We start from the raw sequence: 144,179 nt of genomic DNA on the forward strand, positions 1-144,179 counted from the left end.
AAATGTAGTACTCTGTGTAGAAGCAGACGCTCATTGACAATTGGGCTTAGCAGGGCCTAAGGCCTTGTACCTTATTCTGCGTTCTGTAGCAGGGATTAGGGATCTGTGTCATATCACCATCCAAAAGACAACACTCATTTGAACAGAGGAGCCTGGCACAAAATGAGGAACAGTGAATAAGAGGAAAAGGGGGACTAGCTGAGGTCTTCATAGAGACTGTTTCATCAGAAGAGTAGCAGTGGGTGGACTGTACCACTGAAGGGACAGGAGCAACAATCAGCACCACTAGGATTCTGTGTTGGGAGAGGTTGGCTATGTGGAGAGCAGCACCGAGTAAAACCCGTGAAGGAGAGAGGGATCAGGTGGAGACTACAGTGCGTTGGGTGAAAAGAACTGGCCCTGAGTGAGGATCATGCAGTCCTGGAGAGAGGAAGGCAGGACAAGGGGCTGGATTCTTTTGGGAATCCAGCTGAGATAAGACACAGGTTTCATGGTGATAAGAGAGGTCCATGCATGGAGAACCCTGCCCCACTGTGCCTTACAGTGGCACACAGCTAGCACTCTTGTGCTTCATGAAGTGGATAGTTCACATGTAATGTCTTGATTTCTGTGTCAGCACTGTTTCTGGACTTGCTGCTGTACACCCAAGTTCTTCAGAAATGGAGAACTTTGTTGTAGCAATTCCACTGATGAGTTTGTCATGTTTGATGGGGGCTGCTCAACACACTGAAAAGAGTCAGTGTCGTTGGGTCTTGCAGTCTTGGGAGTTACTGAATGTGACTCAATTCCTTCTGCTCCTTCATTCTCCTCCTTCCCAGTGCTGCAGATCACTGTCTCAGGGAGCCCTCCTCTCCTTTCTCACCAACTGCTGAAAACTGACAGCAGAATAGAGAATATTTTCAAAACTTGTGGGCTGGCTGAGCTAATCTTAAGAGCACCTGAATCCTTCAGTTGCCACTCATGGCCTAGAGCTTGGTCTTCATATGAGCCCAAACCCTGGTATCTCTGCTGGAGGTTTTTTTTTTTTTTAATAAATCTTTGACTCCATGTAAAGCTGTGAAACTTTTTTTTCTGTTTTGTCTGATTTAACCATTGTCTATGACAGTTATCTCTTGAAATAAGCACTTGGAAGAAATGTAAAACTTAATTACATGGTTTATTAATTTTTGTCATGTAGCTAAGAGAGCAAATCTCTGTCATGTCCGTCCAGTTGCAAGCTCTGCAGTGCCCTCTTGAGAAACTAATCTAGAGAAAAACTGAAAAAATGCTGAGCAATCACTTTTATATCTAAAGTAAGATAATAGAGGCTGTTTACTGGCATTTGAGAAGGCTGGCATAAATGTTCTAGCATAATATAGAAAGAAATAATGTCCCATCACCACTGTAGACTTTCTATCCCCTATGAACACAACTGCACACCAAGGAGGAAGAATTGTTTTAGAAACAGCATATTTCTTTCCAGTACAACCCTGAAACTTTGTTCTCTATTCTACCCCTCCAAGTATAACCTAATTTGCATCTGTCAACAGCATAATACAGAACAAACTACTCAAGTGTAGGCAGTTACCATTCCGTCTCTCAACTAGTTTTTTTTCTGTTGTATTAGATAAAGTTCCTGTGTGTCAAATTGGCAGCCTGCCAGTGGCATACCAAGGGTGGGGCGGTGGGGGCGGTCCGCCCTGACTGCACACTGCAGGAGGGGTGCAGGAAGCAGCCCTGCGGCTGAAGGCTCCGCTGGTTTCTGTGCTCCCTTTGCTGTTACTTCCTGTTCCGCGCAACCACTCCCAGCACCCCAGCCGGTAAGAAGAATGCACCCAGGGGTGGGGGCTTGCAGGTGATGTGCCGGGGGGGGGGGGGGTGTCATTACACCTGGGGGTGGTGTTGTGCTGTACCTGGGGGAGGGGGTGCGCAGCTGTGATCTGTCCCGGGTGGCAGCTGACCAAGGAACACCACTGCAGCCTGCATTCCTGAAAGGAGAGGTATACCTGAAACACTTGAGTGATATTTGATATCTCACAGGATCCATGTCCAAAAGAGATGCGATGTAAGGGACTAATATAAACTTCCATGAGGGGGAAGGGTTTAGACCAGTGTTGGGCAACCACAGTCCTCGAGGGCCACAACTCAGTCAGGTTTTCAAGATTTGGAAGCAGTTCATGCAAATCAATCTCATGCATATTCATTGTGGAAATCTGGAAACCAAACTGGGTTGCGGCCCTTGAGGACTGTGGTTGCACATCCCTCATTCAGAGGGTAATTTTATAACACAGGCACTAACATTTATGCATCAATTACATAGTAATATAAGGGCCCTTTTTTAAAGCCGTGGTAGGGCCAATGAGCGGGTAGTGCGCGCCAACTTCGACCCTACCACAGGGGTAGTGTGGGCGCCCTGCGGTAGTTTTGAAGTTGGTGCACGCTGTTTCCAGTGGTAGAAAATAATTTTCTGTTTTCTACCATGTGGGGTGTTCCTGGCGGTAAACGGCAACGTGGCCACATTGCCGCACGCTGCCTGATTACCACGGTAGTAGCGCATGAGCCTTTACTGCCAAGTAAATAGGTGGTGTCAAGAGCTCAGGCAGTAAATAGTCACATGCTACTTTTCATTTTAGCACATGGCCATTTACTGCCCCGTTTAAAAAAAGGCCTTTTCCCAGTTGAGGTAACAAATGGCCCAGTGAGCGCCAATTTCATGTGCTGACACTAGTGCAGGTCACGTTTTTCCTTTCTTAGCAGCCGCTTTCTCCATATCCTATCAGCTTTCCCCTCCATCTCTCATGTTTGATCCATCCTTCCCTCTCTTCTTCCATCCTAGTGACCCGTTGATGGCAATGCCCCTTTCTCCATTTTCTACACTGCTGTATTTCTCCCACTCAGAAAAATTTGGCTAAGTGGAAGAGATAATAAAGGTGTCACTCAACAGCTCCTGAATATGCTATTTTATTATGAGAAAAATATTGCATACTACTGGGAAAAACATGCTCTCACAGTCACAGCAATTCACAATGGAAACCACATATCTGTTGGTTGTCTGTTACAAAAGTTGCAAGTAGTAGCAAAAACAAAAAGCTTCCTCCACTACTTTGAAAAAATATCCTTGATGGTCGTTGGGCCCTGAGCTGTCCTGGCCTCTAAATGAGAATTACAAGTCCCTGGATTGAAGTCTACCATTAACATTTTTGTCCCAACCACTCACATTTCTCTTAGTTTACTCATAGGCAGGAGTGAGTCCCATTCTTTTCTGGACCTACTTATATCATCTTGAAAATGGTGCTGGCTGACTCTAGGAGTTTGAACACCTCTCCCCCCCCCCCCCCCCCCCTTTGAGCAGTTTCCCTTAAAGTGCCACCACCCTGGTTCTCCTGGTTTTCAATATTAAAGATTCAGGTTCTCCTTCCTTCCTGGCATGTCATCTGAACCCATTTATCCCCACTGGTGCTCTTCGCTCATCCCAGCAACACTTACTGATCATACCCTCTTTTTGGCACATCAGATATGATACTGCACGTCACTACATTTTTTCAGTAGCAGATTCCACTTTATGGAATGCCCTGCCGCTCCACCTCAGGTCACAGACCTCCCTAACAAAGTTTAAGGAGGGGCTCAAGACAGTCCTTTTAGAGTGTGCTTTTCTACTCTTCTAAAGCTTCCGCCGAGTTGGGGTCTAAAGGACAGTTTGGACCTACTTCCCTCCTCCTTCCATTAACTATTATCCCATCTTTCCTATTCATTGATATAGTTTTGTTTCTCCCCCTTCCTATACTACTCTTCCCCTCTCTCCTACTACTTAACATTTCTAAAGCGCTACTAGGGTTACACAGCGCTGTACAATTTAACATAAAAGGACAGTCCCTGCTCAAAAAGCTTACAATCTAAAGGACAAGTGAATAGTCAGTTCGATAGGGGCAGTCAAATTGGGGCAGTCTGGATATCCTGAAGGTAAGAGTTAGGTGCCGAAGGCAGCATTGAAGAGGTGGGCTTTAAGCAAAGACTTATAAGCCACATAGATACCTTGTTCGATGTGTGGGATAGCAAGTCTTTAATAAACTTGGAAGTGTCATCTCTCCTCACCTTCCATATCTTCTCATCACTGCCATTCTTATTACTCTCTTCTCATCATTGCCATTCTTATTACTCTCCTCTGGCTTCTTTTGCATCTCCTGCAGCATCTGCTTTTCTGCCTCCTTTCCCCTTCCCCAGTATTTCCAACCACACTGCGATGGAGCCATCTGATGAGTGGCTATCCAGCTTATTTTCGAAAGAGAAAGACGCCCATATTTCGAACCAAATCAGGAGATAGGCGTCTTTCTCCTGTGGGTGTCCAAATCGGTATAATCGAAAGCCGATTTTGGACGTCTTCAACTGCAATCTGTCGTGGAAACGACCAAAGTTGACGGGGGCGTGTTGGAGGCGTGGTGAAGGCGGGACTGGGGCGTGATTATCGGCCGAGGAGAGATGGGCGTCCTCGGCCGATAATCGAAAAAAGAAAGGTGTTTTTACGCGAATTTGGGTCACTTTTTTTGGACCCTGTTTTTTCATGAAAAAGTCCCCCAAAAGTGGCCCAACTGCCCAGATGACCATTGGAGGGAATCGGGGATGACCTCCCCGGTCTCCCCCAGTGGTCACTAACCCCCTCCCACCAAAAAGAATCCACTTGAAAAACCTTTTTTGCCAGCCTCTATGCCAGCCTCAAATGTCATACCCAGCTCCCTGATAGCAGTATGCAAGTCCCTGGAGCAGTTTTTAGTGGGTACAGTGCACTTCAGGCAGGTGGACCCAGGCCCATCCTCCTCCCACCGGCAACACTTGTGCTGGTAAATGGGAGCCCTCAAAAACCCACTGTACTCACATGTAGGTGCCCCCTTCACCCCTAAGAGCTATGGTAGTGTTGTACATTTGTGGGTAGTGGGTTTTGGGGGAGGGGGTTGGGGGCTCTGCACCCGTGGTAAGGGAGCTATGCATGTGGGAGCAGTTTCTGAAGTCCACCGCACTGACCTCTAAGGTGCCCAGTTGGTGTCCTGGCATGTCAGGGGGGCCAGTGTACTACGAATCCTGGCCCTTCCCATGACCAAATGGCTTGGATTAGGACATTTGTGAGCTGGGCATTTTTAGTTTCCATTATCGCTAAAAAAAACAAATGCCCAGCTCACAAATGACTAAATCCATGGCACATTTGATCCATACAAACTGTATTTTCGAAGCGAAAGATGGATGCCCATTTTTTTTAGAAAATACAGTCTGGTCCGTCCCTTCACGTACCCATTTTCGGAAATAGTCACCCATGGAGATGGGCGTTCTCGTTCGATTATGCCCCTCCACATCACCCACCGCCAGTGGTTGGAATAATTTGGGAATAAAAAGTTTAGAGTTCTGGCTCTTGAAAACGCCAGGTGGCGAAACATGATGTCATGTCGAGCTTGGATACTTGGGGCTCTGTTTACTAAGGTGGGCTAGAGTTTTTAGCGCATGCATAAAATTAGGGCGTGCTGTGTAGGTGCCCATAGGAATATTGTGGGTGCCTACATAGCGCACACTAATGGTTAGCACATGCTAAAAGCACTAAGGCGCCTCTAGTGCGGCTTAGTAAACAGGGCCCTTATTTATTAACCTGCTAATGTAATATTTTACTTGAGCACTGTGGCTTGTTTACCCCAGAAGTGTTTACACTCAGATGGGTTTTGAACAATTTGCATGCATGCTTGGGTCCTCTTGCCAATGCATTTTTAATATGAATTTTTAGATTTAGATTTTTAGATTTAGATTGTAAGCTCTATTGAGCAGGGACTGTCTCTCTGTGTCAGGTGTTCAGCGCTGCGTGCGTCTGGTAGCGCTATACAAATGCTAATAATAATAATAATATGAATTTTTACATGCTTAGGGTAAAATTCATCAAAATCGGTTTCAACAGACACATAGTAGGAGAAAAGTCATCAGGTCCATTAATTTTAGCAAATATCATAAAAATGTGTCAGATTGAAACAACCATGAGTCTTGCAGAACCCCCCCCCCCCCCCCCCCCCCCCACCCCAAAACCAAGATTCTTTTGGACCAAAACTGTTCACATTTTGAAGTCAGTACTGCAGCTTAAAGCAGCCACCAGCAGATGGCAGCAGCTGTTCAATAAAATAATTTCCTCCATACCTGTTGGTTCCTGCTGTCTTGCTCAGCTTGCCGCATTTCTGTGTCATTACAGAAAGTCAGTCGCCCAATTAATGTATCAGACTAACCTCTTCCAAGTTATAGGATAGAGCATAGGTCACTAGCTGGAACGTTAGGCCTTCATTCACGATTGAATTATGCTCTCTCTTCCATTCTCACCTATACACTAGCTTAGCATCTCTCCAGGTGCCTGATCGATCTGGACCATTACCTTAATATAACGAACAACATTTGTATAAACAAAAATCTGTAAATTAAATATATGTTTTAAACTTGTATCTGTAATGTCCGTGGTGTGAATGATTTAATTTATGTTCAACTCTATCTGTATATTAGAACAATAAAAACTTCCAGGTGTGTTATACTATTTAATGTTCCACTGTTTCTCCAAGATTGGTGATTCTTTTTTATGGTGCCCTGCACTCAGGGAAGTAGTAATTGGTGTTGGTCTCTAAGTCCCACCTCCATTTTGTGCAATCTGAGGGGACAAACTGACTAGCAAGGAATTGATATTCCCTGTAATTGTTTTGTTCCAGATGAACTGAATAAAATCCCTTTGGAAATTCAGCATTAGTATCTAATTTTTTAAAAGAACTGAGGGAACTGGCTGAATGCTAGAAGGGAGAGACCCAGCTACAAGAATCTGTGTACAATCTGCTGGATATAGTGTGAAATGCATAACTTAGCCCTCTAGCAGTCAAATATCACCATTAAGGGGTAACTTTCTATAGCTCCCCTAAAATTGAGTGCCGGAATGTTACACACTGAACATGAATTCTATAGTGTCCATTGCATGTACAAATGCCATTAAAAAATGCTAGCAGTACTCCAAAGTTATGCAGCTAACTGTAGGAAGTTAGGCGTGTAACTGAAAGTATTCTATATATGAGCAAGTGCCAGAAACACTCCCAACCTGCCTATGCCCCTCCTAATTCCACCCCCCCCCCCCCCCCATTGTAGTTGCATGCTATAGAAATTGTGCATACATTTTGTAGAATACTGACTAAGGGCAGTTACACACATGGCTGCTAATTAGTGCCATTTTTGGTACAAGTAGATCTCTTACATCTTCTATCGTAAAGACTGAAGCAAAGAATTCATTCAATCTCTCCACTATGGCCTTGTCCTCCCTGAGTACCCCTTTTGCTCCTTCACGGTCACTAAAATGAGCATGCAGGTGACATGAGGGGAAGAGCAGGGCAGGCAATGGGGTGAAGAGCCAGAGACCAGCACTGGACAAAGGCTTCAGCTGGCGGGGGGGGGGGGACCCCCACCAGCCAAACCAGGGGCCCCAGAGCCAATTTTGGGGGCCCAGGACCCCATGGCCCCCCATAACTATCAGGGGAATTTTTGAAAGAGAAGGGAACCCATCTTCTGACACAAATCGGGAGATGGGTGTCCTTCTCTCAGGGTCACCCAAATCGGCATAATCGAAAGCCGATTTTGGGCGCCCTCAACTGCTTTCCGTCGCGGGGATGACCAAAGTTCCAGGGGGCATGTTTGCACTGTATCGGAGGCGGGACTGGGGTGTGATTAAGAGATGGACGTCCTCGGCCGATAATGGAAAAAAGAAGGGCGTCCATGACGAGCATTTGGTCAACTTTACTTGGTCCATTTTGTTTCACGGCCAAGCCTTCAAAAAGGTGCCCGAACTGACCAGATGACCACCGGAGGGAATTGGGGATGACCTCCCCTTACTCCCCCAATGGCCACCAACCCCCTCCCACCCCCCAAAAAATTTTAAAACATTTTTTGCCAGCCTCAAATGTCATACCCAGCTCCATCACAGCAGTATGCAGGTCCCTAGAGCAGTTTTTAGTGGGTGCAGTGCACTTCAGGCAGGCGGAACCAGCCCATCCCCCCATCTGTTACACTTGTGGTGGTAAATGTGAGCCCTTCAAAACCCACCTGAAACCCACTTTACCCACATGTAGGTGCCCCTTTCACCCCTTAGTGCTATGGTAGTGTTGTACAGTTGTGGGGAGTGGGTTTTGGAGGGGGTTGGGGGGGCTCAGCACCTAAGGTAAGGGAGCTATGTACCTGGGAACAATTTTTGAAGTCCACTGCAGTGCCCCCTAGAGTGCCCGGTTGGTGTCCTGGCATGTGAAGGGGACCAGTGCACTATGAATGCTGGCTCCTCCCATGACCAAAGGGCAAGTATTTGGTCATTTTTGAGATGGGCATCCTCAGTTTCCATTATGGCCGAAAACCGGGGACGACCATCTCTAAGGTCGACCATCTCAACATTTAGGTCGACGATCTCTAAGGTCGACCTAAATGTTGAGATTTGGGCGTTCCCAACCATATTATCAAAACGAAAGATGGGCGCCCATCTTGTTTCGATAATACGAGTTTCCCTGCCCCTTCGCTGGGACGTCCTTAGAGATGGGCATCCCCGTTCAAAAATGCCCCTCTTAGCCACTCCCTCACAGGCTTTCTGCTTCTGATGTACTTGAAAAAAGTGTTACGATGAGTTTTTGTCTCCATGGCAAGTTTTTCTTCATATTATCTTTTAGCTTTCTTTATCAATGCTTTGTATCTAGCTTGACACTGCTTATATTGCTTCTTATTTTCTTCATCTGGATCCTTTTTTCCATTTTTTGAAGGATGTTCTTTTGGCTCTAACAGCCTCTTTTACTTCACATTTTAACCACGCTGGCTGTCATTTGCTCTTCTTTCCACCTTTGTTTATACGTGGAATACAACTGGTCTGGGCTTCCACAATGGCATTTTTAAACAATGTCCGTGCCTTATTTAGAGTCCTAACCTTTGCAGTTGACTCTCCTCATTTTGTCATAGTCACCCTTTCAAAAATGCTGTTACAGTAAATTTCTTTAGTGACTTCACTCCAGAAATCAGCTAAAATTTGATCATATTATCATCACTGTTTCCCAGAAGATCCAACACCATTACCTCTCATACCATGTCCTGCATTCCACTAAGGACTAGATCTGAAATAGCTCTTCCTCTTGTCAGTTGCTCCAAGAAGCAGTCATTTATTACATCTAAGAATTTTTATCTCCCTTGCCTCCCTGATGTAGCATTTATCCAGTCAATATTGGGGTAACTGAAGTCACCCATTATTATATTGCTGCACAATTTGCCATCTTTCCTAATTTCTGTAAACATTTGTTCATCTGTCTGTTTTTTCTGTCCTGGCGGATGGTAGTACAGCCCTACCAGTATACTCTTTCCCTTCACACATGGAATTTCTATCCACATGGATTCCACACTGCTGTTTCATGTAGAATATTTATTTTGTTTGACTTAATTCCCCTCTTTAACAGTATATAATTACTGGCCACTTAGATTTGAGGCAATGATAAAGAAGGCTAAAAGAGAATTTGAAGAAAAGCTTGTCATAGCAAAACCTTATAGCAAAAAGCACAACCTTATAGCAAAACTTTTTTCAGTCAGTTGGACTATTAGATCATTAAGGAGTAAAAGGAGCACTCAGAGAGGACAAAGCCCTAGTAGAGAGACTAAATGAATTCTTTCCTGTGGACTTTACTGAGAAGAATGTAAGGGATCTATATGTGCCAGATGTGTTATTTAAGGGTGATGATACAGAGAAACTGAAAAAAATCTCACTGAACCTAGAAGATGTAAGAAACCAAATCAACATGTTAGAGCAGCAAATCACCTGGAGTAGATGGTATACACCATAGGGCACTAAAAGAACTCGAAAATGAAATTGCAGCTCTACTATTGGTAATCTATAGTCTGTCATTAAAATCAACTATGGTAACTGAAGGTTAGAAGATGTCCAGTGTAATGCCAATTTTTAAAAAGAGTTCCAGGGGTGATCCAGAACACTACAGATTAGTAAACCTGAAATCAGTGCCCAGCAAACTTGTTGAATCTACTATAAAGAACAAAATTGATGAACACGTGGAGGGGCATAATCGAACGCGAACGCCCATCTCCATGGGCGTCTATCTCTGAGAACGGGTACGTGAAGGGGCAGGACAGACCGTATTTTCGAAAAAAATGGGCGTCCATCTTTTTGCCGATAATATGGTTAGTGCCAGCCAAATGCATCAGATTTGTGTGGATTTGAGCTGGGCAGTATCGTTTTTCAGCGATAATGGAAACCAAAGGTGTCCAGCTCAAAAACAAACAAATCCAAGGCATTGGGTCATGGGAGGGGCCAGGATTCGTAGTGCACTGGTCCCCCTCACATGCTAGGACACCAAGCGGGCACCCTAGGGGGCACCTGTAACAATTAAAAAAAAGTTAACTACCTCTGAAGTCCATAGCTCCCTTCCCTTGGGTGCTGAGCCCCCCAAATCCCCCCAAAACCCACTCCCCACAACTCTACACCATTACCATAGCACTTATGGCTGAAGAGGGGGCACCTAGATGTGGGTACAGTGGGTTTTGGGGGCGGTTTGGAGCGCTCCCATTTACCACCACAAGTGTAACAGGTGGGGGAGGGATGGGCCTGGGTCCACCTGGCTGAAGTCCACTGCACCCACTAACAACTGCTCCAGGGACCTGCATACTGCTGTGATGGAGCTGGGTATGGCATTTGTGGCTGGCATACAGGCTGGAAAAAAAAGGTTTTAAAGTTGTTGTTTTTGGGTGGGAGGGGGTTAGTGACCACTGGGGGAGTCAGGGGTGGTCATCCCTGATTCCATCCGGTGGTCATCTGGTCATTTAGGGCACTTTTTTGGGACTTGTTCATGAAAAAAAAGGGTCCAAAAAAAGGGACCCAAATTCGCGCTAAAAACGCCTTTCTTTTTTCGATTATCGGCCGAGGATGCCCATCTCTCCTCGGCTGATAAACACGCCCCAGTCCCGCCTTCACCACACCTCTGACACGCCCCCGTCAACTTTGGCCGTTTCCGTGACAGACTGCAGTTGGGGATGCCCAAAATCGGCTTTCGATTATACCGATTTGGACACCCACGAGAGAAAGACGCCCATCTCCCGATTTGGGTCGAAATATGGGCGTCTTTCTCTTTCGAAAATAAGGCGGATAGAGAAACATAGATTCAGCCAAGGAAAGTCTTGCCTCACCAATTTGCTACATGTTTTTGAAGGAGTGAATAAAAATGTGGATAAAGGTGAGCTGATTAATGCACTGTATCTAGATTTTCAAAACGTTTTTGATAAAGTCTCTCATGTCAATCTCCTGCGAAAATTAAAAAGCAATGTTCTGTTGCAGATTGGGAACTGGTTAAAAGACAGAAAACAAAGAGTAGGGTTAAAAGGCTGGCTCTCTCAATGGAGGAAGGTGAATTGTGGGGTGCTGCAAGAATGGTGCTGTTTAATATATTCATAACTGATATGGAAATTGGAACATTGACTGAAGTAATCAAATTTGCAGTTGACACAAAACTATTCAAAGCTGTTAATCACACTTGGACTGTGGGAAATTGCAGGAGGATCCTGGGAGGCTGGAAGATTGGGCATTCAAGTGGCAGATGAATTGTACGGGGGATTTCTATAAATGGCGCTTATAAATGTGCTTGCAAATTTAGATGCGTGCCCAATTTATGAGCTCAATTCAATTAGGTAATAAGCCTAGTAGTGCCAATAATTGGGAACAAACAATTATTGATGCTAATTGGCAACAATTTGGATTTAAACATGCTTCTTGCTAAGCACTATTCTATAAAGATGTGTGTGTAAATAATTTTTCACACAACTGAAAAGGGGAGTGGCCATGGGAGGGGCATAGGCATGTCAGGGGCATTCACTTATGATGCATGCACTAATATACAATTTGGAGGATCTGCACATAATTTAGGTGTGGGGATTTATGCCAGGGTTCAAAATGAGGAAGTTATAATGCCTTTGTATTGGCCAATTGTGCGGCCGCACCTCAAATATTGTGTTCAATTCTCGCAGCTTCTCAAAAAAAGATATAGTGGAATTAGAACAGGTAGAGAGAAGGGCAACAAAAATGATAAAGGGGATGGGACAACTTCCCTATGAAGAAAGGCTGAAGCGGCTAGGGCTCTTCAGCTTGGAGAAAAGACAGCTGAGGGGAGATATGATAGAGGTGTATAAAATAATGAGTGGCGTGGAACGGGTAGATGTGAATCATTTGTTGACTCTTTCCAAAAATACTAGGACCAGAGGGCATGCGATAAAGCTACAAAGTAGTAAATTTAAAACTAATCGTAGAAAATGTTTCTTCACTCAACGTGTAATTAAACTCTGGAATTCGTTGCCAGAGAATGTGGTAAAGGCAGTTAGCTTAGCGGGGTTTAAAAAAAGGTTTGGATGGCTTCCTAAAGGAAAAGTCCATAGACCATTATTAAAATGACTTGGGGGAAAATCCCCTGCTTATTTCTGGGGTAAGCAGCATAAAATGTATTGAACTATTTGGGGTATTTGTGACCTGGATGCTGGGCTTGATGAACCTTTGGTCTGTCCTAGTGTGGCAATACTTATGTACTCATGTACTTATGTTCAGTTGGTGTAAATCCTCGCACCTAAAAGTTGGGCACCAATCCTGGCAGTACGCACTATTCTATAAATGGTGCCCAACATGGAGCACTGTTTATAGAACAGCACTCAGCGCACATTATTTTGGCACCCAAATTAGTGTACCATTTACTGAATTCAGTCCTTAATGTGGACAAGTGTAAAATAATGTACATTTGGAAAATAACCCAAATTATATACATGATGCTAGATTCCACAATAAGAGTCACCACTGAGGAAATCATGGACAGTGATCAGTGTGTGGTGGTAGCCAAAAGAGCAAACAGAACAATAGGAATTATTAGGACAGGAATTGAAAATAAAACCCAGACTATTACAATGCCTATGCTTTGCTCTATGGTGAATTCACACCTTGAGAATTATGTGCAGTTCTGATCACCAAATCTCAAAAAAGATATAACAGATCTGGAAAAGTTACAAAGAAGGGTGACCAAAATGATTAAGGGGATTGAAGAACTCTCATTTTAAGAAAGGCTAAAGAGGTTAGGGCTCTTCAGCTTGCAGAAGAGATGGCTGGGGGAGATATGATAAAGATCTATGGAATCCTTAATGGAGTGGAACGAGTAGACATGAATTGATTGTTTACTCTTTACAACAACTAGGAGAAAATATTTTTTTCACTCAGTGTATAGTTAAGCTCTGGACTGGAGCTCATTGCTGGAGCAAGTAGTAAAGACAGTTAATGTAGCTGGGTTTAAAAAAGATTTTAACTAATTCCTGGAAGAAAAGTCCATAAACTGTTATTAAGGCAGACTTGGGAAAAGCCACTGCTTATCCCTGGGGGTAGGTAGCATGGAATCTTGCTATGTTTTGGGACTCTACCAGGTAGTTGTGGCCTGGACTGGACACTGTTGGAAGCAAGATACTGGGCTAGATGGACCCTTGTTCTGATCTGATACAGCATCTCTTATGTTGCCTTCTGTACATGCTGAACTATTTAAACTAAAGTTGCAACAAGCCATGTTTTTGATCATAGTCATTATGAAATAGTCAGGTAGTCCATTATAGTCTTGTAGATGAGCAGGTGCCCTTACTTTTCTTATACCAGTGCTTCCCAAACTTGTATCTAATATAGCCGGTTTTAACACTAAGGGGCTCTTTCACTAAGCCGCGTAAGCATCTATGCGCTCCCAACACACGCCAAAATGGAGTTACCACCCGGCTACCGTGTGGCTCTTGCGGTAATTTCATTTTTGCCACGTGTCCAATAACATTTCAGACGCACGTATCGTACACGCGTCAAGTGGCAATTGACGCGTGTAAGTCATTATCGCACGGTTACCATGTGACACTTTACCACTAGGTCAATGGCTGGCGGTGAGATCTCAGTCCAAAATGGAGGTGCAGCAATTTGCTGCACACCCATTTTGGGCAAAAATTTTTAAAAGGCCTTTTTTACAGGTGTGATGAAAAATGATTCTGCGTGCACCCAAAACACGCGTCTGCACTACCGCAGACCATTTTTCAGCACGCCTTTGTAAAAGGGCCCCTTAAAGATTTATGTAACCCCAAATGATGATGATGAAAACAAAATAGCAGACTTCCATTCCCCTTCTCTCCCTCATCCACTTCCTTCCCCTCCACTTATTCAAAACATGAAGGCAGTAGCAGCAGTTAGCATAGAGTCATTTATCTGTGTGCGCTCAGAGACTTCAGTATTGTGTATTTATTTCTAGTATAATAAGAAGAGAGCACTGGGTAATGTGATGGGATTGGGGTGGAGGGAGGTACCACACAACCTGTGAACATGCTAAAAGCCATTACAGAGCATATGCCTCACTGGCAGTCCAGAGAGAGGAGAGCTGTCCTGTTTCTCTGACCCCATCTACTGATATTGTGACTCCATGTGCGGTCCTGACCCACAGTTTGGGAACCACTGACTTATACAATGTAAGTGTACTAAATACATAATTTAATACTCGTGGATCATTTTGTTATATAAGAATAACACAAGAACATAAGAATAGCCATACTGAGTCAGACCAATGGTCCATCCAGCCCAGTATCCTGCTTCCAACAGTGGTGAATCCAGGTCACAAGTACCTGGCAGAAACCCAGTTAATAGTAATATTCCATGCTACCAATCCCAGGGCAAGCAGTGGCTTCCCCCATGTCCATCTCAATAACAGACTATGGACTTTTCCCCCAGGAACCTGTCCAAACCTTTTTTAACCCAGATATGCTAATCACTGTTACCACATCCTCCAGCAGCAAGTTCCAGAGCATAACTATTTATTGAGTGAAAAATATATTTTCTATTTGTTTTAAAAGTATTTCTATGTAATTTCATTGAGTGTCCCCTGGTCTTTTTACTTTTTAAAGAGCGTGAAATTGATTCACTTTTACTTGTTCTATACCACTCAGGATTTTAGAGACCTCAATCATATCCCCCCTTCAGCTATCTCTTTTCCAAGCTGAAGTGCCCTAACCTCTTTAGCCTTTCCTCATACAGGAGGAGTTCCACCCCCTTTATCATTTTGGTTGCTGTTCTTTGAAACTTTTCTAATTCCGTTATATCTTTTTTGAGATACAGCGACCAGAACTGAACAAAGTACTCAAACTGAGGTCACACCATGGAGCATACAAAGGCAGTAAAATATTCTTGATCTTTTTTTTGCATCCCTTTCCTAATAATTTCTAGCATCCGCTTTGCTTTTTTGGTCACCGCCACATACTGGATAGAAGATTTCAGTGAATTGTCTACAATGACACCTAGATCTTTTAATTGGGTGCCGACTCCTAAGGTGGACCCTAGCATCAGGTAACCATGATTCAGATTATTCTTTCCAATTTGCAGCACTTTGCATTTGTCCACATTACATTTCATCTGCCGTTTGGATGCCCAGTCTTCCAGTTTCCTAAGGCCTTCCTGCAATTTTTCATAATCCGCAAGAGTTTTGACAACTGTGAATAGTTTTGTGTCATCTGCAAATGTAATCACCTTATTTATCATTCCATTTTCCAGACCATTTATAAATATGTTAAATAGCACCAGTCCCAGTACAGATGCCTGCGGCATTCCACTATTTACTGTCCTCCATTGAGGAAAATGGCCAGATGGTAGCATGGATTGAAATAATAATGCAATATATTATTTTTCCCAGTGAATATCTACTCAGGGTTGGAGATAATCCAGTCCCTATTCAAACTTGCTTGCATCCTATTACAACTTTCCTCATGGTTCTAGCTAAGCTTCAGTGCCCAGGTTACCTTCCATGTCTACCACAAAAGTTCACAAATAATGACTTCCTTATTAGTCTTCACATGTTAGAGACATGATTCTCATTATGGTTTTGAGCCAAACTCATCCTGAGGTACAGATGTTGGAATCACTGGTGCGCTGTACTGGAGAACAAGAAAGACAGATGGAAATCTTGTTGGTGGCATTTCAGTGATAAATGACTTGCCGTAGGGTCAAAAAGTAAAGGAACTGCAGTCTCTGAGTAGTCAAAAATGTCACAATATTGTTGCTTTTAGATGGCAGAATATTTTGTGAAGCTAGTTGAGAAAACCTGATGCTTCCTTTAATTTAACAGGGTTGTGTGAAATATTAATAATTTCTACTAAGCTGTATGAATCATATGCTGACAAAGGATTTAGGGCCTGATTTACTAAAGTGCACTAACCAGATTTCATGCAAGCTCCATTATTGTCAATGAGCCCATTTACTAACTAAAAGGGCAACTGTATTAACTGGGCACTTCATTTGCATGCCCATTGCATGGGTAAATGTTTAGAACACCAGCATATATGCACATTGGTGCACGCTCTGTTCACGCTTTCCAAAAATAGTAGGACTAGGGGGCATGCGATGAAACTACAGTGTAGTACATTTAAAACAAATAGGAGAAAATTTTTCTTCACCCAACGCGTAATTAAACTCTGGAATTCGTTGCCGGAGAACGTGGTGAAGGCGGTTAGCTTGGCAGAGTTTAAAAAGGGTTTGGACGGTTTCCTAAAGGAGAAGTCCATAGACCACTACTAAATGGACTTGGGAAAAATCCACAATTTCGGGAATAACATGTATAGAATGTTTGTACATTTGGGAAGCTGCCAGGTGCCCTTGACCTGGATTGGTCGCTGTCGGGGACAGGATGCTGGGCTTGATGGGCCTTTGGTCTTTTCCCAGTATGGCATTACTTATGTACTTAAGCACTATTCTTTAAATATGCATATGTGCAAGGGTTGTACACACGGGCAGGATATAGCAGGGCTCCCAATACTGTAAATTATGTGTGTCCTTGCTGCATTCAGGGGCCCTTTTACTAAGCCATGGCAAAAAGTGGCCTGCGGCAGTGCACCGGGCCAGTTTTTGCCACGTCCTGGAAAAAGGGCTTTTTTAAGTGGTTGGAAAATAGACGCGCGGCAGAATAAAAACCAGCGCGCGTTCATTTTTGGCCTGACACTTTATCACCACCTATTGACTTAGCGATAAGGTCTCACTTGCTATCCGGGCAGTAGGCATGCAGCACGCTTCCACTGTCATTTACCGCCGGGTAAGTGCCACACGGCAGAAAATATTTTCTACCATGAGCTTTTGGCATGCTCCAAATTCAGAATTACCACCCGGTGCACACGTTAGCAGGGCGGTAATACTGATTTGGCATGCACTGGACACGCGTGGGCCCTTAAGTGCCTTTGTAAAAGGGCCCCTCAGGCATCTGCCCTTTTGCCAGCTCTATGGCAGATGTAAGTGTGTGTACCTAAATGTTAGGAGCACCGATACCAGGCTATGCCAATGGAGACGCCCAATTATAAAATTACCATCTAAGCCTTGGATTCTATATAGTGCTAAAAATTGCACTTGTATATTTGCATAAACATTCAATTTGCACATGCAATTTAATTGAGCAACAAGCCAATTATCACCTATAATTGGCCTATAACAATCAATTATCATTGTTAATTGGTGACAATTTGGATTTACACGTACATCTTGTTATGCACTATTCTGTAAAGATGCATGTGCAAATCTTTCAGCATGTAACTGAAAAGGGGGCATGGCCTAAAGAGGGGCATGGGTGGGTCAATGGCGTTCACTTAAGATGCACGCGAGTATTATAGAATTCAGGGGATCCTTACCTAATTTACATGCAAGGATTTACACCAGATTACAGAACACATAGACAAACATGGTTTAATTGGACAGGGTCAGTATGTGTTCAGGGGAAGTTTTGCCTCGCCAATTTGCTTCATTTCTTTGAAGGCGTAAATAAACATGTGGATAAAGCTGAGCTGCTTGAAGTAGTGGGCACGGATCCTGGCCCTACAAGCAATTCTATAAACGGCGCCCGACTCAGAGCGTCGCTTATAGAATAGCGCTCAGCTTGCATTTGTTTCAGTGCCCCCACTTACAGAATCTAGTCCTAAATGCATAATCCAGCTCTTAGAACATTACACCCAAATGAAGAAAAAACAGGTCAATATTCTACTGCTGCTTCAATGTTATTTTTAAACACTGACCATGGCAGCTAAATAAAACACTAATATTCAGCGCTGGTATCTGGGTTGCAGTCAGTGCTGGCGCTATCTGAATAGCAGCGATATTGAGTCCACTAGCTAGATAAAGTTAGAGCAGCAAATATTTCTGTCCTAACTTTATCTGGATGGCTATCCAGATAGTGGTCTGAATATTGTCACTTTCTGGACAAACATCAGCTCTGCCCTCACTTTGCCCACACACCGCTTTTGGTATTGTCCTTATAGTGCAGAGGTTACTTGTAAGGATATTCATTGGCACTATCCAGATGGTACCACTGAATATCCATGGCCAGGGGCTAAAGTATTTATGCTGATAATGGCTGCTGTGATCTAGATAAACGTTTTTGAATATTGAGTCCTAAGTTCCAAGGAGAGAACCCTCGTAGAAATTTGGTGCATAGAAGCTGGTGTATAGATTTCTATGGGATATTATTCAAGGAAAGAACGTGAGACAAAATGTAGACAAAGTTTATTTTGTGTGCAATTTCATTTTTGCAACAAAATAAAAGTGCCTTCAGTGCTGGCCTAAGGGTATTGAATGACCTAGAAGAATTTTCAACCTTGTTCCCCTCCTCTCCCAGTTCAAGGCCCTACCACCTCTCCCCCTCATAGTTCATAAGAACATAAGAATGGTCATACTGGGTCAGACCAATGGTCCATCTAGCCCAGTATCCTGCTTCCAACAGTGGCCAATCCAGGTCACAAATACCTGGCAGAAACCCAATTAGTAGTTACATTCCATGCTACCAATCCCAGGGCAAGCAGTTGCTTCTCTCAAGTCCATCTCAATAACAGACTATGGACTTTCTTCCAGAAACTTCTCCAAACCTTTTTGAAACCCAGACACACTAACCACCATTACCACATCCTCCGGTAATGAGTTCCAGAGCTTAAGTATTCTTAAAATATTTCCTCCTATTTATTTTAAAAGCATTACCATGGAATGTCATTGAGTGTCCCTTGGTCTTTGTATTTTTTGAAAGAGTGAAAAATTGATTCACTTTTAACCATTCTACACCACTCAGGATTTTATAGACCTCAATCATATCACCTTTCAGCCATCTCTTTTCCAAACTGAAGCGCCTTAACCTCTTTAGCCTCCATCCCCTTTATCATTTTGGTCACTCTTCTTTGAACGTTTTCTACTTCCACTGTATCTTTTTTGAGATATGATGACCATAACTGAATGCAATACTCAAGGTGAGTTGCACCATGGAGCAATAGAGAGCAGTGGTGTACCAAGGACAGAGCAGTGGGGGCGGTCCACCCAGGGTGCACGCTGCAAGGGGGTGCAGGTAGCAGTCGTGCGGCTGTCAGCTCCACCAGCTCCCTGCTCCCTCTGATGTTACTTCCTGTTCCGGGGCAGGGAACCGGCAAAGCTGACAGCCACACGATAGCTCCCTGCACCACCAGGAGGTAAGAGCGATGTGCTTGGGGGTGGTGGAGGTGATGCACTGGGGGAGTTGTGATTCGTGGGGGTGGGGTGGGGTAATGCGCTGAGGGGCACAGCGGCGATCCGCCCTGGGTGGCAGCCAACCTAGGAACACCACTGATATGGAGGCATAATAATATTCTTGGTCTTATTTTACATCCCTTTCCTAATAATTCCTAGCATCCTGTTTGTGATTTTGCCGGCTGCCACACACTGGGCAGAAAATGTCAGCGTATTGTCTACTGACTCCTAAGTGGACCTAGCATCAGGTAACTATGATTCAGATTATTATTCCCAATGTGCATCACTTTGCATTTGTCCACATTAAATTTTATCTGCCATTTGGATGCCCAGCCTTCTAGTTTCCTAAGGTCTTCCTGCAAGTTTTCACAATTCGCATGTGTTTTGACAATTTTAAATAGTTTTGTGTCATCTGCAAATTTAATCGTCGTTCCAATTTCCAGATCATTTACAAATATGTTAAATAGCACCAGTCCCAGAAGAGATCCATGCAGCACTCCACTTTTCACCCTCCTCCATTCAGAAAAATGGCCATTTAACTATACCTTCTGTTTCTGTCCAACAACCAATTCCTAATCCACAAACAGGCATTGCCTCCTATCCCATGTCTCTTTAATTTTCTCAGAAGTCTCTCATGAGGAACTTTGTCAAAAGATTTATGAAAATCTATATGCACCACTTCAAGCAGCTCACCTTTATCCACGGTTATTTATGCCTTCAAAGAAATGAAGCAAATTTGTGAGGCAAAACTTCACTTGGCTGAACCCATACTGACTCTGTTCAATTAAACTATGTTTGTCTATCGTGTTCTGTAATTTTATTCTTTATAATAGTTTCCACTATTTTGCCCGACACTGATTTCAGGCTTAATGGTCTGTAATGTCCCAGATCACCCCTGGAACCCTTTTTAAAAATCGGTGTTACATTGGCCACCCTCCAATTGTCAGGTACTGTAGATGATTTTAACGTCAGTTTACAGATCACTAACAGAAGATCTGCAATTTCATGTTTGAGCTCTTTCAGTATCCTGGTGTGTATACCATCCGGTCCATCACGCTTTAACTTGTCGATTTGGTTCAGTATATCTTCCAAGTTCACCAAGATTCCTTTCAGTTTCTCTGCTTCGTCACCCTTGAAAACCATTATGGTACAGTTCGATCTTTACATCTTCTTCCAGAAAAATCGAAGCAAAGAATTCATTCAGTCTCTCTGCTATGGCTTGGTCTTCCCTGAGTGCCCCTTTTGCTCCTTCATGATCTAATGGTCCAACAGATTCCCTCACAGGCTTTCTGCTTCTGATGTACCTGAAAAAAGTGTTACAATGAGCTTTTGTCACCATGGCAAGTTTTTCTTGATATTCTTTTTTAGCCTTCTTTATCAATGTGTTGCATCTAGCCTGGCAGTTCTTATATTGCTTCTTATTTTCTTCATTCGGATCCCTTTTCCGTTCTTTGAATTATGCTCTTTAGGCTCTACTAGCCTCTTCCACTTCACTTTTTAACCATGCTAGTTGTTGTTTCCTCTTCTTTTTACCTTTGTTCAGCATCTCTCTGTTCCCTTTCTGTGCCCCTCAGGTTGTCAGCATCTCCTTTTCCCCTCTCCCTCTCATGGACAGCATCTCCTTTCCCTTCTCTCCCCTCTCCCCAGGTAGCTATCATCTTCCCTTCCTCTCTCACCCTCAGTTGGCCAGCATCTCAACTCATCTCCTCTTCTCTAACGACACCTTATATCCAGCATCTTCTCCTTTCCCCTTCCTGTGACACCCCCTATGGCCTTCCATGGCAGCCCTAAGTTTAAATTAGAGCAATCACTGCATGGGCCCTGAAGTACAAGCCTCTGCTGAAATGCTGCTATATCCCACTCCCTCCAATAAGAAGTTTTCCTTGGGGAGGGTGGGGGGCAAAGCAAGGCAGTGCTAAATTTTACGTGGCAGTCCAAAAAGGGGGCGTGGAAATGGGAGGGTCATGGGTGGATTGGGGGTGTTCCTAGAATTTATGTGCATTTTATTTATTTATTTATTTATTTATTGCATTTGTATCCCACATTTTCCCACCTTTTTGCGGGCTCAGTGTGGCTTACAATAGGATATGAATAATAGAAATACATTTGTTACAATTTGGTTATGGATTACATTGTGCAAAGATATACGAGACATTCAAATATCAAATTAGGAATATGACAATGGGACATCAACATAGAAATAATTGGAAGGGGACAATGGGAAGCTAAAGGGTAGTGTTAGACAAAGACATATGGTGTCCATAGTTCCGTGGATAAGTGTATGATAGACTGGGGTGCGGGATGAGGGATCAAAGTGGATGTATATTGCATAGTTATAGAATAAGGGGGATCCATGCCTAATTGAGGCATGAGGATTTGCACCACATTTCAGTTGGTGCAAATGGCCACACCTAAAGGTAAGCACTATTCTGTAAAGCATGCTAAACTTTAAGTATAGTTTATAGACTAGTGCTGAGTGTTATTTTTTTCAGTGCCGATTTTTTAGGCGCCATATATAGAATCTAGCCCTAAATAGATAGTACTGGCACAGTAACTGCACTATCTATATATTCAGCTGCTCTGCCTCTATGCATTGTGGGACTGAATATATGGATTCCGGTAAACACTGTGGCCAACATGTAGCTTAATCTGTTTACTGTGCCATGTCAAACAAGGTATAGAAGGGTGTTAGCGAATGGAGCAGCAGGTATATCTCTGGCAGCAAATAGTTCAAATTGCCATTTATTTAGAGACTAATCCACACATACAAGTTGTTTGAATTTGCTGGTGGAATAGTTGATCCATATCTTTTATGGAGAAAGACTGAGGATGGAGCGTGAAAGAAAAATCTTTTGATAACCCCCAGATTTGGATACAACAGGAAGAGTGGCCAATTGAAGACTTGGATAAATGGCTCAATTATTGGACTGCTGTTTTAATGGCAGTCTTGGTTAAGCAAAAAGATGGCACTGTACAGAGGTTTCTATGATGTGTACGCATTTATAACTTAATTCTAGAAAAATATCCAAAAGTTAGCAGCTTTCAGGTATTGTAACTGTGTGATGCTAAGGCTAGCCCAACCTGAAATTAGGCACAGTATATGGATGGATATGTTGGCCCATTGTTTTGTATGTGGACTTCATGTCTTCACGATTAAACTATGCTGTGGCCAAATTGTTGAGCAGACTAGATGAATCATTCAGGTTGTCATAGTGCATTTCAAATTCAAAAATAGGAAAAAATGCTGAAAAGAAACTCTTTGTATGGTAATTTTAAATAAAAAGGACTTTCCATTGCATGAACTCTAGTTTTTCCACGTAAGGAAAATATGTATATTTTTTCTTAACAAAACAATTTAAAGATCATCAATTTATCCTTTTCATTGGAGAATGTGTTCAATAGGTTCCCTAGTAGCAATATCATCAGAGGAAGATTCCCTCTCCCTCAGCCATATTCTCCAAATGAGACTTTTAGTAGGTATAACTTGAGCTAAGCTTTAGTAAAAGATTCCCTTAGGGAGATATTACAAATCCTCAAGATTGAGGATATTCATATTGTAAATTCCTATCACATAGTAGATAACGGCAGAAAAAGGACCGTGCAGGTCTTTTTCTGCCGTCATCTACTATGTGATAGGAATTTACAATATGAATATCCTCAATCTTGGGGATTTGTAATATCTCCCTAAGGGAATCTTTTACTAAAGCTTAGCTCAAGTTATCTGCAGCAGGGCCCATAGGAATAAAATGGGCCCTGCTGCAGATAACTCGAGCTAAGCTTTAGTAAACGACTCCCTAAAATAACTAACAAATTTGAAGCAGACCATAATCTAGCTTGAGGAAAATTTAAAAATCTGAGGTTCCAAGCTCACAAGGAATTCCCTAGCCATTGCATTCTAAAATTTGTGGAAAGATTATCCTTGATTGTAGAGGAACTAATAGTTTGCAATGCAGAGATCTGAAGTGCAATATCTTAAAGTCTCTTTTCAAACTGAAGAATGTTTTTATCCATATCTTCCAACTTAGTGACTGTCTCCTGAGAAAACTGGTATAACTGAGCCATTGTCCCTTTAATTATGGTTTGAGTCCTAGTAACCACTGTTCAAACATCTCACAAGGCAATATCATGCTCCCCTACTTGTGGTCTAACACTGTCCATCACTAGATCAGGAAAGAAACTGGCTTCAGTAGTGATGTCACAGTCCCTCCTCAAGACAAAAGTCCAATATGTCAAGTCATCCAAATTGCCCCTGAACAGTCACTCACAATAATGTGAAAGATGGAAACTAAATTGGTAGTAGGTTCTGGGGGAGGGGGGGGGGTCCTCTTGGCAGAATTAATCCAAGTACCATCCCCAGATGCATTCAGATTACCCACTGAAGCTGAGGCATGTCCAGTGGGCCTTGCACCAAAGTACTGGAAACTGCTACTCCCTTGGGCTTAGATTTCCTTTTACCCATAATAGTAAGGAAAATAACTCATAGTTAGCAAGTCTTCTATAACAAGCAACAATAATTCTAAAATGATATTTACTGATGTGGTGCTTCAAGAGGCTCCCAAGGGGCAAGAAATGCCCCTTTAGGCACACCCCTGAGGCCATACACCACAGACTTCTTTGGTTTTTGAAGGACTCACTTTAATGACATCACAATGTGCTGACTGTTCCAACACCACAATAGATGGACGATGACCAAAAAGCCTCTCTGCTGTCTCTGGCCTGATACCACCAGATACATTTTCCTTCCTATGCTCCATAAAGCTTGGCAGTTTTAGAAAGACCTGAGGCTCACTTTGATGATGCTACAACTGAGGCATCATTCATGTGTTACCCGTTCCAACACCTGGTGGAAGATGACCAACAAGCTTCTCTGCTGACTTCAGGCTGATACCGCCAGGTAACTCCTCTTTTCTCATCTGCTGTCATTTACTATGTTACTAGGTTTACTATGACCTCAAAGTTTTTATCCTTCTTCCTGTCTGTTTTTCTATGACTATTCTGTATAATTTGCAAGTAAATTGACATCACTGGAGATGAGTGATAAGTATAATGAAGTTGGTTTTTTTTTTTTTTTTTTGTGCAAAGCACATTTGGTGATGCACTGACATAAGTGGACATTGCTATCCCTAGCAAACTTTCCTTGCTGTATCTCAATTGAGATGTTGGATCTCAAGAACTATCTTTAAATATACCTGGCAGATTCTTAACTCTATTTTCTCTCCAGATGCCAAAAGGAATTTGGATGTATCCTGACCCATAAGTTTTCATATGAATCTATTCCTACTTTGCTAGTCTATCGGGGAAAATATTTCTTTTACTGCTATGAAAAAGAAAAGAGAACTCACCTTAAAGTTGCACATCCAATATGCCTTACTAAAACATTTTTCTGTTATTTTAAGTTACAAAAGATGCATTCTCTGTGATATTTTAGAATTGACTCTGCTGTGGAGAAGCTGTAGTATTGTTGGTAAAGAAAAACCATATATCATTTTTATTGGTTTACAGTAGTAAAATATTTTTTACAGTTTCTTACAATGTGCATGAAACTTACTCTTCAGAGAAGGCCGAGACAGTTACACAGAAATGGGAATTGTGTAAGAAAACGAAGAGACAGAAGCAAAGTAATACCGAGACAGGTTCTTACAGAACCCTTTTTCCAAACTGGGAAATAATGTTCTGACCTAACTTTGAAACAAGCCAATATTTCTCATATACTCTGTGGTGCCTCAAAATGAACGCTGTGCAATGGAGTCAGATGGTACCAAACATGTGCTATCAGCCAATCAAATGTTTATTTATATTGTGCAAAGCTGGTAACCCATGCCAGACCCATTACAAAAATTAAAAGTGGAACAGATGAGAGCAATTTAGGTAGTCATGGAATCAAGTATGTTATAATCAGGGCTCTCAATCTCCTGCAATTTGGCACCCAGGGCAAGGAGAACAAAATCTGGTCTTCTCCACAGAATTCCCTATTTCTAGAGGACTCACTGTGTGAAACCAAGGGAAGGAGCAGTGATTCTCAAACGTATCCTGGGGGAAACCTCAGCCAGTCAGGTTTTCAGGATATCTACAATGAATATGCAGGAGATAGATTTGCATACCAAGGAGGCAGTGCATGTAAATTGATCTCATGAATATTCATTGTGGATATCCTGAAAACATGACTGGCCAGGGTTGCCCCAGGACAGGTTTGGAAATCACTGGGCTTGAGTATGGCAGTGTAGGATCATCGATGATCTTCCTTTTTTGAGAGGACAAGGATGGCAGCAGTGTGATGCTTCTGACCATGTCCTTTCCCTCTACTGCTGGGCAGTGGAAACATTAGCAAATCTTCTTCCCCTTCCACTCCATCAATAATGGTTGCTGCAGGAAGACAGTGGTAGTACAGTGCTGGATTGCATCCTCCTCTTCAACTATCCTTAGCCTTGACTAATATACTGTGAAGCAGGCAGCACTGTAATGTCCTGTGCAAGTTAGTAACTCTCCCAGTACTGCCTTTTTAAAAAAAATGTAACTTATAACTACACCTCTAAGTGTGTGGGAGTCGCAAGCAGGGGCATAGCTACTATTGATTGAGCCCAGCAAAATGCCAGTGCTGCCCTCTGGTAGGGGCTGCCTGCTCAGAGCTAGTTTAACCATTACTTATTAGGATTTATTTACCACCTTTTTGAAGGAATTCACTCAAGGCGGTGTACAGTAAGAATAAATCAAACATGATCGATATGCAATTACAGCAGTAGAAATATTCAAATAACAATACAAAGTATGGCATAATACACTACTTACAATATGAACACAATACGTAATAGAACATTTTAATTGACAGTGAAATGTATAAGCAAAGATGGAACACATAGATAGGTAAGGGAGTAAGAAGAGTTAGAAAGTAAGGCAACTAATTTAAAGAAAGTTGCACATGAGGTCCGAGAGATGGTTATCATATAGATAGGTAAGAGAGTAAGAGGAGTTAGAAAATAAGGTGACTAATTTAAAGAAAGGTGCACATGAGGTCAGAAAGATGGTTAAATATTATATCAACTCGGGTAGGAGTGGATTAGGGGAGTTGCTGTGTTCTTAGGGTTACCATATGTCCGATTTTACCCGGACATGTCCTCTTTTTGAGGACATGGCCGGGCAACTGGGCGGATTTTGCCAGTCTGCCCATTTGTCTGGATTTCTGGACAAACGGGCAGGCTGGCGGGCGGGTGGGCCTAAAGGTGTCTTATCCTATCCTAGCCTCCCCTTACCTTACTCTACTGCCATGGTGGACTAGTCTCGCGAGGCTGCTTCAACTCTCGGTGGCCATTTTGAGTCAGTGCCGGGACCGTCAGTACTCAGCATTGCAAGGGGAACAGAATGCAGGGCAGCGCTCTGGGCATGAAAGAAGAGGGGGCTATTTTCTGCCCCGAACAGGTCACTAGACCACCAGGGCAGTAGACTAAGGTAAGAGCAAGGGAGGCTAGGACACCCTTAGGGGGATGTGACGGGGTAGGGGTGAAAGTGGTGGGGCCAGTGGCATTCCGAGGGGTGCTGACACCCGGGGCAGATTGCCGATGCGCCCCCCCCCCGGGTGCAGCGCCCCCCCATGCAGTGCGACCCCCCCCAGCGAAGGGACACCCCCCCACGGGTGCACGCCACTGGGGGGGGGGGTGCCGCACGCCAGTCAGCATCGTTGGTTTCCATGCTCCCTCTGCCCCAGAACAGGTTCCTGTTCCGGGGCAGAGGGAGCATGGAAACCAACGACGCTGACTGGCGCGCGGCACCTCCCCAGCGGCGTGCACCCGGGGCGGACCGCCCCCACCGACCCCCTTGGTACGCCACTGGGTAGGGCGATATGTGATAGGGTCGGGGCAGGGGTGTGGCATGGGCAGGGCATGTGCCCTCTTTTTGGAGGGACCAAATATGGTAACCCTATGTGTTCTGCCTCCTCCCTCCCAATAGGGTGTACGCATGACTGATAAGTTGGTGCTACAATGATGTTTTCTTTCACCTCCCTCTCTTCCTACAGGGCCTGTATGCAGCCTGTAGCTAGAAAGAGCCACACCTTGACTGAAGGCAGGCTTCAGCTTCTTTCTGGCCCATTTTTCCTGGCCTTTGCAGCACGGCCAATGGAAGAGCCACAAGCTGCTTCCAGGGCCGCTGAGAGGGGGGGACAGAGGGGGACAGGGGGGACAAAATTCCCCAGGCCTGGGCCTCCGGGGGGGGGGGGGGGCCTGGCGCCGCCGCCACAGTCCGGCCCGCCCTCCGTCGCTCCCTGGCATTGAACTTAAGCGCCTCACCTTCGAAAGTGCAGCAAGCAGCGGCAGACCACTCCTTCCTTCCGTGTCCCGCCGTCACCTGACATAACTTCTGCGAGGGTGGGACATGGAAGGAAGGAGTGGTCTGCCGCTGCTTGCTACGCTTTCGAAGGTGAGGTGCTTAAGGTCTGTGCAGAAGGCCCGGGGTAGAGAGAGGGCCCGGTGGTGGGTGGAGGGGGCCCAGCGACCTTGGGTGGGTGGGGGGGGGGCGGCCTTGTCCCAGGCCTGGCCCAGTCTCTAGGCAGCCCTGGCTGCTTCCTCCTACCTTATCTCCCTTGCAATATGCTTCCAAGAGTGAGTTGTCAGGGCCACAATTCGCTTCATGCCCCCCTCCCCCTATCCCCTAAGTTACAGCTGCTGAGACCAGGAGAGTGCTGTAACTCCTTTTCTTCCCACAGCCAACACTTAACCCTGATTCTTCTCCCCCTTTAAGAACACTTGGTCAAATTCCAATACAAACTCTGCTTTGGTTATATCAATTATTTTATATACCTGCTTGTGATCAAAGTTTCCTCTTATTCCAGAGGCTAAACAATCATGAAATCAGTCACATTCAGTCACATTGCAGCACAGAGGGCTTAATAATTTTGGTCACTTTCTAGCTTTCAAGAGCTCAGAGCATTTTCTCCCTGCTTGTCATTTGTGCTCTTTTGAGTTTCTAAACACAGTCAATCTAATTTTTTAAATCATTTGAATTCCTCTTACAAATGTTTTCTGATTACTAGCACTTGAATGCGAGCCCTTCTGATTCTACATTTATTTTAACAAGGCTCAAACTTCCTTAGCTGGCTGCAGTCTTTTAGCTTGTCAGTCACACACACAACAACTTCCAAGTTGCTGCTGTATTTTACTCAGACACACAGTATTATATCTCAGTCCAGGTGTAAAGCTAGCCTATATCTCTCAGGCCAAGGATAAACTGTATGTTTTCTAGGCTTAAACATGTCCAATCATTAAAGGTTTGTTTTGATTTTCTGGAAACACACCCTGTGTGTTCTGGATTCTTTCTCAACTAACTCTTTTCCACAGCAAAATATAAAATAGTTCCTCTCATTTCACTCTCTTTTCACAGCCAGACACTAGCAAGGGAAAACCACTGAAGAAGTTAAATATATTTCTCCACAGTAACAACTGTTTTTGTCACTATTTCTCCTAGGAAAAGCACAATAAATCTTCCCCTCTTCAATCCACAGCACACACTTATTCTCAAGTACACTTCTAGCTTTCAGAACCCTTTTTTTTCCCTCTTAAATTAATCCTACCTGAGGGCCATTTCGATCTCTTTTCACAAGTTTCAGCTCCCAACTATCTGCAAAAATACTCCTCTGGCCTTTCCCCCAGTCAGTGCTTCCTGTATTTGCAAACTGTCAATTAGAGAAGCTTCTGGCTGACTCAGGGGCCGATGCACAAATGTCGCCATTAAATACGGCAGACGCAGCTGAATTTACTGAGTCACAAACAGCGACCGATGCACAAAGGGGATTGCATGCAAATGAGATGCACTGAAATTTAATGGTGACCTTTGTGCATTGACCCCTGGAAGCACCTAGCACATGCACAGAAAGGTGCTCTGTCAAATGCAATTGTCACTATACCACCATGGAGTTTTTTGAGTGAGGGGGGGGGGGTAGAGGAACTCGAGAGGAGGTCCACTTGAGCCCCCCCACACTCAAAAAACTTCATGGTAGTCTAGTGAATCCCCCCTCCTCTCCACTTTGAAAACAAATCACTGGAGGTCCAGTGGACCCTCTCTCAAGTCTTCCCCCCCACACTCAAAAAGACTTCATGGTGATCTGGTGAACCCCTCCCCTCCTCTTCCCTTCACATACCTTAAGAGTTGGAGGCAGGAGAAATGTCTACTCCCTCTTGCCTCTGGGCCCACCATTCTCAAAATGATGGTGCCCAGCCCCTGCCCGGTGCACCCTGGAATGCACTGGAAGGTGCTAAGCACCATATAAGGAGATTTCCCTTATATAGTGCTTAGCTCCTCCAACTGGATTCCATCCATATATATTCCCACCTCAGTGGCGTTCCTAGGGGGGCTGACACCCGGGGCGGATCGCCGATGCGCCCCGCCCCCTGGGTGCAGCGCCCCCCCGGATTTAGCATGACCCCCCCCCCCCGGCGAAAGGACACCCCCAATGCGAAAGACTTCCTCCGGGTGCACTCTGCTGGGGGGGTGCCGCCCACGCCCGTCCTTCGTTCGTTCCATGCTCCCTCTGCCCCGGAACAGGAAGTAACCTGTTCCAGGGCAGAGGGAGCATGGAATGAACGAAGGACAGGCGCATGCGGCACCCCCCCAGCGGCGTGCACCCGGGGCGGACCACACCCACTGCCCCCCCTAGGAACGCCACTGTCCCACCTTCAAATTATAGGGGCAATTCTATAACAGAGTGCCTCCATTTAAGCACCCCAATGTAGTGTGGGAAGTGCTTATTCTAGGATGGTATCTGAGCATCCCAATTCCATTATAGAATACTAGTGGAGGAGTGGCCTAGTGGTTAGAGCACTGGTCTACAATCCAGAGGTGGCCAGTTCAAAGCCCACTGCTGCTCCTTGTGATCTTGGGCAAGTCACTTAACCCTCCGTTGCCTCAGGTGCAAACTTAGATTCTGAGCCCTCCTGGGACAGAGAAATATCCAGTGCACCTGAATGTAACTCACCTTGAGCTATCTCTGAACAGGTGTGAGCAAAATCCAAAAATTCAAATAAAAAAAAAATAGTGTGAATAGAGTGAGAAATCTAAAAGGGGGAAAAAAAAGTTAAACTCACCAGAAGCTGTCTGTAGCATTTCTGGTGCTGGCAGCTGCAGTGCTGATTGTGTGGCTGAGATTGTTTGAAAGTTAAAAACACTTTGAGGAAAAATATATATTATAAAAGCATAAAACTAGTTACTTCTTGGATTATCTGCTGACAATTCTGGTTACAGTCTTCCTTGCTATTCTGTATTCTAATTGGTTCTGAGAATATTAAGACCTGGTTATTTAGATAGGCATTAATTAATTTATGTTTTGCTTTTTTGGACATTTCTGCAGTGTTTGATACGCTTGACCATAATATTTTGATTCACTGGTTATGTGCCTGTGGCCTTGCGGGAACTGTATTGCAGTAGTTTGAATCATTCTTGAGCAATAGGAAAGCAGTTGTACGCATGGGTGATACAGCTTTGGCTGTGCACTTTCTGCATTGTAAAGGGGGGGTCCGCTTCTTCCTCTGGGGTGGAGCCAGCAAGCCTGCGGGGCTCCCAGGGTTCCAGGACAGAATACTGCTGATACTGGGACTCAGGGCCAAAGTATTTTATTATCAAGGCAATTTCATACCAAACATCATAATATGTTCTTCAAAACAAAAGGTACAGCCCTCTTAATATAGTCTTCAAAGGAAAAAAAGGTACAGTCTAGGTCCCAAAATCCCTCAGCAAACGCTCAGCTCCTCAAGACCTCAGGTCTTCTATTAGGGCATTAGCTTTCCCTTCCCCCTCCTTCAGAAGGGTTTAGTAAGAGTTCAGCACACTTCCAATATAGCACAACAGTTCAGAACAAATCTTTATGGGCAGTCTTTGTACACAAATCACCTGCCTTTTCACAGCACAGAGGGAACCCCGTAAGGAGAAGGGTTGGCAGTTTCTCCCACCTCTCAGCACCACGCCTGGTGTGGCCTCCCCCACTGCCTTCATGTGCTGGGCAGGGCAACCTCTGAATTTTCCCACTCCATGGTAGCTGCCTCCTCTCCCTTGGGCAGCTCTAGTGGCAGGCTACTTTCTTCCTCCACATACTCCATGGAATCTCTCTCTTCCTTCGTGTCTCCTTCTCCCTGGTGACTGAGAGCCTCCAGGAAATCTGCTCGCCCCTTCTCACAGCTGGGGGGAATTATATACTGATGGTGAAGCCAGGAAAACTGAGCTTCGTCCTTCCCTCGCCCTTTAGTGGGGAAGGGAGTAACAGGCTCACCCTGCCTTGAGCCATTGCTCCCCCTGCTGGGACTGGGAATCCATTCCATCTTTTTAGGACTACTCTCCTCACTCATCCTTGCAAGGACTTCTGGGGCCCGCCTTGTCACAGCATACAGGGGTGTCATAAGGATCAGCATTGTCAGCAATATTATTTAATATTTATTTGTCTCCTTTGTGTTGGTTGTTACAATCTTTGGGTGTCTCATATCAAGTATATGCTGATTACACTGAAATTTTTTCCCCTTGCTGGCTTCTGATCTAGATGTCCAAATAGCAAAAAAACAGTACCAAAGGCCTTCAAAATAGGGACACAGTTCCTTTAATCATATGTATTTGTAAAACAATCTTCAAAAAGACCCGATGCAGGCCGTGTTTTGGCGCTCAGCGCCTGCATCAGGGGGTCTATATCAAACAAAAAACAATTAAAAATAATGAGATAAAGTTTTAAATAAAATGTTATAGGAACCAATGATATTTAGACAAATACATAACATATAGAATAAGAGACACTCATAAAACACGAATTTTGTGTACAAATTATATAAAACACAGTATTAATATATACAACTACAGTAAAATATAATGTATACATTGAAATGCATTCAAAAAACCATAAATAATCATAATGGTGTATATGTTGATGTATCTCATAATAGGATGATCTTAAATTGCTATTTGGACTTTTGTTTGTACTTTGCTCCCTCTCTTTGCTGTACGTCTGATCTAGATGTGGCATCTAAACTGCAGGTGGTCTCTGCTGTTATTCTTGGTTGGTTAACTCAGAACAGATTGAAATTGAATGTTGAGAAAACTGAGTTAATGAATATTGTTGCAGATTCGACAATGATGTTGCCTGATAATGTGCCATTATCACGCTTGTCTGTCCAAGTCTTTACCTAAGTCCGGAACTTGGGGATTTTGATGGATTCTGGTTTTTTTTTTTTTAAGCCACATTGCAAATGCTAATTCGTAATTCATATTTCAAGCTGCAAATGTTGAGTAGGCTGAGGTCTTTGTTGCCTAGAACAGATTTTAAAAGACTTTTGCAGGCAATGGTGTTAAGTGGGCTGGATTACTGTAATGTCATCTACCGAGGGCTACCAGCCTCTTGTACACAATCATTTAAAATTGTCCGGAACTTGGTGGTGAGGTTATTATTTGGCCTACTGAGATCTGAGCATGTTACGGCATATTTGAAGCAATTGCGGTGGCTACTGTAGGCTACCGCATAAAGTATAAGCTGTTACTGATGATTCATTGTGCACTTTTATCAAGAATCTTCTCTCTATTTGAAAAATGCAGTGCATTGGTATGTACTGGTGTGACCGTTGCAGTCATCAATGGGACATGACCTTGTTGTGACTCCATTGCAGCATCATCTATGCTTGGATCAGACAAGAAAGGATATATTATCTGTTATTGGACCAATTGAATGGAATAAAGTGCCTCTCAGGATAAAAAAATGAGTCTCAGTTGCTTATGTTTAAACACCAGTTAAATGATAACTTGCTGTGTCTAGCCTACTATGTGCCTACCTAATGATGATTGTCCTGTGTCTGCCTGGTGGCACCTTGGATGCTGAACTATGCCAGTTGAAATTGCTGTTATACTATTGAATGGTAGTTGAAGATGCAATGTGCATGTTTATTTTTATGCAGGGCTTTTTTTTGAGGGGGTACTTGGGGGTGCTGAGTACCTGTACCTTTTCCATTGTCTGCTAAAATTGACCCATGGTCCCTAAGTTTTAATGAAAGAGCTCAGGCTTTACACACCAATTATGCCTTGTCATAGATTCTGTGACCAGTTGCAAGGGGCCTGGCTATTGTGGGGTGGGTCTCTCAATGATCACCCCACCCCTGAAGGGTGGCCTGACATTTGAGTACCGGCACCTTTTTCGCTAGAAAAAAATGCACTGTTTTTATGTATGTTTTATTGTGCTCTGCCTTGGATAAGAGTTGATTATAAATAATAAATCTAATCTAATTTAAGAAATATGTTGTAAACTGTCTATTATTGTTTATTACTTTTCTTGTAATTCCTGGGAGTGTGTCCCAGTCTCTTTGGATATGTGAATTGCTTAGGACGTTATGGTTGTAGCAGTATGTAAGTACTATTGTTATGTTATTTTAATGATTATGTTTATTTAAAATTTGATATACTGCCTTTACGTAACAATGGGTCAAAGCAGTTAACAATATAAAATATTAACATAAAATCAAATCAAGAAAAAGGAATGCCATTTTCAATAGGACAGAATACAATCAATCAAACACAATAAAGAAATAACAGTTAAAAGCCACAAGCTACAGTGTGTGCAATCCAAAAAGGAACAGGCTAGAAAAGGCGTAGCAAGGACTGGGCTGAAAAGCAAATGAAAAAAAACAACAACAGAGTTTTAAGTTGTGTTTTGAATTTCGTAAAGGAAAGTTTAGACCTAAAATCTGAGGGTAAATTATTCCAAAGGGACGGTGCTAAAAAATAAAATGCAGAATTCCGGATCGACTTATATTGGGCTTGCTTAGGGAACGGTAATACCAAACGATTGGCGTCAAGTGAATGAAGGGAATGGGATGGGGTATAAGGAATAATTAAGGGGGGGGGGGGAAATATATATATATATATATATATATATATATATATATATATATATATATATATATATATATATATATAACAGGATCAAAACGTTTTGCCTTAAACAACATACATATTGCAGAAATTTGAAGGGTCTGAAGTCGGTGAGGTACCAGAGCATGCTGGGTCAAGCATTTAGAATATGGCTTCTACCACCTAGTTTGCATGAGAATTTCAGAAACAAAAAGTAAAATGAAGAGCAGAACAGACCGAAGAGAACATCATCTGGAATGGGAAGGTCAAAACCAGCTGGTCCTCTCTGCAAGCATGCGTGGATAGCCGGTGTAAAAGAAAATCTGAACTATCCAGTTTTACATCAGCTTTGTAAACAGTGTGATTAAAGTTTATGTATACTTATCTGAAAAGAGTTCTTTAAACCCTGTAGTTTCAAAGCAAAGTGATAATAATTTACACTACACAATTTAATAGTTGAACATCATACTTATTTTAGAAGTTGATTGTTACATCTTATTAATGTATATATGCCCTGTTGAAATTCTATACCTAATTACCTCATCAATAATAAAAACAAACTTTATTTTCTTGTACACGCCTTGGTTGGTGTTGAATCTAATTGGGGAAACCAGATACTCTACCGTCACATATTTACCATCTGAAAATGTGTAATTCCATGCTCTGCCACTAGGGGACATTCGCACTAGTATATGCAAGTATTGGTGTGCCTAAATTTAGGCTTGATCACTTATACCAAGTGTATGACAGGTGTAAATGGGCATAACTAAGATCACTATGCAACATGTGAAACAAAGTATTCTATAAGTTTTGCATGTACGTTGGAGACATGCCCTTCCCCTCCCCCCAGGGCTGCCGAGAGGAGGGGGGCAGGGGGGAAAAAATTCCTCGGGCACGGGCCTCCAATGGGGGCCCGGCACCGCAGTCCCCTCCACCTGCCACCCTCCGTCCACCACCGGGCCGGGCCCCCCTGAATTCAAATCATAGTGCCTCACCTCGACCTCACTCCGTGTGAAAGAAGCGCAGCAGTGGCAGTCTGCAGATCGCCTCCCTTCGGGCCTTCCCTCCTTGTGCTCGCCCTCGTCTGACATAACTTGCGTGAGGGCGGGACACAGGTAGGGAAGGCCGGAAGGGAGGCGATCTGCAGACTGCCACTGCTGCGCTTCTTTCACATGGAGCGAGGTCGAGGTGAGGCACTATGATTTGAATTCAGGGGGGCCCAGCGACGATGACGACCCCGGAGGGGGGGGGGGGGGTGGCGGCCTTGCCCCGGGCCCAGCCCAGTCTCTCGGTGGCCCTGCTTCCCCCCAGGCTTTTCTCATGTGTAGGCCCCTTGCAGTTACATGCCATAGCACGAATGGGCTATCTTATAGAACAGAATGTATCACAGATGTGCACATAGGTGCTGCTTTTCTGTGTACTTACATGTATAAGGTGCACATAAATGCCCGTGCCCAGTTATAGAATTGCTTTTATGTGCCATCATACTTGGTAACCTCTTTTATAGAATAGTGCATAGTCAGATTTTTGGCATTCACAAGCATATGTACACAGATACATGTCTATATGCTGGTATTCTAATCATTTCTGTGCATAAATTTTAGCACCCATTTTATAGAATTGCCCTTCCAACTAGGTGTGAAATGGAGCAGGTACTGCCATTAATTTCTGTGAGTTAATTAAAAGAATTTCCATTTCTATACTTATGGGAAAAAATCATATTCTTAGTTGATTAATTTACCAGTCTGTGCGCCACTTACAAAACCCCAAGATACGAGCATGTAAAATGAACACGTTAGCTGTAAAGACCCACTAACACTGCCAAATATTATTCTGATCACTCTGTAAACAGCATGGCATTCTGGAATGGTAATCAAAGTAGATTTAGTTAATCAAGTGTTTTTCACACATTCTTTGATTATGTGTGTGTGGGGGGGGGGGGGGGGGGGAAGGAGGGGAGTTGTTCCTAGCAAATATACAAGATTCTCTGAACACTTTAAATATTATTTTCCCATGTCTTGCCTGAAAGAATTGAAAAGCCAGGGAGTAAAGCCACCATCTGTCTCTGAGTTTGAATGTTTGTGCTTTGCTGCTGAGCCACAGAGCACAAACAGGTTGGGCCATTAAAAAAATAAATAGTGGATGCAAGATTCACCTGACCAGGATAATGAAATAGACTGTGACAAACTAACCAAGACTAATCAGGCTAATAAAACCGGAGAACAATGGCAATGGGAGATTTCAACGATGTCAATATTGACTGGGTGAATGTCTCATTTGGGTTATGGAAGGGAATATCAACGATGACGCCTAAACCCCTTTCCTGGTCAGTGACTCCTAATGTGGAATCTTGCATTACGTACCTATAATTCAGGTTCCTCTTTCCCACATGCATCCCTTTGCACTTGCTCACATTAAATGTCATCTGCCATTTGGATGCCCAGTCTCCCAGTCTCGTAAGGTCCTCTTGTAATTTTTCACAATCCTCTTGTGATTTAACAACTTCAAATAACTTTGTGTCGTCAGCAAATTTAATATCTCACTAGTTACTTCCATCTCTAGATCATTTATAAACATGTTAAAAAGCAGCGGTCCCAGCACAGACCCCTGGGGAACCCCACTATCTACCCTTCTCCATTGAGTCTACTGACCATTTAACCATACTCTTTTAACCAGTTTTTAATCCACAATAGAACACTACTTCCTATCCCATGACTCTCCAATTTTCTCTGCAGTCTTTCATGAGGTACTTTGTCAAATGCCTTTTGAAAATCCAAATACACTTTGAGGCATATTTTCAAAGCACTTTGGGAGGCTAAGTTCAATAGGTTTCTATGGAACTTTGGGAGGCTAAGTGCTTTGAAAATGAGCCTCAATATCAGCTGGCTCACCTTTATCCACATGTTTGTTCACCGCTTTAAAGAAATGTAATAGATTGGTGAGGCAGGATTTCCCTTCACTAAATCCATGTTGGCTATAGTCTTATTAATCCATGCTTTTGAATATGCTCTGTAACTTTGTTCTTTACAATAATAATCCAGCTTCTCCTACATAAGTGCACAACTATGGAATGGACTCCCAAAAGCTGTAAGAATAATCCATGACCATCTAAACTTCAGAAAATCACTAAAAACCAACCTCTTCAAAAAGGCTTACCCCACCGATCCAACGTAAATCCCCACACCCAGTAACACAGCACAACCAATGATCATACTGGACAATATATAATCTTCATTCACTTCGACCTTCACGGTGCCTGACACACACTTACCTCATCCGACCACAATACAACCTTGTATTTGTTATCAACCGACTGGTATTATGGTATTATGTAAGCCATGTTGAGCCTGCAAATAGATGGGAAAATGCGGGGTACAAATGTAACAAATAATAATAATAATTAAAATTTCTAGATGTCAATAATGACTGCTTCATGAAGCTGCTGGTCTTGGAACCCATGACAGGAGGAAATACTTTAGTTCCAGTTTTCAGTGAAAGGCAGGACCAGGTACAGACTGGGTAAATGTGATGGAACCACTTGGCAATAGGGGTGATGTTATCACCAGAGGGATAATAAAGGGGGTGGGATTTGCGGTTAAGGGACCCTTTTATGAAGGCGCGGTAGGCTCTGTGTGCATGCTGCACGTTCCAAAAAGAGACTGCCACCAGGCTAACGCACTCCTGGCAGTAAATTTAGATTTGGTGCTTGCCCGTAATGCTTGGACAAATTATTTTTTTAATTTCCTACCGCGCGTAGCGTTTTTGGTGTTAATCGGTAGTTGGCGCATGCCCACCAGACACTGCGTGTGTAGTGTGTTAGCCCTTATGGCTAGATCAGTGGGTGGCGTTAGGGGATCAGGCCGTAAATAGGCATGCACTTGTTTCAGTTTTACAGCAGGCCCTTTTCCCGGCTCATTGAAAGAAACCCCTTTTTCCCAGACATGGTAAAAACTGGCCCAGTGTGCAGCAAAAACACGCGCCCACACTACTGCAGGCCACTTTTTGCCACACCTTAGTAAAAGGATCCCTAAGTGACTTGCCCAGAGTCACAAGGAGCTGCAGTGAAGTAAAACTACTGCCCAGAACTAAAGAGCATACTTTCCAGGACACATGATTTTGCAGCCTAGTTATGGGGTCCTTGTACTTCGATGAACAAATAGATTTAGCACTTGCTTATGATTAGCATGTGTTAAATGATAAGAAGCCCATTATATTCCTTCTGACCCATCCATGCTCCTCCCATGGCCACACCCCTTTTGGATTTATGCTTAAAAATTTACACTCGCATCTTTATAGAATACTGACTAGGAAGATGCATGTGTAAATACTAATTTGTGCCAATTAGCACCAATAAATGTTTGTTAGCACCCAATTATTGGTGCTAATTGGATTTTTATTTAATTAAATTGTGCATGAGAATTGGATGTGCCCAAATTTGCATATGCAATTGAGCGCCATATATAGAATTTATTGTACTTATTAAATAAGTTCAAGCGTGTATATTTATAATGTGACAAAATGGTGCACTTCCTCTTGTAACATGATATCAGTTTAATTGTCAGGATTATTGAAATATGTGTAGCATAATTATTGATTATGCTGAATCAGATATACCAATATAAAAATACAGCTTTAAAAACGTATTGAAACTGCAGCAATGAAACTGGCTTTCATGTCAAGCCCCGCTTTCCCCTCCCTTTTCCTAGGAACTTCTGATAGCAGGACTAGTCAATTGTAAACACTTAACAGAGACAAAAGGGCACTGCTCCAAAGAGATATAAAACTTCCTTCTCCTAACAAGGACTGATAACAAAAGCATGACTAGGTGGATACTTGAAGGCTCATCAAGACTTCTGCAGAAATTAAACACAACTGCAGACAGAGGGTCTGGAGCAGTGTAAATCCAGGTACTGAAAACAAAGGACTCAGAGGAAAACCATAAACAAAACATTTGCCTGTCATCAGATGTATACCTGCCCCTCCCATCAGCTATCAGACAAGAAGACGCCAGGACATGTGCAGAAAGGAAAGACTTATAATGTGATCATGTGAACAGACTACATTAACCATAATGCCTTGGCATTATCCAGTGCAAACCAGGAAGCAAGTGCTGAGGTTCATGTGATCATATCCTCCTGCAACTTGCAATGTATAAAAGACAGAAGCTGTTCCACACATGGAGCTCTTCTATCCTGCTGCCACTGCTAAAGAGACTCTCCTTCCTCCTGCAATCACGTGCTTACCTCATGCCGCTCATGCTTTGTAACAAGGACTTGTAAGTAACTTATAACTTTTGATTTAAACCTGTTGCCTGACTTTAAGCACAGATTCTCTGTAAGATCTCTTAAAGAACTACCTCTTGCAATATTATTTACATGATTTGTACATTAAATAAACCTTTTCTGAAGCTAAATAGATGGTCTTTTGTGTCCTGGGTACACGCTTTTAAATCTTGCAGCACAGGATACTGCATTTCAACAGAGATAATATTTAATTCATTGCAATTGTGAATCTTGTTGCCTTAATGGGTAACTGGTGGAGAATTATTCAATATATATCTTAAAAATTATAAATATTAGCGAGTGCTCTAGAGCAATATCCCTAAGTTATAAATTAATTCTTGTTACACTCTCTCCTCCATTTGCAAACTCACGAATGTCTGTGGGAGACAGAGTATTAAGACACTTGGGGGCATAGTTATTAATGTGGGCTATTGCTACAATGGGTAATTTTAGCACTGACTCGTGCTATTTTAGTACAAGTCACATTTTATGCAATGAGATGAAGAATAATTGAGGTAAAGAGTAAAATAATACCTCTTAACAGTAACCCACATGAATACTTTCTCCACTTTGTAAAGTGTGTCTTGGTAGGGTTGCAGGGGCTTGTGTGTATATCTTTTTCTACTTTTAGTGTGTGGGAGGAACATGTGTGAGGGTTGGGAGAGCAGGGCTGTGAAAAGTTTGTGCATGATGTGGGAATGCATATGGGGGGAAGGGAGGGATCCCCTTTGGTATGCTCCTTTCTTCTTCACTGGTGCTGGCCCTGCCTTCTACTGCCAGCAGAGGATGGGGTCCCTGACAACAGCCTTTGCTGATCTTCGGTATAATGTGGCCTTCTTTAGTTCTTCTCCCAGAGAGGGATGGGGTCCCATCAGCAAGTTCTGCTAATTTTCGCCGCTGTCACAGCCTTCCACCTTTTATCTACTGGTGAAGGAGGGGAGTCCCTGCTGGTATGTTCCTTTCTTCTTTACAGGTGCCCACCCTGCCTTCTACTGCCAGCAGCAAATGGAGTCCCCACCAGGAGATTGTTAATAATGTTGCTGTGGGTGCTCCCTTTATTGGATTCAGTGTGGATGTTTGTTTGAGTGAGGGGTATATCTGGAGGGTGGAGTGTGTGTGTGTTTGTGTGGGGTGAGTGTGTGTGTGTGTTTGTATAGGGATGTTTGTGGGGGGATGGGGGTTGATGAGAATACCTGTATGGAGGGCCCGATATATAATGATCAAGATTTTGAATGCTATTCTGTATGTAATAGGGAGCTAATGTTCTTCTAAGAACAATGAAGTTACCCTATCATTTTATTTTTTTGGCATCATAGGAGAGTTTTACATCAGTAGTAGTAGCAGCTGTAGTCTCCTACATTGATAGCTAAGCCCTGCAAAAGTGAACTACAATAGTCAATATGAGATATTGCCAAGGAGTGAAGAAGCTATAAAGAAGATTTTTGAAGGAGCACATATATGGAGTGTAATTGGTGTATATATAAAAAAATGTTTTCTGAACAACATTAGAAATATGAGAAGAAAAAGTTAAGCAATTGTCTACTGTGACTCCATACTTGTCAATCCCAATCATGGCCCTCCAAATCAAGTCTCACCCCACCTGTGCAGATCAAACCGCAACCTCTCCAATTTTATTCCTATTCCTCTCCTTCCTCGTGTGCCTAGTGGAATCGTTTTAGGCCACTCTTCAATACAGAGCACTCAGTAGTGAACATGAGATGCACTCAGACAGAATGGTGATGAATGAATGAAAGGGGGAATATTGAAGCTCAAGAGCTGAGGAGAGGATAGAAGACAAAATGGATGGTGAGGCAATGGAAGTAGAAAATGGGCAATGTGGTCTTGAGGTATGTAATGCTTTGAGAAATGGAATAAAATTGCAGAGAGCTAGCATTAGTAAGAAAACATATATTGGAGTCATAGAAAATAGGAGAAGGGAACATACAAACTTGTAAAGATATAATGTGCTGCCTGGCGAGCAGCTGGAAGCAGAACATGGTGCAGGCCAAGTGGTTTGGGTTAGGTATAAATGCTCGTGCTCAAAGTTGGGTGTGGATTCCGCCCCTATGCGCTCTTTTATAAAGGTCATCCATCCTAGAGCACCCTTTTTAGAATACAGTTCTAAACACTGATTTTTTTTTTTTTTTTTGGTGTTGATTTTTCGGTGCCATGTACTGAATCTAGCTCTTAAACCTCAGATCTCACCGCCCATTGCCCATTCTACCTTCCCTTCCAACCCTTCCACTGCACAGTCTAGATCCCATGGGCTTCTCTTGTCAATAAGGATCAACCATCAGAGGTTCATAAAGCATACTGCAAGATGTAAGATGTTGCACCTCATGTGACTATGCAATGCCGTATTACTTATAAGGTGATGACAAGTCTTCCTAAATATAAATAAGAAGTATGCATAGTTTTTTCAATTACAGATGTACTTAAATTAATATGCAATCAAAGGATGCACTTTAACTATGATGTGACTAGAATTAATCTCTCTCCCAACTGCAGTTAACCTTGTCTGATGTTGATGTTGCTTGGCTCTGTCTTGTGAAATGATGCAGCCTCGACATCTTAGTTTACCATTCCAGAGAATTAGTATAGTTCACTGAAGAGTATCTCACAAAGATAATATTAAATGTCACCATGCAAGGTCATCCCAGCAACTCTGGATCTTAAGAAGGATTTTACAGGGAAGAAATGCAGATGTATTAAAATGGAAATGCTGTAATTATCACTCTGACTTACTGAAAAACAGAGCCTTAGCTAGAAGAAAATGCAAATAAAACAAACACAATAAAACCTGAAAATATAGCAATGATCAGAATCACAAGTTAGCGGGTTCAATATTTTATAGGCCAATGATATGCAGATGCTGTTTTCTTATAGTGAGGCCAGTCACATGCAAAGCAGGAGCTGGTTCATGTTCGGTTTATAACCCCTCTGACCTGAAGTTCAAGTCAGTATAACAGATTTAGGAGATGATTTTGGAAGGGTTGTGCACCATTTACATTTGTAAAATGCAGATTTATACTTGTAAATCGGTATACATTTATAAGTAGAGATTTTAGATCAGGTGCTGCTTTTATGTGTATACCAGACCATGCACAGATTTAAAGGGGGGGGGTGTATTCTGGGGGACCTTGAAAGCGTGACTTCTCTAAAAAATACCTCTGCTTTAGAGCAGTGGGAGGAAGGATTTTCAGGGAGGTCACTAAGGCAACGAGGGTTGGAATTGACAGTCTGGTGGGCGGACACGGGAGAGGCCAGCCCTTTGGGTAGGGCCAGGAGTTAATAAAAGGAATGGTTTTGAGGAGAAAGTGCTTTGGTTGCCCATACCCGCTGAGACCCAAGCACCGAGGGGGAAGTCCTGAACACTAAAGGGAGGACCTGCAGAGGGAGGGTGCATGTGAGGAGTTCCCAATTTGGGAATGAGAAGGAGTGCCTGGGGGAAAAGACACTCTGAGTAGGAGAAGTGGGAGCAGGGGGGCCTCACTTCTGGCAGGACATTCAATGGGAGTTCAGAGGGGAATCATGAACTGAAATGGGACAGTAAAAGAGAAACCATGCATCTGATGTACAGTGTTTGTGTTATTTTTGGCAATTAAAGGAGATTGTGTCTGAAGCTGATCTGTTATATGCCCTGACTATACATATCAATTTGTGGGTTTGGATGATTTGACGTTGTTGTCAGTTTTAAATTTAATCCAATGACTGCTGGTTATTTTTGAGTGAGAATGGACTTGAGAGTGCCCAGAGAAAGATTACCCTTCGGCTTACTGGGATTTAGCCCGGCCCTGACCTGTGCCCAGCTCGACAGTGGAGTGGCCCCCACACTCTGGAATGCACTGCTTGAAAGGCTCCACTTAACACAAGACTGTCTCTACTTCAGGAAGCAGGTGAAAGCTTTGCTTTTCAACCAGGCCTTTAATGGAAGAAGTAACTAACCTGTATCACTCACATGCACAAGAAGTGACACAGGCTGCACATACTGCAGCAGGACAAGTTTATCCACTCCTACCCTAGCTGAGATAATATTAAACCATCTATGACCTCATGTGCAACTTTCTTTAATCACCTTACTTTCTAACTCTTCTTATGCTCCTACCTATCTATATGTTCCATCTTTGCTTTACCCTTCACTATCAATTAAAATGTTCTATTACGTATTGTGTTGACATTGTAAGTAGTATACCATCAGGCTCATTTTCGAAAGAGAAAGATGCCCATCTTCCGATTTGTGTCGAAAGATGGGCGTCCTTCTCACAGGGTCATACAAATCGGTATAATCAAAAGCCGATTTTGGACGTCCCCAACTGCTTTCTGTCGCAGTGACGGCCAACATTCAAGGGGGCGTATCGGAGGTGTAGCGAAGGCGGGACTTGGGAGTTCAACACATGGACTTCCTTGACCCATAATGGAAAAAAAAGGGCGTCCCTGGCGAGCACTTGGACGACTTTACCTGGTCGTGTTTTTCTTACGACCAAGGCACAAAAAGGTGGCCGAAATGACCAGATGGCCACCGGAAAGAATCAGAGATGACCTCCCCTTACTCCCCCAGTGGTCACTAACCCCCTCCCACCCTAAACAAATATCAAGATTTGGGCGTCCCCGACCGAATTATCGAAACGAAAGATGGACGTCCATCTTGTTTCGATAATATGGATTTCCCCGCCCCTCCATCGGGACGTTTTGCGAGGATGTCCTCAACAAAACTTGGGCGTCCCTTTCGATTATGCCCCTCTATGCCATATTTTTTATTGTTATCTGAATATTTTTAAAGCTGTAATTGCCTATTGCTCATGTTTGATCTATTCTTACTGTACACCGCCTTAAGTGAATTCCTTCAAAAAGGCAGTAAATAAGTCCTAATAAATAAATAATGCACTTTAGTAAAAGGGACCCTTACGTGTACCATAAATCATTTAAAATCTACAAATTAATGAGTCCTTTTACTAAGCTGCGGTATGCACTAACGCATGCTTACTGCATCTTAAAAGGGCTTACCACAGGGCATGCTGAGGTGTCCTATGGTAAGATTCAAATGTGCACATGCTATCTATGCACTAAAAATATTTTTAATTTTTTCACTGAGGGTCATGTCTGGGGGCTGAGAGTACATGCGTCTATGCTAACTAGTGCTTGGCATTGCCATGCGCTAACTGATAAGGGCGGGATTAGCACAATAGCCCTTACTGCCTACAAAATAGGTGGCATTAACCCATTAGTGCCCAATGTTCTCATAATAAGCCATATGGGAACAAATTGATTTGTTACGTTGGGCACTAATGGGTTAAGGGCCCACACGCTAATGGCCATGTGCTAATGGCAACATTAGTGCATGTAAACTAAATACAGGGCTTTTTTGGAGGGGGTACTCGTGGGTACTGAGTACCGGCACCTTTTCCATTGTCTGCTAAAATTGACCCATGGTCCCCAAGTTTTAATGAAAGAGCTCAGGCTCTACACACCAATTCTGCCTTGTCATAGATTCTGTGACTGGTTGCAGGGGGCCTGACTATTGTGGGGTGGGTCCCTCAGTGATCATCCCACCCCTGAAGGATGGCCTGGCATTTGAGTACTGGCACCTTTTTTGCTGGAAAAAATGCACTGACTAAATATTAACGTCAAGGGGTGAGATACCCAAATCTGCTAAACTGCACAATCAGTATATGGGGTTCTGTTTTTAAACGTCAACACACAGAATGTTACTGGAGGAAAAGCCTTGAGAAGCTCCTAGATTTCTAATGTGTCTTACAGGAGCAGGACTTCTTCATCATCTGCAAAAAACCTCCGTAAAGCAGCTTAATGCTATCAAAGTAATAAACTTAGCTTAAATTTTCAGGTCTCTTATGTCTTCTTCCCAGGGCCCTGACCGTGATCACATTGATGTTGACGTTTAGAAAGAGAACCCCATATACTGATTGAATATTACTGCATGGCCATTAATGTCGAAAATAGAACATCAGTCATTTTACTGCAGTGCTAAAAATGCTTAGAGTGCAGGAAATACCTGCATAAGGACACACTAAGGCCATATTTTAGTGCTGCTTTGTTAAAGGGCCACAAAGGTATTAATTTGCTTGATACATGTTAGAACTTTTTAACATATGCAAACAAATTTACTCCTTTGTTTACTAAGCGTGGCAGTGCCGATACAGCCCAATCAAAGTGGGGGTCAGTACATAAATCTATGTGAAATAAAACTGAAAAAAAGACCAAAAAAACAGCAAAAAGGTCTGAAAATGTTCCAAAAATGAATCTAATTTTTTCAGTGTACATCCTTAATTTACAAACATCTACCAGAACAAAGTAATAGGCCTCTGAAGAGGCAATATCTCAAAACAGAAGAATATTTCATAAAATATAATATGAAGCAATTTGTATTATAATGTGAAGCAGTTTTTTCAGTCTGTTTCATGTATTATAAAGCACTGAAATAGTATTACTTGAAGTCTGTAAATTTAGAGAACTGAAGCTGATTGCAGTCAGCTCTCACTGTTGCTGATTCTTGCTCTTTTGCCTCCCTTTGACACTGTCAACAACTATGATAGATTTATTTGTGCTTTCTCTGCTTATTTGAGTGGGTCTTCAGGGGTTTCTGGTGATAGTATATTAACTTGACAGGGTATACTGTGTTTCTGTTTGGTACTAATAATGTACAATTCAGCTTCTTCATGGTGTTCCTGAGGGCTTTGTATTGGCCTCTTTCTCCAAATATTTGTATCTAATCAGCAAGCATGTACAAAGTTTTCTGATGTTACTTTGCCACTTTCCCATTGACTATAAATTTTATATCCACTACTGTTTAGTTTAAAGTAGTTGCCACCATTAAATAGGGCTTCTGATACATGATAGTCATTGTTGGTAAAATGAGCAACCCATTCAGGGCAGGCTTCAAGAGGCTGTGGTGACCTGAGACAATTTTTGCTTTTGTGTCCCCATCTTGGGGCCTTTCTTCAGTTTAAACTGCCCAGAGATCAGGGCTTATTCCATAAAAATGGCCCCACAGTAGAAGGAAGCTGGCATTGTAGCTTAAAATGCTATTAATTACCCAGTTTTGGACTAATAAAGTATTCCACAGATTTAGATCCCATAGCTTCTTACCCTTCATAAATGAGCACTTTCTGAGCTTCTGGTATTGCCATGTTTTGCCTCTCCATCTGTCCTTGCATGTGCAGACTCTGCACTCGGTAGGTAGAACAACCACAAAAAAGTGGAGGAACTCCAATCCCTATGACCGTAGCATTACAAATCAAAGAGTAGGTGAAGAGATGGCACTTCCATAAAACAAGGGAGATGTACCAGTCTTTGACAATGCTACTTATTAAAAGTACATCAAAATACTCGACACAGCAGCTGCGTTTTGGCACTCAGGGTGCCTGCCTCAGAAGTCAGAGAGACAGGTATTTAAGTCTACACAAACAGGTATTTAAGCTATCCCAAGTACACTACTGGAGACACTCATGTTTCATCTCAAAGGATAACATTTCAGCCCCGCCAGATGATTTTATCCTTTGAGATGAAACATGAGTGTCTCCAGGAGTATACTTGAGATAGTTTAAATACCTGTGTAGAACCTATATTCTAATACATCATTTCTCAGATTCCTGAGGCAGGTGCCCTGAGCTGCTGTGTCGAGGCTTTTGATGTACTTTTAATAAACATCACTGACAAGGACTATAACATCTTCTTTGTTTTTTTGGAAGTGTGATCTCTTCACCCCAGGCCCTGCACTCTCCTTCCTGAGTTAAGCTTACTTCTCCACCTTCTGCCAATAGGAAGAGATCAAGCAGTGCAGGGTATTAGTCAATTCAAGTGGAAATGCAAACCCAGCTCTCATTGGCCACTGAGCTCTTTCTTTTAATTGGCCACTTCTGATTCTATTCCAGCAAATCTAGTATCAGCCACCAACTAAATCTATCATTACACTTGAATTTAGCTTAGGGAGAGTCACCAACCTATGGTATCTCAGTACTGTAGGTTGATGACTCCTCTGTTACAAGAATAACACTGCTTACAAACCACCTCACAAGCAGTGTTATTCCATCAGCCTGGGAGCATCATGCCACCAAGCTGTGACCCAATGTTTCTGAGCCATCTGTAAGGGGGTTGGCACCCATGGTTCAAAGCATGGCAAGTATGCCACCCCCTCAGGCTCACCCCCAATCAATCCATCCTTTGATGCCCCACATGTTTCTTCAACCCTAAAGTCCCCTCTTAGTGATTGACACCCCCCACTCACAATTGTCCTCTCCCCAACCCAACACCCTCCAGGCAGTAATCTCTCCCCAGACCTGGCACCCTCCCACAGGCCTATCTTACCAGAAATTCCTATTTTCTAGTGGGGCAGGAAGGAGCAACCCCTAGTCAATTCCTGGTCCTCATCAGTGCCTTATTCCAAAATGGCATCGGTGACCCCTAGCGGTAGTTTTGTGGTATTACTGCTAGGGGGTCATATTTTCCTATAACAAGCAGATACTTGCCTGGTTGACGGATTATAAGTGAGGGATTGCAAGTGGCATAGTCAAACACGAGAGGAGGCATTTAGGGTTGGGGGAACTGCTATAAATTAGAAACAAATATGCCAACAAAAAATAAAATGACAAACCAAAGAAACCAGATGGTGAGCCATAGATCTCTGAAGAAATAGCTATACAATACGCTTCCTCCTGAACAATCTATAATGAAATTCATATTCTCAAAGCTGAAACACTGTATTTCATTCTCTAAAAATGAAAACTAACATTTTTCCATACCTTTGTTGTCTCATTGTCTTACTTTTCCAGTTGTATTGGTCCTGGTCTCTCTTTTAGCACTTCCTCTAGTCAGTTTTCTTCTAAGCCCTTTTCCAGGATCTCATTTCAGTTTTCTGTTTCTTCCTTCGCCCTGTATTATTCTCTTCCTCTGTTACACTGATGCTTCCCTGTATTCATCCCTTTCTCCCCTCCACATTGATCCTTGTTTCATATTTTTTCTCCATTTCTCTCATCTGCATTTTTATTAGAGCTAGATTTGAGTTATCATTCTCACTTCCAGTCTTCAGTTGCCCTCTCTTTATCTTTCACTGTCTTACCAACTTTCCTTATTTCTGCCATTCCCTACCATTGTCTAATTCCTTTACCAGCTTCCTATTCCTTCCTGTCTTTTTCCCACTTTTCAAACCTCCTTTGCTTCCTTCTATTTTTATCCTCTCCCCAGCTTCATCTACAGGTAGCTTACCTCTTCTTCTCGCTGCCTCACTAACCCCAGGCCCTTCCCTGTCACTTGTCCCTTCTATACCTCAAGTCCCTTTCATATGTGTTACCCCCTATCTAGGCTGTCATTTCCCCTTTTATTTCCCCCTCCATTTCCAACTTCTTTATGGTTTATTATAACTTGATGAATCGCTTTTCCTCATTAAGATAACAAGGCGATGTACAAATAAAATCAATAAAACAAAGACATCAGAAAAGAATGTTACTAAATTAAATAGGAAAGAATAAGGCAGATAAAGAAAAGGAAAAATGACTTAATATACTGTCTTTCTGTGGTTTTCACAACTACATTCAAAGTGGTTTATGAAGTATATACAGATACTTATTTGTGCCTGGGGTAATGGAGGGTTAAGTAACTTGCCCAGTGTCACAAGGAGCTGCAGTGGCAATTGAACTCAGTTCCCCAGGATTAAAGTCCACTGCACTAACCACTAGGCTGTACTGAGCTGTGTTTTTGTGCTGCACGTATGAATATGTGGGCCTAGTGGGCATTCTTTCCTATCTGTTAATGGAGTTCCTTTTTTTTTTTTCCTTTTAAAATGTTTGTAATCCCCTGTTAGGTTGGGGATTACTAGGGGAGTAAGTCCTTGTGGAGAGTCACTAGGGGTGGGTGGGGAGTGACTGGAAATGATCCCAGCCCAAGGGGAGTAGTTTTGAAATAAAATGCAGAGAAATAGTGCCCTGAGACTAAAGAGTAACGGGGCGGGGTGGGGAGGAGATTGGAAGGAGATAAAGAGGAGTGTTTGCCCCTTTGGGGGGAGGGGTCTTTGGTTGCCTGATGGCACAGGCGTAGTTTGACTGTTTCATTTGGGGGGGGGGCAAAGGATGGGCGGAGCATATTAGCATATTTATTTGCATATATACATATGTAAATGATATGCTAATATGGAGGAAGGAATTGAAATTTACAGGCAAAATATCACAGATGCACATTTCAAAAAGCTGACATATTTCAATTAATAAATTCTGAATAAAATACTTTTTTCTACCTTTGTTGTCTGATCATTTAGTTTTTCTATTCGCTTTGGTTCCAGTGTCTTGTTTTATGCAGTGTCTTCTTTCTAGTAGGCCTCCCTCTGCTCCCCACCCTCCCAGTCCCATCCATCTCCTGCTCCTTCCCTCTGCTCCCCTCCTCTCCCAGTCCCATCCATCTCCTGCTCCTTCCCTCTGCTCACCTCCTCTCCCAGTCCAATCCATCTCCTGGTCTTTCCCTCTGCTCCCAACCCTCCCAGTCCCATCCATCTCTTGCTCCTTCCCTCTGCTCCCCACCCCTCCTAGTCCCATCCATCTCCTGCTCCTTCCCTCTGCTCCCCTCCTCTCCCATTCCCATCCATCTCCTGCTCCTTCCCTCTGCTCCCCTCCTCTCCCAGTCCCATTCATCTCCTGCTCCTTCCCTCTGCTCCCCTCCTCTCCCTCTCCCAGTCCCATCCATCTCCTGCTCCTTCCCTCTGCTCCCCTCCTCTCCCTCTCCCAGTCCCATCCATCTCCTGCTCCTTCCCTCTGCTCCCAACCCTCCCAGTCCCATCTATCTCTTGGTCCTTCCCTCTGCTCCCCACCACTTCCAGTCCCATCCATTTCCTGCTCCTTCCCTCTGCTCCCCACCCCTCCCAGTTCCATCCATCTTCCTTCTGCTGCCCCTCCCCGCGAGGTCCAAGATCGTGACTCCGTTTACCCTCCCTCTCCCTCCCTCCCTCCCTCCCTCCGGCGCAGGCAACAGTCTTCTTCAGTTTTTCTGTGTTCCTGGCAGCGGTAGCGATGTACACGCTGCCTTCGGTCTGCCCCGGAAGCCTTCTCTTCAAGTTCCTGTTCCCACCTATGCGGGAACAGGAATTTGAAGAGAAGGCTTCGGGGCAGAGCCGAAGGCAGCGTGTACATTGCTACCGCTACCAGGAACACAGAAAAACTGAAGAAGCATGCTTGCTGCCTGTGCCGGAGGGAGGGAGGAAGAGAGGGGGGTAGATGGACACGCTCCTCTCCATCCACTTGGCTTCCCTGCCCTCTCTGTCTGCGTCCCACCCGAAAGGAAATGACGTCAGAGGAAGGCGGGACGCAGACAGAAAGGGCAAGGAAGCCAAGCGGACAGAGAGGAGCGCGTGCCTGCTTGTTTTTTTTTTTAACTACTGGAGCGGCGGCGCCAGTCTCACGTCGTCGTTGTTTGGGGGGGGCATTGCCCCCCCTCGCCCCCCAAAGTCTATGCCCATGCCTGATGGTCCCCTGCCACTGACCTGGAGGAGTAAGGGGAATCCGAATTAGAAATAAAACCATTGGCTGTAAAGAGGAGTTATGGCTCAGCAACATGGCGACTGTGAGGAGGACAGCTATAGGTGATCAGAGGAAAGACCCAGCCGAAGAGCATCAGATCAGAGCCAGGGAGTGCCCATCCCAAGACCATGATGGGACCAAAGTGAAGGTCACCCTAGAGAAAGGTCAGGCCACAAGGGGTCTGGACCTGTGAAACTAGGAGGAGCACAGCAGGGCTGCCGAGATGGAGGGCAGGGGGACACATTTCCCCAGGCCCGGGCCTCCAATGGGGGCCCGGCACCAGGGTTAGGCCGCTGGCGCTACAGTCCCCGGTCTCACCTGTCTGCCCTCGGCTCCATCCGCCACCGGTCCCCCTGCATTAAAATCAGCAGTGCCTCAGCTGATTTCTGTTTGGAAAGGCAGATCGCCTCCCTTTGGGCCCTCCCTGTGTCCCGCCCTTGTGGAAACCGTAAGTTACATCGGGGGGGGGGGGGGCGGCGAGGGGGCGGCGGGGGCATTGGCAGGGGGGGCAGCCTTGCCCCAAGCCCGGCTTAGTCTCTCGGCGACCTTGGAGCACAGCCTTTGGGACACCATTCTCTAGGATAGGCATGGACAGGAGTCTGTAAAAAGTGTAAATATGCATTGCCTGAAAGGCTCTGCTTAACACAAGACTACCTCTACTTCAGGAAGCAGGTGAAAGCTTGGCTCTTCAACCAAGCCTTTAATGGAAGAAGTAACTAACTTGTTAGTCACACTCACACACACAAGGATTGACTCGGGCTGCACATACTGCAGCGTGACATGTTTATCCACTCCTACCCTAGCTGAGATAATATTGAACCATATCTCTGACCTCACGTGCAACTTTCTTCAAATCAATCACCTTACTTTCTAATTCTTCCTACTTTCTTACTCATCTATATGTTACAACTTTGCCTTACCCTTCACTACCAATTATAATGTTCTAGTACATATTGTGTTGACAATGTAAGTAGTATACCATGCCATAATTTGTATTGTTGTTCGAATATTTTTACTGCTCTAATTGCCTATTGCTCATGTTTGATCTATTCTTACTGTACACCGCCTTGAGTGAATTCCTTCAAAAAGGCAGTAAATAAATCCTAATAAATAAATAAATAGTCCTGCTGGAAAGCATCTGTAAATAAATCCAAAGGAGAAGAATACAGGAGCTCCCCCTGGGTAATACCAGAAGAATTGTAGTTTTAAAAAGACTTGCATTCTATGTTGGAGAGTTGATATGGGTTGATGTTCCTGATTCTTCAGAGTTGAAGAATAAACAGTTTGAGTTTGCATGAGCTGTTCACTCCACACTGTTTTTTGGACTTGAGAGAAGTCTCCCAAGCCTGCCTAATCTAACAGCCAGCTTTGTTTTCTACAGTTTGTACTTAGACTTGTTTTTGTGGGTTTCTGGGGGAGAAGAGGGTAGTTCCCCCCCAACACTTTTTTTCCCCAGGTGGAGGCACTGAGTGCCAAGAGAGCATGGGATCAACAGAGACTGCTCTTGGGCGGCTCCAATTGGGTTGGACCCTGAATCCAGGAGTGCCCAGGTCATGGGCATTACATGTTGTATACTGTTTGTTAACTTCTGTGGTCTACCTTAGTTCAGTGGTATAATAAATCTTTTAAATAAACATAAACATTCTTTTGTTTCTTGTCCTCTCCATAGCCTTTTGTCCCTTTTAATTGCCTCCTAACCTCTACCCAAACCTTCCAGATCCTTTAAAACATCTTGAGTCCCCATCTTGTGTTCAGTCCCACAGCCCTGCTTATATCCCTTACCCAATCAGATAGTCCCTGCTCAATTTCTCAGTCCTCACTGTTCTCCCACTCTCATGCTGTACAATCCATAAGCCCTCACTCAAATCCTTCGAGCCCCAAGTACCCAATTATACTCCCAATATCCAACCTTAGAGTCTGTCTTTTTCCATCCTCTTACCGAACCTTAAAACTTCTATCGAGTCCCAACTTCTAACCTCTTGTCTGTTCCTGCCTTTTTCCAGCTCTGCTCATATACCTTCTCCTCCAATATTCATTGATCTTATTTCTCTTCCTCCTTACCCCAGTATCTATCATAGTAACATAGTAACATAGTAGATGACGGCAGAAAAAGACCTGCATAGTCCATCCAGTCTGCCCAACAAGATAAACTCATATGTGTATCCTTACCTTGATTTGTACCTGCCTTTTTCAGGGCATAGACCGTACAAGTCTGCCCAGCAGTATTTCCCGCCTCCCAACCACCAGTCCCGCCTCCCATCACTGGCTCTGGCACAGACCGTATAAGTCTGCCCTCCACTATCCTCACCACCCAACCACCAACCCCTCTTCCCCCACCTGCTCCACCACTCAATTTCGGCTAAGCTGCTAAGGATCCAATCCTACTGCACAGGATTCCTTTATGCATATCCCACGCATGTTTGAATTCCGTTACCGTTTTCATCTCCACACCTCCCGCGGGAGGGCATTCCAAGCGTCCACCACCCTCTCTGTGAAAAAATACTTCCAGACATCTTTCCTGAGTCTGCCCCCCTTCAATCTCATTTCATGTCCTCTCGTTCTACTGCCTTCCCATCTCCGAAAAAGATTCGTTTGCGGATTAATACCTTTCAAATATTTGAACGTCTGTATCATATCACCCCTGTTCCTCCTTTCCTCCAGGGTATACATGTTCAGGTCAGCAAGTCTCTCTTCATACGTCTTGGAACGCAAATCCCATACCATTCTCGTAGTTTTTCTTTGTACCGCTTCCATTTTTTTAACATCCTTCGCAAGGTACGGCCTCCAAAACTGAACACAATACTCCAGGTGGGGCTTCACCAATGACTTGTACAGGGGCATCAACACTTCCTTTCTTCTGCTGATCACACCTCTCTATACAGCCTAGCAACCTTCTCGCTATGGCCACCGCCTTGTCACACTGTTTCGTCGCCTTCAGATCCTCGGATACTATCACCCCAAGATCCCTCTCCCCCTCAGTACCTATCAGATTTTCACCGCCTAACACATAAGTCTCTCGTGGGTTTCTACTCCCTAAATGCATCACTTTGCATTTCTTCGCATTGAATTTTAATTGCCAAACCTTAGACCATTCTTCTAGCTTCCTCAGATCCTTTTTCATGCTTTCCACTCCCTTCCGGGTGTCCACTCTGTTGCAAATCTTAGTATCATCCGCAAATAGGCAAACTTTACCTTCTAACCCTTCGGCAATGTCACTCACAAATATATTGAACAGAATCGGCCCCAGCACCGATCCCTGAGGTACTCCACTACTCATCTTTCCCTCCTCCGAGCGAACTCCGTTTACCACCACCCTCTGGCGTCTGTCCGTCAACCAGTTCCTAATCCAGTTCACCACTTCGGGACCTATCTTCAGCCCATCGAGTTTATTTAAGAGCCTCCTGTGGGGTACCGTGTCAAAAGCTTTGCTAAAATCTAAGTAGATTACGTCTATAGCACGTCGATGATTCAATTCTCCAGTTACCCAATCAAAGAATTCAATGAGATTCATTTGGCACGATTTCCCTTTGGTAAAACCATGTTGTCTCGGATCTTGCAACTTATTGGCTTCCAGGAAATTCACTATCCTTTCCTTCAGCATGGCTTCCATTACTTTTCCAATAACCGAAGTGAGGCTTACCGGCCTGTAGTTTCCAGCTTCTTCTCTAGCACCACTTTTGTGAAGAGGGACCATCTCCGCCGTTTTCCAATCCCTCGGAACCTCTCCCGTCTCCAAGGATTTATTAAACAAATCTTTAAGAGGACCCGCCAGAACCTCTCTGAGCTCCCTCAATATTCTGGGGTGGATCCCGTCTGGTCCCATGGCTTTGTCCACCTTTAGCTTTCCAAATTGTTGATACACATTCTCTTCCGTGAACGGTGCTATATCCATTCCATTCTCAGGTGTACTTTTGCCAGTCCCTCGCGGTCCTTCCCCAGGATTTTCTTCAGTGAAAACAGAACAAAAGTATCTATTTAGCAAATTGGCTTTTTCTTCATCATTATCTACATAGCGGTTCGCAGTATCTTTTAGTCTCACAATTCCCTTTTTAGTCATTCTCCTTTCACTAATATTCCTGAAGAAATTTTTGTCGCCCCTCCTTACATTTCTAGCCATTTGTTCTTCCGCTTGCGCCTTCGCCAGACATACCTCTCTCTTGGCTTCTTTCAGTTTCATCCGGTATTCCTCCCTGTGTTCCTGTTCTTGAGATTTTCTATATTTCTGGAACGCTAATTCTATCCCTATGCTCATTCCTCACCACTCTACCCTGCATTTGTCCTTACTTCTTTTTCTCCCCACATTATCTGTAGTCCTCTCCCATCTCACTTCCCAGCATCTTCTTCCTTCTCCCATCTTCTCCCTGTAGCTGCCAGTGTCAGCCCCCTTTTTGTAGTCTTAATCTCCCAGACCCAGCATCAGCTTCCTTTCAGCCCTCTTTTCCTGCCCTAGCATCAGCCTTCTTCTAGCCCCAGCTTTAGCTCTAGCCCCACCATCTGTCCCTTTTCAATTCCAGTTCCCCATATTATCCCTTCCAGTCTCAGCTCCCCATGCAACAACCATCAGCGCCAGCCTCAGCCCCAGCTCTTGGTAAAAGGGACCCTAAATACATTTCTTGCTTTGGTTTTAACTGAGAAAGATTTGAGGAAACTACCCATACCAGAAATGGTTTTTATTTATTTATTTTTTTTACGTTTTATTTATAATTTTAAATCATTCATCACAAGTCCAGTTACTTGCACAAGAAAAACAGAGAAGGTTTCCTGTAAAATAATAACAGGCAATCAACTCTTATTCATTGAATAAAAAGAAAAAGATACATAAGGAAACCAAACATCTTCCTTAGACCACAAAAAAGAGGGAGGGGTGGAAACAAAGATAAAGGAGATAATCAGGTAATATAATTAAAGCAAAGACCTAACCAGACTTAATCCCAGCCATTTAATTTAGCTAATCTGTGATGTATTACCACTGGCCAACTTCTTTAGGTCCAAAAAAGATCTAGAATGTTCCAGTCCAAAAAATACATATTTGAAACCAAAGTATCTCCACAACACACTTGCATGGATGTTCCAACAGAAAAATAGCACCCAACCTCAGTGGCGTTCCTAGCCTCGACGACACCCGGGGCGGATCGCTGATGTGCCCCCCCCCCCGGGTGCACACCGCTAGGGGGGGTGCTGCGGCGCACGCCTGTCGGCTGCGAGTTCGAATCGCTATGCTAAATTCTCTCATTTGCTGCAGTTCCCTCCCTCTGCCCCGGAACAGGAAGTAACCTGTTCTGGGGCAAAGGGAGGGAGCTGCAGCGAACGGGAGAATTTAGCATAGCAATTCGAACTCGCAGCCGACAGGCACATGCCGCAGCACCCCCCAGCAGTGTGCACCCGGGGCGGACCGCCCCCACCGCCCCCCCCCCTTGGTACGCCACTGCCCAACCTCTTTGTCTCAGCTCTCATAACCAGAAATGTTTTTCTGTGTAGATTTTGTTGCATCAGGATATAACCACACAAAATTGAGTTCCAGAATTCCTAAAATAAAGTCTCATTATGGAATTCAAATCTTGTTCAAAAACAAAATTTACAGAATAGATCGATCATTTACTTCTGAGAAGGAACTTTCCAGTAAAGCCAAAATATTATAGAAATCATTTCCTTCTGCTTGAGACTGAGATTGAAATAGTGGTTGATCTTCCAAGGGCTGAATCACTGCAGTATTCTTAGATGCAATGGGTAAATAGTAAACCTTGTTCAAAGGGGGAATAGCATCTGTAGGAATTTTTTAAATCATCCAAAAGATTCTGCTGCATCTGGCCCTGTTTCTGCAACTCCCGCTGAAATAGCGGCATGACCTCAGCCCTGGTTGCTTTAATTGTACCTGAAATTTTTTTTGTTTTAAATTTTTGCCTATATAGCAAGCTTTTTTCAAATTCTCTTTTTGCTTTTCTTATCAATGTTTTGCTTCTAACTTACACGTGCTTATGCTGTTTCCTGTTCCTTTTCCAATTTTTGGGAGATGTTCTTTGGGCCACAGCAGCCTATTTCACCTCACCTTTTAACGCTGCAAGGTGTTATTCGGTCTTCCTTCTGCCTTTTCTAATATGGTCTGGGTCTCCAATGAGGTATTTTTGAACAACATCTATACCCAATGTAAACTCTTAACCTTTGCAGCTTTGCCCTTAGTTTTTTTTTTTTTTTTTTTATCATCTTCCTGATTTTATTATAGTCTCTCTTTAAAAAATCCTAAAGCAGTAGATTTGCTTAGGGGCTCATTAAAAAAAAAGTCCAAAAACATCATAAGGTGGCAGAATGACGTCTTTCTCTCAAAAATGTCCAAGTTGCAATTTTCAACACGCAGATTTTAGTCGTTTTGCTCCACAGTTTGTCCACATTTCAAGGGGGTGTGTTTTGGGTGGGACATGGTTGGCACCAAAAGATAGAGGTTTTTCTGCAATAATGGAACAAAATGAAAATGTCTAAGGCCAAAATCAAGACATTTTTGGCTAGACTTGTCACAACTAAGTGACCAAAAGGTGCCCTAAATGACCACTGGAGGGATTAAGGCATAACTCCCCTTACTCCCCCAGTGGTCACTGACCCTCTCCCACCCCCCAAAGATATGAAAGAAACAGTACATACCAGCCTCTATGACAGCTTCAGATATTGTGGCCAGTCCTGTTAGAGCAGCAAGCAGGTCCCTCGAGTAGCCTAGTGGTTGGTGCAGTGGACTGTAGAGAAGGGGACCCAGACTCTAGCTGGTACACTTCTGAGAGAAAGTGTGAGCCTTCCAAAATCCACCAAAATCTACTGTACCTATATAGAGGTGACACCTGCAGGCATAAAAGCTATTGTACTGATGTACAGTTGGGTACAGTAGGTTTTTGTTGGGTTTTGGAGGGCTAACCATACATTTTAAGGGGGTAATGGTGAGATGTGTACCGAGGCCTTTTTATGTGAAGTCCACTACAGTGCCCCCTAGGGTACCCCACTGCTCTCTTGGGATGTCTGTGTGGCTAGCCTACTAAGAATGCTGCCCTTCCTCCCCCCCCCTCTCCCCACAAACATAAATCCCAACAGCTTCTTTTTGTGCATTTTTCCCTTGGACTGTTGTATTCACAAAAATGATCCTAAAAGATAGATGCACTGAGCACAAAAATGTCTAGTAAATGGCCATTTTCGAAACAAAAAGTTGGATGTTTTTCTGGTTTGAAAATGGCCATGTTCGCTACTGGATTTTTGGACATTTTTTGCAAATGTGCAAAATCAGATTTAGATGTTATATCAAATTTGTCCCTCCATGTGTCCTCCCTCCAGTTGATCATTTTATGATTACTATTGCCAAGTGGCTGCAACTTCATTACCTCTCATATCAAATCCTGCATTCCACTGAGGACTAGATCTAAAATAGCCACCCCTCTCATCTTTTATTGGTTAATTTATCAGTTGCTCCATAAAGAAATGATTTATTAAAAGCCAAAATGGATTTAGTGAAGGGAAATCTTGCCTTACCAATCTACTACATTTCTTTGAAGTGGTGAACAAACGTGGATAAAGGTGAGCCAGATGATAATTGTGTATCTGGATTTTCAAAACACGTTTGACAAAGTACCTCATGAAAGACTCCAGAAGAAATTGGAGAGCCATGGGATAGGAGGTAGTGCACTATTGTGGATTAAAAAAAAGGATAGAAAACAGAAAGTAGGGTTAAATGGTCAGTATTCTCAATGGAGAAGGGTAGTTAGTGGGGTTCTCCAGGGGTCTGTGCTGGGACCGCTGCTTTTTAACATATTTATAAATAATCTAGAGATAGGAGTAAGTAGTGAGGTAATTAAATTTGCTGACGACACAAAGTTATTCAAAGTTGTTAAATCGGTTAGGGGAGGGGGTAGGAAGGAAGGAAGGGACGATGATGATGCTGCAGTTTAAAAAAATAAAAACCCAATACTAGTTTGGGTGTGAACATAGATTGTGAGCCCTCCTGGGACACAGAAATATCTAGAGTACCTGAATGTAACTCACCTTGAGCTACTACTGAAAAAGGTGTGAGCAAAATCCAAATAAAAAAATAGATAGTTATGCCATGATTATAAAAAATGTTGAGAGCCATTGCTTTAGTGTATAAGAGAGTAAATCAGTAAGTCTTCTCAGTATGTGTAGAAACAGAATAATACTATTGTTTTCATATACATTTGTGCCTTTTAATTTTGTCGGATTTGATTTTGAGTTTTACACCTAACATTGTAAAAACATTCATTTCTTCTAGCATCTTCTCACAGCCAGGGCTTGTCAGTAGTAATCAACTTCAATTCTAAAACCCAAGGGCTCAGGCTAATGGCAATAAGGTGGTAGAAACCTTGCTAAGAAAGCAAATCTGATTATCAAGCTTTGAAGGACAGCTGGATATCAGAATACCAGAAAGCATCATGGTTAAGAGCCACTAAATAAAAACAAAATGTAAAATCAGTATATAAGATAATGGGGCTCATTTTTGAAACAGAAAAATGTCCAGAAAATGGCAGATGGACACTTTGTTTTTCATAAAAACATCCAAATCACTATTTTTGAAACATATTTTAAAGATGTTTTTCAATGCAGTTTGTCTAAATCTCAAGGGGGCATGTTAGAGGTATGTTTGGGGCAGGACTAGGGAAGGCTTACAACTTGGACCTTTTTCTCTGATAATGAAACATTGTAAAAATGTCCAGGGCAAAAAATAGGCCATTTTTTGGCTAGACCTGTTTCAGTAATGACTAAGTGCCAAAAAGGTGACTCTCCCTCTCCCCCACTTCTCTAGGAGATAAAAGTGACAGTACATACCAGGTTCTATGACAGCTGCAGATATAATGGCCATTACTACTACTACTACTTAACATTTCTAGAGCGCTACTAGGGTTACGCAGCGCTGTACAAATTAACAAAGAAGGACGGACCCTGCTCAAAGGAGCTTACAATCTAAAGGACGAAATGTCAAATTGGGGCAGTCTAGATTTCCTGAGTAGAGGTGTAGTGGTTAGGTGCTGAAGGCGACATTGAAGAGGTGGGCTTTGAGCAATGATTTGAAGATGGACATGGAGGAGGCCTGACGTATGGGCTCAGGGAGTTTGTACCAAGCATGAGGTGAGGCGAGGCAGAAAGGGCGGAGCCTGGAGGTGGTGGTGGAGAAGGGTACTGAAAGGAGGGATTCCTCTTAGAGCAGCAAGCAGGTCCCTGGAGTAGCCTAGTGGTCGGTGCAGTGGACTGTAGAGAAGGGGACCCAGGCCGATATTCCACTCTAACAGGTACATTTGTGATGGAAAATGTGAGTGCCCCAAAACAGACAGAAAATAACTACTGAATCTATATATAGGTGACACCTGCAGGCATAAGGACTGTAGGTACATTGTACTTTTTGCTATTCCTGGTAGACTCACCGTATATTAAAAGGGGGTTATAATGTGATGTGTACTTGGGACCTTTTATGTGAAGTTCATTGCAGTGCTCCATAGGCTGTCTAACTGCTCTGCTGGAATGTCTGTGTGGCCAGTCTAGTAAGACTGCTGACTCCCAGACATCCCAATGGCTTGTTTTGTGTTTTTTTCCCTTGGACTTTTTTTTTGTTAGAAAATGACCCTTAAAGAAAACCACACCGAGCACAAAAACATCTAAAATAGGGTGATTTTCAAACCAAAAGATAGATGCTTTTCTGGTTCGAAAATGACCATGTTTGGCCCTGGACTTTTGGAAGAATTTTGCAAAACATCCCAAGTCAGATTTGGACATCATATTAAAAATGCCCTTTCACATCTTTTTTATTAGACAAACACTACTAACTTTGACTGGCTTTCAGGAATGAAACCCTTCATCTTCAGGCCAACACAGAAGGAGCAAAGATGGCAATACTTACAAGTGAGTTTTGCTTCATATCCTAACGCAGCCTAGTGAAACAGGGAATTCCTCTTTGAGATTTGATTGTGGTTCAGCTTGGTGAACAGTGGCGTAGCCACAGGTGGGCCTAGATGGGCCAGGGTCCACCTAATTAGGGTTCAAGCCCACCAGGGCCGTGCCAACACGGTAAGCGAGGTAAGCATGGCAGGGGGGCGCTTCCCTCTGGGGGGCGCCGCCGCACCATGCTCACCTCGCTCGCCCTCCCGCTCCCATTGTTCAACTGCCCGCCCTCTTCTCCCCCTCCCCCAACAACCCTTTTCTTTTTTTTTTCCTTTTTAAATTTACCTCCGTGGCGGTTCTGGCAGCGCAGCGTCAGTGAAGGAGGCGGCGCTCCCGACGTCTCTAGCCTTCCCTTCGCTGTGTTCCGCCTTCTTCTGACGTCATTTCCTTGACGTCAGAAGAAGGCGGAACACAGCGAAGGGAAGGCTAGAGACGTCGGGAGCGCCGCCTCCTTCACTGACGCTGTGCTGCCGGAATCGCCACGGAGGTAAATTTAAAAAGAAAAAAAAAGAAAAGGGATGTTGGGGGGAGAGAATAGGGCGGGCAGTTGAACAATGGGAGCGGGAGGGCAGGGGAGAGACGAGAGCATGGATGCGAAGGGGGAGGGGAGAAGAGGGCGGGCCAGGCCAGGCCAACTGGGACATGATGGGACATGGGAACGAGAGGAGAGAGAGAGGAGCATGGATGCGAGGGGGGGGGGGGTCATGGAAGGGAGCGAGGGGAATTGCTGGATAGGGATTAATGGAGGGTGACAGAGGAGCATGGATGGGAGGGGCAGGGCTCAGGGAGAGAGGGGAATTGCTGGAAAGGGATGAATGGAGGGGGCAGGGGACAGAGGAGCATGGATGGGCATGGATTGGGAGGGCAGGGCTCAGGGAGAGAGGGGAATTGCTGGAAAAGGATGAATGGAGAGGGCAGGGGACAAAGGAGCATGGATGGGCATGGATTGGGAGGGCAGGGCTCAGGGAGAGAGGGGAATTGCTGGAAAAGGATGAATGGAGGGGGCAGGGGACAGAGGAGCATGGATGGGCATGGATTGGGAGGGCAGGGCTCAGAGAGAGAGGGGAATTGCTGGAAAAGGATGAATGGAGGGGGCAGAGGACAGAGGAGCATGGATGGGCATGGATTGGGAGGGCAGGGCTCAGGGAGAGAGGGGAATTGCTGGAAAGGGATGAATGGAGGGGGCAGGGGGACAGAGGAGCATGGATGGGCATGGATTGGGAGGGCAGGGCTCAGGGAGAGAGGGGAATTGCTGGAAAAGGATGAATGGAGGGGCAGGGGACAGAGGAGCATGGATGGGCATGGATTGGGAGGGCAGGGCTCAGAGAGAGAGGGGAATTGCTGGAAAAGGATGAATGGAGGGGGCAGGGGAATTGCTGTAAAAGGATGAATGGAGGGGGCAGGGGACAGAGGAGCATAGATGGGAGGGCAGGGCTCAGGGAGAGAGGAGAAATTGCTGGACATAGAGGGGAGGGAAGAGAGATGAAGAAGATGAAATGAGGGAAAAGGAAGAGAGGAGAAAAACTGCACATGGATGAAGAAAATAGGCAGAAGCTGAAGACCAGAAATGAAGAAGAAAGGAAGAAAGGAAGAAAGGAAAGAAATAAATGTAAAGGAAGCCCTGGAAACGGAGTTAAGAGGACAGATAGCAGCAGAATCAGATACTGGGCCAGCATGATCAGAAAAAGAAAGTCACCAGACAAGAAAGGTAGAAAAAAATCATTTTATTTTCATTTTAGTGTTTGGAATATGTCCACTTTGAGAATTTACATCTGCTATCTTATTTTGCAATGTATAGCAATTTGTTTCTAAGAATATTGCTGACAATTCCTGTCAGTGTGGCAAGTGGTGAGCGATCATTTTCACGGGGGGGGGGGGGGGGGGGGAGGGGGAGGGCCGCCGCCAACTGATAGTCTGCAGGGGGGCGCCAGAGACCCTAGGCACGGCCCTGAAGCCCACCCAACAGTAGCACACATTTAGCAGTAGCTGGTGGGGATCCCAAGCTCCACCAGCTGAAGACTTCCACCTGATGGAAATAAAAATACTACTCTCCATGATACCAGCACTTGCACATGCTTAGTTTTCGGCGCATGTGGGCTGCAGACTGCCAAGGTGGAAAGAAGCGTTTTCCTGCCAGCTGAGATTTTTTTTTTGGTGGTGGTTGGGGGAGAGGAGGAGAACACTTGGTGCCCACCCACTTCTTGCCTAGGCCCACCCAAAATCTGTTTTCTGGCTATGCCCCTATTGGTGAAACTGATATTCTTCAAGCGATTCAAAGGCCCTCATCATGCTTCTATGGACTCTTAAAGACAAGTGAAAACTAAGATTTTTGGATTTATTTTGTAAGCTGTGCACAGTATTTTTGAACTCAAATTGGACTTTTTGACCTGATTAATGCCGTCTTGGTATTTGATAAATATCTTTGAGTTCAGTGGGTTGTGATTAGGCTAGCACTTTAGAATTGTACCAGGTTTTTTGGAGTTGTTCCTTACCACCTCTTTTTTCTGGTTGTTAGAAAATATGTGATAGAAACCTATATTGGGGGTTAAGGAGCAATTTAGCACCCCCCGGACGGTTAGGTTTTATTTCTTAATTTAAGTTATAGTGCAGCCTTAATCATGCTCCATTGACAATATATATAGGTAAAATTTAGGGCCCTGTTTACTAAGGTGCGTTAAAGGGGCATTTTAGAAGGAAACGTCCAAGTTGCGATTTAGACGTCCTTGAAAAACGTCCAAATCCAGGGATGGGGAAACCCGTATTTTCGAAACAAGATAGACATCCATCTTTCGTTTCAAAAATACGGTCAGAGACATCCAAATCCTTAAATTTGGATGTCCCTAGATTTGGACGTCCTTGGATCTGGACGTTTCTGACTTTCGGTGATTTTCAAAACCAAAGACATCCATGTTAAAAATGTCCAAATGGAAGCCGTTTGGAGGTGGGAGGCGCCAGCATTTATAGTGCACTGGTCCCCCTGACATGCCAGAATATCAACCGGGCACCCTAGGGGGCACTGCAGAGGACTTCATAAATTGCTCCCAGGAACATAGCTCCCTTACCTTGTCTGCTGAGCCCCTCAACCCCCCCCCCCAAATCCACTACTCACAACTGTACACCATTACCATAGTCCTTACAGGTGAAGGGGAGCACCTAGATGTGGGTACAGTGGGTTTGTGGTGGGTTTTGTGGGTTTGTGGTGGGTTTTGGAGTGCTCGCTGTTTCCTCCACAAATGTAACAAGTAGGGGGGTTATAGGTCTGGGTCCGCCTGTCTGAAGTGCACTGCAGTACCCACTAAAACTGCTTCTGGGACCTGCATGCGCTGTCGTGGACCTGAGTATGACATCTGAGGCTGACATAGAGGCTGGCACAAAATATTTTTAAAGATGTTTTTTGACAGTGGGAGAGGGTTAGTGACTACTGAGGGAATAACGGGAGGTCATCCCTGATTCTCTCCGGTGGTCATCTGGTCATTTCGGGCACCTTTTTGTGCCTTATTCATTAAAAAAACACGTCCGGGTGAAAACGTCCAAGTGTTCGTCAGGGACGTCCTTGCTTTTTCAATTATGGGTCAAAGACGTCCAAGTGTTAGGCACGCCCAAGTCCCGCCTTTGCTATGCCTCCGACACACCCCCTTGAAATTTGGACGTCCTTGCGACGGACTGCAGTTGGAGACGTCCAAAATCGGGTTTCAATTATACTGATTTGGATGTCTCTGTGAGAAAAACGTCCATCTTCCGTTTTATGTCGAAAGATGGACATCCTTCTCTTTCGAAAATGAGCCCGATAGTGCTTTTAGCGTGCCTACACTTAGCGCACGTACTAACCATGTAGGCGCCTGTAGGGATATTGTAGGCATGTACATGCTTAACATGCGTACATGGTTAACACTTGTTAAAAACGTCAATGCACCTATAACGCTGCTTAGGAAACAGGACCCTTAGTTTGACAATTAGTATTTAGTAGGGGTGGGCAATGATCAATAATTTGATTAAACACAATTAAAAAGGAACGCATTTTGGCCCATAAAGTGTAATTCCAACAAAATATGATACTGAAAATGAAGTGAAAATCAATACTTTAATGGTTCTGTAGCTTAAACTTTCAAAAGTGTCATATGCCTTTACAAAATGTAATACTGCTTTGATGGTCTGCCCGACCGCCCAAGATTAACGATGTGAAATAAAGCAGTAATAGACCAAAAGGTTTTTGACCTTGAAGCAGGTATTCTTATATCAGAAGTGGAAAATGCTATTGTGTATACACAATAAATAAATAAATAAATAAATAAATAAATAATCTGACACAGACTATGAACAGAAATTCTTAAAGCTACAGAAAAAAATGGGATATAATGATTTTATAGAACGCATTGAGCATTGTGGATCCAACAGGAGTACCATCACTGTTCAAATCTGGAAAATCAAAGGCAAGAAATATAAAGTGAGAAATTTTCTAATTTTCCATATATAAAGCCAGGGCTTATGTGTAGAAATGCCTTTGAAAATTGTCCTGTTAAAGCCTGTTAAATTTAAACAGGAAAAGCAGTAGGGTAGAACACACATTTCCCTTTGCAGCTAAGCTCCAGACTTTTTCTCCTTCCTTGCTGCCTTAAAGTAGCTCTGTAAATACTTGAGCCCTGTGGTGCAGAAAAGTGGAGAAGTCTCCCGATTTCAAATTCCACGAGACTTCACCAAATTCCTGCCTGGCAAAGGCTCAGGTCTCTGCAGATCCTGGCCATGCAGGGGAAGACAAAGACTTTGAGGCAGCGAAGAAGGAGAAAGGTAAACACAGGGGGGATGGGATGCTGAGCTGTCCCTTGTGTGCCTGGTGGGGCCAGTGGTATTGACATCTCACATGAGAGAAACTGAGATGGGGATGTTCAGCTGTGCAGAGCCCTGAGCCCTGCTGTAAAGATAAATTTGGCTAGGGGAGGAGGGTCTGCATTAAGAAAATCAGGTGACATTAAAATGAACTGGGGGGGGGGTCCTTTTACTAAGGCATGTAGGTGCCTACATGCATAAAACGCACATCAAATTAGAACTACCGCCTGACTATTGCGTGCCCTGAGTGGTAATTCTAATTTTTACGCACATCCGATATGCGCGGCAGAAAATGTTTTTTTTCTACTGCGTGATGCTAACCAGCGGTAAGCAGCAGCGTACGCATGCTGATGAGTACTACCCAGTTAACGTGTGAGACCTTATCGCTAAGTGAATGGGTAGCGGTAAGGTCTCAGGCCCATTTTTAATTTTGCCGCATGTCCACTTTCGGCAAAAGAAGGCCTTTTTTGCAGGCTCGCTGAAAAATGGACCTGTGCATGTCCAATACATGTGCCTACATCAGCACAGGCCATTTTTGACACGCCTTAGTAAAATGGCCCCTAGATGCGTTAAAAAATTAGCAGATTAATCATGTTATTAATGTGTTAATTGTCCACCCATAGTATTTAGTAATAATACCAAAAAACATAAATGAATCATAAAATTATTCCAATGATTGTCTGAAGGGAGTGAGAAGGGTGATTAGAAGGTGACAAAGCATTTATGGTTTATAGTATGATAGGAAACCCAAGTCTTCTTGTTAGTTTCAATGTTTCGGGTCATTTTTATTCAATTCTTATGCTCCTGGATTGTTTGAAAAATTTCTTTGCATATCCTTATTACAAGGTCATTGATGCTGTGCTCCAACAGTGTTCCCCAAGAGGGGTGTCATCTTAGTCTGCTTTGCGCTATCTGATAATCTTAAGGTGGCTAAACAGGTAGAAAAGGCAACAGCAAAGGCTAAATGGATATTTGAGTACAAAGGGAGGGGAATGGCCAGCAGGAAAAAAAGAAGTGATAGTGCCTCTGTATAAGTTTCTTTTTTTTGAATTTTTAAAATTTACATCTATAAATTACAATTTGAAGAACAACTTTGAAGCAGAAATTCAGAAATGATCCACAAGCTAATTTACATCATTAGCCGAACTGCAGTAAAGAATCTTACTACATATTACACTCCATTAGTGAGAAGAAGAGCCAAAGAAGCCTCTGTATAAATTTCTGGTGACATTTCTTTTGGAGGACTGTATACAGTCGCAAAATAATATAAACAGGATGGAATCGATTTATAGGACAGATACTAAAATGATTAGCCATGTTTGTCATCAAGCATATGGAGCATAAACTTAAAGATCTCAACATGTGTACTTTGATAATGCACAAGAGATAGGCCTCTTTCATTTGAAAGAAAGCTCTGGAATGAGGGAGCATAGGATGAAGGTGAAAGGAAATAGATTTAGGAATAATCTATGGAAAGGATAATGGCTATGTGGAACAGCCTTCCAGTGGAGGTGATGGAGATGTGAACTATACTTAAATTCAAGAAGTAGGGGACAAGCACAGAAAATTTCTAAGAAAGAGGAAGGGATTGTAGAGCTTAGAAGTTGGTATGGATGGGAAGACAGATAGGCCATATGCTGCCTGATATTTAAAACAAAATGGCAGCTAAAATAGCACTTAGGTGGCTATCTGGCAATGAATATCACCAGATAGCAGCTTAAAGATAGCCAGTTATATCGCTCGATATAACCAGCTATCCTCCGATTTTAAAAGTCAAACTGGCCAAGTTTGGCAGTCACAATAGATGGAATAACTTTGGCTGGTCTGATTTTAACTGGCCAGCACTGACTATCAGCTTGGCCAGTTAAAGTCGGACCAGCCAAAGTTAAACTGGATATTCAATGTCGTTCACCGGAAATGGCGCGGCATTGAATATCTGGGTTCAATGCGGACCGCGAGAGACAGCCTGTCTGTCTGAAAATCAGGCCAATGATCTTTATCTGCAGTCATTTTTTATGTTTCTATTTATGTCTACTATATTTAAATTGATTCTCATTTTTAACATTTATTTATTGAGAATTTTTAACTGCCATCATGAAGAGATTCACCCATCTTGCCTGTTTCCTTAAACATAGCATACTTCTATGGATTTTCTGCATTAAATGATATATACTACATAAGGAGAAATGCTTTTGTAGGATCCCCTTATACTTTTCCCATGTGGGCATCTATGGCATCCTTTGATATATGCTGGCACAGTTTATAGGCTCATATATTGGAGGGACTTTTACCAGTCTTTCATTTTGAGCTTCTGTTGGGAGCTTGCTTTTCATTAATATCGGCAGAGCAGAAAATATCTATTTCAGTAATTCATAGGGATAGGCAGTCAGAAAATTTTCATTTTGTGTCATTTCCTGTGTCGTTTCTGGGGATGTTTACTTGATTTAATTTTGTTTAGTCATTTTGTCATCATGGGAGCAAAGTCATTGAGTACACTATTTGCAGAGAGGAAGAGTGGCCTAGTGTTTAGGGTGGTGGACTTTGGTCCTGGGGAACTAAAGAACTGAGTTCAATTCCCACTTCATGCACAGGCAGCTCCTTGTGACTCTGGGCAAGTCACTTAACCCTCCATTGCCCCAGGTACAAATAAGTACCTGTATACAATATGTAAGCCACATTGAGCCTGCCATGAGTGGGAAAGCACAGGGTACAAATGTAACAAAAATAAATACTTTCAGATAGTGTAAGCATTCTTTTTCTAATAATGCACACATGCCCACACTATTTGTGCATGTGTAATGTTTTTCTCACATGCACAATGATTCAAATGGGTGTAATATCAGGGAAAGAGTGCACACTGTTTCAAAAAGGGTGCACCCTCTTTGCATATAGGGTCCCTTTTATCAAGCTGCAGCAAAAGGGGGCCTGCGCTGGCATCGGTGCGTGTTTCTGATGTGCGTCAAGGCCCCCTTTTAACACAGCAGGTAAAAGGTAGGTCTTTTTTAAAAGAAATGGCCGTGTGGCAAGTGCTTCACTTGCCGCACGGTCATTTCAGGGCGGAGCCCTTACTGCCACCCATTGAGGTGGCGGAAAGGGCTCCCGTGCTAACCCGGTGGTAACCAGGAAGCATGTAGCACTGCCTGATTACCGCCGAGTACATACTGGCGCTACAAAAATAAAAATATCTTTGTAGCACCGGATATGACAGCGTACTGGGGGTGGGAAGTACCACTGGGCTGCTGCGGTAGCCCGGCAGTACTTCCTTTTTAGCGAGCGATAAGCCTGAGTTGGCCTTACCACTGCTTTGTAAAAGGGGCCCCTAATGAACTCTTCTGAAAGAGTGCACAATATTATCGGCGAATGAAAAAACATTAAGGGCCGATATTCAGACCGCGGGAGGTAGCCCGGCTACCTTCCGTGGTCAGTGCCGAGCCTGGATATTCAATAAGGCCATTTCTGGTGACTGACATTGAATAGCCGGTTTATTTTTGGCCAGTTCCAACTTAACTGGCCAAGCCGATATTCAGCGCTGGCCGGTTAAGTTGGAATCAGCCCAAAATAGACTTGCTATTGATGTGGCCAAATTTGACAGCCATCAATGTGACAAAAATCAGCAGATAGCCGGTTATATCGCATGATATATCTGGCTATCTGCTAGGTGCTAACCGGAACTATTCAGTGGGAGACAGCCAGCTGAATGTCGCTGGATAGCCAGCTAAGTACCATTTAACCGGCAGGTGACGTTCCGGACCAGTTAAATGGTTTTGAATATCAGAAGGGAAATGTTATATTTTTTTCTGCTCATTTTTAGTTGTTAATGACATGCAGTGACATGGGATATGTTGTTTGACATTTCTCATGTTGCTGTAAATGACAGCCCATCCCTAATAATTCATTCTACTGAAATACTGCGACTGTGTGTCTTTAATGATTTTTCTCACTGTTTCCAGCTCTGGATTATATATCACTACAAGGGAAACTCTCTCTGAGGTTTTCTTCTCTTTGTACACAGTAGACTTTCCTTTCATGTTTTAAGTGAAGAAGCAATCTTACTAGGCATGGTTTTGGTGTTGTCACATTGTTGTTTGAAGGATTCAGTCAGGATTGTAGATATTTATTCCTGTTTTTTTGGATCTGAGCATATACAGTGGTAATGGCTTGGTTACATGAAGGGTGGCTACTAGAATTGTGGAAGCAGCTGCATTTCTCAATTGGTTTCCCATATAGACCTGTTTTATATACAGCCTTTCTTCAGAAATTGTTGTGTCAAGAAAGTTTTCTCTGGAGTAAAGTTTGAATTTGATTGAAGAATGAGTTGCATTAGAACTGTGAAACTGATTAGGAGTCTCTTCTCCCTCAGTTCAAATCATAAAAATTCCATCAATATGCTGGCAATATTGGGGAAGGGGGATGGTTAGTCTGATATTTGTTCAAAAAGTCTTTTCCAGTTTTCAAAAAGGTTCGTATTCATTATTGAAACTGTAGTGAGTTAGGATGATTGTGATTAATTTTGTATTACTACTACTATAAATCATTTCTATAGCGCTACCAGTCGTACACAGCGCTTCACAATTAAACATGAAGAAAAGACAGTCCCTGCTCAAAAGAGCTTACAATCTAAATCAGGACAGACAGACAGGACAAATAAGCGATAAGGGCAGGACAGACAGAAAGGACACATAGGGAAAGGGACTACTGAAGAAAGGAAGGTAAGATAAAGGTTATGAGGAAGTGACAAGTTAGGAGTCAATTAGTTTTGATTGTATATTGTTGGTCCAGGCTAGATGTCTTTAGAAATTTGTCACATGCTTTTATGCCATCTGCATGAAGAATGTTACTGTATTACATCCATTGTGACCAGGAGAGTGTCAGGTGATATTTGCTTAATGTTCCTTTAACTTGTTCAGACAGTCTGAGGTCTTGAATGAAACTGTTTGTCTTCCATACTAGGAGTGTACGAATACCCTCTATAAGCCTAGGGATTTCATCTGATTGTGCCAGTACCAGATATGATTGGTCTGCCAAAGTTTCCCCGTTTATGATTTCTAGGTAGCATGTATTGTAGAAGGTACCTGCAGAAGGATGGGTTGGTATAATTTTGCTTTGAAAATGCTTTAAGATTTTTTAATTGTTTTGTATATTCTTTGAGTTCCTTAGTAAGTTTCCTGTAAGATGTACTGTTTCAGAGTTGTCTGTGCCATTCTTCTGTGTACTTTGTCTGCATGCTTGATAATTGATGTTTGGTTATTTTGTAGTTTTTTAAAGGTAACTCTTTCTAGTGCAGAGAGTTTATGCAATTATTATTATTTATTTATTTATTTTGTTTATTGGAAAGATGTGTCTGAAACTCTTGTCTAGTTTACTGTTTTGCTCCATTTTGTGAGGTGAAATATGTATTCTTATGTTTGAAATTGTAATCTGTTGGAGGTGTTGTCTCTTGCGGTAATGTATTTTTAGGCAAGGTTTCCTAAAACATTTATATAGATTTGAGTGCAGTTAAATTGCATCTAGTTTACTGGAAAGGCAAAATGAAATCCCTTTAGACAGTACGGAGACTTCATGCTGTGCTAATTGGCAGTTACAGTGGTTTATTATCCCCATTTGATTTACACTTCCATCAGTGTGGTCAGTTTAGAGCAAAAGCCTAGTTGTTAAAAAAAAAAAAAACCCATGATGGAAATCTCTGTGAAGCTTGAAAAGGAAAGGAAGATTAGCAATGAGTTCTGAAATTTTCAGAGTAAGCACCCTAATGGAATATATTTATAGTATTCAGTAGGATTTTGTGCAAAAACACATCCATTACTAACAGACTCTACAGAGTTTTGATAATCCAGACTACTGATCCACGTTTTCAGCTATTCAAGTGCTCAGTTATTAGGTACATAAAGTTCTTGAAGTGATAACACTTTGACTGGGTAATTACTTGAGACTTCATCAAAATGAAATTGTGAATTTCTTGATACGGTTAGACAGTTATTACATATTGGCCTTAAGGTAAATGCCCTTACCATGAATGCAAGATAAAATTGTGAGGAGCCTTGTTCTGTCCTTCAGATTTTAGAATAAAGCAATTGAGCACACTCTATACATTCCCATTAATTGACCTTTTTATTGTGTTCTTTCATATACCTTTACTCAGAAATGGTCTATAGAACAGAGAAGAACAGATGTGGTCCCTCTCCACAAAAGTGGAAGTATGGAACAGGTTGGGAACTACAGGCCAGCAAGTCTGACTTCTGTGGTAAGGTAAATTAATAGAAATGCTTTTAAAAGAGAGAATAGTCAAGGTTTTGGAATCCAGTGGATTACAGGACACGAGGCAACATGGTTTCACTAGAGGCATGTCATGTCAGACAAATATGATAAATTTCTTTGAATGGGTGACCAGAGAGTTGGATTGAGGGAGAGCGCTAGATGTGGTATATTTAGATTGTAGCAAAACCTTTAACACAGTTCCGCATAGATGACTACAAAATTCAGTGCCCTCAGCATGAGCCCTAAAGTGAATGACTGGGTTAGGAACTGATTGAGTGGAAGGCAACAGTAGGGAAGGCAGTAGGGAAAGGAAAAGGAAAAGGGTGTTACCAGTGGTGTGCCTCAAGGTTTGATTTGTAAGTAATATTACTGAAGAGCTGCAGTGACGTTCCTAGGGTAGCTGACACCCGGGGCGGATCGCCGATGCCCCCCCCCCGGGTGCAGCACGACCCCCCCACCCTCGGCAAAAGGATACCCCCCCCTGGCAAAAGGACACACCTCCCCCCGGGTGCATTTTTACCTGCTGGGGAGGGTGCCGCGCGCCTCTCGGCTTCGCTCGCTCCATGCTCCCTCTGCCCCGGAACAGGAAGTAACCTGTTCCGGGGCAGAGGGAGCACGGAACGAGCGGAGCCAACAGGCACGTGGCACCCCCCAGCGGTGTGCACCTGGGGCGGACCGCCCCCACCACCCCCCCCCCCCCTTGGTACGCCACTGAAGAGCTGTCTGGTAAGGATTACCTCTTTGCGGATGATACTTCAAACCCCTGGTAGTGAAGAAAATATCACAAGTTTTTGTGGTAAATGGAATTCCCAATTCAATTCAACATAACACCAAACCAGGGAATATTACAAAGAATAGAGTGTTTCAATATGAATAATATTCAAGTTGTTGCTCTTTACATGAAACACAAATATCACAAAGTACTATGATATTAAGGGGCTCATTTTCGAAAGAGAAAATGTCCAAAAAGAGGCGCAAAGTGGCAGATGAACATTTTTTTTTGTCAAAACGTCCAAATCTCTATTTTTAAAACCTATTTTAAAGATGGTTTCTATGTAACTCATGCATCCAAATCACAAGGGGGCATGTTGGGGACGGGATTTCGGCATTTCCAAAACTTGGACATTTTTCTGCCATAATGAAATCAAGCAAAAACATCAGAGGCTAAGAGTTTGAAACAGATCTAGTCTACCATGACTAAATCACAGAAAGGTGCCCTAAATAACCACAAATGACCACATAACCACTGGAGGGATTAAGGTTTGAGCCCCCCCTTACTTCCCTAGTGGTCAGTGACCCCCTCTTACTCCCCAACGATGTGAAAGAAACAGTACATACCAGCCTCTATGATAGCTTCAGATGGTATGGTCAGTCCTATTAGAGCTGCAAGCAGTTCGGAGTAGCCTAATGGTTGGTGCAGTACACTGTAGAGAAGGGAACCCAGGCCCTTATCCCACTCTAACTTTTACACTTGTGGTGGAAAGTGTGAGCCCTCCAAAGCCCACCAAAAACCTACTGTACCCATATATAGGTGACACTTGCAGACATAAGGGCTATTGTAGTGGTATACAGTTGGGTACAGTTGTTTTGGAGGGCTGACCATACAAGGGGGTAATGGTGAGATGTGTACCTGGGCCCTTTTATGTGAAGTCCACTGCACTGCATCCTAGGGTGTCCCACTGTTCTCCTGGGATGTCTGTGTGGTCAGTCTACTAAGAATGCTGCCCCCCCCCCCAATACATCCCAATGGCTTATTTTTGTGTGTTTTTCCTTTTTTTTTTTCCTTCAAAAATGGTCCAAAAAGATAGATGCACTGAGCACAAAAGCATCTAGCAAATGGCCATTTTTTAAACAAATTCCTATGTTCACCGTGATAAAGGGGATAGAACTCCTCTCATATGAGGAAAGCCTAAAGAGGTTAAGGTTCTTCAGCTTGGAAAAGATGGGGGATATGATAGAGGTCTACAAAATCCTAAGTAGTGTAGAATGGGTAAAAGTGAATCAATTCTTTTCTCTTTCAAAAAGTACAAAGACTAGGGGACATTCAATGAAGTTACATGGTAATACTTTTAAAACGAATAGGGGGGAATATTTTTTCACTCAACGAATAGTTATGCTCTGGAACTCAGTACCAGAGGATGTGGTTACAGCAGTTGGCATATCTGGGTTTAAAAAAGGTTTGGAAAGTTCCTGGAAGAAAAGTCTATAGTCTGTTATTAAGATAGACATGGGGGAAGCAACTGCTTGCCTTGGGATCGGTAGCATAGAATCTTGCTACTAGTGGGGATTCTGCCAGGTACTTGTAACCTGTATTAGCCATTGTTTGAAGCAGGATACTGGGCTAGATGGACCATTGGTCTGGCCCAATATGGCTATTTTTATGTTCTCAGAGTGGTCCATTATTTGGCAGCTAAGATTTAATTCTATAAGATATAGGATCATGCATTTGGGCTATACAAATCTGAAAAGTGGTACAGTTTAGGGGATGAAGTTCTTTTGTGAATGAAAGAAGAATGGGACTTGGATATATGGTGATCTTAAGATGGCGAATCAGGTAGAAAAGGCAACAGCAAAAGCCATTAGGATGCTTGGGTGCATAGGAAAAAGGAGGTGATAATGTCGCTATATAAGTCTCTAGTGAGATTTCAGGTTGGAGTCAGTCCAAAGGGTGGCTACTACAATGGTCAGTGACTTTCACCATAAAGCATTTGGGGAATGCTTAAAGATCTTGAGGAAAGGTGGGAAAAGGGAGATACGATAGAGCTGTTTATATGGAGTGGAGGAGTGGCCTAGTGGTTAGGGTGGTGGACTTTGGTCCTGGGGAGCTGAGGAACTGAGTTCGATTCCCAGTTCAGGCACAGGCAGCTCCTTGTGACTCTGGGCAAGTCACTTAACCCTCCATTGCCCCATGTAAGCTGCATTGAGCCTGCCATGAGTGGTAAAGCATGGGGTACAAATGTAACAAAAAATACCTCTATGGCATAAATGCACAGGAGATGTGTATTTTCATTTGAAAGGAAGCTCTAGAATGAGGGGACAGAGGAGGAAGATGGAAGGGGCAGACTCAAGAGATACGTCTTCACAAGAAAGGTGGTGAATTCATGAAATGGCCTCGTGGTGGAGGTAAGGAGTGTACCTGAATTGAAGAAAGCTTGGGACAAGTACATAGGATCTCTAAGGGACAGGAAAAAAATAGTAGATGGCATGGATAGGCTATATGATCTTTATCTGCCTTCATTTTTCTCTGTTTCTATTGTATAGTGTGATAAATAAGAGGCTGTCCTAGCCGGGGCAGGCCACTAGGTGGCGCTGTTCCCCATAAAATGTCCAGGATGTCCGGGGTAGGCCACTAGAGGGTGCTAGGAGAATAGATGGAGGTCGCTAGGACCAGGGAGAGCCCTGGGAGGTCCACAGGTGTAGGAGGTTATGGGCTGGGTCCTGTGTAGCTAATTAACCACTTTATACCCCACCTGAGAGGTGAAAGGAAAGAAGAGGGCTGGTAGCTAAAGAAAGAGAATTCCCCTGGAAAGAACTGGCTAAACCCTATGGACTTGTGGTGGACTGTGTGCTCAACGAAGAAAAACAGGCTGGGTTAAAAAGTCCCTAAAGCACTAGTGTTGGACTGTGTAGCCTCAGTACTTAGAGGAACTGTGTGTTCAAAGAAAGGACTGTGAGTCTAAAGAAAGAAAGGAATGGGTGTCCAAGGAAGGAAGGACTGGGTGTCCAAAGAAGAAGTAGGGCTGTGTGTCCCAGTACTGAGAAGCAGGCTGCAAAGCCTGGGGTTAGAAGTCCCCAAAGTATCGAGGTTAATGCTGAGCCCAGGAATCTGTGTGGGGAGGCTCAGTGTGAAGATATGTAAATGTATAAAGTATTTAAGCTAGAAGAACTGTGCCCAGGGGCTGGAATAAAGAATTGCCTGAATATGCTGTTGGTAAGACCTGTTTAATTTTGCCTCTGGAGAACCAGGTCACCCTGAGCGTGAAAGGATAACATGCTAATCTGCATACAATTTGCATACTGAAAACCAGCTCACCCTGAGTGAGAAAGGGGCCCAGGAGCTTGAGGTTGGATTGCTCAGGATGCTGGGAAAAGACTGTTTGGAGTCCTGTTCAGAGGCCACAGGCCAGTGAGGCCTGCTGGAGAGTGGGAGCAGAAGCCTCATCTTCACAATAGGTAACTTTTAATTTCTAAATCTAAAACAAGTATTTTTCTAAAGAGTTTGATAAGCATTTTAGAGAAATTGTTAAAATAATTTGAGATAAATATAATTTGAAAAGAGTTGGAATTGTTCAGCAAATTAGATAAAGCTTTCCAATAAACTTAGTTACTAATTGAATTTTTTTCACGCAAGTATAGATTGACCCAGTAAGAAACTGTCAAATCATATTCCTCCCATGCTGGTCAAATAAAGCTTAATAAAAAAGATGTAAGTTAAAAGCTTTTTATACTGGACTAATAATACATTTCTGACTAACTTTTGATTAGGTCAAGCAGATTAAGACGATTAACACAAAGAATTTTACCTGAATAAATATGTAAATATATAAATATACTATGTTTTCTTTGGGTTTATTAATGCCAAAAATAACACTTGCCTCAGGCTTGATTCTAACTTTTATCTGGTTCTGTGCTGGGAAATCATTCATGCTCAGTTGGACCGTCCAGGGACATCAGAACCAGTGACTGAAACAATCTAAAAACTAAACAGCTGTGACCAACAGGAGGACCTTCCGATCCATGATTTAAAGCACGTTTGAAAGTCTGCTTTTCTATCAGTTTACAATGGATTCTAGTGAACAGGCATGCCTTGTTAAATGTAGGACTTTATAGACATTAATTTTTGATCCCAAAGAACAGTAGCACAAAATAATATAGGCGTTTTCTTCAGTGTATTAATAAGCAATTTCTGCTGGGCTGACTAGCCACCCATCCCCCTATCCAGGAAGCGGGCACTTTAGTGAGATTGTAAATCTTAGCAAGTACTGTTTGCATAACTAATACTCCATTGTTAATTGCTGCCAAAGACAAACTGGCTTTTTGTTATACTGTGTAACTAAAGATTTCTGTGATCTTGTATTTACTTTTAACAATAAGAAGTCACGTCAGCTCAGTAGACTGCTGAAAACAAATGTATTATCCTCTGACATAGTTATGGTACACAGCAAAAGATCCTTCACCTATCTTAACAACAAGAATGTGCTTAGGCCCAGTAAACCAAAGATCCTCAGCATCCCTGTAATTTGGGGATAAGTGGTATGGTAGCCGTGTTAATCCACTTTTAAAGGTAATAAACAGAAATAAAGCAAAACATAGAAAAGAAATAAGATGATACTTGCTAATTGAATACATTTTATGGATAGGTTTCGAAGGTAATCCTTCTTCTTTAGATCAGAAATGAGCAAATATTGACAAATATCAGAATATATAAGTGAAACATAAAAGCATTCAAATGACAGTCTCACAGGAAGAGGGTGGGGTGGGTTAGGAGAGAAACAGGGAGAGCTGGGTGGGTGAAAGGGAGAGATGGATGGGTGATAAGGTGACAAAGCAGAAGAATTTTATGGTTTATAGTGGGATAGAAAACTCAGATCTTTGTTAAGCTCTGCCTGGTGGGTGTCAAAATATTTCATCATTTTTTACTTCAAAGGTCTTTGAAGTAAAAAAGGACATTTTAAGACAATCCAGGAATGCTAAGGTCTTAGCATTCCTGGATTGACTTAAAATGTCCTTTTAGTTTTCTCACCATAAAATTATTGATGCAGTCTTCTGGTTTTGTAAAGTGCTATACTTGACCTAACAAAGATGGCAAGGGGACATAGTCTGGGCATATTTTTGAGTAGGACTAGTGACCCCCTGGTGGTGGAGTGATGGTACTACATTAAATAGGAAAGTTACATAAGTACGTAAGTAATGCCATACTGGGAAAGACCAAAAAGGTCCATCAAGCCCAGCATCCTGTTTCCAACAGTGGCCAATTCAGTTCACAATATACCTGGCAAGATCCCCCCAAAAAAGTACAAAACATTTTATACTGCTTATCCCAGAAATAGTGGATTTTCCCCAATCCCATTCAAGAACGGTCTATGGACTTTTCCTTTAGGAAGCCATCCAAACCTTTTTAAAACTCTGCTAAGCTAACTATCTTTACCACATTCTCTGGCAACGAATTCCAGAGTTTAATTTCACGTTGAGTGTAATATACGTTGATGCTAATATACGTCTCATGGCCAATGCACACTAGGGGCCCTTTTACTAAGATGCGACAAAAAGTGACCTGTGGCAGTGTAGAGCATCTTTTGGGTGTACACTTGGTCAATTTTTACCGTATCTTGTAAAAAGGGCCTTTTTTTAAGGTGTCAGGAAATGGATGTGTGGCAAAATAAAAACCAGCACATGTCCATTTTTGGCCTGAGACCTTACAGCCACCCACTGACTTAGCGGTAAGGTCTCATGCGCTACCCGGGTGATAGGCATGCAGTGCATGTCTACTGCTGTTTACCGCTGGGTAAGTGCCATGTGGTAGAAAATAGAAAATATTTTCTACTGTGTGTTTTCGGCGTGTGCCAAATTCAGAATTACTGCCCAGGACATGCAGTAGCCAGGCAGTAATGCTGATTTGGTGTGCACTGGATGCGCATAGCCCCTTATACGCCTTTGTAAACGGACCCCTAGATGTTTGTTTATGTATTTATTTATTTGTTGCATTTGTATCCCACATTTTCCCACCCATTTGCAGGCTCAATGTGGCTTACAAAAAACAGGTGTGAAGATGTTATAATGCCGTTGAGTATTCTGTTCAATTCTAGTCATCGCATCTCAAGAAAGATATAGTAGAATTGGAAAAAGGTGCAGCGAAGGGCGTTTAAAATGATAGCAGGGATGGGACGACTTCCCTATGAAGAAAGACTAAGGAGGCTAGGGCTTTTCAGCTTGGAGAAGAGACGGCTGAGGGGAGACATGATAGAGGTCTATAAAATAATGAGTGGAGTGAAACAGGTGGATGTGAAGCGTCTGTTCACGCTTTCCAAAAATACTAGGACTAGGGGGCATGCAATGAAACTACAGTGTAGTAAATTTAAAACAAATCGGAGAAACGTTTCTTCACCCAACGCATAATTAAACTCTGGAATTTGTTTCCGGAGAACGTGGTGAAGGCGGTTAGCTTAGCAGAGTTTAAAAAGGGGTTAGACGGTTTCCTAAAGAACAAGTCCATAAAATACTACTAAATGGACTTGGGAAAAATCCACAATTCCAGGAATAACATGTATAGAATGTTTGTACGTTTGGGAAGCTCGCCAGGTGCCCTTGGTCTGGATTGGCCGCTGTCGTGGACAGGATGCTGGGCTCGATGGATCCTTGGTCTTTTCCCAGTGTGGCATTACTTATGTACTTATGTAATATTCCATCATGACAATCACAATACAAGAGTAAAGAAACAGTTGGTATTACATAAAGAACAAGTGTAACATAATAGATATAAGTAAATTGGTATATAAGATAACAGTCAGAGTATTAGGAAGTAATGATGTGCTAAAATTCCTATTATAGATCACTATGGTATGCCTTGTTGAAAAGAAAGGTCTTTAGTGATTTTTGAAAGTTGAGTAGATTTCAGGTCAAGAGGCAATGCATTCCACAGCTGCGTACTCACGTAGCAAAAGCTGGACGCATGTGTTAGTTTGTATTTTAGACCTTTACAGCTTGGGAAGTGACGATTTAGTAATGTGCGTGCTGAACTATTAGCATTCCTAGGTGGCAAGTCAATAAGGTCTGACATGTAGGCCGGTGCATCTCCATGGATGATTTTATGAAATGAAGAATGCCTTATCAAAATAACATATGTCACTAACATATGTAACTTTTTGTTACAGAGTTTAAAACTAGGATGTAAGATATATAACATTACAAGAATAGTTTATAAGTATTTGGCACCATTAAATATTTATCACTCTTTTTGTCATACTTGTTCAGTTAAATCAACTCATTTAAGAGCTTGACTCTTTCCTTCACCATTTTGTCTTCAGATACAATGCTTCTCTTTTCTAAGTCCTATATTCAGGATCCTTAAGCAGGTAAGTATTAGTCTGTCTTCTATTTTAATTTTCTTGGTGTCTGTCAATATTTATGTCTCTCTTCTGTGTGCACACCCATTTATTTGTTCGGGGCCCCTTTTACTAAGCTGCGTAGGTGCCGACGTGCGCCAAACTGGAGTTACTGCCTGGTTACCGCGTGGCCCTTGCAGTAATTTCAATTTTGGCGCACGTCCACTATGCGCATCTGAAAATTATTTTTTATTTTCTGGCGCACGTAATGGATGCGCGCCAAGTGGTATTTGATGCACGGAGGTCATTACTGCCCAGATTCTTATCACTAGGTCTATGGCTGCGATTCCCACCAGCCTGACTTCAAACTTTTTATTGAAGGCATCCTCAAGGAGGTAGGCATTTCCAAATAATTCTCGGTATCTATTGAGAAATGCCTTGTCCTTCAAGCATGTGGCTTTTCCTCCCATCCACTTTCCCCTTTCAGTCATGAGCTTGGGTAGAGAGATAGAGCAGCAGAAAAAAAAAGCCAGAATGATGATGAGGGCTGCCCCAGAGGCCTTGCACTGCTCCATGTGCTAACATTTAGGTCTGCTTTTGAGAAGGTGTAAATGTTAGTGTCCACAGTCTAGGCACTATTTCTGACACACTATTAGGACACATAGAGGCATATTTTCAAAGCACTTAGCCTTCCAAAGTTCCATAGGTTTCTATGGAACTTTGGAAGGCTAAGTGCTTTGAAAATATGCCTCATAGAGGGGCATAATCGAAAGAGGTGCCCAAGTTTTCCTGAGGACGTCCTCGCAGGACATCCCGGCGAAGCGGCGGGGAAACCCATATTATCGAAACAAGATGGGCATCTATCTTTCATTTCGATAATACGGTTGGGGATGCCCAAATCTTAACATTTAGGTTATCCATAGAGATGGTTGTCCTTAGACTTGGTCGTTTCTGATTTTCGGCAATAATGGAAACTAAGGACGCCCATCTCAGAAACGACCAAATGCAAGCCCTTTGGTCGTGGGAGGAGCCAGCATTTATAGTGCACTGGTCCCCCTCACATGCCAGGACCCAACCGGGCACCCTAGGGGGCAATGCAGTGGACTTCAGAAGAAGCTCCCAGGTACATAGCTCCCTTACCTTGTTTGCTAAGCCCCCCAAAACCCACTCCCCACAACTGTACACCACTACCATAGCCCTTATGGGTGAAGGGGGTACCTAGATGTGGGTACAGTGGGTTTCTGATGGGTTTTGAAGGGCTCACATTTACCACCACAAGTGTAACAGGTAGGAGGGATGGGCCTGGGCCCGCCTGCCTAAAGTGCACTGCACCCACTAAAACTGCTCCAGGGACCTGCATACTTCTGTCATGGAGCTGGGTATGATATTTGAGGCTGAAATAGAGGCTGGAAAAAATATTTTAAAAAAAGTTTTTTGAGGGTGGGAGGGGGTTAGTGACCACTGGGGGAGTAAGGGGAGGTCATCCCCGATTCCTTCCGGTGGTCATCTGGTTAGTTCAGGCACCTTTTTGTGGCTTGGTCATAAGAAAAAAGGACCAGGTAAAGTCATCCAAGTGTTCATCAGGGACACCCTTTTTTTCCATTATGGGTCAAGGACGCCCATGTGTTAGGCACGCCCAAGTCCTGCCTTCGCTATGCCTCCGACATGCCCCTGTGAACTTTGGTCGTCCACGTGACGGAAAGCAGTTGGGGACGCCCAAAATCGACTTTCCATTATACCGATTTGGGCGACCCTGTAAGAAGCACCCCATCTTGCGATGTGTCGAAAGATGGGCGTCCTTCTCTTTCGAAAATAAGCCTGATGGACATCTAAATGTCTATAAAATAGGCTGCAAATAGGTGATTTCAGGTCCTATTATCCTAGGTGTCCTGTTGTACAATTTTCCTCCATGTGAACAGATCACTTTGTAAAACAATTCACATGGTTACATTATTTGTTACATAGAGAACACAAATATTTCTGTTTATATTCTGAGTAATGTGAACGTTAGCTGCTGGATTTTTCAATTAGTATTGACATTATCCATTGGATTTTTCATTTATGGTTCACATCATCCCGCTCCTCACTTTATCTGTAAAATATATATGTGCATGTATCAAGATCATGCATCTGTATTCTCATTATAAGAAGTCAGAGAAATATAAATCAGCTGCTAAGAGTGGACCTTTAATGAAATTTCTTCTTCATTGATCAATGGGTGATGTTTGATTTTACAAATAAAGAAATAATGCCCTAAAACCATTACTTTTGATTTCATAAAACATATCATACTGTGATGTTTTTTGGCTCTGATATATACTTTGCTTCCTCTATTGGCACAAAATGCTATACAACCTTCATAGTCAGGTGCCTTGTTATATAATATGAAGATAACCAAAATAAACAAACAAAAAACTATGCAGATTAGTGTTATTACTTCTGGGGAATTCTGAGCAACTGTGCAATGCAGAATTCTGTGCAGGCAGCTAGTGGTTGGCTCAACAGAGCTTCAAGCTCTTTGAAGCTCTGTTGAGCCAACCGCCAGTAGGATAAAATGTGATCATAAAAAGAATGACACTATCCTTCTTGTGGTAAATGTCAATGCACAGCCCCTGAAGAAGCCAACAAAGTGAAACGGATCAGGCCGCCATCGGGCGACAGATAAGTGCTCAACTTTTTTGTTTCAGAAATTGAGAAAAAGGAAAATAATTTTTTTGTGCAAAGACAAATATATGGTCAAATAAGTTAGACCTTTGTATTCTAAGAATAAAGAAATGGTTATTTTTAGCTAAATGGATAAAGTTTGAAGAAATACATTAAATTGTGATAAAATAATTTAAAAAATAAGTGACAAGGTTTTTATGACCAATGATGAATACCACTACCCCAGCTAAAGACGCTGAAAATAAAAAGTAAGCGTTTGGGTGTTTTGAGGTCTTTTCCTCGTTTTTAAAGAAGTATTGTGTACTGTTAAAAAGTATTACTGGGCTCTTCGATATAGTGTTTGGATAACCCTAAGAGCAGTCACTAGGTGTCACTAATATGTAGTGACTTGGACTCCCAAGGGTCGTGAGTGCTGCCTCTGCAGCCTCCCTGACTCTTGCCCACATAGGGAATAGAAGATCTATCTCAGGAACTAAACTTAGATACTCCACATGGCAGAGCACTGAGCTGATTCTTGAAATATTAATTTTAAGAATTTATAGACTTCTTGAATTGTTCTTTCTGTTTCTTAGACAGATGCATTGACAAGAAATGATATCACCCTTCATTTCATACATTGCAATGTGTGTGAAAGATTTCAAGGGTCTCTCCTTTTGATCATTTAGTTGCATCATATCAAATTTTCTTCTTTTCCCACCTGTAATAATGTGTGAAAAGAAATGTAATACACAGACATACAGGGCCCTTTTTCATCACAAGCAAAAATAGAAACTTCACTAGACAAATTACATTTTCTAATCAGTTCTTCAGAGGGAGTCAATCTGATTTTGATGCATTTTAAGAACGTACAGGAATCAGATGCATTGCTCACAAAGAAATGTATTTGTTAACATTAAAGTAAATAAATAGGATCATGTGGTGTAATGAGCTGAGTACCAGTGGGTCTCCTCAGCTCTTAGAGCATCCCTACAATATCAACTGTATTTTAGGTTATCATCGGCAAATAAATTTGGCATCCAGACAAAAAATATAACTCTCAGCTAATTTATGGACAAATACCTTAATAAACCAGTGGCGAATATGGAGAAAAAAGGATAAGGACAAATTGAGGCCTGTACCATCTGCAGATCTTAATATGGCGGCGATGAGCGAAACAAAAGGGCATGTGCAAGATAGTCTGCTACATCACATCAAAGAGATTCTGGTCATTTCTCTAGATAATAGCCTCTCAAGATATAAAGCAACAATTGGACAGTCTCATCCACCCAGTCTGTTACTAACTTTAATGAGAGAGTCACTGAATTGGAGAACTGGCTGAGCTCCACAGAAGATACTGTGCATGTAGTGTTGAGTAATTTGGCCCAGCTGTGAAAACTGATTTTGGGCTTCACAGATACAATCAGTGACCTCGAAAATTGATCAAGAAGGAGCAATGTTCAGTTTATTAGAATACTGGAATTGGTGAGAGGAAAAATTGATTGGTTTTTTTTTTTTTTGAGAAATGGCTCACTGTTGAACTATTGCATGGTTCTCAATATGGCCCCTTGAAGATTGGGGAGAGTACTGTTAAATAAACACAAGCCTTGTGCAGTCACTGCATGGCTCCTAAACTTTGCACACAAGGAATATATTTTCAAATAATACAGACAGAAAAGAGAGCATCACTTTGAAAACCATCATATTCTGCTCTTCCGGGACTACTCTGCAGCTGTGATGGAGAAACGGAAGACCTTCACCACAACATGCAAGCAGCTAGTGGAGCTTCACTCTCCAGTACATGCTAGGTTGAGGGTGTTCCACGAGGGTAAGGCACACATTTTTTCTAGTCCAGATGAAGCACAGGAAAAGTTGAAAGTCTGGGTCTTGGGGGCTACAGCTGTAGCCTGACAATATCCACTTGGTTAGTTCAAAAGTTTCCGAGTTTGGTCTACTTTTAATGATCTCATAAACCAGTTTGGTTTTTGGATTGGAGTTTCATGCTGCCAAGGCGTTTGACTTGGAAAGAGTCAATGTTAATTGAGATCAATAACTTGGAGAGATACTTGTTTGATTTTGTCGCATTAATATATCAAATGTTCTGTTGAGGCACCTGGTTTACATGGGTTCCTTCCAGGTGGAATATTCTAAGACTTGTGAGCAATTTCTATTTCTTATTAATGTTCAGTGACTACATTTGGACGCTGTATGGCTCTAATATGATTGCTTAGAGGGCTGCAGGATTACAAGCCAAAGGGACCAGATGGGTTAACTGACAGTGTGTGAGTATTTTGGGTGAGTGAGTGAATGTATGATTGGTTAAGTTGTTTAGCTAAAGAAGTATATTGTAAAGCAAAAATTGTATAACTGTCACTCTTTAATCACTGCAAAGGGTAAGACACTAAATATGGCATAGACGTTATTCAAAAATACCATCTTGTAAGCCCAGTCCAGATGCATTCCATGTATTTGCAAAGGTGGAAAGAAGAGAAAATGTCAACCCGCATGGTTAACAGGTGAAGTAAAAGAGGCCATTACCTCCAAAAGATTGTCCTTCAAAGAAATGGAAAAAGGACCCAAATAAAGAAAATATGAAGCAACATAAACTCTGGCAAGTCAGATGCAAAGCATTAATAAATAAGGTTAAAAGAGAACATGAAAAGATACTTGTCGCAAAGGCTAAAACTCACAGTAACAACTTTTTCAGGTACATCAGAAGCAGAAAACGTGTGAGAGAATCCTTGGGACCATTAGATCATGAAGGAGCAAAAGGGGCGCTCAGGGAGGACAATGCCATAGCAGAGAAACTGAATGAATTCTTTGCTTTTGTCTTTATGGAAGAATATGTAAGAGATAGGCCTGTACTGAACATAGTTTAAGGGTGATGATGCGGAGGAAGTGAAAGAAATCTCGGTGAACCTAGAAGATTGAGCCAAATTGACAAATTAAAGAGTAGTAAATCACCTGGACCAGATAGCATACATCCAAGGGTACTCAAAGAACTCAAGCATTTGCTGATCTGCTATTAGTAATATGTAACCTGTCATTAAAATCATTCACAGTACCTTAAGATTGGAGGGTGGCCAATGTGACACCGATTTTTAAAAAGGGTTCTAGGAGTGATCCGGGAAATTATAGACTGGTAAGCCTGACATCAGTGCCGGGCAAAATAGTGGGAACTATTATAAAAAATAAAATTACAGAACACATAGACAAACATGGTTTAATGGGATACAGTCAGCATGGGTTCAGCTGAGAAAAGTCTTGCCTCACCAATTTGTTTCATTTCTTTGAAGATGTGAATGAACATGTGGATAAAGGTGAGCTGGTTGTTGTAGTGTACCTAGATTTCTAGAAAGCTTTTTATAAAGTTCCTCATGTGAAACTCCTGAGAAAACAAAGTCATGGGATAGGAGGCAAAGTTCTGGTGTGGATTAGGAATTGGTTATTGGACAGAAAACAGAGAGTAGGGTTAAATGGTCATTTCTCTCAATGAAGGAAGTTGAACAGTGGAGTGCCGCAGGGATCTGTACTGTTTCTGGTGCTATTTAAAATATTTATAAATGATATGGAAATCAGAATGACGAGTGAGGTGATTAAATTTGTAGATGATTCAAAACTATTCAAAGTCGTTAAAACATGTGCAGACTGTGAAATATTGCAGGAAGACCTTAGGAAATTGGAAGACTGGGCATCCAAATGGCAGATTAAATTTAATGTGGACAAATGCAAGATGGTGCACAGTGGAAAGGATAATCTGAATCATAGTTATCTGATGTGAGCTAAAATCTTTTGCTCAGTGTGCAGTGGCAGCAAACAAGGCAAACAAGATGCTAGGAATTATTAGGAAAGGGATGGTGAATAAGATCAAAAATAATATAATGCCTTTGTATCGCTGCAATTGGACCTGGCATTGCCACTGTTTGGAAAATAGGATATTGGGCTAGATGGACCATTGGCCTGACCCAGTATGGCTACTCTTATGGGATACCTGGACGACACCAATCATGATTTAAGGGGAAACAGTGTTGAATTTAATTGTGGAATATGGGGGGGGGGGGGGGACACCAAAATGAAGGCAGGGGAAGGAATGGGATGGGTTCGGGTGGTTGGGATTAAGTAGTGGTCTATTAATACTTGCTATATGGTTGATTATATGCAATGGTGAGAGGACTCCTTATATTTTAAGAGTTCCTGGGATGAGGGTTGGGCACTCCAGTAGTTTTATGTTGAAGAGTTGTTGTTCAAAGTTCTATGTGCCATGATATCTATCTATCTATCTATCTATCTATCTATCTATCTATCTATCTATCTATCTATCTATCTATCTATCTATCTATCTATCTATCTATCTATATGTGTGTGTGTGTGGTATATGTATGTTTGTGTATGTATATATATATATTTTTTTTTTAGGTAAAGTGCCCCAAAATTATACAGACTCTGAAGTGCCACATACCTGATATAATATGCCTGCAGGAAAAGGAAACAAAACTGATTGCTTCAGAACATCAAACATTGAGAGGTAATTGGATACAATCTTGTTATTCTGGCTCATCAGGAAAGAAAAGAGCTGGAAATGGCAATTCTCATTAATAAATCAGCCTCTTTTCAGCTAATTCATCTACTGCAGGAGACTGAGGGCAGATATGTAGTAACACATGAGTGGCTCAATTGTGCTCTGACCGTAAGTGCCAGGCAATATGGTAGAGACTATTATAAAGAACAAAATTACGGAGCATATTCAAAAGTATGGATTAATGAGACAAAGCCAACATGGATTTAGTGAAGGGAAATCTTGCCTCACCAATCTATTACATTTCTTTGAAGGGGTGAACAAACATGTGGATAAAGGGGAGCTGGTCGATATTGTGTATCTTGATTTTCGAAAGGCATTTGACAAAATACCTCATGAAAGACTCCAAAGGAAACTGGAGAGTCATGGGATAGGAGGTAGTGTTCTATTGTGGATTAAAAACTGGCTAAAAGTTAGAAAACACAGAGTAGGGTTAAATGGTCAGTATTCTCAATGGAGAAGGGTAGATAGTGGGGTTCTGCAGGGGTCTGTGCTGGGACCATTTCTTTTTAACATTTAAAAATGATCTACAGATGGGAGTAACTAGTGAGGTAATTAAATTTGCTGATGACGCAGTTATTCAAAGTTGTTAAATCACAAGGGGATTGTGGAAAATTACAAGAGGACCTTTTGAGACTGGGAGACTGGGCATCCCAATGGCAGATGACGTTTAATGTGGGCAAGTGCAAAGTGATGTATGTGGGACGGAGGAACCTGAACTATAGCTGCGTAATGTAAGTTTCTACATTAGGAGTCACCGACCAGGAAAGGGATCTGGGTGTCATTGTTGATATGTTGAAACCCTCTGCTTAGTGTGCGGCGGCAAATAGAATGCTAGGTATTATTATCAAAGGAATGGAAAACAAAAATGAGGACGTTATAATGCCTTTGTATCGCTCCATGGTGCAACCGCACTTCGAATATTGTGTGCAGTTCTGGTCACCGAATCTCAAAAAAGATATGGTGGAATTAGAAAAGATACAGGGAAGGGTGATGAAAATGATAAAGGGGATGGGATGACTTCTCTATGAGGAAAAGCTAAAGCGACTAGGGCTCTTTAGTTTGGAAAAGAGACGGCTGAGGGGAGATATGATAGAGGTCTGTAAAATAATGAGTGGAGTGGAACAGCTAGATGTGAATTGCTTGTTTACTCATTCCAAAAAATACTAGGACTAGGGGGCACACAATGAAGCTACAAAGTAGTAAATTTAAAACAAATCAGAGAAAATATTTATTCACTCAACGTGTAATTAAGCTCTGGAATTTGTTGCTAGAGAATGTAGTAAAAGCAGTTAGCTTAGCAGTGTATAAAAAGGTTTGGATAGCTTCCTAAAGGAAAAGTCCATAAGTCATTATTAAAACGGATTTGGGGAAAATCCACTGCTTATTTCTGGGATAAGCAGCATAAAATGTTTTGTACTTTTTTTGGGATCTTGCCAGGGACTTGTGGCCTGGATTGGCCACTATTGGAAACTGGATGCTAGGCTCAATGGACCTTCAGTCTGTCCCAGCATGGCAATACTTATGTACTTATGTATTTATATATGCACCTAATGTTAATCAAAACAGCCTTCTTTAAGACCTTGTTGCCCATTCTGGTTCCTATTGTAGGATTACAAAAAATGGAGAACCACTAAAAAAATGAATACACCAAAAATTCAAATAGTAGATAACACTTCAAATGAACTCCAGGATACAGAATATAAAGTGGTAAGTCCACACACATTTCTTATATCTTTTAAAAAATATCTTTAATGGGGACCCGTTTCACCTCATAGGCTTTCTCAGGGGAATGAGCTCTCTGCCAGTGATTTATACTGCAAAAAACACAATATGTTTGATGAACTTAAACTGGAGTCGACAAAAAACACAGTGCTCACAGGACACTGTTTCAAGCAAGAAAATATACATGTTGGAGCCAAATAAATTTACACAGTAGTTGCCTGCCATCACTCTTGGGCAGACTGTAACGCATTAACTGAAATGGCATTCAGAAGCTTTTAGATTTAAAAGGACGCCAGTGCTTGTGCAAAGAATTTCTCTGATGTCACAGAATAAAAAACTCCATAATTAAAAAAAAAAAAATGCTGTCCATTCAATCATTTACTGATAATAGTGCACTCTCTGTGAAAAGAGTGCACACTATTGGCAAACATTTTTCACTATTTGCAAAAAGGGCACACTCTTAACAACATTGTTCCTGTAATGACAAAATGGCCATGAAAACCCAAGTAAAATGAAAGTTCCCATAGATGGCATGGGAAATGACTTGAAACAAAACTTTTCTGACTGTCCACCCCTATAGATAGATAGATAGATAGATAATCAGATGATTTCATCCAGGATAGTTGTGAAGGTGTGGCTGCTAAACCTACCCCAGACAGCCAATGACTCAACAGGTTGCATTTTGCTCTCTTCCATCTTACTGTGGGAAGTAATTGGAACAGGAAAAGTATTTGGCCAATGAAATGGGAAGGAAAAGGGGAGTTTTTGTTTCAAATCACCTTGGCAAAAGAGAGAGGAGAAGTTGAAAGACCGAGCAGGTGCAAGAAAGGGAAAGCCAAGCTAATTTTCCCAAGAGTGAGCAGCAGGAAGCAGTTTGCCATGTAGCATATGGAAGTCAGAGGTAAACATTGAGAGACAGAGACAGAGAGAGCCTGTTTCTTAGCCTTTCAAAAAGTGATACAGTGGCTGAAGTTGAACTGGGATCCTTTACCTCTCCCTCCCTCTTTGCCTGCTGCTAATAGAGAGAGTAGGACTAAATTGTCAAGATCTAGCAATGGAGGATCCTATTGGTGAGTGACATATTTCTCTTTAGTTGCTATTCTATTGATCGAAGTCTGACCAGATCTGTTGTTGCTCCTACAAATTCATTCAGAAACATAATTTTGCTAGTGGTAACAAAACTGTAATCCACTGTGACAGGGAGAATGCTGGAGAACTGAGTCTTATCATTATAATCATTTAAGTATTTATTATCATAAAATCTTCTAGCAAACAGACTCCTTTGAGCTTAAACCCTCTAGAGTATTTTGAGTTTCTTTTCTTCCTTGTGTTATTTTCATACCTTTGAAAAACATTGCAAGTAGACTTTTCCTTTTATACTTTTTTCAGTGTGATCTATTACTAGTTGACTATCCAGCTTATTTTCGAAAGTGATCGCTGGCCATCTTCCGACATAAATCGGGAGATGGCCGGCGATCTCGGAAAAGCGGCAAAATCGGTATAATCGAAAGCTGCTTTTTGACAGCATCGCCGCTTTCCCGTTGCCTCGCCGGCGAAAGTTCAAAGGGGCGTGTCACCGGCGAAGCGAAGGAGGGACATGGGCAGGCATGGGCGTGGCTACCAGATGGCCGGCTTTAGCGGATAATGGTAAAAAAAGCGACGTTAAGCAGTATTTCGCCAGGTTTACTTGGTCCTTTTATTTTCACGACCAAGCCTCAAAAAGGTACCCCAACTGACGAGATGACCACCGGAGGGAATGGGGGATGACCTCCCCATACTCCCCTAGTGGTCACCAACCCCCTCCCACACGAAAAAAATAAAAATAAAGCACTTTTTTGCCAGCCTGTATGCCAGCCTCAAATGTCATACCCAGGTCCCTGACAGCAGTATGCAAGTCCCTGGAGCAGTTTTTAATGGGTGCAGTGCACTTCAGGCAGGCAGACCCAGGTCCATCCCCCCCCCTACCTGTTACACTTGTGGTGCTAAGTGTTGAGCCCTCCAAACTCCCCCCAAACCCACTGTACCCACATGTAAGTGCCCCCCTTCACCCATAAGGGCTATGATAATGGAGTAGATGTTTGGGGAGGATTTGGGGGGCTCAGCACCCAAGGTAAGGGAGCTATGCATCTGGGAGCTTTTTTTGTATTTTTTAAACATTTCTAGAAGTGCCCCCTAGGGTGCTCTGGCATGTGAGAGGTACCAGTGCACTAAAAATGCTGGCTCCTCCCATGACCAAATGCCTTGGATTTTGCCGGGTTTGAGATGGCCGGCATTTTTTTTCCATTATCGCTGAAAAACAAAAATGGCAATCTCAAACCCGGCGAACTCTGCATTTGGCCGGGCTAAACCGTATTATCGAAAAAAAAGATGGCCGGCCATTTTTTTCGATAATATGGTTCCGGCCAGCTGTTGCACCGCCGCCAAAATAGATCGCCAGCGATTTATTTCGCCGGCAACGTTCGATTATGCCCCTCCACACCTGACTTACCCTTTTATATATTAAAGTGAGCAGATTAGTATATGTATATTGATAAGGTATTCAGAGTTTACCATCATAGGACAGAGTACTTTTGAAACAGACTGGCTCTGTATATGAATTGGTATAGTAACATATATTAATCTTTAATGTAAGACATCCTACTGGCAACCTAGGACCCTTTTACAAAGGTGCACTGAAAAATGGCTTGCGGTAGTGTAGACGCGTGTTTTGGGTGTGCGCAGAATTATTTTTCATTGCACCCATTAAAAAAATGCCTTTTTTAACATTTTTGCTGAAAATGGATGTTTGGCAAAATGAAAATTGCCACATGTCCATTTTGGGATCTGAGACCTTACCACCAGCCATTGAGCTAGTGGTAAAGTCTCATGTGGTAACTGGGTGGCAATGACCTACACGGGTCAAGTTCCAAAACGTTTTGGATGTGTTTATTGGACGCACGTCAATAATGAAATTATCGCAAGAGCCGTGTGGTAGCCGGGCGGTAACTCCTTTTTGGCACATGTTGGGCACACAAAGATGCTTATGTGGCTTAGTAAAAGGGCCCCTTAGTTTCTTTCTTTATTGTGCTCACTGACTCATTATTAAAGAAAATGGGGTCAGATGCATTGCTAAAATGCTCACTTTGGAGGTCGTACCTCTCAGACGTCCATTCAGCAAGGGGGAACCCATCAGTATACAGATCACATCTCTGGCAGTAGCAAGGGGATGCCTCTGCCTCCGCTCCTCCAAGTCTGCTACTCTAGCTTCCAGGGATCACTCATTCCTTAGGAGCTCCTTGCACTGAGTACATGCATAAGAACTTTGACCAACTGGGAGACAATCAAACATGTGACACTCAATGCAAAAGACTGAATAGCCCTCATCTTGTTGCTGGACTGATGCCGGCATCTTAGTATTTGTGATTTATTAGTTAAGTTGCTAATGGAGTAGGAGCATGTAAAATAAAATCACTTGAGATTACTAATTGTGTGCTGTTCTATTTATTTGCTTACAGAATTTAGGTTTCCCTCTAAGACCTAAAAACACTGTATTGCTAAGAGCTAATTACTGGATGATGAAGATGCCCTAATTAAAATGTTTATTCTCCTAAGTGGCTTAAAAGCCTATAAATCAAAGATCAAGTCTGGGGCGGATAGAATTTAGAGGCTTCTTTTAACTGCTAGCTCTGCTCTAAACTTATAATTAACTCTAAAACAGCAACCTTAAATGCTAAATTATACTCTAAAACAACTTTTACATGAAACTCTAACAGAGATTTTAGGAGGAAATTCTAGAAAGTAGCCCCTATATGTAGGTGTGACAAAGAAACATGCTCAGCACCAATTCTATAATGGCATTAAGGTGCACCTAACCCATTACAGAATAGTAGTTCAAAGCTGCTTATGCTAGGTCAATTAATGCATAAGCTGGCATACCTAAGGATGTCATGCAGTGTGTGCATCTGATACTATTCTATTAGGTGCATGCACTGCTAGGTGGAACACCCATGACATGCCTATGCTCTGTCCACTGGTATAATCCATTCGCTGTTGTCATGCAAATAGTGCATCAATTTTATAGAACAACACCTACCACATACACCGATAAATGCCAATTTATAACATCATTCGCATATAGGAGCATGCTTATTCTATAAATCAGTGTACACAATTACAACCTAATTCTATAAAAAGTGCTAAAAATTGTGTATGAAAATTTGGACATGTGCCCAATTTGCGCACGTAATTTATTTATTTGTTGCATTTGTATCCCACATTTTCCCACCTTTTTGCAGGCTCAATGTGGCTTACATTATACCGTAATGGCGATCGCCATTTCTGGAATGAGAAATACAAAGTGGTGTTGCATTAGAGTTCATAAATGTTAAAGTAAGTTATAGAGTAAGTTAGATAATCAGTTCAATTGATTTAATTGAATAGTTGAATTGAGTTTAATTGAATAATGAGCTAATTAGCACCAAGAATTGGCTTTTAAACAAGCAATTATTGGCATTAATTAGAATTAATTAAAATGTATGTATGGGATCTGCACCTAAATTCAAAAAAAGGGGGCATGGAAATAGGAGGGTCATGGGCAGATTGTGGGTTTTCCTTTCAGTTACGCGCATGATTCTAGAATAAGGTGGGATCATTTGCACCACGTTTCCATTGTTGTAAATGACCATGCCTAAATGTAGTCATGGTTCTTGGGTATAAGCGCTATTTTATAAACCGCGTCTAACTTAAACATTGTCTATAGAAGGGAACTGAGCAGGGATTTTTGGCACCAATGTTTTTGGGCGACATATATAGAATTTAGTCTTTGATGCCTATATTTAGGCACCCTTTATAGAAGTGCCCTTTAAATGCTGAACTATATTCTTAACTTTTTGTCAAGTTTTAATACAATTTCCCAGCAGGTAAATACTGACCTGTAAAGTTCTTGCAGGTCCTGTGTCAGTACCTCTACAGGAGAACTGAAAAAGACTGCTGCAGTATTCAATAACATTCACAGTAGCTACAAGTTCAGGCATCAACTTTGGAAAGCTTTCCTTCTCCAAACATTTCTGGAGTATGGTCCATTGGCCGTTTATATGCGCAGTAGAGACTTCCCTCTCTGCCCCGCCCCCACTTCAATACTTGATGATGGGGGCGGGACAGAGAGGGAAGTCTCTACTGGCATGCTGCAGACGTCGTAACCACTCCCCCTCCCCCCGATTCACCGCCGCCCCTCCATCTGGCCCGAGCACTGTGAACTTACAGCAGCAGGCACATCAGCAAAGTTGCCGTCGGGCTTCCTTCTCTGCCTTTGTCCCACCCTCGCCGATGTTATATATATATATATATATATATATATATATATATATATATATATATATATATATATATATATATATATATATATATAATTTATTTATTTATTTATTTTTGAAGAAGGTATGCTAAAAATCACATGTAACAAAACCCAATGGTTTAATTAATTAATTAATTATTATGTTCTCATTTGTAGATGTATAGATCTGTGGTTTTCTATATATGTATAGATATACAGTTCTGTATATATTTATTTTTATGCATCACTTCATTTATGGAGTTTGGTTGTTTTTTTTGCTTTTCAGTCTATAGGTGCTATGCTTTGCATTATGATTTGTATTTCCATTATATACATGTTCTTACTGATTTCTGTTTTTGTTCTTGTAAAGTATTTTGACTCCTGACGCAGGCATACACGCCAAAACACGGCCGTATTGAGTCTGTTATATGTTAAACAATTGGACTTGCTGACAAGATTAAAGGTTCTGTACTTATCCCTTGAAATTCTCATCTTTTTTGGTGCCTCACTTCCTTGTTTTGCTATTTAAAAAAATGAATGCAGTTCTGAACACATTTGATCCAGATATAGGATCCATTTCCAAAATCTTGATGCCAGGTAGGGAAAGTGAAGGGGAGCAAGTGGCAGCATCAGAGGAAACCAATAACACTCAATATTTAGGATGAAACCTTGATTGTTATTATTATCATTATTAAAATTTCATTGACTGCTGATCTATAAATAGGAAACAGTGGTGTGCTAAAATAGATTAACAGTTGATATTACTGAAACACTTGGCATTACTGAAATGTTTTACAGCAAAAGTCTTAATAGCATTTGCACAAGAATTCTTTATAGAAGTAAATACAAATTATGTAACAATTTTGCAATAAAAGAGAATAATTAAAGTTACATGTCCCTTACTTTTCTGTTTTCCCTTGATCTGTATTCCTTTCCTTTATCTATGCTGTTGCCTTTTCATTCTCTTTTCTCATCAAGTTCCTTGTTTTGCCCAAAGTTTCTTTGTCCATTTTTTCATCTTCTTCACCAAACAAACCCTCCTCTCGTTTTCTCTCTATCATCTTTCAACAATTCCTTTCTTGTTCTCTCTGCACCATCCCTTGATGCTCCTTTGCACCTCTTCCCATGGAGCTCCCTTTCTTTGTTTTATCCCCTGCAGCTCTTGCTGCCCTATTGCTAGCTCTGCTTGTCCCTTCAAGACAGTGGATACTGTTTTATTCTGCTTTAATTGTAGATTTCTTTCATCTGGCCAAGCCTTTGAGGTCCGGACTGTTCGTTTTCTAGAACTCAACCCCAAGGGTCTGTTATCACATACAAATTGCCCTTTGCTAGCATATTTAAAGGATGATACCTTCCCTTTGGGAATGATCTCTTCATGAATATTTATTAATAACTCTGAGCAGGATCTATTCACTCTGCCTTGCACTGCTTTTATCTTAGAATTGTATGTGCCTTCCTCTTGGTATGGGACAAAGGAAGATACGATTCTAATGCTAACACTTGTGACGATGAGTATTAGGTGATTAGGGTATCCTTTTACTAAGGCGTGTTAATAGATTTAGCATACACTAATGATTAGCGCATGCTAAGGGGTATGTTTACTAAGGCGTGTTAGCATTTTTAACGCGCCTATAAAGTTAAGGTGAGTTAAACTCTAACGCGCTAATACAGTCATATAGGCGTGTTAGCGTTTAACGCATATTAAAAACGCTAACATACCTATAGTGCACCTTTGTCTTGCAGCTCATTATTTACATATGGGCTGCATGCCACTTAAAACATACTAATCCATTAGTGAAAGGACCCCTTAATAAATAGTAATTAAATAAAACAATACACTATAAACCTCCTATATTATGGCTGTCTATAACACTGGATTGTTGATAACACGAACAACCCATCCCCTTTTTTTTCATATTACATTGTGAGGGACATCTTCGATATGATGTCTACGTCCGAATTGAGATAGTTAGCCAAAAATGTCTCAGAAAAGTCTAGCTCACAGCCATAATTGAACCAGAAAAACATCTACATTTTTGATTCAATTATGGATTCCAGTCAGATGTTTTTATGCGAAAAACGTTCATCTATAAGTACCATTTTTGAAAATAAAATGGCCCAGTAAAAACATAGAAAGCAAGCCATAGCGATGTCTGTCTGGCAGCATTCCTAATAAACTGGCCACACGGATATCCCAACAGTGCAGGAGGTAGCCTAGTGGTCAGTGCAGCGGACTTCACTTAAAGGGACCAAGTACAAATCTCACCTCACCCCTTTCATATTGTAGTGAGCTCTCCAGGAACAGAGAAAACATACTATACGTAAAGATCCACCATTACAATAGCCCTGAGGCTTGCAGGTCACTTATATATTTAGGTACAGGAAGTATTTCTATCTTTCAGGAGGGCTCACATATTTGTACTGAAATTAAAGAGGTAAAGTGGTAATTGAACGTGAGTCCCATTGTTCGCTGTCTACTGCACTGATTTCTGGGCTACTCCATCCACTTGCTGGTTTATTAGGAATGGCCATAATATCTGAAGCTGTCACAAAGCCTGGTATCTACTGTCACTGTCACATGTTTTGAGGGTGGGGGTGAGAGGGGGTCAGTGACCACTGGGGGATTGAGGGATCATGCTTTTTTTTTTTTTAATATTTTTTATTGATGACAAAAATATAACACCAACCAACATAATACAAATTCACATTGTAGAATCCAATTCCACAAACCATAATATACTGATTCTCTTCGCTTTATAGCCATCATCATACATTTTAAAACATTCTCCCCCCCCATCCCTTCCCTCCCTTCCCCTTTTCTACACCAGGTTTCTACTCGTTATTTATTATCCATTGAGTACTCTACTGCGTGCTCGTGGTGTTAACGTGTTCAAGAAGAGCATCCAGCATTGAAGATACAATTCATCTTTTGGTGTCGCTAAATCTGGCGCCTCCTTTCTTTCCATTGCACTAAGTGAGATCACACATGCTCTCCAAAGTTGGACAGAAGGCTCTTCCTCTTGCAACCACAATTTAAGTATTGTCTTTTTCCCCATCATCACTGATCGCCTCTGGAAGTGTTGAAGGCCAGCCCTGCTGGGCCCTTGATTTATAAATTCCTCATATAATAGCCTTGGGTGGCTTTTCCATTGAATTGTCCACATCTTTGATACATGTATACACATTTGGGACCAAAATTTCAATACTGACGGGCAGTGCCAAAACATATGGCCTAAGTGTGCTCCTCGCCCCTTACACTTTGAGCAGTCATCTTGTGGCCTCAATGTTGCCTTAAATGCCCTGTGTGGTGATATATAGAGTCGCATCAGGAATTTATATTGTGTTTCCCATATTTCACTAGCCCCAAATTTCTTGTAACATGACTGCAAACAGGCCTGTATCACATTACTCCCTAGGTTACAACCCAGTTCCCTTTCACAGTCCTGTGTCAGTTTTTGATAGTGCGCTGTAGGCATAGCTTCTCTTATCTGTAAGTGATAATACTTCAATGGTACTGATTTCTGGGCCTCTAAATCGTAAACCTCTGTCATTTGTTCTCGCACTGTGGACTGTAGCGATGACCCAGGGAGGGACCTTATATAATGTTTCAGTTGCTCATATGCCAAAAAATCTCTTATCCCCATCCCCTGACAGACTCACATTTCCTCCTGAGATCTCAACGTTCCATCCTTCCGCAAGACCTGAAATAAGAAGAAAAGAGGGATCATGCTTTAATCCTGCCAGTGATCAGCTAGTCAGTTATGGTATCCTTTGTAACTTAATCGTGACTGAAACAGGTCTAGATAAACACATAGAGGCCCTTTTACTAAGCCACGGTAGGCCCTACGCGCATGCAGCATGCACCCAAATGAGACTACCTCCAGGCCAGCGTGCCCTCCTGGCAGTAATTTCAGATTTGGCATGTGCCTATAGCGCATGAATGAATTATTTATTTATTTCCTCCTAAGCATGCCAGTTCCGGCGGTAATCGGCAATTGGCACATGCCGACTGATCGCCACGTGTGTAGCGCATGAGCTTTTATTGCTAGAACAATGAGTGGTGTTAAGGGAACAGGCCGGTTTTGGGCGCGCGCTGGTTTCATTTTTACCGCAGGCCCTTTTCCCGTCCCATTAAAAAATAGTCATTTTTTTGTAGATTCAGTAAAAACTGGCCTGGAGCGCGCCCAATACACATGCCTGCACTACCACAGGCCACTTTTTACTGCGGCTTACTAAAAGGACCCCATAGTTCTTTTTTTGCCCTGGACATTTTTTTTCTCTTCCATTTATTGCTGAAAAGCATCCAACATGCCCCTTCCTATTTAGACGAACTGTGGAGTATAACGTTCCAATTCTGAGATTCAAAAATTGTGACACAGACACTTTTGTGAGAAAAACATCCATCTGATGCGTTATGCCACTTTTGAGCTGTTTGTTTTTAAAGTGAGCACTATTGCATTATAGACCTGATATAAAGTGGATTCACTTACAACCTGGTCAAATATCGGTGTTCCCTTACTCAAAGGGGACAGTAGCAATGATATCTTTGATATTTAAGTACTTTTCAGTGTTGTCTTTGTGTCACTGCTTTATATTTATTTATTATTTTATTCATTAGGAATTATTTACCGCCTTTATGAAGGAATTCACTTAAGGCGGTGTACAGTAAGACTAGATCAAGCATGAGCAATAGACAATTACAGCAGTAAAAATATTAAAAAACAATACAAAGTATGGTATGGTATACTATTTACAATGTCAACACAATACGTAATAGAACATTATAGGTGATAGCAAAGGGTAAAGCAAAGATGTAACATATAGAATGGTAAGAAAGTAGGAAGAGTTAGAAAGTAAGGTGACTGATTTAAAGAAAGTTGTACATGAGGTCAGAGAAATGGTTAAATGTTATCTCAGCTAGAGTAGGAGTGGATAAACATGTCCTGCTGCAGTATATGCAGCCTGAATACTCCTTGTGTGTGTGAGTGAGACTAGCGAGTTAGTTACTTCTTCCAGTAAAGGCCTGGTTGAAGAGCCAAGCTTTCACCTGCTTCCTGAAGTAGAGATAGTCTTGTGTTAAGCGCAGCCTTTCAGCATACGCATGGGGTAGATCTTTGGGAGAATTACTTTCTTATAAGCGGTTGGATTATGCTCCACAAGTGGCACATAGAGTGAGTCATAGAAAATGTAATAGTTGCCAATGCTGTGATTATACTATTGAGGGAGTTGAATGGGTGGACCCTCAGTCTGGGAAGAAGTTTACTGCACAACACTGCACCACCTGTAATTCAGCTAATGTGGTTTATGTCATATTTTATTGCCTTGAATAACATCTTCAACTTTGCATGCATATTTTCACTTCCTGTGAGTTTTGTGGGTTTGCTGACTCTCAGTGGGAAAGATCTTGCTCAAAATAGAATGACATGGGATTATGTTGAATCTCGAAAGACAGTGGCATAAATTCCACCCAAGCAGCCCCCGCAGTGCAGTACAAGAGGATCAAGGGAAAAGTGAGCCCAGTTGTTGCCAAACTCAATCTTCTGAGGTAGATACCCCAGCTCTGGGAGCGTTTTCTAATACTTTGCTTGGGGGCTTTTAATTTGAACTTTTACCAGCTTCTGGAGTCTTCTGGTATTGTATTGGGAGAGCACTAAAACTCATCTCACTTCCACAATCTTAAAGAAGGCTCTAAACTTCTTTTTGGGTCCTGTTGTACTCTCACAGGCATTTTGTTGAGCCTGAGTGGTGCACTGTACAGTGCTACTCTTGTGTGAGGGTATAGATTTTTTTTTTTTTGTTAGATAATTGAGCCTTGCAGGTACTAGTTTCAAGCATGTTTTACAGTTCAAATCATCCAAATCTACCTTTAGATTTCAATTAGAAAAAAATATGGTAATACCTTTAGCCAGAATATTTCATCTTTACACTACAGCTGTGGTTTCCAACCCTGGCCCTGGAGGCACCATAGCCAGTCAGGTTTTCATTATGATGAGAGTATTTGCATGCAGTGGAGGCCATGCATGCAAATATCTCTCATGAATATTCATTGTGGATATCCTGAAAACTTGACTGGCTAGGGTGCCTCCAGGACCAGGTTTGGGAACCATTGCACTATAGAATTATCCTTTCTATGGGGGTCCTTTTTCTAAGATACAGTAAGCAGTAATGTGTTCTTACCTCTGAAGAAAATGGCTTACTGTGGGGTGTACACTGAGGCGTCCTGTGATTATTTTTGGATATGCGCATGCTACCCACAGTCTAAAAAATATATATTTTAGTGCTAGGGGTGTGTCTGGAGATAGAGAGTGGGAGTATTCTTTGCTAATCAGTTAGTACAGCTACATTGCAGTGCACTAACCGATTAGCGTGTGCCTAGCACATGAACCCTTACTGCCTACATTATGGGTGGCCGTAGGGAGCTCATGTACCAATGGAAAAATTAGTGTTTGGTCATTAATAGAGAAAACAGAAAAATCAGCCATTTTATCCTGTTGGTAAAAATGGCCTTAGGGCCCCTTTTACCAAGCTATGGCAAAAGGGGGCCTGTTTTTCATGCACACTGAGGCCCCCTTTTACCGCAGCAGGTAAAAGGAAAGTCTCTCTTTCCTGCAGGAAATGGCCGTGTGGCAAGTAAAGCACTTGCCACGTGGTAGTTTCGGGGGGAACTTACTGCCACCCATTGAGGTAGCGATAGGGGTTCCTGTACTAATCAGGCAGTAACTGGGCAGCGAGTAGCACTGCCCGATTACTGTCAGGTATGATGGACCGCTAGGGGTGGAAAGTTCCGCTGGGCTGCTGCGGTAGCCTGGAGGTACTTCCTGTTTAGCGAGCGGCAAGCCCGCGTTGGGTTTACCGCCGCTTAGTTGAAGGGGCCTTAGTGCGCAGGAGTGACCGCTTTTTACTGTAGTTTGGTAAAAGGGCACCTACATTTTTAAAAAATCTGAAATTTGATTTTATTTTTTCTATGAACTAAATGATGCACAGCATATCTTATGTGAAAGGCAGTGTGCTAAATATTGATGTGCTTGTAAGGTGAAAGGCATTAAATGCCACTATTATAGAAAGTATTGCATAATAAACTCCTGATAAAACATGATTGAAAATCCTACTAAGTTACAAAAGCAAAACAGAAATAAAAATATTTAATGAAGGAACTTAGAACAATATTGATGATCTGAGCACCAAGTACTTCCTTGGGAGTTAATGGCTGGTTAGGGTTAATGAACCAAAACAAAATTCTCCCTGTTGGGCATTAATACTTAAGTTATGCCCAGAAATAAGGTCACTATTGCTTTGACACATGAATATCAAAGCTTTTGAAAAAAATGTGTATTACACTACGGTTATCTGGCAGTGGTATTCGCAATAATCAAATTGGACTCACTGTATCCTGATTTCTGAAGCTTCAGAGTAACTAAAGAAATATTACCTTGCAATATTATTAAGGGACCCTTTTACTATGCCATGGTTAAAAAGTGTCCTGCGCTAGATTTGGCATATGAAATTGGTGCACACTGTGCCACTTTTTACCGCGGTGGGAAAAAAGCCTTTTTAAAATGGGGCAGTAAATGGTTGTATGCTAATATTAAAATTAGCACATGGCTATTTACTGCCTGAGCCCTTATTCCCACGTATTTAGTAGGCAGTAAGGACTCTAGAATTCATTGCCAGAGAATGTGGTAAAGGCGGTTAGCTTTGCGGAGTTTAAAAAAGGTTTGGACGGCTTCCTAAAGGAAAAGTCCATAGACTGTTATTAAATGGACTTGGGGAAAATCCACTATTTCTGGGATAAGCAGTATAAAATGTTTTGTACTTTTTTGGGATCTTGCCAGGTATTTGTTACCTGGCTTGGCCACTGTTGGAAACAGGATGCCGGGCTTGATGGACTTTTGGTCTTTCCCAGTATGACAATACTTATGTACTTATGCACTCATGCACTAACCCTGTGGTAATCAGGCAGTGCATGGCAATGTAGCTGTGATGCAAATTATCGCTGGGAATGCCCCGTGGTAGAAAATTATTTTCTACCATGAGAAACTGCGCACATCAACTTCGGAACTACCACGGGGCTGCCACACTACCACGGTGGTAGGGCTGATTTGGCGTGCACTACCTGCACGGTAGCTCTACCGCACCTTGGTAAAAGGGCTCCTAAGGGAGTAGAAATGAGATAATGCATATTAAGGTTGTACAGTCAGGGCATGGTAAAGGTCATTGTATTTTTGCACTCAGTGCATACCTATCTACATGAATTATAGCAGTTTTAGCAATGCTACTACTACTACTACTATTTAGCATTTCTATAGCGCTACAAGGCATACACAGCGCTGCACAAACATAGAAGAAAGACAGTCCCTGCTCAAAGAGCTTACAATCTAATAGACAAAAAATAAATAAAGTAAGCAAATCAAATCAATTAATGTGAATGGGAAGGAAGAGAGGAGGGTAGGTGGAGGCGAGTGGTTACAAGTGGTTACGAGTCAAAAGCAATGTTAAAGAGGTGGGCTTTCAGTCTAGATTTAAAGGTGGCCAAGGATGGGGCAAGACATAGGGGCTCAGGAAGTTTATTCCAGGTGTAGGGTGCAGTGAGACAGAAGGCGCGAAGTCTGGAGTTGGCAGTAGTGGAGAAGGGAACAGATAAGAAGGATTTATCCATGGAGCGGAGTGCACGGGAAGGGGTGTAGGGAAGGACGAGTGTGGAGAGATACTGGGGAGCAGCAGAGTGAATACATTTATAGGTTAGTAGAAGAAGTTTGAACAGGATGCGAAAACGGATAGGGAGCCAGTGAAGGGTCTTGAGGAGAGGGGTCGTATGAGTAAAGCGACCCTGGCGGAAGATGAGACGGGCAGCAGAGTTTTGAACCGACTGGAGAGGGGAGAGGTGACTAAGTAGGAGGCCAGCAAGAAGCAGATTGCAGTAGTCTAAACGAGAGGTGACAAGGGTGTGGATGAGGGTTTTGGTAGAGTGCTCGGAAAGAAAGGGGCGGATTTTACGGATGTTGTAAAGAAAGAAACGACAGGTCTTGGTGGTCTGCTGGATATGAGCAGAGAAGGAGAGAGAAGAGTCAAAGATGACCCCAAGGTTTCGAGCTGAGGAGACAGGGAGAATGCGGATGTTAATGCAGATGTGGATTTTTCCTTATGTTTATAAGTTAGTGCCACGGCAGCTCACAGGTGGAGGCCTCCAGAACATAAATTAAAAAAAAGAAATACCTTGTGCTTAGAGCATGCAAACAAGTTACTTACCGCAAAACTTTTTATCACACTTTGCGATAAGCGTTTTCATGCATGCTAAGCATGTGTTAGGGCATAACTCCCGTTAATACACATCTCCCATCATTGTATTCATTTATATGTAACATCTAGGGTATCAGAAATCAGAAAAATAAGCTGAATATCATCAGCATAAATAAAAATGATATCCCTAAGATTTGAAAGAAGTTTCCCAAAGAAAGCAAACAAATATTAAATAGAATGGGAAATAAAGAATATCTTAACATATTATAAAAATACCCCATGTGGATAACTTTCCCCCAAAATTATACTCTGAGGAAAAGGTGTGAAAAGAGTGGATGCCAGTCTGTAGTGTTGCATTTCTGCCTTTCTTAATAATATATTTTTATCCAGTCTCTGTCTGCTGACCATCCCCCCTGTTTACAAAACCACTCTAGTGGCTGCCAGTGTACTAATACCAACACAGCCCATTCACTTTTTTATTTATTTAGATTTTGCTCATACCTTTTTCAGTAGTAGCTCAAGGTGAGTTACATTGAAGTACACTGGATATTTCTCTGTCCCAGGAGGACTCACAATCTACGTTTGCACCTGCAGCAATGGAGGGTTAACTGACTTGCCAAGATCACAATGAGTAGCAGTGGGATTTGAACCGGCCACCTCTGGATTACAAAACCAGTGCTCTAACCACTAGGCCACTCCTCCACTCTACTCTGAATGGGCTATGTCAGCATTGCTGCTCGGCACCCACTAGCGTGGCTTACTAAACAAGAGGGCATATGAGCTATTAGCTCTTTATGTGCTATTACTTTTAACAAATAGATTTTTTCCATTGATCCTTGAAGCAGGCACTTGACACCTAAATATGGCCCATGTCGGGTCTATAAATAAAGACTCTTGACTATCCCAAGCTTGAACAGCCCTTGGTGTTTTTTGTTCCAGTATAGAGTTGCACATTCCAGCAAATGAGGCATTGCTAATTGGAATTTCTGGCAGAAGGGCACATGAGAGCAGGAAGCCACTCTAATTTTGCTTATAGATGGGGGAGTAGGTTTTCCTAACCATTTCAGAATGGAGCACAGAAAAAGACAGCCAAGGAAAGGAAATAGAAGAACTTTCTAACCTTCCACCAAAAAGATGTGCACACAAGCAGCCAAACAAGCCCCTGCCATAAGGAACTGCTTCTTGATCTGTATACATAAATGTAGAAGTTCTTAGATTTTGAGCTGCCACAATACTCCAAATACCAGCCAAACTTGAGCAATCAATAGGAATAGAGTATGCAAAAAAAAAAAAAAACCAGGAAAAGAAAACAGGAACAACAGTAAGAGTAGTAATTAAAAATTCCTGAAGAATCATAAACTAACAAAAAATAAATTAAAAGGTCATTTTATTAAGTTGTGGTAAAAAGTGGCCTTAGTGAGCCCTTGCATGGGTTTTTCCCACTTGCTAAGGCTATTTTTACTTCAGCAGGAAAATAGCCAATTTCATATTTTTTCAGGGGGTCTTTTACAAAGGCGCAATAGCATTTTTAGTGCGCTAATGATTAGCATGCACTAAATGCTAGAAACGCCCATAGGAATATGTGGGCATCTCCAGCGTTTGGTGCATGCTTATTTTTAGTGCACTCTAAAAACGCTAGCGCGCCTTTGTAAAAGGACCTCTCAATTAATTGCCAAACACAAATGTTGCTTCTTTCAGGAAGTTATTGAAGCTTTACCTTTTGCAGCAAGCTTTGCAATGCATTGAATTTTTTTAAAGGATGGACTGGATGCACCTTTGTGATTTTTGGTTTTTGTGTCGATTAGTTTGTTTGTTTTGTTGTGTATGTGTTTGTGGTATATTTGTTGGTGTTTTATTATATATCCAGCTAATGTTCAGCCAACAGTGATCAGCGTGGGGAGGGAGTAGGATGGAGGGTGCTATTTGGGAGGCCAGGAGGGAGATCGGGGGGACTTGGAACTAAAAACCCACTTATGTTGGTCCCAGCTGATATTCGGAGCCAGGGCCTGCATCGCTAAGTGGGTGAAGTTAGGCAGGATGCCTGAGTGCGTCCTGCGGTATGCCATTTTAAGCTGTTTTAGATGTGCATAAGTGCCTATCGCAGCTTAATAAAAGGGTCCCTAACTGCCTGCCAAATCCATCAACTCAAACCCTTCAGAAAGCTTCTGCTTGTTTTTTATACTGTGCCTGTAGAACAGATTCTGTCCCTCCATGCTTATTAGGTTACAGTGGCTCGCTGTAAAGTATCATATCTCTTTTAAAATTCTCTGCCTCACCCATAAAACCCTCCATTCTAATGCCCCTTCCTATCTTGGTGCTGTGATTATACTCCCACACACTCCCTTCGCTCACTAGAGTCTCATCAACTGGTCCTCCCTTCCCCTAAACAGGCTCATTATGAGTCTACAAAACACTCCACTCTGCTTTCTTCTTTATTGCCCCAAAAGTATAGAACGATTTGCCTCCCTTTTTGAGATCTGAGCTCTCTTACCTTAAATTCAAGTCCCAATTGCCTTTGGGATCATGCCTGAAGGGCTTTAATGCGGTGAGGGTTGTATGTCTCCAGTGGACAATATTTGGAATATTTGAAGTGACCACAAAGATAAAGGGGTGGAGCTCCTCCCATATGAGGAAAGGGCTAATGAGGTTAGGGCTCTTCATCTTGGAAAAGAGACATCTGAGAGGGGATATGATTGAGGTCTACAAAATCCAGAGTGGTGTAGAATGGGTAAATGTAAATCGATTTTCCACTCTTTTTTACTACAATGACCAGGGGACACTCAATGAAATTATAAGGAAATTCTTTTAAAACAAATAGAAGAAAATATGTTTTCATTCAAAGAATAGTTAAGCTGTGGAATTGATTGCTGGATGATGTGGTAACAGTGGTCAGCATATCTGGGTTTAAAATAGGTTTGGACAAGTTCCTGGAGGAAAAGTCCATAGTCTGTTATTGAGATGGACTTGAGGGAAGCAACTGCTTGCCCTAGGATTGGTAACATGGAATGTTGCTACTAATTGTGTTTCTGCCAGGTACTTGTGACCTGGATTGGACACTGCTGGAAGCAGGATACTGGGCTAGATGGACCATTGGTCTGACCCTGTATGGCTATGTTTATGTGCTTATCTTCTTAAGGCATAGTCACCAATATTTCAAAATGATTGAGGGTGCCAAACACACTAGAAATTACCCCTCCCTGGTCACAATGAAAGAGCTTGATTAATATTAGGGGTGCTCAGCACTCAATGGTAATCACACTGCTGACTCCTATGTGCGAGAACATATAATCTGTTGTTTTAGATTAAATGTTGCATGTAACACATTCTTTCAGTCTTCTTGGGACCTGCCTGAACACATGCCTTCACTCAAGGTACAACCTTTCTCCTCATTGGCCATTCTAGAGACCTTGGTCCTTCTGGGCATTCCTTTGCATTCCTTCCTCCAGTGCAGGGGTTCTCAACACAATCCTCGGGACATACTTTACCAGTCTGTTTTTCAAGATATTCATAATGAATATGAATGAAATAAATTTGCATGCATTGCCTCCATTGTATGCAAATCTCTCTCATGCATATTCTAGTAAACTGTTGTATAGGGTTTATGCTTTTGGAAAGAACAACTGTGAGTAATTATGTGATAGCTCCGATTGGACTGGAGCAGTGAAGATTGAGTTAAGTGAAACCCCTATTGCATGGAATCTAATGACTTTTGACCAAAGCGAGAAATACTTGGATATTGACAGCATTTTAACCAACAGCTGGAAGGGACGTGTACTGATCTCCTAATTACATGAATTTAAGCACTCTACGAAGTTTGATGTGTAGGTAGGTACACTTTATGTGTGGTAGTGTTTAGTGTGTGTGAGAAAAGATTTTAGATATCTGATCAGCATAGTGAGTGAAATTGTAATAAATGTAATGAAAGTAGGAAATAATTTAATAAAGATTGATGATGTGAAATGTACAATAGTTGTTTGAGAATTAGTGTATTATATTGAATACAACTATTATATAAAATTGTACCCTAGTAATAGTGTTGTTTAGTCAAATACATATTCTTTGAGGATATCCTAAAAAACCTTTCTGACTTGGTATGTCCCCAGTACTGGGGTGAGAACCCCTGCTGTAGTGCCAAAAAAATAAAAAAAAATCTTCATCTTGGACTTAGAAAGCAAACACTCCATAGTATCTCTCCCTTTCCACCCTTTGAATATGCATCCTCCTTTTACCAGGCATTCAGCATCCATGGCTTCAAGCATTCAACATCCACTCCTTCAGATTGACAGCCATAAAAGATTCATCCTGCTTGTTCTAAACCAGAATCAGTGCTGCACTCTTGTTTCAACTATCTACAGTAAGTTTCTTGTTCACTTATTTGTAATAAACAGTTGGAAACAAAGAAAGTGATTATCCTCTTTAACTGGTCTAGCTTGCTGTTGAGTAATCCATGGAAGTATGCATTATGAGAATAGTACATTAAAAACAGGGCCCCCGATAGGGATGGAGCAAAATCATATGGTGTAAAAAAGGCAGTGAAGGATGCTTTCTCAAAAGGAGGCACTCGCCTTTAAGAGAAACACAGAAGCTGTGAGACACTTCCTTCTGTAAAACTTGCCAGAGGAAGCTGTTTGAAAAACTAGTAAAGATACTAGTTAGACCATTTAAAACAAATCAGAGAAAATATTAGCGTACCTGGGTTTTAAATGATTTGGACATGTTTCTGGAGGAAAAATCCATAAACCATTATTAAGGTAGACTTGGGGAAAGCCACTGCTAAAGTAGCATAGAATCTTGCTACTTTTTTCGATCCTGTAAGGTACTTGTGACCTAGACTGCCCATTGTTGGAAACATGGACCTTTAGGCTGACCCAGTATAGCAGTTCTCATGGTCTCCTGGGGAAGGGGTGGCACCACTCATACCTCATACCACCAGGGCAGCGTTAAAAAGTTCTCTACAAATTCTTACAAATTATTCAGAAGTGCCTACCCTGCGGACTCCCCCAGTGACTCCACTGCTGGAAGCACACTGATCTAGAGACATTTGGACATATCCCCCTTTCCCCTTCCATCAAACTTTGCCCTCTCCTTCCATCCATTCCTATTCTTCCCCATTATCTCTTGTAGGTTTGCTGTATTAGCTTCATTTTACTGCATTGGCGCCTGCCTCTGTGGTGCATTGTAAGCCACATTGAGCCTGACACTGTTGGGAAACTGTGGGGTACAAATGAGATAATAAATAAATAAATAAAGCCTCTAACTAGCTCAGCTTCCCATTTCACTTGGAGCCAGACTTGGAGCATTGTAGAAAAAGAGGTTCTGGGGCAGGCAAAAAGAACTTCAGGTTAGCATGCGAGAGAGCTTTGGAGGGGGTTGAAAAAGAATATGAGGAGAGTTTGGAGTATGGGGAGTTGGGGACAATGGAAAGATAACCTTCCAGGGGTGGGGAGGATATAGGGAGAGCTTTCAGGTAGTTATGGGGTTAGGGGATGTGAGGAGAACCTTCCAGGATTGAGAGAAGGGTTATAGGAAGAGATTTCTGAACCTGAAATGGGAACAGAGGATGAAGGGGAGGAGCGGAACAAGATTGGGGCTAAGGAATACAGAGAAAAGGAGAAAGGAAGGATGGACCAGAGAGAAGGGAAGAGGCTATACTGGATAGTAGGAAGGGAAATGGAACCAGAGTTAGATATATTGTTGGAGATAGGGCAGGATTTGGAAAGCAAATGTTGGACTGGGGGTGGGGAATCCAGGATAATGGAGAACGAATGGGTTGAAAAATAAAGAATACATATAAGACAGAGGAAGAGTAATGGGTAAAGGCAGCAGGAAGAAGAGAGAAGCAGAAGAAAGCAAAAAAAAAAAAAAAGAAGAGAAACTATTCAAATATCCTTTCTGAAGGAAAGAGAAGGGAGAAAGACAACTAAAACAGAAAAAAAGACATCAGAAAAAGAGAAAACAAAAAAAGAGCAAGACCAGAGAATGAGAAAAAAAGATGCTGAATTAGAAAGTCAAGCCAACGACACTAAAGGTTAGAAACTATTTTATTACCTGATTCGAGAATATTTATTACTCACCAGTGTAAAATATCCTGGGACCCAGTTGAAAGATTCTGACTGGGACATGTCTTCCACACTTAATTTGCATATTAATAACATCTGGATTTTGTTGGCTGAGTTTTTCTGGTGCATAATTAATTAACTTTTGTAGGACATACCTGCCAGCCCTGAGGCCTTTGTACTAAGTTTGAAATATTAGTGGTAACAACATTTAAAGGAAGTGCTTGTCAGTATATTTTGAGAGTAGATTATTACAACTTTGCACGAGGACAATCCACTTGATAGCCCATCCTCCTACCCCGTCAAAAATTAACCGTTTGCTAACTAGTGACAATGTGGGGAATAGTAATTGTACAGGACAGCAAAACAGGTAGCATCAGTCTCGATTAGAAAAGCAAAGGCTGGGGAGCTTAATGTTCTTGGCATAGGCTGCCAGGTCACAACTGAGAAGAGGGTTGGTGGTCACCTAGAATTTGGGAGATCAGCTGTATATAATTCCTGCAGTATATGACTGTATTGCTCTGTGAAAAATGGATCGGCACATGCCCAAAACCCGCTCATACACTACCAAAAGCCATTTTTCAGTGCACCTTAGTAAAAGGACCCCATAGTGCTATGATCTTCCAGAACTTTTATTCTGTACAATCACTGGGGAGCGATTTGCCAGAAGTGCACTTCAAGCCAGAAAGAAAACATCTGTCTGTTACTTTTTACTGTGCAGCCTTTTATTTATTTATTTATTATTTATTTATTTGTTGCATTTGTATCCCACATTTTCCCACCTATTTGTAGGCTCAATGTGGCTTACATAGTACCGTGAGGCGATTGCCTTTCTGGTATGACAAATACAGAGTGATATTATGGTATAACTGGGCAAAACTTCCTCATTAGCTTTTGGTGAGGTGAATAATAGGGTAAAATTGCAAATATCAGATACTATATTCATTGCTAGAAGGACAAGATTGTGTTCCATGGGGCAATATTTTACATGAACATTGGGAAGAATTGCAATACATATATGTGTTTTATAAAATACTCATATACATGAACAGCATGGATTAAAGAGACAAAGCCAACATGGATTTAGTGAAGGGAAATCTTGCCTCATCAATCTATTACATTTTCTTTGAAGGGGTGAACAAACGTGGATAAAGGTGAGCTAGTCAATATTGGGGCATAATCGAACGAAAACGTCTATTTCCATGGGCGTTTATCTCCGAGAACGGGTCCGTGAAGGGGCGGACCGAACCGTATTTTCGAAAAAAAATAGACATCCATGTTTTATTCGACAATTTGTGAGCTGGGCATTTTTGTTTTTCAGCGATAATGGAAAATGAAAGCGCCCAGCTCAAAAACGAATAAATCCAAGGCATTTGTTCGTGGGAGGGGCCAGGATTCGTAGTGCACTGGTCCCCCTCACATGCCAGGACACCAACCGGGCACCCTAGGGGGCACTTTTACAAAAACAAAAAAAATGGTAAAAGAGCTCCCAGATGCATAGCACCCTTCCCTTGTGTGTTGAGCCCCCCAAATCCCCCTCAAAACCCACTGCCCACAAGTCTACACCATTACTATAGCCCTAAGGGGTGAAGGGGGGCACCTACATGTGGGTACAGTGGGTTTGGGGGGGTTTGACGACTAAGTATTAAGCAGCACAATTGTAACAGGTGGGGGGGGGTGGGCCTGGGTCCACCTGCCTGAAGTCCATTGCACCCCCTAACAACTGCTCCAGGGACCTGCATACTGCTGCCAGGGAGGTGGGTATGACATTTGAGGGTGAAAATAAAAAGTTGTGAAACATCATTTTTTTGTGGTGGGAGGGGGTTAGTGACCACTGGGGGAGTCAGGGGAGGTCATCCCCAATTCCCTCTGGTGGTAATCTGGTAATTTAGGGCACTTTTTGGGGCCTTATTCATGGAAAAAACAGGGTCCAGGAAAAGTGCCCTAAATTCTAGCTACAAATGCATACTTTTTTTCCATTATCGGCGAAAGGCGTCCATCTCTTTTCGGGTGATAACCATGCCCCAGTCCCGCCTTCACCACGCCTCCGACATGCCCCCGTCAACTTTGTACGCTTCCGCGATGGAGTGCAGTTGAAAACGTCTAAGTTCGGCTTTTGATTATACCGCGTTATTCGTTTTTGTGAGATAAACGTCCATCTCCCGATTTAGGTCGGAACTTGGGCGTTTTTCTCGTTTGATTATAAGCAGGATTGTGTATCTGGATTTTCAAAAAGTATTTGACATGGTACCTCATGAAAGACTCCAGAGGAAAATGGAGAGTAATGGGATAGAAGGTAGTGTTCTATTATGGATTAAAAACTGGGTAAAAGATAGAAAACAAACAAAAGGGTTAAATGGTCAGAATTTTCATTGGAGAAGGGTATATAGTGGGGTTTCCCAGGGGTCTGTGCTAGTACTGCTGCTTTTTAACATATTTATAAATAATCTAGAGATGGGAGTAACTAGTGAGGTAATTAAATTTGCTGACAACACAAAGTTATTCAAAGTTGTTAAATTGCAAGAGGATTGTGAAAAATTACAAGAGGACCTTATGAGACTGGGAGACTTGGCATCTAAATGGCAAATGACATTTAATATGAGCAAGTGCAAAGTGATACATGTGGGAAAGAGGAACCTGAATTATAGTTACAGAATGCAAGGTTCCACATTAGGAGTCACCGACCAGGAAAGGTGTCATTTTTGATGATACGTTGAAGACCTCTGTTCAGTGTGCGGCGGTGGCTAAGAAAGCAAATAGAATGTTAGGTATTATTAGTAAAGGAATGGAAAACAAAAATGAGGAAATTATAATACCTTTGGATAGCTCCATGGTGCAACTGCACCTCGAATATTGTGTGCAATTCTGGTCACTATCTCAAAAAAGATATGGTGGAATTAGAAAAGGTACAGAGCAGGGCAATGAAAATGATAAAGGGGACGGGACAACTTCCCTATAAGGAAAGGCTAAAGTGGTTAGGGCTCTTCAGCTTGGAGAAAAGATGGCTGAGGACATATATGATAGAGGTCTATAAAATAATGAGTGCAGTGGAACGGGTAGACGTGAATCGCTTGTTTATTCTTTCCAAAATTACTAGGACTAGGAGGGACGCAATGAAGCTACAAAATAGTAAATTTAAAACAAATCGTAGAAAATATTTCTTTACTCAACATGTAATTAAACTCTGGAATTCATTGCCAGATAATATGGTAAATGTGGTTAGCTTAGCAGGGTTTAAAAAATGTTTGGTAAGCTTCCTAAAGGAAAAGTCCATAGAACTTTATTCAAATGGACTTGGGGAAAATCCACTGCTTATTTCTAGAATAAATGAATTGGCTTCAAGAAAATCCCAGAGCGGGTCATTTATTAAGGTGCGCTCACATTTTTGGCACACGCTAAAATTGTGGGTGTGCTAAACGTTAGGGATGCCATTGCATTCCTATGGGCATCTCTAACATTTAGCGTGCCCACAATTTTAGCACGCGCTAAAAATGTGAGTGCGCCATAGTAAAAGACACCGTAATTCTTAACCTTGGCAAGTCTAAACTTCTACTTTTTACTAACCATATCATTCACAATCCTCACCCATTTGCCTTTATTACACTCCTGTTCCACATCACTCAGTGTAGGTCACTACACTGACCTCAAAGTAAAAGGTTTTCTCTATATGGTAACTGTATGGGAAGATGCAGGGATGCCTCCAACAGTTCCTTCACAAGCTTTGCAGTTACTGCTCATTAATCTGGGCTCTTAAAGGGTAGTTCTGTACCTATATGGCATGTATATATGCAATTATTCTAATCATGTACATGCATATTTGGTCCATAAATGTTAGCACCTACTTTATTGAAGAACACTGCTTCCTGTCACTTCTCTGATAACTATTAAGATTTTATTCTTAGTTTATAAGATTTTATCCACCAGAAGCCTGCAGTATCTCTGGGATCTTTTGATCTCCTATGTTCCTACTCGACCCTTAGGTCCTCCTCCTCTCAGAACTTATTGGTGGTTCCTTCTTTCCCAGAGATAGATTTACAAACTCTGAATGTTCAGCAGGAGATGACTATTCTATCTTTTAAGAGGCAGCTGAAAGCTTGTCTGTTTACAGCTGCTTTTGACCCTTGATTTGGGGCTTCTTATCTCCCTCATGTCGCTGTGCCTGGGGGTGACCTCTCCAGAATCTCTAGGATTTGTTCTCTATTTCTATGTATAAGAATGCTTGCTGTGTCATCTTTCTGTTTCTATTTCTCTTTCCTGTCAATATTGGTGTTCTTTTCTTGTTTTAATTGATGTAAGCCACCAAGAATTTTGTTTGAGCAGTATATCAAATTTTAATAAATTTGAAAGCGTATTGAATTGACCATTTATTGTGTGATAAGTGCAAAACTTTATCACACTTTAGTAAAAGGATCCATAAGTTATATCAGAGGCACGTGGAAGATGCAGTGATTTGCCTACGGTCTTAAGAGGGATCAGGGTAAGAAACAAGTTGCAAATCCCAGGTTCCTTGGATCATAGCCTACTACTCTAACCATTTAGTCACTCCTCCACACAGGAGAAGCTTCTATGCTGATATTCAGCACCCCTTTTGCTCCCGCCTGTGAAACCTTTCAAGGATTTGGGGATCTGAAGGATTTTTTTCACAGAGGCTTGCAATAGGTTGGCCCTGAATATTGATGTACAACCAATTCAGTAAATGTCTTTGAAAACAAGCTTATAAAGAAGCAAAAAGAATTTGCTATGAGCTATTTTATCTCACCTCATGAAGACCAATCTTTTTGCCTTCACTACTTTTCTTTTTATGTTTTCTTTAAATAACAATCATTCAAGTGCAAATAATATTTCTTGCCAAAATATAACATAATAATATATAGATTATGACTTTGTATTAACATATGGAAATATGTTAATGCTGCTTTTATTTCTATACATTTTTAATGAGTCATTTATTATAGGTAATGGTTCTGTATCACAGAGGCTTAATGATAGCTTTATATATGTGGGAGAGAGGTTCTGGAAGCAAAATTTAGGCTCTTAGGTAGAAAGCTGAAATCCAGATCCTCCAGGGTAGCATTTTCTGAAATGCTACCTGTGCCACGCGCAGGGCCCAAGAGACAGGCAGAGCTCCAGAGTCTCAATGCGTGGATGAGACGATGGTGTAGGGAGGAGGGCTTTAGATTTGTTAGGAACTGGGCAACATTCTGGGGAAGGGGGAGCCTATTCCGAAAGGATGGGCTCCATCTTAACCAGAGTGGGACCAGGCTGCTGGCATCGGCGTTTAAGAAGGAGATAGAGCAGCTTTTAAACTAGAAATGGGGGGAAGGCCGACAGTCGCTCAAAAGAGCATGGTTCGGGATAAGGTATCTTTCAAAGATATCACCATAACAGGGAAGATAGAGTATCCTGATAGTGAGGTTGCAAAAGAGATTGTAGTAGATCGGGTATCTTTAAATAACAATAAAAATCAGACAAAAGATTGCCAATTAATACTGTCAAGTACTAAGCATGATGTACTTAGGAACAACAAACATAGTTTGAAATGTCTATATGCGAATGCCAGGAGCCTAAGAAATAAGATGGGGGAGTTGGAATATATTGCACTAAATGAAAAATTAGATATAATAGGCATCTCTGAGACCTGGTGGAAGGAGGATAACCAGTGGGACACTGTCATACCGGGGTACAAATTATATCGTAGTGATAGGGTGAATCGGATTGGTGGAGGGGTAGCATTGTATATTAACGAGAGCCTTGAATCAAATAGATTGAAAATTCTGCAGGAAACAAAACACTCCTTGGAATCACTGTGGATTGAAATTCCATGTGCAAAGGGGAAAAGGATAGTGATAGGAGTGTACTACCGTCCGCCTGGCCAGGACGAACAGACGGATGCGGAAATGTTAAAGGAAATCAGGGACGCAAACAAACTGGGCAACACAATAATAATGGAGGATTTCAATTACCCGCATATAGACTGGGTTAATGTAACATCTGTACACGCAAGGGACATAAGATTTCTTGATGAAATCAAGGACAGCTTCATGGAACAGCTAGTTCAGGAGCCGACAAGAGAAGGAAAAATACTAGACTTAGTCCTTAGTGGTGCTCATGATCTAGTGCAGGGGGTAACGATACGAGGGCCGCTTGATAACAGTGATCATAATATGATCGGTTTTGATATTGGCATTGAAGGAAGTGAAACTAGGAAATCAAGTACGCTAGCGTTTAACTATAGAAAAGGTGATTACGACAAAATGAGAAAAATGGTAAAAAAAAGACTGAAAGGAGCAGCTCGCAGAGTAAAAAACTTGCATCAGGCGTGGATGCTGTTTAAAAACACCATCCTGGAGGTTCAGGACAAATATATTCCACGTATTAGAAAAAAGGGAAAAAAGACTAAACGTCAGCCGGCGTGGCTAAACAGTAAGATAAAGGAAATCATTAGAGCCAAAAAACAATCCTTCAGAAAGTGGAGAAGAGAACCAACTGAAAGTAACAGGATAGATCATAAGGAATGCCAAGCCAAATGCAAAGCGGAGATAAGGAGGGCAAAAAAGGACTTTGAGAAGAAATTAGCGTTGGAAGCAAAATACATAGTAAAAATTTTTTTAGATACATTAAAAGCAGGAAACCGGCCAAAGAGTCGGTTGGGCCGCTGGACGAAAATGGTGTTAAAGGGGCGATCAAGGAGGACAAAGCCGTAGCGGAGAAATTAAATGAATTCTTTGCTTCGGTCTTCACCGAGGAGGATTTGGGGGGGACACCGGTGCCGGAAAGAATATTTGAAGCGGGGGAGTCGGAGAAACTAAACAAATTCTCTGTAACCTTGGAGGATGTAATGGGTCAGTTCAGCAAGCTGAAGAGTAGTAAATCACCGGGACCTGATGGTATTCATCCCAGAGTATTAATAGAACTAAAAAATGAACTTGCGGAGCTACTGTTAGAAATATGCAATCTGTCCCTAAAATCGAGTGTAGTACCGGAAGACTGGAGGGTAGCCAATGTTACTCCGATTTTTAAGAAGGGATCCAGAGGAGATCCGGGAAATTATAGACCGGTGAGTCTGACGTCGGTGCCGGGCAAGATGGTGGAGGCTATTATTAAGAATAAAATTGCAGAGCATATACAAAAACATGGACTGATGAGACAAAGTCAGCACGGATTTAGTGAAGGGAAGTCTTGCCTCACAAATCTAATGCATTTTTTTGCGGGGGTAAGCAAACATGTGGACAATGGGGAGCCGGTTGATATTGTATATCTGGATTTTCAGAAGGCGTTTGACAAAGTGCCGCACGAAAGACTCCTGAAGAAATTGCTGAGTCATGGAATCGGAGGTAGGGTATTATTATGGATTAAGAACTGGTTGAAAGATAGGAAGCAGAGAGTAGGATTGCGTGGCCAGTATTCTCAGTGGAGGAGGGTAGTTAGTGGGGTCCCGCAGGGGTCTGTGCTGGGTCCGTTGCTTTTTAATGTATTTATAAATGACCTAGAGATGGGAATAACTAGTGAGGTAATTAAATTCGCCGATGACACAAAATTATTCAGGGTCATCAAGTCGCAGGAGGAATGTGAACAATTACAGGAGGACCTTGCGAGACTGGGAGAATGGGCGTGCAAGTGGCAGATGAAGTTCAATGTTGACAAGTGCAAAGTGATGCATGTGGGTAAGAGGAACCCGAATTATAGCTACGTCTTGCAAGGTTCCGCGTTAGGAGTTACGGATCAAGAAAGGGATCTGGGTGTCGTCGTCGATGATACGCTGAAACCTTCTGCTCAGTGTGCTGCTGCGGCTAGGAAAGCGAATAGAATGTTGGGTGTTATTAGGAAGGGTATGGAGTCCAGGTGTGCGGATGTTATAATGCCGTTGTATCGCTCCATGGTGCGACCGCACCTGGAGTATTGTGTTCAGTACTGGTCTCCGTATCTCAAAAAAGATATAGTAGAATTGGAAAAGGTACAGCGAAGGGCGACGAAAATGATAGTGGGGATGGGACGACTTTCCTATGAAGAGAGGCTGAGAAGGCTAGGGCTTTTCAGCTTGGAGAAGAGACGGCTGAGGGGAGATATGATAGAAGTGTATAAAATAATGAGTGGAATGGATCGGGTGGATGTGAAGCGACTGTTCACGCTATCCAAAAATACTAGGACTAGAGGGCATGAGTTGAAGCTACAGTGTGGTAAATTTAAAACGAATCGGAGAAAATTTTTCTTCACCCAACGTGTAATTAGACTCTGGAATTCGTTGCCGGAGAACGTGGTACGGGCGGTTAGCTTGACGGAGTTTAAAAAGGGGTTAGATAGATTCCTAAAGGACAAGTCCATAGACCGCTATTAAATGGACTTGGAAAAATTCCGCATTTTTAGGTATAACTTGTCTGGAATGTTTTTACGTTTGGGGAGCGTGCCAGGTGCCCTTGACCTGGATTGGCCACTGTCGGTGACAGGATGCTGGGCTAGATGGACCTTTGGTCTTTCCCAGTATGGCACTACTTATGTACTTATGTACTTATGTACTTTGCAGTTTAAATTTGTTTTTTCTATAATTTGTTCCTACGTTCCATAACATATTGGGGGTGGCAGTGTAACCTAGTGGTTAAAGCACTGGGCGGCCCTTTTACAAAGCAACAGTAGGGCTATTGCGTGTGTAGCATGAGCCAAATCAATACTACTGCCCAGGTAGCGCACCCACCTGGTGGTAATATCAAAGTTGGCATGTGCTGTTTCCCAGGGTAATCAGCAGTGTGGCCACATTGGCATGAGCACTGCGGGTGTAGCGCATGAGCCCTTACCACTTTCATCTGACCCAGATCCTGTGCTGCTTCGGCAGAATCTTGTGGCTGCCCTGGATTCTCTGCTATCTTGGTCTGCCCGAGATCCAGTGGTTGCTGTGGCTGCTTCTCCACTCTGCCCGTTCAGCTTCAGCAGGGCTTACCTTGCCCAGAAGCTTTAGGGTTTTTTGTTGCTGTTGTTGTTGCTGTTATTGTTTTTTTTGTTGTTAACATTAAAGTAATATTAAAGAAAAAAAATAATGAAGGTAGAGACACAGCCAGGGCAGCCACAGGATCCAGGACAGACTGAGGCAGCAGAGGATCCAGGGAAACACATAAACAAAAGCCTGATCCTCCCTCTCTTTTCTTCAATTCCCCTCCATCCATGTGCATATCCTCTTTCTCTCTTTTCTTTCTTCCATCCACATGCAACATTTCTCTTGGATTCCCCCCGCCCTCCCACCCCCAAAGGCACTCTTTTCACATGAGCAATCTGCTCATGATTCACTTGCCTCCTCATTGGTCCTAACCCTTTTATTTCAAAATCATTTTATCTTTTTATCTTAGTATCTAATTTTGAAAAAGTATATTAAATTTAATTAGGCAGATTTGGACATGAGAGTCCAGATCTGCCAGATTCAGGGAAGCTAGAGCATCTCTGGCTTGAGTAGCATTAATATGTCACACTGGATGTGTCCTGAGTGACACATTAGTGTTGTCCATGCCAGATTCATGGAAGGCATTTTCTCCAGTAACGATGGGGAAAATGCCTTCCATGAATCTGGCATGAACAACACTAATGTGTCATAGACACATCCAGTGTGACATATTAATGTTGCTCAAGCCAGAGATGCTCTATGAATCTGTCACTCTGGTCAAGTTCAGGCAGACTCTAATGGGGAGGCCTCAATTCCTTATTATCCCTATCCTGGCTTTCTGCCAACTCTCATGCTTGTTGCAGTTCTACAGTCAACTTCTACTAGCTCATGTGCATTGAATTGTCTCAGATCTCTCATCTGGACAACAAGCACTTGCTTGTCTCTATGCAGATTCCCTGCCATTTCTTGAGATTGCCTCAATTCTCCAGCTAGCTCAGCTACCTTCTGTACATGTGACTGCTGTTCTTCTTTTATCTGAGTCTCCAATTCCTGCTTATTCTGAGCCAGGTATTCAACATTTTAATGGTCTTCCTGCAATGCTGTAGCTAACCCATCTATTCTTTGGTTATATAACTTCTGCAGTTCCTCTATTTGGGCTACCTGCTCCTTGTTAAGCATCTCTAGGCTCCTAACCTCTATATAGGCTTGCTGCAGTGCTGTGGCAAGTTCAACCACGGCTTAGGCATGTCCCTGCTGCAACTCCTTTACCTGGGTTACCTTCTCCTGATGAACCTGCCTCAGTTCCCCATGTAACTGGGCTACAAGTTGAGTCTGCAAGTGCTTTACTTTCCTAAGTTGGGTTTCTTGCTGACCCTTCACCTCTTCCACATAGGTCCTTTACCTGGGGCAGTTCTACTTTCAGTCTTCTTGTAATGCTCCTTTGCCTGGGCACTTCTGGTTCTGGGGTCCAAGTGGGCTGGAGCCCCAATGAAGGGCAGACTCCATCGGACCCTCACTCACTCACTCACTTGGTGGCGGTACCTCTACCTGGGAAAAGAAGTGTTAGTGGGTGGGATTACTCTCTTCTCCCCCAGGAGCTTCAAAAGTCAAGGTCCAAACCCCTGTGGGAAGCAAAGCTGACAGTTAACATTGGCTGTCTTGGGGGGCAAGCTACATACTTTCTAATCTAAATATGACCATTCCACAGCAACTTAAAACTCAAATTATTCACCAACTGTAGATCACAAAACATTCCAGCTGCATGAACTCTTCACCTATTGGTGCAATCTTTAACCAAGGTGTGCTTCTGATATTCCCCGGGGGAAATCTGGTATTCTCCCCCCTCGGGTATATTTACAAGGTGTTCTGAAGCATGATTATTTACATTTTGTACAGGCTCCTGTCCATGCCTATTCCCCAAAAGAGTGTTCCATAGGCTGTGATCCTCTTGATGTTTCAGGCTTAGACCCTCCTGGTCTGACCTCCAGTTGGCTCACCCTGGCCTCAGGATGGGCTCTCCCTAGCTCCTACTTCACACTTCTGGGCTGAGTCTTTCCACTACCCACCCAGAGCCCTCTTTCACAGTTAAGGTTTTTTCCTAGCAGCAACCCTTTTCTTTAGCCAATGGATTCACTTCTTTTAGATGGGATCCCCCTTCTCCTTCTTTGGGTCACTTGGCAGGAGCTTGCAGGCAACCATAGACCCCCAGTAACAAAAACCCAACATAAATCAGGTGATATCTTTAATGCTGATGAGATAGGTATTTTTTTCTACCTACTTCCTGATAAGGCCATGTGCTTCAAAGGTGATGCATGTCACAGTGGCAAACAAATTAAAGAACAACTGCAATGGTTTGTGCAAATATGGATGGCAGTGAAAAACTGCCACTATGAGTCATTGGCAAGTTTGAGTGACCGCGCTGCTTTAAGAACGCTAAAATGCTATTGACCAAGTACACTTTCAACAAAAAGGCTTGGATGACTCCAGAGATTTTCACCAATTGACTAATGAAACTGAACAAACGATTTAACAGACAGAAATAGCATGTACTGATTGTTGTGGACAAGTGCCTGGCACATCCAAAAGTAAAGAATATGGATGCTGTAACACTAGCATTTCTGCCACCAAATGCTACACCATGCTTATGACCGTGTGGTATGGGACTAATAAAGAACCTCAAGATGAAGTACAGGAGATTAGTGGAAAAGTATTTAATTGAAAGTGTTGAAAACAAAACTTAGGGGGTATTTTACAAAGCGGCGGTAAGCCCAACGTGGGCTTAGTGCACAATAAATCTGAATTACTGCCAGCAGTAGATCTGGGTCGAGTGCATGTCATTTTTGGCACTCCAGACGCGCTCTAGTGTGTGCTGTCCAGTTACTGCCAGGTTACCACAGGAGCCCTTATCGCACAGTAAGTGATCCCCACCACATGGCCATGTGGTTATCTTACCGTGTGGCCATTTATTTTATGGGCATTTTACCAGCTGCGGTAAAAAGGGCCCTGGTGCATGGCCCTTTTTACAACAGCTTAATAAAGGACCCCTAAGTTTGAAATCAATGCAATGCAGATGCTACATTCAGCTTGGAACTCTGTTACCCAGTAGATGATTGCAAACTACTTTAGTAAAGCTTCCTTTCATAAGACTACAATGCACCGCAAGCTGACGATTCAATTAGTACAGAAGCTGTTGATGATGATGAAGATGACTTGCCTCTATCCTGTTTCTTGTCTGAGAACAGCACATTCATGGATTACGTCATCATGGACAACATTGTCGCAGACATTGTACCAGTGAAGGAAGAATCAGATGATGATGATATAGCTGAGACTACTGGAGGGGAAGTAGACGCTGTTCCCAGTTTTCTGAATGCTGTATCAGCCTAAGAGACATTACAGCACTATCTTTACACCGTCAAGGAAAGCAAAGTGGCTTTGCAACACACTTTCGTCATTGACTTATTCCTAACCAAGCATAAATGTTGTCTTAAACAAACATCTCTTTTGAACTATTTTAAGTGGACGTGTAAGTGTTGTTAAACTTCTTTGCATTTACATACTGTACACTGTGTGTTTTGTTGTTAGCAATAAGCTGAGTATGAAACAACAGTTGGCCGAGAGCTTTGATTGAGTGAAACAGTTCATTAATGCATAGCTTGGATATAATGGACCATTTTTGTCGGTCCCCAGAAGTCCCTTATAATGAAGTTCTACTGTAATTACAAACACATAAGCAGACTGTACTCAGTAAATGGAAGAGTTTTACAAAATGCACTGAGTTAAAGGAGCCTCTTAGTTTTTCACTTGCAAATTCTTTTAATGGGCCGATCTTGAATGTGTGATGGATGAATCTGTAATGTGCTTTCCTGAAATCTTGTTAGAATTGAATTAATTCAATATTAATTTATTTTAAATGTGCCAGCAGCAGCCTTATCTTCTTATTAATGCGTTGAAGCAGGCAGCAGGAAATGGAGACCTCGGCTTTGCCAGAATGCATCTCTGTGTGTATCCAGCAATCTGTGTGATAAGTTGACAGAATGGGGCCAAGGGATGCAAATAAAGAAAGCTTTTTTTCCCTTGCTTGCTGTAAATATATTCATTTATATCTGAAGTCAGATAACACAACTTATTGGTTGTCATTCAATAATGAGAGAGTGGGATTTTTATAGAGAAATGTAAGTTTTCAAGTAAGGAAAAGGCACTCTATGAACAATACCCCATAAATGTTTAATTTAAGGTAAACATTAATATAGTCTGGTGCTGGAGAAAGAGCTTTCTCTGTACTCACCCTGTCCACAGAAAAAAGATCTACTATGCCAACGTTCTTTTAAAAATTAAGATAAATGATTATTAAAAATAGGTGAAAGCCAGCTGCCTTTTTTGTGACATCTCTGATTTTAAGTATAAAAATCTATTTTGGCATAATAAAATAGCAGTGCATATTCATCCTCCTGCCAACTTGCAAATGGAATTTGAAAGCTTAAAGTTCCTTTTTAAGTTGAGACGATCCATCAAAAAAATACTGAATGGTGTGCAGATGCACTTCATACTACAGTCCTAATTTAAGTCCATTAAATTGTTTCTACAAATATTTCAGTCACCGTGTACCCTTGGGTAATGTCACCTGCAGTGTTCTGTACATATGCCAGTGCCAATAGTCTCTTTTTGAGCCTTTCTCATCCTTTATAACTACCACAGGTCTTTTATTGGTGAATCAGATTCATCTTCAGTTTGTTAAATTATTCCTTGCATTGTGAGATTTGCAGTCCTGAAGGGGTGTCCATGGGTATAGTTTGGCAGGATATTATATGAACTTAGATCTAATACAGTGCATACATTTCAAAATACATTTTTTTGGAAGAAAAAGTCCTTTCGTCAAATTGATTTGTGGCATTGAATCCAAAAGAAAAGAATCAATAACTACCGAGAAGCCTTTAAAAAATCTGGTACTGGAAAAAAGGCCAAAATTGTACTTACAGTCTTTAATTTGCATAGTATTTTTTGAGATACATATTATTCTGTCTTGTGGAAGAGCCCCACAGTTGTTGACATTTTGGAGTGGATTAAAATAACACCAAGATAAGGTATGAGAGATTGAGCAGTACTCTTGTGTCTCTGCTGATTAAATGTAGTGCAAATTAAATGTCAGCCTTTGCATGGAATTTAATTTTGTTAAACAGCAACATTTTAAGCATGACCTGTTACTATGCTTTACAACCAAATTCAAAAAATATTTTTGGAGTGTTCTTTATGTGGTTTAAGAATATAAGGTGTGTATACTGGGTCAGACCAAAGTTCAATCCAGCCCAGCATCCTGTCTCCAATAGTGGTCAATTCATGTCACAAGTAAGCATCATCTTGTTTTATTTCATTTACGTATTTATTTACTTATCAAATTTATAGCACACACCACCCACTGTAATAGGTGGCTAGCAATACACACCCATAAACTACAAAAACAATACAAAAAAAAACTCATACTAGTTGATATTCAAAATGATTTAAGTGGTCAGGAGAGGCTATTTTCAAAGTGGGCTGGAGAGGGACATTCTGAGGGCATAGTCTGGAACAAGCTGGCAGCTATGTGGGAGCCAGAAATATTTGGTGCCAGTGCTCATATAGCTAAGTGACCAAATAGGACAGTATATAAAGTAGTCCTAATTTTGGTTATTTAGCTATATAGGTGCCAGCACTGACTATGTGGACGGCTGACCTCTAGTGATTGTACCGCAAGAGTACTGCTAGCGTCACTGCTACCATTTTAAAGTTGCGGCCACTAGAGGCAGGAGTAAGTGGGGTTATCTCCTGCTCTGAAGACCCATTTGACCATCAGGAACCTAAAGGCAGGTAATTGGGGCCAGGGGAGAGGGGTGACAGTATCAGGAAGGACTGAAATTGGGGGATCAGTATTGGGGGGGAGGGAGGAACTTGTATTACGCTGTCAATGTCCTAGGTGAGATTGGAATCAGGGGGCAGGAAGGAGAGGAAGACTGACCACTTTATACAAGTTCCAGCTGATATTCAGCCAGGACTACCATAAGTGTCTTATGCAGGTCCCAGCAGAATATTGGCCAGGACCCACATAAATCCAGGAGGCAAACTCTTGACTGGTGAGCCCTGGATATTCAATGCTGGTGTCCACACTTGGCCTGGCATTGACTATGTAGGGCTAATTTTGCCAGTAACCAATGTTACCTCTGCACATCTACACACCTTTTATTTTGCTGCCATATAATGGTTCTCCACTGTTGCATAGCAGGGGCACCAAAATCATCTCCACCTCCCTCTCACCACCAATCCTACCACTGCTGATGCTTCCCTAGACCAGCAGAAGCATTAGCAAAACAAGCTACAATCACCATGGGACTAAACTATCCATCTGTGTGGTTGCCAGCTCTGCCCCAGTGCAGGAAATGATGTTAGATGGGGCAGGACCATAAGCCACACAAATGGAGAGTCCAGCCTCATGGTGATTGTAACTTGATTTGCTGCTGCTTCCTGTGCTGCTGTCTAGAGAAACAGCAGCAGGAGGCAGAGGGGTGAGGCATGGGTAGGGTTACCATATGGCTCCAGAAAAAGGAGGGCGGATTGAGCCAGCCGGGTTTTACTTCTATTGCTTTCGAAAGCAATGGAAGTAAAACCCGGCTGGCTCAATTACTTCCATTGAAAGCAATGGAAGTAAAACCCAGCTGGCTCAATCCGTCCTCCTTTTTCTGGAGCCATATGGTAACCCTAGGCATGGGGAACAAAAAAGAAGCAAATACTAGATTGGGATGGGAAACAGAGAAGGGGCAGAAGCTGAATGGTAGAAGAAAGAGGCCACGTCAGCAGAAACAGGCTGCTTTAGCCAATCCTGGGGGCCTTCCTTCAGCCCTTGGGGTGGGGCAGGCTGAAGGAAGGCCCCTGGGATTGGCTGAAGCAGCGTGCTCTTGCTAATGTGTGCCAGCACTGCTTATGTGCTTAAAAAAATCATGGACCCCACCAGCAAATAAATGGACTGCTGCTGCTCCCCGCTGCTTGTTTTTGGCTCTGAGCAGCATGCCAGGACCTCTTGAGCAAGTATGTGTGAGAATTCTTGGCATGCTGCTCAGAGCCAGAAAAAAGCAGCAGGGAGCGGCAGTAGTCCTTTATTTGGCTGTGGGGCTCAGCATCTTTGCCAGCAAAGGTATGCCTAGCTTGCCTGCATGGGGGAAGAGGGAGGAGAGAGAGAGGAATGTGTTGTTCCCCTAGTCCGCCTTGGAGGCCCTCCAAATTGCAGATCTGGCTATGTCCAGAGAGAGAACCTGTTGTTAAAAATTTCCAGCACACCACTGATGGAAGGGGGAGTGAAGGAGGGCAGAGGCTAGATGGAAGGGGAGGATATAAGGAGGGCAGATGCTGGGGAGAAGGAGGGAAGATGTTAAATGAAAGGGGAGAGGAAGGACAGAGGCTGTATGGCAGGGGAGGAGTAAAGGATGGCAAATGAAAGATGGAAAGGGAGAGACGAAAGACAGAGGCTGCATGGAAGGGGTAGAGAAGAACGACAGAGCCTGGATTGGGAGGGGAAACAGAGAGGAGGCAGATGCTGGATTTGGAAGGGGAAACAGAGAGGGCAGAGGCTGAATGGAAGAAGAGGAGTGAGGGGCAGTCAAATGGATGGAAAGGGGCAGGAATAGAGGGCAGAGGTTGGATAGAAGTGGGTGGGAGAGGATAAAAACAAGAGGCAGACCTTGTAAGAAGCAAACAGTCTTTATTGAAATCCAAATGCTCCCAATTGTACAAACAAAGCCAGAGGAAAGAGTAATGCCTTTTATGTTCTTATCTATTGGACTAGACATGATGAAATCTGTATTTTCCCACTAGCTGGTAACTCAGCCCATGACACAGCCATTTCTCAGGCAAAACATGGCCATGTTGGGCACAGATGTTTGAATACATAAGAATACAGGAACATAAGAATAGCCACACTGGGTCAGTCCAATATTCCATCTAGCCCAGTATCCTGCTTCCAACAGTGGTCCTTCCAGGTCACAAATACCTGGCAGAAACCAAATTAGTAGCAACATTCCATGCTACCAATTTCAGGGCAAGCAGAGGCTTCCCCCATGCCGATCTCAATAACAGACTATGGACTTTTCCTCCAGAAACTTGTCCAAACCTTTTTTAAGTCCAGATACGCTAACTGCTGTTACCACATCCTCCAGCAGCAAATTCCAGAGCTTAACTATTCAAGTAAAAAACATTTCCTCCTATTTCTTTTAAAAGTATTTCTGTGTTAATACATTGAGTATCCCTGGTCTCTGTACATTTAAAGAATGAAAAATCGATTCACTTCTACATCACACAGGATTTTATAGACATCAATCATATCCCCCCTCAGCAGTCTCTTACCAAACTGGAGAACCCTAACCTCTTTAGCCTTTCCTCATATGGGAAGAGTTCCATCCCCTCTATCATTTGTTTGCTCTTCTTTGAACCCTTTGTAATTCTAATAGTCAGCCAAATTCTGATCCAGTTCATCACCTCAGGACCTACTCTCAGGGCACTCAGTTTACTTATAAGCTTCCTATGAGGAACAGTATTAAAGGTTTTGCTGAAATCTAAGTAGATCTCATCCAATATATTCTCTTGATCCAGTTCTCTATTCTTTTAGAGAAATCAATCAGATATTTTTGACACAATCTTCCTTTGGTAAAAGTAAGTTGCCTCAGACATTGCAAAGTTCATGATCCTTTACTTCTGCAGCATCTCCATGACTTTTCCTACCTCGAAGGTAAGGCTTACCAGCCTGTAGTTTCTCACCTCTTCTCTGTACCACTTTTATGAAGAGACCACATCATTCCTTCCAATCCCATGGAATTTATTTAATCTCCAAGGATCTGTTAAATATAGCTTTTAGAGAACTGCCAGAACCTCTCAGTATCCTAGGATGCATCTCATTAAAACTCCATGGCTTTGTACATGGTTAGTTTAGCTCCCTTATGTAAGTAGCTTATAAAACTTTCTTCTGTGAATGGTGTGATATCTATTGCTTTCCCACATGTCCCTTTGTTAATCATGTGCTGTCTATCTTTAGGATTTTATTCACTGAACAGAAGTATTTGTTTAGCATTTCTACTTTTTCCTTCATCACTCTTCAGATATCATTCCTCAGAATATTTGAGTCTCTCAATTCCACCTCTGGCCTTCTTCTTCTGCCCAAGATATCTGAAAAAGGTTTTGTCACCTCCCTACATGTTTTTCTTCTGCATGTGCTTTTGCCACCCTGATTTCTCTCTTTGTCACTTTTAGCTTTGACTGGTATTCTTTTGGGGTGCAATTCAGCTTATTTTCGAGGGAGATTGCCGGCCATCTTCCGACACAAATCGGGAGATGGCCGGCCATCTCCTGAAGCTGGCCAAATCGGTATAATGGAAAGCCGATTTTGGCCGGCTCCAACTGCTTTCCATCGCAGAGCTGGCCAAAGTTAAAGGGGGCATTTCGGAAGGGTATGGGAGGCAGGATGGAGGCGGGATGGGGGCGTTGTTAAGACATGGCCGGCTTCAGCTGATAATGGAAAAAAGAAGGCCGGCTCTGAGGAAACAGGATGCTGGGCTTGTTGGACCTTTGGTCTGTCCCAGTATGGCAATACTTATGTACTTATAATAACCAATCCGAAAAGCTCTTTTTGGCAAGTTTCAATTTACCGAAAATGGCTATCTTGAGTTTCTGTGGTTCAGCAGAAACTGATCCCTTAGTTTACAGTCGTTACCAAAATCAGCACTCCGTCACTCTTGCAATGCCCCTCTCGTATGCACATTCCTTCTCCCTGCCCCTCACTGCTGCAGTGAAAACAGTGCTGCTTCTCTCCTGGCACGAAGCATCCCTCTGTAACAGGAAGTTCTGAGGTGAAGCTTCCTGTCACAGAGAAAGTGGGGAGCTGCTGGAGTGCTAGTGCCAGGAGAGGTAAGAAGAGGTGCAACCTAAAGAATGCTTTGATGTCCCTTTCAAGCATGTTCATTGTTTCAATAATTCTCTTTGAATGTTCAAATACACTGTTCTAGTTTTTATTTCCAATTTTAAGCATGTTTTTCTTACATTGCACAGGCATTGATGTAGTATGCTGTCCACATACTCACTGTTCTGTCCTCTGACAGCCTCGCACTAGTTTATAATGTGATCCTAAAATGTGTTTAATGCCTTTACTGTTATTCTCATTTCTAAGGACTTTCACTGCTGCAGCTCCTACTGCAAAGATACGTGAGCAATGCATTGTGTGTAATGTAGTTCACAGGCGATGCAGCCACACTTGCCTATCTATATAAGAACTGTACTATTGGTTGTGCTGCTGCTGCCTAGACTTCCTCTCTTTCTCAGCCAAGCTTGGCTCTTTTGTCTACCTGCTATCATTTCCTGGTCATTCTTACTATCTCTGTCCTGAGAGGTCAGCCAGGTAAGACCTTTGTGGCCAATCGAGGGCTGTCCTCTAGGACCACCCCTTGCTACCCGATGGCAGGCCCTGTCCCCATTGGTCTATTTATCCCCTCCTCCCTGGGCCTGTGCGAGCCCTTCTTAGCCTCTCCCCCGCCCTCGCCATGAGGCATTCTCCATCTTGCTCAGTCAGCAATTGTCCTGTTTCACTCCTTGGAACGAACTTGGTTTTTTACCTTGAAAATATCTCCCTAATGAGATATCGCACAATCCAGTCACCCAGCTCTGAGCCACTTCTATGTGTTCAGCTATTTCTCACCTCTGCAATAAAGCTGTTTCTCTTCAGACTTCTACCTCCAACCACTGCTACAGCTCTCAGAATTACGGAGTCTCTGTGCCCTGGGGCAACACTTCTGAATATCTATGAGTAAATTATCTGTATTTATGCAATAAAGGAAACTTCAGAAAAATAATAGAGACTTCAGGTGTGCTCTGGTGTGCCAAGGTTATACTCCAAGATATTGAGTCTTTAAGTTAACAAGTCTTAAGAGTCTGTTGTGCATTCCCAAAGGGAATATCATAGTTTTTGTAAGCAACTTAAAACTTTTTTTATTTAAGAAATATGTGGGTTGACATTGTTATATTGTATGATCAGTTTTGTTTATACCAGATAAATTGTTCTGGCTTTTTTTAAGTGTTACCTACATTGATCTGTAAAGGCTATTGCAGAATAAAAGACCGCTTGCAATGTAATGTTCAGTGTTATTATTTTGTTTATTCTTTTAACCCCTTTTATGTCTTGCCTCAGGTTTCTTTTGTGTGGTCATTGATCTGATTCAGCACTCTATGTTTTTATTTGCTTCTTGACTTGGCAGGTAATGCACATTTTTGCCTTTTCTGTACCTCTGTACCTTCTTTTGTCATTCTTTTGTATCTATTTTACACACATGTTCACACGTATGTTCACACATACATACATACACAAGATGTGTGTGTGTGTGTGTGTGTGTGTGTGTGTGTGTTTAGGCACATGTTCAAACACTTTTCTAGGGACAAGATCACATGAGTAATCCAGTATCTATTTTGGAGTGAGATAGGGACACAGGGGACAATGTTGGAAAAGGGTGAGATGTGAACATTGAGTGATAATTCTGGAAAAGGGGTCACAGGGAACACAGGGCAGGGAGCAATGCTATAGAAAAGGGGAGATGGGGACAAAGAGGCAATGTTAGAAAAGGGGAAATGGGAAAACAGGGTTAATGCTAGAAAAGAGCAGAGCTGGGGAGTTGGTGGGTACACTGGAATGTTGGAAAAGGGAAGGGAAGGAAGGGGAAGGGGAGGAGATGGTGCCCATGGAGGGAGGGGAGGGAAGGGAGATGAGGATTATTTATTTTCTCCTTTTTTTCCTTTAATGTTCTGGTCTGGAAATATGTAAGTAATTGAAAAATGATAATAATAAAAAAAATTGTTCACATTCACACAACTAGGCTTGAGACTTTTTCTTTTGTTTTAGTTTCGCTGTCGGTTCCAGCCGAAAATATGTGCCTGGTTTTGGGCACATTTTTGGTTTTGGCTGAAAATGAATGAATAGTTTCAGTGGCAGTTTCGGTTACAGCTGAAACTTTAAAAAAAAACTGTTTTGGTCGGCCTCTAACTACCAATAGTTACTGTGTGGTAATTTGGGTGCTTATTACATGGTAATTGCAAAATGAAGCTGCACTTCAGTAAAAGGAACCTCAATGCCATTTTTTTTTCACACGCTAGAGAATATCATACCATTTAATTCACTTCACTTGGAAGCTAAATTAGACTTGAACCCAGATTTACAAAGGCCAAAAACTAATTCAGTAGCACATCAGTTCCCTATGCATTAGTTTATTTATTTTGCATTTATACAAAAACCTAGGACTTGGTCATTGTTTTCCACAAACAGTAAAGACAGAACAAAAAATAAAACTACAGAAGCTTTTGTGTGAGGTGCCTTTTATTTGAGTGGATTACAGTTACTTGAAGGCAGCTCATGAAAACCCGCTTCCTGCAGTAAGTATATTGTTATATCTTGCTTTGAAGAAGAGCTGTGGTTTGGATAAAGAGTGGAGGCTGACTACAATTGAAACTTCACACACGCATTGGTGCTCACTGACTGTCCGCCTTTTCAGAACCCCTATGGCTAAGTGCTGATGTCACAGTAGGGGAGTCTCTATTGAAGATTTGGCTTATTATTCATTATATTGCAGACTTTTATATATTTCTAAGGCAGGCTCCTTAACAAAAAAAATACCTTAAGTTAAATGACAAAAACACAGACTTTTTAGTTGTTTAATGACTGCGAAAGCATATAATTTTCACCCATTCCTTTGTTAGTTGTGTTTTTTAAAGAAGCACTGCAGTCATCTCTCAGAGCTCCTCTATGCTTTACTAAATATACCACATTCCATAGAGCCTAGGAATGTGCAGCTGAAAGGATAGTTGAAAGAATGTCACATTGCTGGACTATTTGACATCCAAGAACACTTTTATTTATGAATGCATGTGTTTTATTTTACTGTTGTGAAAGAAACATGTTCCTGGCTTATAAACATTAACCATGAACTCTTCAAAGTGAATATATTTGATATAATTAATCTAGTAGGTAAAAAAAGAAAACTATGATAGAAGATGAATTTTTTGATTTATTATTTGATGGGATTTTGGGGAAAGCGTTGCAACTCATTATTTCTTTTCAGGTCCTAAGTGAGAATCTCCAGAAGGCAGTACCTAATGCAAAAGGGGAGTGAGTGCCATTCATACCTTGGAGAGGTGTTACCAGTGAAGGCTGCACCTGATTAGGAAGGTGTAAAAGGATAATTGACACAAGAAGTTGGCAGTTTGCATACTTGTGAAATAGAGATGCAAATTCATTTGAAAGACAAGGAAAATCTAAAGGATTAAGTATTGTTACTATGTAAACCGCATTGAGCCTGCCATGTGTGGGAAAGCGCGGGATACAAATGTAATAAATAAATACATAAATAAATCAGCCTTTCTTCCCCAGTGTTAATAGCAATCAGGTACCAGCCAGCCTTGAACCTGTGATCTTCTAGGTCAAAGGCACTACCTTCTGTCAGGAGCTAGTCTGCCTCTTAAAGCTCTGTTGTAGCCAGCCCATGCCTATTTGTATCTTATATTTCTGGTATGTTTCCTGATGTTTGCAGACTGATAACCCCAACATAGTACACCTGTTCATACCCATTTCAACCAATCAGGATGACTTTTATTCTCTGCAATAATTGTGGTGCTTTAGTTTCAAGCGTAGAAATAAAAGGTCCAAAAATTTCCACAAAAGTTCAACACAAGAGAGAAACGAGTGGAAACACAGTTAGTTTCAAGGCCAATCATCTGGAGACTTAAAGCTTGTCCTATCTGTCTTCAGCTATCTAGTTTAAAACAAGAGCTCAGTAAAGTAATGCAAGAACTGGATGCAATTAAAGCAGCTTCTAGGACCGCACAGAATAATAACTTCTCACCACTGCCTCAAAGAATAAAACCACATAAGAACAGATGGTTCACAGTAGGCTCAGGCAGACTTCGTCATGTGACACAGAAGCATCCACCAGCACAAGTGTTGCCACTAAAGAATTTTTTTGCTCCATTACAGCACTGTGATGCTCCTGAAAATAGAACTGAGGCAGAGGAAAAAGCAATAAAGTTGGAACAAAAAGATATGAAGGTACCCAAAGTGAAAAAACACCCCCAAATCACTAATGTTGAAACACATACCAGGAAATATAGATGGAAAGCGATGGCCACAAATGCTCGTAGTCTAAGCAATAAAGTTGCTTTTGACTCGTAACCACCTGTAACCACTCGCCTCCACCTACCCTCCTCTCCTCCTTCCTGTACACATTAATTGATTTGATTTGCTTACTTTATTTTTTGTCTATTAGATTGTAAGCTCTTTGAGCAGGGACTGTCTTTCTTCTATGTTTGTGCAGCGCTGCGTACGCCTTGTAGCGCTATAGAAATGCTAAATAGTAGTAGTAGTAGTAATCTTCAAGCCCTGAAGTTGGAGGCAGACTTAGATGTTGTTGCAATCACGGAGACGTGGCTCAATGGTTCCCATGAATGGGATGCAAACATACCAGGCTATAATCTATTTAGGAAGGATAGAGAGGGTCGTAAAGGTGGAGGAGTAGCTCTGTATGTGAGGAATGATATCATGACGACTGAAATGACAGGGACCTGGGGAAAGGAAGAAGTGATATGGATCACCTTAAAAAGAGATGTTAGAACCTCTGTCCACATGGGTGTTGTCTACAGACCCCCGACACAATTAGAGGAACTAGATAAAGATCTGATCGCAGATATTCAAAAATTAGGAAAGAAAAAAGAGGTTCTGTTGATGGGAGATTTCAATCTGCCGGATGTAGATTGGAAGGTTCCATCTGCAAAATCGGAAAGAAGTAGAGAGATTGTGGATGCTTTCCAAAGTGCTCTGCTCAGACAAATTGTGACGGAACCCACGAGGGAGGGAGCGACGCTGGATCTGGTGCTCACAAATGGGGATAGTGTGTCAAATGTCCGAGTGGGTGCACACATGGGAAGCAGTGACCATCAAACGGTTTGGTTTGATATGACAGCTGAAGTGGAGGGCGGCCACTCTAAACTCAAAAGTCCTGGATTTCAAGCGTGCTGACTTTAGTAAAATGGGGGAATACCTGAGGAAGGAGCTGATGGGCTGGGAGGATGTACAAGAAGTGGAAGGACAGTGGTCCAGGCTGAAAGAAGTAATAAATAGGGCCACAGACCTTTATGTAATGAGAGTAAATAAAATCAAGAGAAAAAGGAAACCGATATGGTTCTCCAAGCAAGTGGCTGAGAAAATAAAGGCTAAAGAGTTGGCGTTCCAGAAATATAGAAAATCTCAAGAAGAGGAACACGGGGAGGAATACCGGATGAAACTGAAAGAAGCCAAGAGAGAGGTATGTCTGGTGAAGGCGCAAACAGAACAAATGGCTAGAAATGTAAGGAGGGGAGACAAAAATTTCTTCAGGTATATTAGTGAAAGGAGAATGACTAAAAAGGGAATTGTGAGACTAAAAGATACAGCGAAACGCTATGTAGATAATGATGAAGAAAAAGCCAATTTGCTAAATAGATACTTTTGTTCTGTTTTCACTGAAGAAAATCCTGGAGAAGGACCACGAGGGACTGGCAAAAGTACACCTGAGAATGGAGTGGATAGAGCACCGTTCACGGAAGAGAGTGTGTATCAACAACTTGGAAAGCTAAAGGTGGACAAAGCCATGGGACCGGATGGGATCCACCCCAGAATATTGAGGGAGCTCAGAGAGATTCTGGCGGGTCCTCTTAAAGATTTGTTTAATAAATCCTTGGAGACGAGAGAGATTCCGAGGGATTGGAGAACGGCGGATGTGGTCCCTCTTCACAAAAGTGGTGATAGGGAAGAAGCTGGAAACTACAGGCCAGTAAGCCTCACTTCAGTTATTGGAAAAGTAATGGAAGCGATGCTGAAGGAAAGGATAGTGAATTTCCTGGAAGCCAATAAGTTGCAAGATCCGAGACAACATGGTTTTACCAGAGGGAAATCGTGCCAAACGAATCTAATTCTTTGATTGGGTAACTGGAGAATTGAATCATCGACTTGCTATAGACGTAATCTACTTAGATTTTAGCAAAGCTTTTGACACGGTTCCCCACAGGAGGCTCTTAAATAAACTCGATGGGCTGAAGATAGGTCCCAAAGTGGTGAACTGGATTAGGAACTGGTTGACGGACAGATGACAGAGGGTGGTGGTAAATGGAGTTCGCTCGGAGGAGGGAAAAGTGAGTAGTGGAGTGCCTCAGGGATCGGTGCTGGGGCCGATTCTGTTCAATATATTTGTGAGTGACATTGCCGTAGGGTTAGAAGGTAAAGTTTGCCTATTTGCGGATGATACTAAGATTTGTAACAGAGTGGACACCTGGGAGGAAGTGGAAAGCATGAAAAAGGATCTGAGGAAGCTAGAAGAATGGTCTAAGGTTTGGCAATTAAAATTCAATGTGAAGAAATGCAAAGTGATGCACTTAGGGAGTAGAAACCCAAGAGAGACTTATGTGTTAGGCGGTGAGAGTCTGATAGGTACTGAGGGGGAGAGGGATCTTGGGGTGATAGTATCCAAGGATCTGAAGGCGACGAAACAGTGTGAAAAGGCGGTGGCTGTTGCGAGAAGGTTGCTAGGCTGTATAGAGAGAGGTGTGATCAGCAGAAGAAAGGAAGTGTTGATGCCTCTGTACAAGTCGTTGGTCAGGCCCCACCTGGAGTATTGTGTTCAGTTTTGGAGGCCGTACCTTGCGAAGGATGTTAAAAAAATGGAAGCGGTGCAAAGAAAAGCTAGGAGAATGGTACGGGATTTGCATTCCAAGACGTATGAGGAGAGACTTGCTGACCTGAACATGTATACCCTGGAGGAAAGGAGGAACAGAGGTGATATGATACAGACGTTCAAATATTTGAAAGGTATTAATCCGCAAACAAATCTTTTCCGGAGATGGGAAGGCGGTAGAACGAGAGGACATGAAATGAGGTTAAAGGGGGGCAGCCTCAGGAAAGATGTCAGGAAGTATTTTTTCATGGAGAGGGTGGTGGATGTTTGGAATGCCCTCCCGTGGGAGGTGGTGGAGATGAAAACGGTAACGGTAACGGAATTCAAACATGCGTGGGATATGCATAAAGGAATCCTGTGCAGAAGGAATGGACCCTCAGAAGCTTAGCCGAAATTGGGTGGTGGAGCAGGTGGGGGGAACAGGGGTTGGTGGTTGGGAGGCGAGGATAGTGGAGAGCAGACTTATACGGTCTGTGCCAAAGCCGGTGATGGAAGGTGGGACTGGTGGTTGGGAGGCGGGAAGTACTGCTGCGCAGACTTGTACGGTCTGTGCCCTGAATAAGGCAGGTACAAATCAAGGTACAAATCAAGGTAAGGTTTACACATATGTTGTCTTGTTGGGCAGACTGGATGGACCATGCAGGTCTTTTTCTGCCGTCATCTACTATGTTACTATGTTACTGTCCTGCTTATAATCGAAATAGAAAAACGCCTATATTGTGACCCAAATCGGGGGATAGACGTTTATCTCACAAAAACGAATAAAGCGGTATAATCGAAAGCCGAATTTGGACGTTTTCAACTGCACTCCGTCGCGGATGCGGACAAAGTTGATGGGGGCATGTCGAAGGCGTGGTGAAGGCAGAACTGGGGCGTGGTTATCGGCCGATCAGAGATGGGCGCCTTTCACCGATAATGGAAAAAGAATATGCGTTTGTAGCGAGAATTTAGGGCACTTTTCCTGGACCCTGTTTTTCCACGAATAAGGCCCCAATAAGTGCCCTAAATGACCAGATGACCACTGGAGGGAATTGGAGATGACCTCCCCTGACTCCCCCAGTGGTCACAAACCCCCTCCCACCACAAAATATGCCGTTTCACAACTTTTTATTTTCACCCTCAAATGTCATACCCACCTCCCTGGCAGCAGTATGCAGGTCACTGGAGCAGTTATCAGGGGGTGCAGTGGACTTCAGGCAGGTGGACCCAGGCCCATCCCCCCCCACCTGTTACACTTGTGCTGGTAAATGGGAGCCCTCCAAACCGCCCCCCAAACCCACTGTACCCACATGTAGGTGCCCCCCTTCACCCCTTAGGGGTATAGTAATGGTGTAGACTTGTGGGCAGTGGGTTTTGAGGGGGATTTGGGGGCTCAACACACAAGGGAAGGGTGCTATGCACCTGGGAGCTCTTTTACCTTTTTTTTGTAGAAGTGCCCCCTAGGGTGCCCGGTTGGTGTCCTAGCATGTGAGGGGGACCAGTGCACTACGAATCCTGGCCCCTCCCACGAATAAATGTCTTGGAGTTATTCGTTTTTGAGCTGGGCGCTTTCATTTTCCATTATCGCTGAAAAACAAAAACGCCCAGCTCACAAATTGTCGAATAAAACATGGACGTCTATTTTTTGCAAAAATACAGTTCGGTCCGCCCCTTCACGGACCCGCTCTAGGAGATAAACGCCCATGGAGATAGACGTTTCCGTTCGATTATGCCCCTTCACGTTACATAGGCTTGCTTAGACTTTTAAAGGTGAAAGTTATATTCCTGATGTAATTTCCTACAAATGCTGAGATCAGTTAGGGATCTGATTTTACTCCAAGTTTGCTTGGCTCGACAAAATAGTTTTTTTAACAGATGAAGGCCAGAATGATACCAGGGTTGTTTCTGGGTAGAATGGAGGTGGGTGTCTTGTTTAGGGGCAATAGAGTCTAGTGTCTTGACAAGATTAGCATACCAAAGGTCAGTTTGGTTATTGAGCGGTTTCAATGAGAAAACTGGAGGCATTGCATGGGATATGCATAAAGGAATCCTGTGCAGAAGGAATGGATCCTCAGAAGCTTAGCCGAAATTGGGTGGCGGAGCAGGTGGGGGGAAGAGGGGTTGGTGGTTGGGAGGCAAGGATAGTGGAGGGCAGACTTATACGGTCTGTGCCAGAGCCGGTGATGGGAGACGGGACTGGTGGCTGGGAGGCGGGGAGTACTGCTGGGCAGACTTATACGGTCTGTGCCCTGAAAAAGGCAGGTACAAATCAAGGTATAGGTATACACATATGAGTTTATCTTGTTGGGCAGACCGGATGGACCATGCAGGTCTTTTTTCTGCCTTCATCTACTATGTTACTATGTTACTATTAGCTTTTCACTTTTTTGTGTGCCTTTTTGTGTTGGGTGTACTGCTTGGAGGTACAGGTTTCCAAGTTTATTCAGCACTTGCTACCCCACACATAAAGAACATATCTGAGTTGATTACAATTTTAAAATAGGGATAAAAGAGAGGGGAGTGAATCAATAGGATTGAGAGTGGATTGCAGGATTGGGGAAATAAAGTGAACTACAATAAACAACAGGATAGATAAAATAATAGAGTTAATTGGGATGAGAGAAAAATATGAGGGCTGATATCTGAAGTGTCTGGAAAGCTCATGCCAATAACAGTCTCAAGAATTAGGTATAGGCATCTTCAAGAAAGGAATGTTTTCAAATCAGATTTGGAATGTTGGATGGAATCACATTTAATCCGCCTGAATGAAGGGTCAACCAAGAAGTGCTATTGTGTGGATTGAAGAGTACGTAAAGGGGAGTAAGGTGTTAGTAAATGGGATAAGAAGAAGAATTGGGAGTCTATGTTCCAAATTTTTAAGACTAAATAAGGATTTAATAGGTGAGTCTATGTGAGATTAGAAGCCAATGTGCAGCTTCGGGAAAGGAGGTAACATGATCAAATTTTCTTGAAACTGTAATCAGTTTAATGGAAGCATTTTGAATCAGTTGTATATTGTACACATTTTTGTGTCTGAGGTCTTTGCAAAGCGTGTTGCAGTAGTGAGAATAATAATTAGTTAGCCAAGTGGTGACCTGTGAAAGTCTGTCATTAAGGGAGTAGATGTCCTGAGAGGTAGTTAGGTCTAGAGGAGTTAAGATCTGGATATCATCAGCATATATGTAGCCTGTCAAGCCTACGGATTGGATGAGAGTCAGGAATGGTGCCATGAAAATTTTGAAAAGGGTGGATGCCAAAATTGATCCCTGGGGTATATCACAGACAGCCAAAATTATTTGGAGAATGTGTTGTGTAGCTTACAATGTTCCCTGGTAGTTAAATATGAGAGAAACCAGTCAAGCCCAAGTCCAGTGATACTGATATGGTGCAATCATTGCAGCAAGATGGAATGGTCTACAAGATCAAATGTGGCTGATAGATCCAAAGAGAGAAGTACTGATTTAGAGTGATTTAAGTAATAATAGATAAATGTAGTGAGGCCTATCATGATGATCCCTGTGCTGTAATGTTGCCTGAAGTCCATCTGATTCAGGTGGAGTGCACTTGTTATTTCAATAAAGTCACTGAGTTTGGAGAGAACTTTCTGTGCTTTCTGTCAGCTTTTCCAGAAAAGGCAGATTGGCAGTTGGACAGTAATTAGAACAGGAGGAGCAGAGCTTTTGGGGGTCCTTGATGTTAGGTTGTAAAATGGCTGGTTTCCAGGTGCTGGAGACCTGACCTTGGGAGAGACTGACTACTATCATAATGTCAATGTAGGGACCTAAAGTGGTGAAAATATAGATGGACATGAAGATTTTTTTAAACGACACATTGTGTGAATTCAATATGGTCTCCTCCAGGCCCCACCGATACTTTGCGGCTTTTGAGAAATTAGTTTTTGAATGAAGTCTCTACTATTGAAGCTGGAGAAAGCTGACAGTTTAATAACTTGTCATTCCATCAACATCAGGCATTACAGTCTTTGAGGTCTGATCACTCAGTTAAGATTACAAGAGCTGATGAGGATGGTGAGGTGGTTTAATTGGATATGGACTCGTATTTAAATGAAGCTTGTCGCCAATTATGAGTTGAAGAGATTTTTCAACTCTTGGAGAGAGACCCTACATGTGATTTCCAGCAACAAGTTCATCAGATATTGGTTACTGCAATGCTTGGAAGCAAATACATAGAAAATAAAGAAGCTGCTTGCCCAATTCCCTCTCCTCTCCAATCTCTTCACCTGCCATTACAGTCACACTGACAGACCCTCACAAATTACAGAACAAGGGATCACAAATTAGAAATAAAAATATGTAGACAAAATTGAACTGGGAACCCTCAGCATGCACTGCAACACTGGAGAAAAAAAAAACAAAAGCGTATTTCCTTTTCTACTTAACATAATAAAAAGACATCCACTATGCACATTTCCCAAAGCTAATATATTCCACTTAAAACATTCAAAATAAAATGATTTTTCTACCTTTATTGTCTGGACATTTTATTTTTCCATCATGTTGGCTCCAATTTCTCTTTCCCGCTTTCCTGTCTTCTGCTAATTCTTCAAGCGGCTGTCCATTTGTCTTTTTTCTCCTGCCATTTCATTTCCTCACTACACCTGCCTCTGAAATATTGATCTTTCCATTTTAGCTCTTTCCTTTCTTTCTTTTCTGCCTCTGTACACTCAAATTTCATCCTCTTTCTAAATCTTTTCCTTCTTTTTACTTTTCAGATATCTGACGTCATCAGAAGAAGGCGGGGCAGTGAGCAGCGAACAAGGGAAGGCTAGAGACATCGGGACTGGGAGCGCAGCCTCCTTCACTGACGCTGCGCTGCCGGAGGAAGGTAAATTTAAAAGAAAAAAAAAAGGAAGGGATCTTGGGGGGGAGAAGAGGGCGGGCAGTTCCTACATGGGAGCGGGAGGGCAGGGGAGAGAGGGGAATCGCTGCCTTGGAGCCAGGCAGGTGGGAGGGGGGGGGCGCGCCAACTGGTAGTCTGCAGGGGGGCGCCAGAGACCCTTGGCACGGCCCTGTTTCTACCCCTGTAATCACTGTCCTCTCATTTTTTTCCTTGCTATCTCCACTCCTTGGGTCTCCTCCCCATGCTTTCCACCATTCCCAGTGTCTCCCTCCCTCCACCCTTCCAGCCCAGCATCTGTTCCCTCTTTCTCTCATCCTCACCCTCTTGCCTGATATCTCCCTATCCCTTTTACCTCCCACCACCAGCATCTTCCTGTCCCATCTCTCTCCCTTCCCCCATTGTTCAGCATTTTTCCTTTCCATTGTCCATCTTCTCTCCCTGGATCCATCTTCCCTCTTTCTCCCCTCCCCTGCTTGTCCATCTCTCCTTTCCTCTCCTCTCTTCCACCTTCATGTCCAACTTTTCTCCCTCTCCCTGCCTTGAGCCCCTGGTCTAACATCTCCCCCCCCCCCCCCACACACACAGCATCTCTCCATCCTTCCTTCCTCTCACCTCAATGCCATGTTCAACATTTTCCCTCTCATCTCTCCCTCCTTTCCTTCCACTTCCATGTCTAACACTTTTTTTTCTCTCTGGTCCTTTACCACTCCTATGCAGCCTTTCCCTCCCCATCCAATCCCATCCCATCCCATCCCATCCCACCCCACCCATATCCAACAATTCTCCCTCTCTTTCCCCTTGCAGCATCTCTCTATTCCTCCACCCCACCTAGCACTAGCCTGTCTCATTCCCTCATCCCAACAGTGCTCCTGTCTCTCTCTCTCTCTCTCTCTCTGACCCCTCAAGCCACCTGCCAGCATGCTGCACCTTTTTCCCCTCTCCCCACAGCCACCCGCTTACATGCTGCAGCTGCACCTTTTCGCCGTCATTGTCTTTCTCTCCCACCTCCAAGCACCCACCGGTGTGCCGCAGGCCCTCCCTCCCCTTCCATCCCTGCTGGATGTCTGCAGCGGGGCCGCACGCTGCCGCCGCTACACAACTGCTTCCTTCCAGCCGGCCTCACCTTTTCCGTGCGGATGGCCCCGCCTCTTCAGAAAGAGTATCGGAAGGAAGCAGCTGTGTAGCGGCGGCAGTGTGCAGCTCCGCTGCAGACGTCTGGTGGGGATGGAAGGGGAGGGAGCAGGCCGGGAGGGAAAAAAAACCTGCGGCGCGCCGGCAGGTGGCTGGGAGGAGGGAACTGAACTTGAGCTTTTTCATTGGCTGAGTTGCACCGTTGCTGGGTGGGCCTGAGCCCAAAGTGGGTGGGCCCAGGCCCACCCAGGCCCACTCGTGGCTACGCCCCTGCATTGTACTCACCCCCATATCAAAAGATACCAAGAAAAACACAAACAAACTCAACAATTACCACCCAGTAGCATCTATCCCACTAGCAGTCAAATTGATGAAAACTATGGTAACTAAACAACTTACCAATTACATACACAAATTCTCAATACTGTTGGAATGTAATTGTATTTTACATGCATTGCCTGTCACCTATTATTTCTCTGTGATTACTCTGTGACCTCTGATGTGAATTACTTAGAGAGGTCACACAGCTATGCAACTTCCTGTGGGGGTTAGACACAGCAGACACAGCACATGCAGCACATGGAGCACATGGAGCTCATGATCTCTCCTAACCTGAGAGGATCTATGGTGGTGTGAGCATCCATTACCATCTAAGCACATGGAAGGAGCTGATAATACAAATGTATAGTAATATGTATATATAAGCCTGTCTGATTATAATCTAACTACAAACTGTGAGTAAACAGATGTTTTGTTACTTCAACTTTAAAGTGACTCAGCAGTGAATTATTCAGGGGTGTATGAGAGAGAGATGAAGAAAGAAATTAACATTTCTAAAGCTGAAGCTGTGTGTACTAAAATCTGCTAATTATTTACTACAAATAATCCAACAAAAGGGTTATGGGCCCAGGGCCAGGAATTGAAAAAGAAGAGAAATATTACCAGGCAGAAAAAAAAAGGCCACATTTTTCTCTTAAGTTTTAAAGGAAAGATTCAGTCTGTCTCTCTCTCCCCCCACACAGCAGACAGAAGGCTAAGAAAATGGCTGAGGGAAGAAATTCACCATTGTTCTACTCTCTCAAGGTGCCTAGATTAACTGAGTTTAATTATCAGCAGTGGGAACTAAGATTCATATGTCTCCTTCGAGCAAAAGGATTAAATATATGCTTAGACCAAGACAGAACAGCTGAAAATATGGCTGAATGGGACAATGCAAACTATTATGTGAAGTGCATGCTTTTGGAAGCTCTCTCAGAGAAACAAGCCATATTAGTGGAGGGAAAAGATACACCAAAGGACATTTTATATAAACTGAGAACTATGTATGCAACTACATATGCAAAGCAGCAACCAATTTGGCTGGCAGAGTTGAATGAAACCAAATTAAGGGATAAAAGTAAATGTAATGATCACATTATGCATCTTATGTCTTCATTTCAAAAGTTAGAACTTTCTGGAATTCCCATGTGTGATGCATTGAAAAGAGCATTTCTTTTTACCTCACTATCAAAGAAGTTTGATGTTTTTAGGTCTGTAAATGAGGCCATTGAAGGGCAATCTTTTGAACAGACAACATCAAAACTAAGGCAGGAATGCATAATAAATGATTCTGAGGAGATGTGTTCTCAAAGCAAGTCAGAGAGAAATGAAACAAATTTCTTGGCAAAGAACAGAGGAAGGCGGAGCTATGGGAAAACTCCACCCAAGGGCAAGCTGATTTGCTACTCATGTGGAAAGGAGGGACATGTATCTAAATGGTGTAAGGAAACACAAAACACTCCCTCTAGCTCACCTAAGCCAATGGAACTAAAGAATTTTCAAACCAGGAAATGTATGAAGGACAAAGATAAACACAAGGGCTTTCTAATGGCAGAAAAATCTTTGACTATGGTAAATAATAATTCAAATGAAAGTACTTGGATTTTGGATTCAGGGAGCACATGCCATTTAACCAATTGTAAAGATTTCTTTCAGGAAATGTGTCCAGAGGAAGGTATTCTTAAAACTGCAAACGCAGGGACTGCTAAGATCCAAGCAAAAGGTATTGGATTCTTAAAATGCAAAGTGTCTAATGAAGTTAAAGAAATTCCTGTAAGTGATGTCTTGTATATTCCCCAAGCAGTTTGCAATATGCTTAGTGTATCTACATTAGATAAGAAGGGATTTGTGATTCATTTTGAAAACAGTAAGTGCACAATCTCTAAAAATGATGAAGTGTATGCTGAAGCTTTTATGCATAATGATGTTTATAAGCTGAACATTTCAGGTGAAGCCTCACATATGGCGCAAGTAAGGAAGAATGATGGTAAATGTAGTCTGGAAATCTGGCACCGCCGCCTGGGACATCGTGATTTTAAGGTGATCCAGGATCTTCACAGTGGGCAACTAGCCACCGGCATTCAGATAAGTGCAGATGCTGGCAAAATTGAGAAATGCATAGACTGTGTTACTCAAAAAGGTGTGAGACCCTCATTTCCTGCATACACAGGAAATAGGAGTAATAAAGTGCTGGACTTAATACACAGTGACTTATGTGGACCGTTTAATATCCCATCATTGGGAAATAACAGATTTGTGCTAATATTCTTGGATGATTTCTCTAGATATTGTGTGGCCTATTTGCTGAAAGAGAAAAGTCAAGTCACAGACATGCTGAAGAAATACGTAGCCATGGTGAGCAATAAATTTGAAAGAAAACCAAAGGTTCTTCAGACCGACAATGGTGGTGAGTTCACTTCACAAAGCATGCGCACATTTCTAGAACAAGAAGGCATTCAGCATATCACAACAGTAGCTTAT

The sequence above is a fragment of the Microcaecilia unicolor genome, chromosome 5 (assembly GCF_901765095.1).
Source record: "Microcaecilia unicolor chromosome 5, aMicUni1.1, whole genome shotgun sequence".
Classification (NCBI taxonomy): domain Eukaryota; kingdom Metazoa; phylum Chordata; class Amphibia; order Gymnophiona; family Siphonopidae; genus Microcaecilia; species Microcaecilia unicolor.